The sequence below is a fragment of the Somniosus microcephalus genome, chromosome 11 (genome assembly GCF_052327205.1).
Source record: "Somniosus microcephalus isolate GS21.2 chromosome 11, FLI_Smic_1.0, whole genome shotgun sequence".
Classification (NCBI taxonomy): Eukaryota; Metazoa; Chordata; class Chondrichthyes; order Squaliformes; family Somniosidae; genus Somniosus; species Somniosus microcephalus.
Window position 1 is genome coordinate 112,028,923 of NC_140997.1, and position 144,179 is coordinate 112,173,101.

Below are 144,179 nucleotides of genomic sequence, written 5' to 3' on the forward strand. Positions count from 1 at the left end.
CAAAGTTCAAGGGACAGCCTGACCAGAGCACAAAGTTCAAGGGGCAGTCTGACGCGAGCACAGAGTTCAAGGGGTAGTCTGAACACGGCACAGAGTTCAAGGGGCATCCTGACCCCAGCACAGATTTCAAGGGGCAGTCTGACCCGAGCACAGAGTTCAAGGGGCAGTCTGACCACAGCACAAAGTTCAAGGGGCAGTCTGACCCCAGCACAGAGTTCAAGGGGCAGTCTTACCACGGCACAGAGTTCAAGGGGCAGTCTGACCCAGCACAGAGTTCAAGGGGCAGTCTGACCACGGCACAGTGTTCAAGTGGCAGTCTGACCACGGCACAGAGTTCAAGTGGCAGTCTGACCCCAGCAGAGATTTCAAGGGAAAGTCTGACCCGAGTACAGAGTTCAAGTGGCAGTCTGACCCCAGCACAGAGTTCAGAGGGCAGTCTGGCCACAGCACAGAGTTCAAGGGGCAATCTGACCCTTGCACAGAGTTCAAGGGGCAGTCTGACCCCAGGACAGAGTTCAAGCGGCAGTCTGACCCCAGCATAGAGTTCAATAGGCAGTCTGACACCAGCACAGATTTCAAGGGGCAGTCTGACCCCAGCACAGAGTTCAAGGGGCAGTCTGACCCCAGCACAGAGTTCAAGTGGCTGTCTGACCACAGCACAGAGTTCAAGGGGCAGTCTGACCACAGCACAAAGTTCAAGGGACAGTCTGACCAGAGCACAAAGTTCAAGCGGCAGTCTGACGCGAGCACAGAGTTCAAGGGGTAGTCTGACCACGGCACAGAGTTCAAGGGGCATCCTGACCCCAGCACAGAGTTCAAGGGGCAGTCTGACCACAGCACAGAGTTCAAGGGGATGTCTGACCACAGCACAGAGTTCAAGTGGCAGTCTGACCCTAGCACAGAGTTCAAGGGGCAGTCTGTCCCCAGGACAGAGTTCAAGCGGCAGTCTGACCCCAGCATAGAGTTCAATAGGCAGTCTGACCCCAGCACAGAGTTCAAGGGGCAGTCTGACCCCAGCACAGAGTTCAAGGGGCTGTCTGACCCCAGCACAGAGTTCAAGGGGCTGTCTGAGCACAGCACAAATTTCAAGGGGCAGTCTGACGCGAGCGCAGAGTTCAAGGGGTAGTCTGACACCAGCACAGAGTTCAAGGGGCAGTCTGACCACAGCACAGAGTTCAAGGGGCAGTCTGACCCCAGCACAGAGTTCAAGGGGCAGTCTGACCCGAGCACAGAGTTCAAGGGGCAGTCTGACCACAGCACAAAGTTCAAGGGGCAGTCTGACCCCAGCAAAGAGTTCAAGGGGCAGTCTGACCACGGCACAGAGTTCAAGGGGCAGTCTGACCCCAGCACAGAGTTCAAGGGGCAGTCTGACCACGGCACAGTGTTCAAGTGGCAGTCTGACCACTGCCCAGAGTTCAAGTGGCAGTCTGACCCCAGCACAGATTTCAAGGGACTGTCTGACCCGAGTACAGAGTTCAAGTGGCAGTCTGACCCCAGCACAGATTTCAAGGGGCCGTCTGACCACAGCACTGTGTTCAAGGGGCAGTCTAACCCGAGCACATGGTTCAAGGGGCAGTCTGACACGAGCACAGAGTTCAAGGGGCAGTCTGACCACAGCACAGAGTTCAAGGGGCAGTCTGACCACGGCACAAAGCTCAAGGGACAGTCTGACCAGAGCACAAAGTTCAAGGGGCAGTCTGACACGAGCACAGAGTTCAAGGGGCAGTCTGACCACAGCACAGAGTTCAAGGGGCAGTCTGACCACGGCACAAAGCTCAAGGGACAATCTGACCACAGCACAAAGTTCAAGGGGCAGTCTGACCCCAGCACAGAGTTCAAGTGGCTGTCTGACCACAGCACAGAGTTCAAGGGGCAGTCTGACCACAGCACAAAGTTCAAGGGACAGTCTGACCAGAGCACAAAGTTCAAGGGGCAGTCTGACGCGAGCACAGAGTTCAAGGGGTAGTCTGACCACGGCACAGAGTTCAAGGGGCATCCTGACCCCAGCACAGAGTTCAAGGGGCAGTCTGACCACAGCACAGAGTTCAAGGGGATGTCTGACCACAGCACAGAGTTCAAGTGGCAGTCTGACCCTAGCACAGAGTTCAAGGGGCAGTCTGTCCCCAGGACAGAGTTCAAGTGGCAGTCTGACCCCAGCATAGAGTTCAATAGGCAGTCTGACCCCAGCACAGAGTTCAAGGGGCTGTCTGACCCCAGCACAGAGTTCAATTGGCTGTCTGACCACAGCACAGAGTTCAACGGGCAGTCTGAGCACAGCACAAAGTTCAAGGGACAGTCTGACCAGAGCACAAATTTCAAGGGGCAGTCTGACGCGAGCGCAGAGTTCAAGGGGTAGTCTGACCACGGCACAGAGTTCAAGGGGCAGTCTGACCCCAGCACAGAGTTCAAGGGGCAGTCTGACCACAGCACAGAGTTCAAGGGGCAGTCTGACCCCAGCACAGAGTTCAAGGGGCAGTCTGACCCCAGCACAGAGTTCAAGGGGCAGTCTGACCACAGCACAAAGTTCAAGGGGCAGTCTGACCCCAGCAAAGAGTTCAAGGGGCAGTCTGACCACGGCACAGAGTTCAAGGGGCAGTCTGACCCCAGCACAGAGTTCAAGGGGCAGTCTGACCACGGCACAGTGTTCAAGTGGCAGTCTGACCACTGCCCAGACTTCAAGTGGCAGTCTGACCCCAGCACAGATTTCAAGGGACTGTCTGACCCGAGTACAGAGTTCAAGTGGCAGTCTGACCACAGCACAGATTTCAGAGGGCAGTCTGACCACAGCATAGAGTTCAAGGGGCAATCTGACCCGAGCACAGAGTTCAAGGGGCATTCTGACTCCAGGACAGAGTTCAAGGGGCAGTTTGACCCCAGCACAGATTTCAAGGGACAGTCTGACCGCAGCACAGATGTCAAGGGACAGCTCGACCACAGTGCAGAGTTCAAGGGGCAGACTAACCCGAGCACAGAATTCAAGGGGCTGTTCGACGACAGCGCAGGTTTCAAGGGGCAATCTGACCTGAACACAGAGTTCAAGGGACAGTCTGACACGAGCACAGAGTTCAAGGGGCAGTCTGACCAGAGCACAAAGTTCAAGGGACAGTCTGACCCGAGCACAGAGTTCAAGGGGCATTCTGACCACAGCACAAAGTTCAACTGACAGACTGACCACAGCACAATGTTCAAGGGGCAGTCTGACCACAGCACAGATTTCAAGGGGCTGTCTGACCACAGCACTGTGTTCAAGGGGCAGTCTAACCCGAGCACATGGTTCAAGGGGCAGTCTGACACGAGCACAGAGTTCAAGGGGCAGTCTGACCACAGCACAGAGTTCAAGGGGCAGTCTGACCACAGCACAAAGTTCAAGGGACAGCCTGACCAGAGCACAAAGTTCAAGGGGCAGTCTGACGCGAGCACAGAGTTCAAGGGGTAGTCTGAACACGGCACAGAGTTCAAGGGGCATCCTGACCCCAGCACAGATTTCAAGGGGCAGTCTGACCCGAGCACAGAGTTCAAGGGGCAGTCTGACCACAGCACAAAGTTCAAGGGGCAGTCTGACCCCAGCACAGAGTTCAAGGGGCAGTCTTACCACGGCACAGAGTTCAAGGGGCAGTCTGACCCAGCACAGAGTTCAAGGGGCAGTCTGACCACGGCACAGTGTTCAAGTGGCAGTCTGACCACGGCACAGAGTTCAAGTGGCAGTCTGACCCCAGCAGAGATTTCAAGGGAAAGTCTGACCCGAGTACAGAGTTCAAGTGGCAGTCTGACCCCAGCACAGAGTTCAGAGGGCAGTCTGGCCACAGCACAGAGTTCAAGGGGCAATCTGACCCTTGCACAGAGTTCAAGGGGCAGTCTGACCCCAGGACAGAGTTCAAGCGGCAGTCTGACCCCAGCATAGAGTTCAATAGGCAGTCTGACACCAGCACAGATTTCAAGGGGCAGTCTGACCCCAGCACAGAGTTCAAGGGGCAGTCTGACCCCAGCACAGAGTTCAAGTGGCTGTCTGACCACAGCACAGAGTTCAAGGGGCAGTCTGACCACAGCACAAAGTTCAAGGGACAGTCTGACCAGAGCACAAAGTTCAAGCGGCAGTCTGACGCGAGCACAGAGTTCAAGGGGTAGTCTGACCACGGCACAGAGTTCAAGGGGCATCCTGACTCCAGCACAGAGTTCAAGGGGCAGTCTGACCACAGCACAGAGTTCAAGGGGATGTCTGACCACAGCACAGAGTTCAAGTGGCAGTCTGACCCTAGCACAGAGTTCAAGGGGCAGTCTGTCCCCAGGACAGAGTTCAAGCGGCAGTCTGACCCCAGCATAGAGTTCAATAGGCAGTCTGACCCCAGCACAGAGTTCAAGGGGCAGTCTGACCCCAGCACAGAGTTCAAGGGGCTGTCTGACCCCAGCACAGAGTTCAAGGGGCTGTCTGAGCACAGCACAAATTTCAAGGGGCAGTCTGACGCGAGCGCAGAGTTCAAGGGGTAGTCTGACCACGGCACAGAGTTCAAGGGGCAGCCTGACACCAGCACAGAGTTCAAGGGGCAGTCTGACCACAGCACAGAGTTCAAGGGGCAGTCTGACCCCAGCACAGAGTTCAAGGGGCAGTCTGACCCGAGCACAGAGTTCAAGGGGCAGTCTGACCACAGCACAAAGTTCAAGGGGCAGTCTGACCCCAGCAAAGAGTTCAAGGGGCAGTCTGACCACGGCACAGAGTTCAAGGGGCAGTCTGACCCCAGCACAGAGTTCAAGGGGCAGTCTGACCACGGCACAGTGTTCAAGTGGCAGTCTGACCACTGCCCAGAGTTCAAGTGGCAGTCTGACCCCAGCACAGATTTCAAGGGACTGTCTGACCCGAGTACAGAGTTCAAGTGACAGTCTGACCCCAGCACAGATTTCAAGGGGCCGTCTGACCACAGCACTGTGTTCAAGGGGCAGTCTAACCCGAGCACATGGTTCAAGGGGCAGTCTGACACGAGCACAGAGTTCAAGGGGCAGTCTGACCACAGCACAGAGTTCAAGGGGCAGTCTGACCACGGCACAAAGCTCAAGGGACAGTCTGACCAGAGCACAAAGTTCAAGGGGCAGTCTGACACGAGCACAGAGTTCAAGGGGCAGTCTGACCACAGCACAGAGTTCAAGGGGCAGTCTGACCACGGCACAAAGCTCAAGGGACAGTCTGACCAGAGCACAGAGTTCAAGGGGTAGTCTGACCACGGCACAGAGTTCAAGGGGCATCCTGACCCCAGCACAGATTTCAAGGGGCAGTCTGACCCGAGCACAGAGTTCAAGGGGCAGTCTGACCACAGCACAAAGTTCAAGGGGCAGTCTGACCCCAGCACAGAGTTCAAGAGGCAGTCTTACCACGGCACAGAGTTCAAGGGGCTGTCTGACCCAGCACAGAGTTCAAGGGGCAGTCTGACCACGGCACAGTGTTCAAGTGGCAGTCTGACCACGGCACAGAGTTCAAGTGGCAGTCTGACCCCAGCAGAGATTTCAAGGGAGAGTCTGACCCGAGTACAGAGTTCAAGTGGCAGTCTGACCCCAGCACAGAGTTCAGAGGGCAGTCTGGCCACAGCACAGAGTTCACGGGGCAATCTGACCCTTGCACAGAGTTCAAGGGGCAGTCTGACCCCAGGACAGAGTTCAAGCGGCAGTCTGACCCCAGCATAGAGTTCAATAGGCAGTCTGACACCAGCACAGATTTGAAGGGGCAGTCTGACACCAGCACAGAGTTCAAGGGGCAGTCTGACCCCAGCACAGAGTTCAAGTGGCTGTCTGACCACAGCACAGAGTTCAAGGGGCAGTCTGACCACAGCACAAAGTTCAAGGGACAGTTTGACCAGAGCACAAAGTTCAAGGGGCAGTCTGACGCGAGCACAGATTTCAAGGGGTAGTCTGACCACGGCACAGAGTTCAAGGGGCATCCTGACCCCAGCACAGAGTTCAAGGGGCAGTCTGACCACAGCACAGAGTTCAAGGGGATGTCTGACCACAGCACAGAGTTCAAGTGGCAGTCTGACCCTAGCACAGAGTTCAAGGGGCAGTCTGTCCCCAGGACAGAGTTCAAGCGGCAGTCTGACCCCAGCATAGAGTTCAATAGGCAGTCTGACCCCAGCACAGAGTTCAAGGGGCAGTCTGACCCCAGCACAGAGTTCAAGGGGCTGTCTGACCCCAGCACAGAGTTCAAGTGGCTGTCTGACCACAGCACAGAGTTCAAGGGGCAGTCTGAGCACAGCACAAAGTTCAAGGGACAGTCTGACCAGAGCACAAAGTTCAAGGGGCAGTCTGACGCGAGCGCAGAGTTCAAGGGGTAGTCTGACCACGGCACAGAGTTCAAGGGGCAGCCTGACCCCAGCACAGAGTTCAAGGGGCAGTCTGACCACAGCACAGAGTTCAAGGGGCAGTCTGACCCCAGCACAGAGTTCAAGGGGCAGTCTGACCCGAGCACAGAGTTCAAGGGGCAGTCTGACCACAGCACAAAGTTCAAGGGGCAGTCTGACCCCAGCACAGAGTTCAAGTGGCTGTCTGACCACAGCACAGAGTTCAAGGGGCAGTCTGACCACAGCACAAAGTTCAAGGGACAGTCTGACCAGAGCACAAAGTTCAAGGGAAAGTCTGACCACAGCACAGAGTTCAAGTGGCAGTCTGACCCCAGCACAGAGTTCAGAGGGCAGTCTGCCCACGGCACAGAGTTCAAGGAGCAATCTGACCCTAGCACAGAGTTCAAGGGGCAGTCTGACCCCAGGACAGAGTTCAAGCGGCAGTCTGACCCCAGCATAGAGTTCAATAGGCAGTTTGACCCCAGCACAGAGTTCAAGGGGCAGTCTGACCCCAGCACAGAGTTCAAGGGGCAGTCTGACCCCAGCACAGAGTTCAAATGGCTGTCTGACCACAGCAGAGAGCTCAAGGGACAGTCCAACCACAGCACAAAGTTCAAGGGACAGTCTGACCAGAGCACAAAGTTCAAGGGGCAGTCTGACACGAGCACAGAGTTCAAGGGGTAGTCTGACCACGGCACAGAGTTCAAGGGGCAGCCTGACCCCAGCACAGAGTTCAAGGGGCAGTCTGACTGTGATGAAATATATTCCATTCATCACTGCCTGTTTTCTGTGTCTTGTAACTGCCTGCTTTCTGTGTCTTTTCCCTTCCCCCAGTCCTCATGTATTATGTATTGGAATGTGCTGGAACTGGTTGTGTGCAGGGCTCCGCCCATACCTGGCTCCTTTGTAATCTAAGTTCAGTCGGGCATCAGCCTCCTGAAGGAAGACATCTCTCTATTTTACGTGTTATGTTCTGAGTTAATAAAAGCCTTACTTTTGTTCTGCTAACTTCGAGTCTCGGAACAATTGAGGCACATCAATTTTATTAACTCAATTTTCAACACTATGGATCAACTCCTGAAACCCGAACGTTTGGATTTGGATCAACATGCTCCGGATGCATCAGCACGCTTCGGACACTGGTTTGACTGTATGGAATTCTTCCTGGACAATTCCGCAGCCGTCAAAGACGCTACGGACACTGCGAAGATGAGACTCGGAATGCTATGGAATTGGGGAAGCCACCGGGTTTACCCCCTCATCCAAGACGCCGATACGTACCTGGCCGCCTGCAACACCTTAAAGGCGCATTACCAGCAGCCTATGAATGAGGTGTATGCTAGGCATCTACTCGCTACTCGCGCACAGCGACCTGGGGAATCGGTGGAGGAGTTCCTAAGCATCCTGAAAAAGCTTGGCAAGGGCTGTAAGTGCCGAGATGTAAAAGCCGCAGTGTACACCGACGAGCTTGTTCGCGATGCCTTTATCACAGGCCTCAGCTCCACTCACATCCGGCAAAGACTGCTGGAAAAAACGGAGTTGGACCTGAAAGAGGCTGCGGACACCGCGCGGTCCCTGGAGATGGCCCAGAGAAACTCGGACGCCTACTCTTCAGCCCGCGCCGCCCACGCCGCCACGTGTGCGCTGAGGGCGCCGCCATCTTGGAAGGCATCTTCCCCGCCCGGCAGCCCGACACCGGCGGGGCCCAGCTCTCCCCCCAGAAGCACTACGACAGCCGCAACGCGTCAAGGACCCAACTGCTACTTCTGCGGGCAGCCAAAGCACACCAGAAACCTGTGCCCGGCGAAAGGCACCACCTGCTTTAAGTGCGGTAAGAAGGGGCACTTTGGGAAGGTGTGCAGAGGGAACCCCGCCGGAAAACCAACCACCGGAAAACCCGCCACCGCCGCGTGTGCGCCGTGGGAGCGGCCATCTTGGACGCCATCTTGCCCGACCTCGTGGGGTCCGCCATCTTATGAGCAGACAGCGTGGACGCCATCTTGTCTCGATCAGGGCCCTACAGTGGCATCGGTCACAGTGGACCAGACCAGGCCGCATCCGCTATCCAAATCAATGGTGGACATCGAGGTAAACGGGTGCCGGGTTAAATGCTTAATTGACAGTGGAAGCACGGAGAGTTTTATCCACCCTGAACTGGCACAACAACTCTCCCTAAAGGTGGTCCCTGCTCAGGGTACCATCTCTATGGCCGATAAAACCCTGATATCGACCATTCTGGGTTACTGCACGGTACAATTGTGCGTTAACGGAACTGTGTATGATAATTTTAAAGTATTAATCATGAAGAATCTATGTGCGAGCGTGATCTTGGGTTTGGATTTCCAGTGCAACCACCAAAGCATCACGCTCAAGTACGGTGGGTCCCAGCTGCCCCTCACAGTGTGCGGTCTGGCTACCCTGAAGGTAAAGCCGCCTTCGCTATTCGCGAACCTTACCCCTAACTGCCGGCCAATAGCGACCAAAAGCAGGAGGTACAGCTGGGAGGACAGGCGGTTTATCGCGACCGAGGTAGACAGGCTGCTGAAAGAGCGCATTATTGAACACAGCAACAGCCCGTGGCGCGCCCAAGTGGTAGTGGTAAGGGGTAGCGAGAAGAAACGGATGGTGATCGACTATAGCCAAACGATCAACAGGTACACCCAACGAGACGCCTACCCGCTACACCGCATATCAGAAATGGTGAACTAAATCGCCCAATACCGGGTGTTCTCCACCATCGACCTCAAGTCAGCGTACCACCAGCTCCCTATCAGATCAGAGGACCGCCCGTACACCGCCTTCGAGGCGAACGGACGCCTCTACCAATTCCTCAGAGTCCCCTTTGGGGTGACGAACGGGGTCTCGGTCTTTCAGAGGGAGATGGATCGCATGGTCGATGACCACCGCTTGCAGGCAACCTTCCCCTACCTCGACAACGTCACCATCTGCGGTCACAACCAGCAGGATCACGACTCGAACCTCGAGAGGTTCCTGAAAACCGCACAAAAACTCAACCTCACCTATAACGAGGACAAGTGCGTTTTCAACACCACGCGCCTCTGCATACTGGGCAGCGTGGTGGAGAATGGGGAAATCGGACCAGGCCCCGACCGATTGCGCCCCCTACGGGAGCTGCCCCTGCCCAACACTCCCAAAGCCCTGAAAAGGTGCCTGGGGTTATTTTCTTACTATTCCCAATGGGTCCCCAACTACTCCGACAAAGCCCGCCCCCTCTTGAAAGCATCCTCTTTTCCGCTCTCTGCTGAGGCCCACGCCGCCTTCAAAAGCATTAAGCAGGATATTGAGCGGGCCACGCTACAGGCAGTGGACGAGAACACTCCATTTCAAGTGGAAAGTGATGCGTCCGACTTCGCCTTGGCGGCCACCCTCAACCAGGCGGGGCGGCCCGTAGCTTTCTTCTCGAGGACCCTCCAAGGCCCCGAGATCAGACACTCCTCCGTGGAAAAGGAGGCCCAAGCCATCGTGGAGGCAGTGCGCCACTGGCGCCACTACCTAGCCGGCAAACGCTTCACCCTACTTACCGACCAGCGGTCGGTAGCGTTTATGTTCAACAATAAACAGAGGGGGAAGATTAAAAATGATAAGATTCTTAGGTGGCGGATCGAGCTCTCCACTTTCGAGTACGACATCATTTGTACCTTAAGGGGCCCTTGACGAATCCCCTGACGCTCTCTCACGAGGGATGTGTGCCAGCGCCACCGAGGATCGGCTACAGACCCTCCACAACGACCTCTGTCACCCAGGGGTCACGCGGCTGTTCCACTTCATAAAGTCTCGTAACTTACCCTACTCGATTGAGGAAGTTCGGTCTCTGACCAGGAACTGCCGCACTTGCGCTGATTGCAAGCCTCGGTTCTACCGCCCAGATAGAGCCCACTTTATCAAAGCTACACGGCCCTTCGAGCGGCTCAGCTTAGATTTCAAGGGCCCCCTCCCATCCGTCGACCGCAATGTTTACTTCCTGAACATTGTGGACGAACACTCCCGTTTCCCATTCGCCTTCCCCTGCCCAGACATGACCAGCGCCACGGTCATTAAATGCCTCAACAGCCTGTTCTGCCTGTTCGGTATGCCGAGCTATACCCACACGGATAGGGGGGCGTCCTTCATGAGTGAAGAGCTACGCCAGTACATGCTGTCCAAGGGGATCGCCACGAGCCGTACCACCAGCTACAACCCCCGGGGTAACAGCCAGGTGGAGCGAGAGAACGGGACAGTGTGGAAAGCAGTCACTCTAGCTCTAAGGACCAAGGGCCTCCCTATCTCCCGCTGGCAGGAAGTCCTCTCGGATGTGCTCCATTTGATACGGTCGCTATTGTGTACGGCCACTAATGCCACGCCTCATGAACGAATGTTTGTCTTTCCTCGGAAATCCACCTCAGGCGTATCCATGCCGTCATGGCTCTCCACCCCAGGTCCGGTACTCGTGCGAAGGCATGTGAGGGGCCACAAGACGGACCCTCTCGTGGAGCCAGTACACCTACTCCACGCCAACCCCCAATACGCATATGTCCGGCACGCCGACGGAAGGGAGGACACCGTGTCCATAAAAGACGTCGCCCCAGCCGGCATCGACAACAACCACGGCAATAGCAGCAACGACGATCACAGCAACCCTTACCCACCCACTATTCTTTCATCACCCCCGGAAGAACATCGACCAACGGCACCCCCACCAACTACCCCTTCAACAACCCCGGCGGCACCCCCGGCAGAGACCCAGGAGGCTACCGGGGACACCCAGCCGACACCCGCGGCACCACAACAGCCACGTCGGTCGCAGAGGACTATCAAACCCCCGAACAGACTAAATCTATAGAAGGGGTGAATGTGATGAAATATATTCCATTCATCACTGCCTGTTTTCTGTGTCTTGTAACTGCCTGCTTTCTGTGTCTTTTCCCTTCCCCCAGTCCTCATGTATTATGTATTGGAATGTGCTGGAACTGGTTGTGTGCAGGGCTCCGCCCATACCTGGCTCCTTTGTAATCTAAGTTCAGTCGGGCATCAGCCTCCTGAAGGAAGACATCTCTCTATTTTAAGTGTTATGTTCTGAGTTAATAAAAGCCTTACTTTTGTTCTGCTAACTTCGAGTCTCGGAATAATTGAGGCACATCACTGACCACAGCACTGAGATCAAGGGGCAGTCTGACCCCAGCACGGATTTCAAGGGGCAGTCTGACCCGAGCACAGAGTTCAAGGGGCAGTCTGACCACAGCACCAAGTTCAAGGGGCAGTCTGACCCCAGCACAGAGTTCAAGGGGCAGTCTTACCACGGCATAGAGTTCAAGGGGCAGTCTGACCCAGCACAGAGTTCAAGGGGCAGTCTGACCACGGCACAGTGTTCAAGTGGCAGTCTGACCACGGCACAGAGTTCAAGTGGCAGTCTGACCTCAGCAGAGATTTCAAGGGACAGTCTGACCCGAGTACAGAGTTCAAGTGGCAGTCTGACCTCAGCACAGAGTTCAGAGGGCAGTCTGGCCACAGCACAGAGTTCAAGGGGCAATCTGACCCTTGCACAGAGTTCAAGGGGCAGTCTGACCCCAGGACAGAGTTCAAGCGGCAGTCTGACCCCAGCATAGAGTTCAAGGGGCAGTCTGACCACAGCACAAAGTTCAAGGGGCAGTCTGACCCCAGCACAGAGTTCAAGTGGCTGTCTGACCACAGCACAGAGTTCAAGGGGCAGTCTGACCACAGCACAAAGTTCAAGGGACTGTCTGACCACAGCACAAAGTTCAAGGGACTGTCTGACCAGAGCACAAAGTTCAAGGGGCAGTCTGACACAAGCACAGATTTCAAGGGGCAGTCTGACCCCAGCACAGAGTTCAAGGGGCAGTCTGACCCCAGCACAGAGTTCAAGTGGCTGTCTGACCACAGCACAGAGTTCAAGGGGCAGTCTGACGCGAGCGCAGAGTTCAAGGGGCAGCCTGACCCCAGCACAGAGTTCAAGGGGCAGTCTGACCACAGCACAGAGTTCAAGGGACAGTCTGACCCCAGCACAGAGTTCAAGGGGCAGTCTGACCCCAGCACAGAGTTCAAGGGGCAGTCTGACCAGAGCACAAAGTTCAAGGGGCAGTCTGACCACGGCACAGAGTTCAAGGGGCATCCTGACCCCAGCACAGAGTTCAAGGGGCAGTCTGACCACAGCACAGAGTTCAAGGGGATGTCTGACCACAGCACAGAGTTCAAGTGGCAGTCTGACCCTAGCACAGAGTTCAAGGGGCAGTCTGTCCCCAGGACAGAGTTCAAGCGGCAGTCTGACCCCAGCATAGAGTTCAATAGGCAGTCTGACCCCAGCACAGAGTTCAAGGGGCAGTCTGACCCCAGCACAGAGTTCAAGGGGCTGTCTGACCCCAGCACAGAGTTCAAGTAGCTGTCTGACCACAGCACAGAGTTCAAGGGGCAGTCTGAGCACAGCACAAATTTCAAGGGGCAGTCTGACGCGAGCGCAGAGTTCAAGGGGTAGTCTGACCACGGCACAGAGTTCAAGGGGCAGCCTGACCCCAGCACAGAGTTCAAGGGGCAGTCTGACCACAGCACAGAGTTCAAGGGGCAGTCTGACCCCAGCACAGAGTTCATGGGGCAGTCTGACCCCAGCACAGAGTTCAAGGGGCAGTCTGACCACAGCACAAAGTTCAAGGGGCAGTCTGACCCCAGCAAAGAGTTCAAGGGGCAGTCTGACCACGGCACAGAGTTCAAGGGGCAGTCTGACCCCAGCACAGAGTTCAAGGGGCAGTCTGACCACGGCACAGTGTTCAAGTGGCAGTCTGACCACTGCCCAGAGTTCAAGGGGCAGTCTGACCCCAGCACAGATTTCAAGGGACTGTCTGACCCGAGTACAGAGTTCAAGTGGCAGTCTGACCCCAGCACAGATTTCAGAGGGCAGTCTGACCACAGCATAGAGTTCAAGGGGCAATCTGACCCGAGCACAGAGTTCAAGGGGCATTCTGACTCCAGGACAGAGTTCAAGGGGCAGTTTGACCCCAGCACAGATTTCAAGGGACAGTCTGACCACAGCACAGATTTCAAGGGACAGCTCGACCACAGTGCAGAGTTCAAGGGGCAGTCTAACCCGAGCACAGAATTCAAGGGGCTGTTCGACGACAGCGCAGGGTTCAAGGGGCAATCTGACCTGAACACAGAGTTCAAGGGACAGTCTGACACGAGCACAGAGTTCAAGGGGCAGTCTGACCAGAGCACAAAGTTCAAGGGACAGTCTGACCCGAGCACAGAGTTCAAGGGGCATTCTGACCACAGCACAAAGTTCAACTGACAGACTGACCACAGCACAATGTTCAAGGGGCAGTCTGACCACAGCACAGATTTCAAGGGGCCGTCTGACCACAGCACTGTGTTCAAAGGGCAGTCTAACCCGAGCACATGGTTCAAGGGGCAGTCTGACACGAGCACAGAGTTCAAGGGGCAGTCTGACCACAGCACAGAGTTCAAGGGGCAGTCTGACCACAGCACAAAGTTCAAGGGACAGTCTGACCAGAGCACAAAGTTCAAGGGGCAGTCTGACGCGAGCACAGAGTTCAAGGGGTAGTCTGACCACGGCACAGAGTTCAAGGGGCATCCTGACCCCAGCACAGATTTCAAGGGGCAGTCTGACCCGAGCACAGAGTTCAAGGGGCAGTCTGACCACAGCACAAAGTTCAAGGGGCAGTCTGACCCCAGCACAGAGTTCAAGGGGCAGTCTTACCACGGCACAGAGTTCAAGGGGCAGTCTGACCCAGCACAGAGTTCAAGGGGCAGTCTGACCACGGCACAGTGTTCAAGTGGCAGTCTGACCACGGCACAGAGTTCAAGTGGCAGTCTGACCCCAGCAGAGATTTCAAGGGACAGTCTGACCCGAGTACAGAGTTCAAGTGGCAGTCTGACCCCAGCACAGAGTTCAGAGGGCAGTCTGGCCACAGCACAGAGTTCAAGGGGCAATCTGATCCTTGCACAGAGTTCAAGGGGCAGTCTGACCCCAGGACAGAGTTCAAGCGGCAGTCTGACCCCAGCATAGAGTTCAATAGGCAGTCTGACACCAGCACAGATTTCAAGGGGCTGTCTGACCCCAGCACAGAGTTCAAGGGGCAGTCTGACCCCAGCACAGAGTTCAAGTGGCTGTCTGACCAGAGCACAAAGTTCAAGGGGCAGTCTGACGCGAGCACAGAGTTCAAGGGGTAGTCTGACCACGGCACAGAGTTCAAGGGGCATCCTGACCCCAGCACAGAGTTCAAGGGGCAGTCTGACCACAGCACAGAGTTCAAGGGGATGTCTGACCACAGCACAGAGTTCAAGTGGCAGTCTGACCCTAGCACAGAGTTCAAGGGGCAGTCTGTCCCCAGGACAGAGTTCAAGTGGCAGTCTGACCCCAGCATAGAGTTCAATAGGCAGTCTGACCCCAGCACAGAGTTCAAGGGGCTGTCTGACCCCAGCACAGAGTTCAATTGGCTGTCTGACCACAGCACAGAGTTCAACGGGCAGTCTGAGCACAGCACAAAGTTCAAGGGACAGTCTGACCAGAGCACAAATTTCAAGGGGCAGTCTGACGCGAGCGCAGAGTTCAAGGGGTAGTCTGACCACGGCACAGAGTTCAAGGGGCAGTCTGACCCCAGCACAGAGTTCAAGGGGCAGTCTGACCACAGCACAGAGTTCAAGGGGCAGTCTGACCCCAGCACAGAGTTCAAGGGGCAGTCTGACCCCAGCACAGAGTTCAAGGGGCAGTCTGACCACAGCACAAAGTTCAAGGGGCAGTCTGACCCCAGCAAAGAGTTCAAGGGGCAGTCTGACCACGGCACAGAGTTCAAGGGGCAGTCTGACCCCAGCACAGAGTTCAAGGGGCAGTCTGACCACGGCACAGTGTTCAAGTGGCAGTCTGACCACTGCCCAGACTTCAAGTGGCAGTCTGACCCCAGCACAGATTTCAAGGGACTGTCTGACCCGAGTACAGAGTTCAAGTGGCAGTCTGACCACAGCACAGATTTCAGAGGGCAGTCTGACCACAGCATAGAGTTCAAGGGGCAATCTGACCCGAGCACAGAGTTCAAGGGGCATTCTGACTCCAGGACAGAGTTCAAGGGGCAGTTTGACCCCAGCACAGATTTCAAGGGACAGTCTGACCGCAGCACAGATGTCAAGGGACAGCTCGACCACAGTGCAGAGTTCAAGGGGCAGACTAACCCGAGCACAGAATTCAAGGGGCTGTTCGACGACAGCGCAGGTTTCAAGGGGCAATCTGACCTGAACACAGAGTTCAAGGGACAGTCTGACACGAGCACAGAGTTCAAGGGGCAGTCTGACCAGAGCACAAAGTTCAAGGGACAGTCTGACCCGAGCACAGAGTTCAAGGGGCATTCTGACCACAGCACAAAGTTCAACTGACAGACTGACCACAGCACAATGTTCAAGGGGCAGTCTGACCACAGCACAGATTTCAAGGGGCTGTCTGACCACAGCACTGTGTTCAAGGGGCAGTCTAACCCGAGCACATGGTTCAAGGGGCAGTCTGACACGAGCACAGAGTTCAAGGGGCAGTCTGACCACAGCACAGAGTTCAAGGGGCAGTCTGACCACAGCACAAAGTTCAAGGGACAGCCTGACCAGAGCACAAAGTTCAAGGGGCAGTCTGACGCGAGCACAGAGTTCAAGGGGTAGTCTGAACACGGCACAGAGTTCAAGGGGCATCCTGACCCCAGCACAGATTTCAAGGGGCAGTCTGACCCGAGCACAGAGTTCAAGGGGCAGTCTGACCACAGCACAAAGTTCAAGGGGCAGTCTGACCCCAGCACAGAGTTCAAGGGGCAGTCTTACCACGGCACAGAGTTCAAGGGGCAGTCTGACCCAGCACAGAGTTCAAGTGGCAGTCTGACCACGGCACAGAGTTCAAGTGGCAGTCTGACCCCAGCAGAGATTTCAAGGGAAAGTCTGACCCGAGTACAGAGTTCAAGTGGCAGTCTGACCCCAGCACAGAGTTCAGAGGGCAGTCTGGCCACAGCACAGAGTTCAAGGGGCAATCTGACCCTTGCACAGAGTTCAAGGGGCAGTCTGACCCCAGGACAGAGTTCAAGCGGCAGTCTGACCCCAGCATAGAGTTCAATAGGCAGTCTGACACCAGCACAGATTTCAAGGGGCAGTCTGACCCCAGCACAGAGTTCAAGGGGCAGTCTGACCCCAGCACAGAGTTCAAGTGGCTGTCTGACCACAGCACAGAGTTCAAGGGGCAGTCTGACCACAGCACAAAGTTCAAGGGACAGTCTGACCAGAGCACAAAGTTCAAGCGGCAGTCTGACGCGAGCACAGAGTTCAAGGGGTAGTCTGACCACGGCACAGAGTTCAAGGGGCATCCTGACCCCAGCACAGAGTTCAAGGGGCAGTCTGACCACAGCACAGAGTTCAAGGGGATGTCTGACCACAGCACAGAGTTCAAGTGGCAGTCTGACCCTAGCACAGAGTTCAAGGGGCAGTCTGTCCCCAGGACAGAGTTCAAGCGGCAGTCTGACCCCAGCATAGAGTTCAATAGGCAGTCTGACCCCAGCACAGAGTTCAAGGGGCAGTCTGACCCCAGCACAGAGTTCAAGGGGCTGTCTGACCCCAGCACAGAGTTCAAGGGGCTGTCTGAGCACAGCACAAATTTCAAGGGGCAGTCTGACGCGAGCGCAGAGTTCAAGGGGTAGTCTGACCACGGCACAGAGTTCAAGGGGCAGCCTGACACCAGCACAGAGTTCAAGGGGCAGTCTGACCACAGCACAGAGTTCAAGGGGCAGTCTGACCCCAGCACAGAGTTCAAGGGGCAGTCTGACCCGAGCACAGAGTTCAAGGGGCAGTCTGACCACAGCACAAAGTTCAAGGGGCAGTCTGACCCCAGCAAAGAGTTCAAGGGGCAGTCTGACCACGGCACAGAGTTCAAGGGGCAGTCTGACCCCAGCACAGAGTTCAAGGGGCAGTCTGACCACGGCACAGTGTTCAAGTGGCAGTCTGACCACTGCCCAGAGTTCAAGTGGCAGTCTGACCCCAGCACAGATTTCAAGGGACTGTCTGACCCGAGTACAGAGTTCAAGTGGCAGTCTGACCCCAGCACAGATTTCAAGGGGCCGTCTGACCACAGCACTGTGTTCAAGGGGCAGTCTAACCCGAGCACATGGTTCAAGGGGCAGTCTGACACGAGCACAGAGTTCAAGGGGCAGTCTGACCACAGCACAGAGTTCAAGGGGCAGTCTGACCACGGCACAAAGCTCAAGGGACAGTCTGACCAGAGCACAAAGTTCAAGGGGCAGTCTGACACGAGCACAGAGTTCAAGGGGCAGTCTGACCACAGCACAGAGTTCAAGGGGCAGTCTGACCACGGCACAAAGCTCAAGGGACAGTCTGACCACAGCACAAAGTTCAAGGGGCAGTCTGACCCCAGCACAGAGTTCAAGTGGCTGTCTGACCACAGCACAGAGTTCAAGGGGCAGTCTGACCACAGCACAAAGTTCAAGGGACAGTCTGACCAGAGCACAAAGTTCAAGGGGCAGTCTGACGCGAGCACAGAGTTCAAGGGGTAGTCTGACCACGGCACAGAGTTCAAGGGGCATCCTGACCCCAGCACAGAGTTCAAGGGGCAGTCTGACCACAGCACAGAGTTCAAGGGGATGTCTGACCACAGCACAGAGTTCAAGTGGCAGTCTGACCCTAGCACAGAGTTCAAGGGGCAGTCTGTCCCCAGGACAGAGTTCAAGTGGCAGTCTGACCCCAGCATAGAGTTCAATAGGCAGTCTGACCCCAGCACAGAGTTCAAGGGGCTGTCTGACCCCAGCACAGAGTTCAATTGGCTGTCTGACCACAGCACAGAGTTCAACGGGCAGTCTGAGCACAGCACAAAGTTCAAGGGACAGTCTGACCAGAGCACAAATTTCAAGGGGCAGTCTGACGCGAGCGCAGAGTTCAAGGGGTAGTCTGACCACGGCACAGAGTTCAAGGGGCAGTCTGACCCCAGCACAGAGTTCAAGGGGCAGTCTGACCACAGCACAGAGTTCAAGGGGCAGTCTGACCCCAGCACAGAGTTCAAGGGGCAGTCTGACCCCAGCACAGAGTTCAAGGGGCAGTCTGACCACAGCACAAAGTTCAAGGGGCAGTCTGACCCCAGCAAAGAGTTCAAGGGGCAGTCTGACCACGGCACAGAGTTCAAGGGGCAGTCTGACCCCAGCACAGAGTTCAAGGGGCAGTCTGACCACGGCACAGTGTTCAAGTGGCAGTCTGACCACTGCCCAGACTTCAAGTGGCAGTCTGACCCCAGCACAGATTTCAAGGGACTGTCTGACCCGAGTACAGAGTTCAAGTGGCAGTCTGACCACAGCACAGATTTCAGAGGGCAGTCTGACCACAGCATAGAGTTCAAGGGGCAATCTGACCCGAGCACAGAGTTCAAGGGGCATTCTGACTCCAGGACAGAGTTCAAGGGGCAGTTTGACCCCAGCACAGATTTCAAGGGACAGTCTGACCGCAGCACAGATGTCAAGGGACAGCTCGACCACAGTGCAGAGTTCAAGGGGCAGACTAACCCGAGCACAGAATTCAAGGGGCTGTTCGACGACAGCGCAGGTTTCAAGGGGCAATCTGACCTGAACACAGAGTTCAAGGGACAGTCTGACACGAGCACAGAGTTCAAGGGGCAGTCTGACCAGAGCACAAAGTTCAAGGGACAGTCTGACCCGAGCACAGAGTTCAAGGGGCATTCTGACCACAGCACAAAGTTCAACTGACAGACTGACCACAGCACAATGTTCAAGGGGCTGTCTGACCACAGCACTGTGTTCAAGGGGCAGTCTAACCCGAGCACATGGTTCAAGGGGCAGTCTGACACGAGCACAGAGTTCAAGGGGCAGTCTGACCACAGCACAGAGTTCAAGGGGCAGTCTGACCACAGCACAAAGTTCAAGGGACAGCCTGACCAGAGCACAAAGTTCAAGGGGCAGTCTGACGCGAGCACAGAGTTCAAGGGGTAGTCTGAACACGGCACAGAGTTCAAGGGGCATCCTGACCCCAGCACAGATTTCAAGGGGCAGTCTGACCCGAGCACAGAGTTCAAGGGGCAGTCTGACCACAGCACAAAGTTCAAGGGGCAGTCTGACCCCAGCACAGAGTTCAAGGGGCAGTCTTACCACGGCACAGAGTTCAAGGGGCAGTCTGACCCAGCACAGAGTTCAAGGGGCAGTCTGACCACGGCACAGTGTTCAAGTGGCAGTCTGACCACGGCACAGAGTTCAAGTGGCAGTCTGACCCCAGCAGAGATTTCAAGGGAAAGTCTGACCCGAGTACAGAGTTCAAGTGGCAGTCTGACCCCAGCACAGAGTTCAGAGGGCAGTCTGGCCACAGCACAGAGTTCAAGGGGCAATCTGACCCTTGCACAGAGTTCAAGGGGCAGTCTGACCCCAGGACAGAGTTCAAGCGGCAGTCTGACCCCAGCATAGAGTTCAATAGGCAGTCTGACACCAGCACAGATTTCAAGGGGCAGTCTGACCCCAGCACAGAGTTCAAGGGGCAGTCTGACCCCAGCACAGAGTTCAAGTGGCTGTCTGACCACAGCACAGAGTTCAAGGGGCAGTCTGACCACAGCACAAAGTTCAAGGGACAGTCTGACCAGAGCACAAAGTTCAAGCGGCAGTCTGACGCGAGCACAGAGTTCAAGGGGTAGTCTGACCACGGCACAGAGTTCAAGGGGCATCCTGACCCCAGCACAGAGTTCAAGGGGCAGTCTGACCACAGCACAGAGTTCAAGGGGATGTCTGACCACAGCACAGAGTTCAAGTGGCAGTCTGACCCTAGCACAGAGTTCAAGGGGCAGTCTGTCCCCAGGACAGAGTTCAAGCGGCAGTCTGACCCCAGCATAGAGTTCAATAGGCAGTCTGAACCCAGCACAGAGTTCAAGGGGCAGTCTGACCCCAGCACAGAGTTCAAGGGGCTGTCTGACCCCAGCACAGAGTTCAAGGGGCTGTCTGAGCACAGCACAGAGTTCAAGGGGCAGTCTGACCCCAGCACAGAGTTCAAGGGGCAGTCTGACCCGAGCACAGAGTTCAAGGGGCAGTCTGACCACAGCACAAAGTTCAAGGGGCAGTCTGACCCCAGCAAAGAGTTCAAGGGGCAGTCTGACCACGGCACAGAGTTCAAGGGGCAGTCTGACCCCAGCACAGAGTTCAAGGGGCAGTCTGACCACGGCACAGTGTTCAAGTGGCAGTCTGACCACTGCCCAGAGTTCAAGTGGCAGTCTGACCCCAGCACAGATTTCAAGGGACTGTCTGACCCGAGTACAGAGTTCAAGTGGCAGTCTGACCCCAGCACAGATTTCAAGGGGCCGTCTGACCACAGCACTGTGTTCAAGGGGCAGTCTAACCCGAGCACATGGTTCAAGGGGCAGTCTGACACGAGCACAGAGTTCAAGGGGCAGTCTGACCACAGCACAGAGTTCAAGGGGCAGTCTGACCACGGCACAAAGCTCAAGGGACAGTCTGACCAGAGCACAAAGTTCAAGGGGCAGTCTGACACGAGCACAGAGTTCAAGGGGCAGTCTGACCACAGCACAGAGTTCAAGGGGCAGTCTGACCACGGCACAAAGCTCAAGGGACAGTCTGACCACAGCACAAAGTTCAAGGGGCAGTCTGACCCCAGCACAGAGTTCAAGTGGCTGTCTGACCACAGCACAGAGTTCAAGGGGCAGTCTGACCACAGCACAAAGTTCAAGGGACAGTCTGACCAGAGCACAAAGTTCAAGGGGCAGTCTGACGCGAGCACAGAGTTCAAGGGGTAGTCTGACCACGGCACAGAGTTCAAGGGGCATCCTGACCCCAGCACAGAGTTCAAGGGGCAGTCTGACCACAGCACAGAGTTCAAGGGGATGTCTGACCACAGCACAGAGTTCAAGTGGCAGTCTGACCCTAGCACAGAGTTCAAGGGGCAGTCTGTCCCCAGGACAGAGTTCAAGTGGCAGTCTGACCCCAGCATAGAGTTCAATAGGCAGTCTGACCCCAGCACAGAGTTCAAGGGGCTGTCTGACCCCAGCACAGAGTTCAATTGGCTGTCTGACCACAGCACAGAGTTCAACGGGCAGTCTGAGCACAGCACAAAGTTCAAGGGACAGTCTGACCAGAGCACAAATTTCAAGGGGCAGTCTGACGCGAGCGCAGAGTTCAAGGGGTAGTCTGACCACGGCACAGAGTTCAAGGGGCAGTCTGACCCCAGCACAGAGTTCAAGGGGCAGTCTGACCACAGCACAGAGTTCAAGGGGCAGTCTGACCCCAGCACAGAGTTCAAGGGGCAGTCTGACCCCAGCACAGAGTTCAAGGGGCAGTCTGACCACAGCACAAAGTTCAAGGGGCAGTCTGACCCCAGCAAAGAGTTCAAGGGGCAGTCTGACCACGGCACAGAGTTCAAGGGGCAGTCTGACCCCAGCACAGAGTTCAAGGGGCAGTCTGACCACGGCACAGTGTTCAAGTGGCAGTCTGACCACTGCCCAGACTTCAAGTGGCAGTCTGACCCCAGCACAGATTTCAAGGGACTGTCTGACCCGAGTACAGAGTTCAAGTGGCAGTCTGACCACAGCACAGATTTCAGAGGGCAGTCTGACCACAGCATAGAGTTCAAGGGGCAATCTGACCCGAGCACAGAGTTCAAGGGGCATTCTGACTCCAGGACAGAGTTCAAGGGGCAGTTTGACCCCAGCACAGATTTCAAGGGACAGTCTGACCGCAGCACAGATGTCAAGGGACAGCTCGACCACAGTGCAGAGTTCAAGGGGCAGACTAACCCGAGCACAGAATTCAAGGGGCTGTTCGACGACAGCGCAGGTTTCAAGGGGCAATCTGACCTGAACACAGAGTTCAAGGGACAGTCTGACACGAGCACAGAGTTCAAGGGGCAGTCTGACCAGAGCACAAAGTTCAAGGGACAGTCTGACCCGAGCACAGAGTTCAAGGGGCATTCTGACCACAGCACAAAGTTCAACTGACAGACTGACCACAGCACAATGTTCAAGGGGCAGTCTGACCACAGCACAGATTTCAAGGGGCTGTCTGACCACAGCACTGTGTTCAAGGGGCAGTCTAACCCGAGCACATGGTTCAAGGGGCAGTCTGACACGAGCACAGAGTTCAAGGGGCAGTCTGACCACAGCACAGAGTTCAAGGGGCAGTCTGACCACAGCACAAAGTTCAAGGGACAGCCTGACCAGAGCACAAAGTTCAAGGGGCAGTCTGACGCGAGCACAGAGTTCAAGGGGTAGTCTGAACACGGCACAGAGTTCAAGGGGCATCCTGACCCCAGCACAGATTTCAAGGGGCAGTCTGACCCGAGCACAGAGTTCAAGGGGCAGTCTGACCACAGCACAAAGTTCAAGGGGCAGTCTGACCCCAGCACAGAGTTCAAGGGGCAGTCTTACCACGGCACAGAGTTCAAGGGGCAGTCTGACCCAGCACAGAGTTCAAGGGGCAGTCTGACCACGGCACAGTGTTCAAGTGGCAGTCTGACCACGGCACAGAGTTCAAGTGGCAGTCTGACCCCAGCAGAGATTTCAAGGGAAAGTCTGACCCGAGTACAGAGTTCAAGTGGCAGTCTGACCCCAGCACAGAGTTCAGAGGGCAGTCTGGCCACAGCACAGAGTTCAAGGGGCAATCTGACCCTTGCACAGAGTTCAAGGGGCAGTCTGACCCCAGGACAGAGTTCAAGCGGCAGTCTGACCCCAGCATAGAGTTCAATAGGCAGTCTGACACCAGCACAGATTTCAAGGGGCAGTCTGACCCCAGCACAGAGTTCAAGGGGCAGTCTGACCCCAGCACAGAGTTCAAGTGGCTGTCTGACCACAGCACAGAGTTCAAGGGGCAGTCTGACCACAGCACAAAGTTCAAGGGACAGTCTGACCAGAGCACAAAGTTCAAGCGGCAGTCTGACGCGAGCACAGAGTTCAAGGGGTAGTCTGACCACGGCACAGAGTTCAAGGGGCATCCTGACCCCAGCACAGAGTTCAAGGGGCAGTCTGACCACAGCACAGAGTTCAAGGGGATGTCTGACCACAGCACAGAGTTCAAGTGGCAGTCTGACCCTAGCACAGAGTTCAAGGGGCAGTCTGTCCCCAGGACAGAGTTCAAGCGGCAGTCTGACCCCAGCATAGAGTTCAATAGGCAGTCTGACCCCAGCACAGAGTTCAAGGGGCAGTCTGACCCCAGCACAGAGTTCAAGGGGCTGTCTGACCCCAGCACAGAGTTCAAGGGGCTGTCTGAGCACAGCACAAATTTCAAGGGGCAGTCTGACGCGAGCGCAGAGTTCAAGGGGTAGTCTGACCACGGCACAGAGTTCAAGGGGCAGCCTGACACCAGCACAGAGTTCAAGGGGCAGTCTGACCACAGCACAGAGTTCAAGGGGCAGTCTGACCCCAGCACAGAGTTCAAGGGGCAGTCTGACCCGAGCACAGAGTTCAAGGGGCAGTCTGACCACAGCACAAAGTTCAAGGGGCAGTCTGACCCCAGCAAAGAGTTCAAGGGGCAGTCTGACCACGGCACAGAGTTCAAGGGGCAGTCTGACCCCAGCACAGAGTTCAAGGGGCAGTCTGACCACGGCACAGTGTTCAAGTGGCAGTCTGACCACTGCCCAGAGTTCAAGTGGCAGTCTGACCCCAGCACAGATTTCAAGGGACTGTCTGACCCGAGTACAGAGTTCAAGTGGCAGTCTGACCACAGCACAGATTTCAAGGGGCCGTCTGACCACAGCACTGTGTTCAAGGGGCAGTCTAACCCGAGCACATGGTTCAAGGGGCAGTCTGACACGAGCACAGAGTTCAAGGGGCAGTCTGACCACAGCACAGAGTTCAAGGGGCAGTCTGACCACGGCACAAAGCTCAAGGGACAGTCTGACCAGAGCACAAAGTTCAAGGGGCAGTCTGACACGAGCACAGAGTTCAAGGGGCAGTCTGACCACAGCACAGAGTTCAAGGGGCAGTCTGACCACGGCACAAAGCTCAAGGGACAGTCTGACCACAGCACAAAGTTCAAGGGGCAGTCTGACCCCAGCACAGAGTTCAAGTGGCTGTCTGACCACAGCACAGAGTTCAAGGGGCAGTCTGACCACAGCACAAAGTTCAAGGGACAGTCTGACCAGAGCACAAAGTTCAAGGGGCAGTCTGACGCGAGCACAGAGTTCAAGGGGTAGTCTGACCACGGCACAGAGTTCAAGGGGCATCCTGACCCCAGCACAGAGTTCAAGGGGCAGTCTGACCACAGCACAGAGTTCAAGGGGATGTCTGACCACAGCACAGAGTTCAAGTGGCAGTCTGACCCTAGCACAGAGTTCAAGGGGCAGTCTGTCCCCAGGACAGAGTTCAAGTGGCAGTCTGACCCCAGCATAGAGTTCAATAGGCAGTCTGACCCCAGCACAGAGTTCAAGGGGCTGTCTGACCCCAGCACAGAGTTCAATTGGCTGTCTGACCACAGCACAGAGTTCAACGGGCAGTCTGAGCACAGCACAAAGTTCAAGGGACAGTCTGACCAGAGCACAAATTTCAAGGGGCAGTCTGACGCGAGCGCAGAGTTCAAGGGGTAGTCTGACCACGGCACAGAGTTCAAGGGGCAGTCTGACCCCAGCACAGAGTTCAAGGGGCAGTCTGACCACAGCACAGAGTTCAAGGGGCAGTCTGACCCCAGCACAGAGTTCAAGGGGCAGTCTGACCCCAGCACAGAGTTCAAGGGGCAGTCTGACCACAGCACAAAGTTCAAGGGGCAGTCTGACCCCAGCAAAGAGTTCAAGGGGCAGTCTGACCACGGCACAGAGTTCAAGGGGCAGTCTGACCCCAGCACAGAGTTCAAGGGGCAGTCTGACCACGGCACAGTGTTCAAGTGGCAGTCTGACCACTGCCCAGACTTCAAGTGGCAGTCTGACCCCAGCACAGATTTCAAGGGACTGTCTGACCCGAGTACAGAGTTCAAGTGGCAGTCTGACCACAGCACAGATTTCAGAGGGCAGTCTGACCACAGCATAGAGTTCAAGGGGCAATCTGACCCGAGCACAGAGTTCAAGGGGCATTCTGACTCCAGGACAGAGTTCAAGGGGCAGTTTGACCCCAGCACAGATTTCAAGGGACAGTCTGACCGCAGCACAGATGTCAAGGGACAGCTCGACCACAGTGCAGAGTTCAAGGGGCAGACTAACCCGAGCACAGAATTCAAGGGGCTGTTCGACGACAGCGCAGGTTTCAAGGGGCAATCTGACCTGAACACAGAGTTCAAGGGACAGTCTGACACGAGCACAGAGTTCAAGGGGCAGTCTGACCAGAGCACAAAGTTCAAGGGACAGTCTGACCCGAGCACAGAGTTCAAGGGGCATTCTGACCACAGCACAAAGTTCAACTGACAGACTGACCACAGCACAATGTTCAAGGGGCAGTCTGACCACAGCACAGATTTCAAGGGGCTGTCTGACCACAGCACTGTGTTCAAGGGGCAGTCTAACCCGAGCACATGGTTCAAGGGGCAGTCTGACACGAGCACAGAGTTCAAGGGGCAGTCTGACCACAGCACAGAGTTCAAGGGGCAGTCTGACCACAGCACAAAGTTCAAGGGACAGCCTGACCAGAGCACAAAGTTCAAGGGGCAGTCTGACGCGAGCACAGAGTTCAAGGGGTAGTCTGAACACGGCACAGAGTTCAAGGGGCATCCTGACCCCAGCACAGATTTCAAGGGGCAGTCTGACCCGAGCACAGAGTTCAAGGGGCAGTCTGACCACAGCACAAAGTTCAAGGGGCAGTCTGACCCCAGCACAGAGTTCAAGGGGCAGTCTTACCACGGCACAGAGTTCAAGGGGCAGTCTGACCCAGCACAGAGTTCAAGGGGCAGTCTGACCACGGCACAGTGTTCAAGTGGCAGTCTGACCACGGCACAGAGTTCAAGTGGCAGTCTGACCCCAGCAGAGATTTCAAGGGAAAGTCTGACCCGAGTACAGAGTTCAAGTGGCAGTCTGACCCCAGCACAGAGTTCAGAGGGCAGTCTGGCCACAGCACAGAGTTCAAGGGGCAATCTGACCCTTGCACAGAGTTCAAGGGGCAGTCTGACCCCAGGACAGAGTTCAAGCGGCAGTCTGACCCCAGCATAGAGTTCAATAGGCAGTCTGACACCAGCACAGATTTCAAGGGGCAGTCTGACCCCAGCACAGAGTTCAAGGGGCAGTCTGACCCCAGCACAGAGTTCAAGTGGCTGTCTGACCACAGCACAGAGTTCAAGGGGCAGTCTGACCACAGCACAAAGTTCAAGGGACAGTCTGACCAGAGCACAAAGTTCAAGCGGCAGTCTGACGCGAGCACAGAGTTCAAGGGGTAGTCTGACCACGGCACAGAGTTCAAGGGGCATCCTGACCCCAGCACAGAGTTCAAGGGGCAGTCTGACCACAGCACAGAGTTCAAGGGGATGTCTGACCACAGCACAGAGTTCAAGTGGCAGTCTGACCCTAGCACAGAGTTCAAGGGGCAGTCTGTCCCCAGGACAGAGTTCAAGCGGCAGTCTGACCCCAGCATAGAGTTCAATAGGCAGTCTGACCCCAGCACAGAGTTCAAGGGGCAGTCTGACCCCAGCACAGAGTTCAAGGGGCTGTCTGACCCCAGCACAGAGTTCAAGGGGCTGTCTGAGCACAGCACAAATTTCAAGGGGCAGTCTGACGCGAGCGCAGAGTTCAAGGGGTAGTCTGACCACGGCACAGAGTTCAAGGGGCAGCCTGACACCAGCACAGAGTTCAAGGGGCAGTCTGACCACAGCACAGAGTTCAAGGGGCAGTCTGACCCCAGCACAGAGTTCAAGGGGCAGTCTGACCCGAGCACAGATTTCAAGGGGCAGTCTGACCACAGCACAAAGTTCAAGGGGCAGTCTGACCCCAGCAAAGAGTTCAAGGGGCAGTCTGACCACGGCACAGTGTTCAAGTGGCAGTCTGACCACTGCCCAGAGTTCAAGTGGCAGTCTGACCCCAGCACAGATTTCAAGGGACTGTCTGACCCGAGTACAGAGTTCAAGTGGCAGTCTGACCCCAGCACAGATTTCAAGGGGCCGTCTGACCACAGCACTGTGTTCAAGGGGCAGTCTAACCCGAGCACATGGTTCAAGGGGCAGTCTGACACGAGCACAGAGTTCAAGGGGCAGTCTGACCACAGCACAGAGTTCAAGGGGCAGTCTGACCACGGCACAAAGCTCAAGGGACAGTCTGACCAGAGCACAAAGTTCAAGGGGCAGTCTGACACGAGCACAGAGTTCAAGGGGCAGTCTGACCACAGCACAGAGTTCAAGGGGCAGTCTGACCACGGCACAAAGCTCAAGGGACAGTCTGACCAGAGCACAGAGTTCAAGGGGTAGTCTGACCACGGCACAGAGTTCAAGGGGCATCCTGACCCCAGCACAGATTTCAAGGGGCAGTCTGACCCGAGCACAGAGTTCAAGGGGCAGTCTGACCACAGCACAAAGTTCAAGGGGCAGTCTGACCCCAGCACAGAGTTCAAGAGGCAGTCTTACCACGGCACAGAGTTCAAGGGGCTGTCTGACCCAGCACAGAGTTCAAGGGGCAGTCTGACCACGGCACAGTGTTCAAGTGGCAGTCTGACCACGGCACAGAGTTCAAGTGGCAGTCTGACCCCAGCAGAGATTTCAAGGGAGAGTCTGACCCGAGTACAGAGTTCAAGTGGCAGTCTGACCCCAGCACAGAGTTCAGAGGGCAGTCTGGCCACAGCACAGAGTTCAAGGGGCAATCTGACCCTTGCACAGAGTTCAAGGGGCAGTCTGACCCCAGGACAGAGTTCAAGCGGCAGTCTGACCCCAGCATAGAGTTCAATAGGCAGTCTGACACCAGCACAGATTTGAAGGGGCAGTCTGACACCAGCACAGAGTTCAAGGGGCAGTCTGACCCCAGCACAGAGTTCAAGTGGCTGTCTGACCACAGCACAGAGTTCAAGGGGCAGTCTGACCACAGCACAAAGTTCAAGGGACAGTTTGACCAGAGCACAAAGTTCAAGGGGCAGTCTGACGCGAGCACAGATTTCAAGGGGTAGTCTGACCACGGCACAGAGTTCAAGGGGCATCCTGACCCCAGCACAGAGTTCAAGGGGCAGTCTGACCACAGCACAGAGTTCAAGGGGATGTCTGACCACAGCACAGAGTTCAAGTGGCAGTCTGACCCTAGCACAGAGTTCAAGGGGCAGTCTGTCCCCAGGACAGAGTTCAAGCGGCAGTCTGACCCCAGCATAGAGTTCAATAGGCAGTCTGACCCCAGCACAGAGTTCAAGGGGCAGTCTGACCCCAGCACAGAGTTCAAGGGGCTGTCTGACCCCAGCACAGAGTTCAAGTGGCTGTCTGACCACAGCACAGAGTTCAAGGGGCAGTCTGAGCACAGCACAAAGTTCAAGGGACAGTCTGACCAGAGCACAAAGTTCAAGGGGCAGTCTGACGCGAGCGCAGAGTTCAAGGGGTAGTCTGACCACGGCACAGAGTTCAAGGGGCAGCCTGACCCCAGCACAGAGTTCAAGGGGCAGTCTGACCACAGCACAGAGTTCAAGGGGCAGTCTGACCCCAGCACAGAGTTCAAGGGGCAGTCTGACCCGAGCACAGAGTTCAAGGGGCAGTCTGACCACAGCACAAAGTTCAAGGGGCAGTCTGACCCCAGCACAGAGTTCAAGTGGCTGTCTGACCACAGCACAGAGTTCAAGGGGCAGTCTGACCACAGCACAAAGTTCAAGGGACAGTCTGACCAGAGCACAAAGTTCAAGGGGCAGTCTGACGCGAGCACAGAGTTCAAGGGGTAGTCTGACCACGGCACAGAGTTCAAGGGGCATCCTGACCCCAGCACAGAGTTCAAGGGGCAGTCTGACCACAGCACAGAGTTCAAGGGGATGTCTGACCACAGCACAGAGTTCAAGTGGCAGTCTGACCCTAGCACAGAGTTCAAGGGGCAGTCTGTCCCCAGGACAGTGTTGAAGCGGCAGTCTGACCCCAGCATAGAGTTCAATAGGCAGTCTGACCCCAGCACAGAGTTCAAGGGGCAGTCTGACCCCAGCACAGAGTTCAAGGGGCTGTCTGACCCCAGCAGAGAGTTCAAGTGGCTGTCTGACCACAGCACAGAGTTCAAGGGGCAGTCTGAGCACAGCACAAATTTCAAGGGGCAGTCTGACGCGAGCGCAGAGTTCAAGGGGTAGTCTGACCACGGCACAGAGTTCAAGGGGCAGCCTGACACCAGCACAGAGTTCAAGGGGCAGTCTGACCACAGCACAGAGTTCAAGGGGCAGTCTGACCCCAGCACAGAGTTCAAGGGGCAGTCTGACCCGAGCACAGAGTTCAAGGGGCAGTCTGACCACAGCACAAAGTTCAAGGGGCAGTCTGACCCCAGCAAAGAGTTCAAGGGGCAGTCTGACCACGGCACAGAGTTCAAGGGGCAGTCTGACCCCAGCACAGAGTTCAAGGGGCAGTCTGACCACGGCACAGTGTTCAAGTGGCAGTCTGACCACTGCCCAGAGTTCAAGTGGCAGTCTGACCCCAGCACAGATTTCAAGGGACTGTCTGACCCGAGTACAGAGTTCAAGTGGCAGTCTGACCCCAGCACAGATTTCAGAGGGCAGTCTGACCACAGCATAGAGTTCAAGGGGCAATCTGACCCGATCACAGAGTTCAAGGGGCATTCTGACTCCAGGACAGAGTTCAAGGGGCAGTTTGACCCCAGCACAGATTTCAAGGGACAGTCTGACCACAGCACAGATTTCAAGGGACAGCTCGACCACAGTGCAGAGTTCAAGGGGCAGTCTAACCCGAGCACAGAGTTCAAGGGGCTGTTCGACGACAGCGCAGGTTTCAAGGGGCAATCTGACCTGAACACAGAGTTCAAGGGACAGTCTGACACGAGCACAGAGTTCAAGGGGCAGTCTGACCAGAGCACAAAGTTCAAGGGGCAGTCTGACCCGAGCACAGAGTTCAAGGGGCATTCTGACCACAGCACAAAGTTCAACTGACAGACTGACCACAGCACAATGTTCAAGGGGCAGTCTGACCACAGCACAGATTTCAAGGGGCCGTCTGACCACAGCACTGTGTTCAAGGGGCAGTCTAACCCGAGCACATGGTTCAAGGGGCAGTCTGACACGAGCACAGAGTTCAAGGGGCAGTCTGACCACAGCACAGAGTTCAAGGGGCAGTCTGACCACGGCACAAAGTTCAAGGGACAGTCTGACCAGAGCACAAAGTTCAAGGGGCAGTCTGACGCGATCACAGAGTTCAAGGGGTAGTCTGACCACGGCACAGAGTTCAAGGGGCATCCTGACCCCAGCACAGATTTCAAGGGGCAGTCTGACCCGAGCACAGAGTTCAAGGGGCAGTCTGACCACAGCACAAAGTTCAAGGGGCAGTCTGACCCCAGCACAGAGTTCAAGGGGCAGTCTTACCACGGCACAGAGTTCAAGGGGCAGTCTGACCCAGCACAGAGTTCAAGGGGCAGTCTGACCACGGCACAGTGTTCAAGTGGCAGTCTGACCACGGCACAGAGTTCAAGTGGCAGTCTGACCCCAGCAGAGATTTCAAGGGACAGTCTGACCCGAGTACAGAGTTCAAGTGGCAGTCTGACCCCAGCACAGAGTTCAGAGGGCAGTCTGGCCACAGCACAGAGTTCAAGGGGCAATCTGACCCTTGCACAGAGTTCAAGGGGCAGTCTGACCCCAGGACAGAGTTCAAGCGGCAGTCTGACCCCAGCATAGAGTTCAATAGGCAGTCTGACACCAGCACAGATTTCAAGGGGCAGTCTGACCCCAGCACAGAGTTCAAGGGGCAGTCTGACCCCAGCACAGAGTTCAAGTGGCTGTCTGACCACAGCACAGAGTTCAAGGGGCAGTCTGACCACAGCACAAAGTTCAAGGGACAGTTTGACCAGAGCACAAAGTTCAAGGGGCAGTCTGACGCGAGCACAGATTTCAAGGGGTAGTCTGACCACAGCACAAAGTTCAAGGGACAGTTTGACCAGAGCACAAAGTTCAAGGGGCAGTCTGACGCGAGCACAAAGTTCAAGGGGTAGTCTGACCACGGCACAGAGTTCAAGGGGCATCCTGACACCAGCACAGAGTTCAAGGGGCAGTCTGACACACAGCACAGAGTTCAAGGGGATGTCTGACCACAGCACAGAGTTCAAGTGGCAGTCTGACCCTAGCACAGAGTTCAAGGGGCAGTCTGTCCCCAGGACAGAGTTCAAGCGGCAGTCTGACCCCAGCATAGAGTTCAATAGGCAGTCTGACCCCAGCACAGAGTTCAAGGGGCAGTCTGACCCCAGCACAGAGTTCAAGGGGTTGTCTGACCCCTGCACAGAGTTCAAGTGGCTGTCTGACCACAGCACAGAGTTCAAGGGGCAGTCTGAGCACAGCACAAAGTTCAAGGGACAGTCTGACCAGAGCACAAAGTTCAAGGGGCAGTCTGACGCGAGCGCAGAGTTCAAGGGGTAGTCTGACCACGGCACAGAGTTCAAGGGGCAGCCTGACCCCAGCACAGAGTTCAAGGGGCAGTCTGACCACAGCACAGAGTTCAAGGGGCAGTCTGACCCCAGCACAGAGTTCAAGGGGCAGTCTGACCCGAGCACAGAGTTCAAGGGGCAGTCTGACCACAGCACAAAGTTCAAGGGGCAGTCTGACCCCAGCAAAGAGTTCAAGGGGCAGTCTGACCACGGCACAGAGTTCAAGGGGCAGTCTGACCCCAGCACAGAGTTCAAGGGGCAGTCTGACCACGGCACAGTGTTCAAGTGGCAGTCTGACCACTGCCCAGAGTTCAAGTGGCAGTCTGACCCCAGCACAGATTTCAAGGGACTGTCTGACCCGAGTACAGAGTTCAAGTGGCAGTCTGACCACAGCACAGATTTCAGAGGGCAGTCTGACCACAGCATAGAGTTCAAGGGGCAATCTGACCCGAGCACAGAGTTCAAGGGGCATTCTGACTCCAGGACAGAGTTCAAGGGGCAGTTTGACCCCAGCACAGATTTCAAGGGACAGTCTGACCACAGCACAGATTTCAAGGGACAGCTCGACCACAGTGCAGAGTTCAAGGGGCAGTCTAACCCGAGCACAGAATTCAAGGGGCTGTTCGACGACAGCGCAGGGTTCAAGGGGCAATCTGACCTGAACACAGAGTTCAAGGGACAGTCTGACACGAGCACAGAGTTCAAGGGGCAGTCTGACCAGAGCACAAAGTTCAAGGGACAGTCTGACCCGAGCACAGAGTTCAAGGGGCATTCTGACCACAGCACAAAGTTCAACTGACAGACTGACCACAGCACAATGTTCAAGGGGCAGTCTGACCACAGCACAGATTTCAAGGGGCCGTCTGACCACAGCACTGTGTTCAAGGGGCAGTCTAACCCGAGCACATGGTTCAAGGGGCAGTCTGACCACAGCACAGAGTTCAAGGGGCAGTCTGACGTGAGCACAGAGTTCAAGGGGCAGTCTGACCCCAACACAGAGTTCAAGGGGCAGTCTGACCACAGCACAGAGTTCAAGGGGATGTCTGACCACAGCACAGAGTTCAAGTGGCAGTCTGACCCTAGCACAGAGTTCAAGGGGCAGTCTGTCCCCAGGACAGAGTTCAAGCGGCAGTCTGACCCCAGCATAGAGTTCAATAGGCAGTCTGACCCCAGCACAGAGTTCAAGGGGCAGTCTGACCCCAGCACAGAGTTCAAGGGGCTGTCTGACCCCAGCACAGAGTTCAAGTGGCTGTCTGACCACAGCACAGAGTTCAAGGGGCAGTCTGAGCACAGCACAAAGTTCAAGGGACAGTCTGACCGGAGCACAAAGTTCAAGGGGCAGTCTGACGCGAGCGCAGAGTTCAAGGGGTAGTCTGACCACGGCACAGAGTTCAAGGGGCAGCCTGACCCCAGCACAGAGTTCAAGGGGCAGTCTGACCACAGCACAGAGTTCAAGGGGCAGTCTGACCCCAGCACAGAGTTCAAGGGGCAGTCTGACCCGAGCACAGAGTTCAAGGGGCAGTCTGACCACAGCACAAAGTTCAAGGGGCAATCTGACCCTAGCAAAGAATTCAAGGGGCAGTCTGACCACGGCACAGAGTTCAAGGGGCAGTCTGACCCCAGCACAGAGTTCAAGGGGCAGTCTGACCACGGCACAGTGTTCAAGTGGCAGTCTGACCACTGCCCAGAGTTCAAGTGGCAGTCTGACCCCAGCACAGATTTCAAGGGACTGTCTGACCCGAGTACAGAGTTCAAGTGGCAGTCTGACCCCAGCACAGATTTCAGAGGGCAGTCTGACCACAGCATAGATTTCAAGGGGCAATCTGACCCTAGCACAGATTTCAAGGGGCATTCTGACTCCAGGACAGAGTTCAACGGGCAGTTTAACCCCAGCACAGATTTCAAGGGACAGTCTGACCACAGCACAGATTTCAAGGGACAGCTCGACCACAGTACAGAGTTCAAGGGGCAGTCTAACCCGAGCACAGAATTCAAGGGGCTGTTCGACGACAGCGCAGGGTTCAAGGGGCAATCTGACCTGAACACAGAGTTCAAGGGACAGTCTGACACGAGCACAGAGTTCAAGGGGCAGTCTGACCAGAGCACAAAGTTCAAGGGACAGTCTGACCCGAGCACAGAGTTCAAGGGGCATTCTGACCACAGCACAAAGTTCAAGGGGCAGTCTGACCCCAGCAAAGAGTTCAAGGGGCAGTCTGACCACGGCACAGAGTTCAAGGGGCAGTCTGACCCCAGCAGAGAGTTCAAGGGGCAGTCTGACCACGGCACAGTGTTCAAGTGGCAGTCTGACCACTGCCCAGAGTTCAAGTGGCAGTCTGACCCCAGCACAGATTTCAAGGGACTGTCTGACCCGAGTACAGAGTTCAAGTGGCAGTCTGACCCCAGCACAGATTTCAGAGGGCAGTCTGACCACAGCATAGATTTCAAGGGGCAATCTGACCCTAGCACAGATTTCAAGGGGCATTCTGACTCCAGGACAGAGTTCAAGGGGCAGTTTGACCCCAGCACAGATTTCAAGGGACAGTCTGACCACAGCACAGATTTCAAGGGACAGCTCGACCACAGTGCAGAGTTCAAGGGGCAGTCTAACCCGAGCACAGAATTCAAGGGGCTGTTCGACGACAGCGCAGGGTTCAAGGGGCAATCTGACCTGAACACAGAGTTCAAGGGACAGTCTGACACGAGCACAGAGTTCAAGAGGCAGTCTGACCAGAGCACAAACTTCAAGGGACAGTCTGACCCGAGCACAGAGTTCAAGGGGCATTCTGACCACAGCACAAAGTTCAACTGACAGACTGACCACAGCACAATGGTCAAGGGGCAGTCTGACCACAGCACAGATTTCAAGGGGCCGTCTGACCACAGCACTGTGTTCAAGGGGCAGTCTAACCTGAGCACATGGTTCAAGGGGCAGTCTGACACGAGCACAGAGTTCAAGGGGCAGTCTGACCACAGCACAGAGTTCAAGGGGCAGTCTGACCCCAGCAAAGACTTCAAGGGACAGTCTGACCCCAGGACAGATTTCAAGGGGCAGTCTGACCCCAGCACAGAATTCAAGGGGCATTCTGACCCCAGCACAGCGTTCAAGGGGCAGTCGGACCCCAGCACAGAGTTCAAGGGGCAGTCTGACTCCAGCACCAAGTTCAAATGGGCAGTTTGACCACAGCACAGTGTTCAAGGGACAGGTCGACCACAGTGCAGAGTTCAAGGGGCAGTCTAACCCGAGCACAGAGTTCAAGGGGCTGTTCGACGACAGCGCAGGTTTCAAGGGGCAGTCTGACGCGAGCACAGAGTTCAAGGGACAGGTCGACCACAGTGCAGAGTTCAAGAGGCAGTCTAACCCGAGCACAGAGTTCAAGGGGCAGTCTGACCACAGCACTGTGCTCAAGCGGCAGTCTGACCACAGCGCAGAGTTCAAGGGGCACTCTGACCCCAGCTCAGAGTTCAAGGGGCAGTCTGACCCCAGCACAGAATTCAAGGGGCAGTCTGACCCCAACACAGACTTCAAGGGGAAGTCTGACCACAGCACAGTGTTCATGGGGCAGTCTGACCCGAGCACAGAGTTCAAGTGGCGGTCTGACCCCAGCACAAAGTTCAAATGGGCAGTTTGACCACAGCACAGAGTTCAAGGGACAGGTCGACCACAGTGCAGAGTTCAAGAGGCAGTCTAAGCCGAGCACAGAGGTCAAGGGGCTGTTCGACAACAGCGTTGGGTTCAAGGGGCAGTCTGACGCGAGCACAGGGTTCGAGGGGCAGTCTGACGTGAGCATAGAGTTCAAGGGGCAGTCTGACCCGAGCACAGTGTTCAAGGGGCAGTCTGACCACAGCACAATGTTCAAAGGGCAGTCTGGCCACAGCACAGAGTTCAAGGGTCAGTCTGACCACAGCACAGAGTTCAAGGGGCAGTCTGACCCGAGCACAGAGTTCAAGGGGCAGTCTGACCGCAGCACAGAGTTCAAGGGGCAGTCTGACCCGAGCACAGAGTTCAAGGGGCAGTCTGACCACAGCAAAGAGTGCAAGGGACAGTTCGACCACAGCACAGAGTTCTGTTATGTATTGTGTGTCCTCCCCGCACCTGTGGTGGCGCTGTCACAGCAGATAAATGGTTGGGTGTTCTCTCGGTTAAGTCTAGCCCTCTTTGTTCAGAACTCTCCAGATCTTCCCCTTCCCTTCGAATAAAGCACTTCATGTTTGAATCTCTGAGTTTTGAGTTCTAATTGTGTCTAGGTAAAAAGGTACCAACACAACAAAGTTGCAATGAGGAGCGGATGAATCTGCGTACATTACGGGTGCAGTGAGTAAACAGAAATTTAAATTTGAAACGTGAGATGGCTACTCTATTAGGAAACATCGGTGATTTTGATGAAAATGTGGAGCAATGGAGCGCTTATGACTATTTTATCTTGGCGAATGCGGCGGCAGACGAAAAGGTCGTGCATACCTTTTTGAGTGTAATGGGGCCGAAGACATTCAATTTACTTCGCAGCCTTGTGCAGCCAGATATGCCAGGAGCTAAATCATATAAGCAACTACGGGAAAATCTTGGAGCACATTTTTCACCAAAACCGCTGGTTATTGCTGAGAGATTTAGATTTCACAAACGGAATCAAGAGGAGGGGGAATCAGTGACGATGTTTATTGCTGCTTTAAAAAGGATGTCGGAGCACTGCCAGTTCAAGGAGGTGCTGAATTACACCATTGGAGACTGACTTGTGTGTGGTCTGCAAAGTGCAGCCACACAGAAGCACCTTCTTACTGAGGACAACCTTACTTTTGAAAAGGCCATTGAAGTTAGTGTCTCCATGGAGATGGCGGAAAAGGAGGCTCACCAGTTGAGTTCAACAGGGAGAGTTGACAAGGTGTCGTCTGAGCCTAAAGCTGGGCGGAACGGCACATGTTACCGTTGTGGGAAAAAGGGCCATAACGCTAATGACTGCTGGTGTACGGAGCTGGAATGCCAAAATTGTGGCAAAAAGGGTCACATTGAACGCGTCTGTAGAGGTAAAAAAAGAACAGACAGAGCTGGGAAGCATGGAAGCAAAATGTCTGTATTTGGACAAGAGAGGAAAAAGAGTGTTCATTCAGTGCAGTGTGATGGAACAAGCAAAACAGAGGGGAGCAACACCTCTGAGGAGGAAGAGGTGCACATACTAACGGTTGCAGGTGGTTCAAATGACAACTGGGTGTCACCACTGGTGGAGGGACAATCAGTGCGGATGGAGGTGGACACAGGCGCGGCTGTGTCCCTTGTTTCAGACACTGTCTACAACAAAATGCTAAAGCATCTTACCCTTCAGCCAACAAACATTGTGCTAAAGACGTATACCGGCGAACCTGTGGCCATGAGAGGCGCCATTGAGGTGACAGTTAAATTGAATGGACAGACTGCAAAACTGCCACTATATGTGGTAAAGGGAAATTACCCATCGCTGCTGGGACGTGCGTGGCTAGAGAAAATCACACTGGACTGGCCTGCAGTCGGCATGATGTCAAAAGGGGAGTCAGGTCTGACTGCAGTGTTAAACAAACATGCAGAACTCTTCAATGGGGAACTTGGGAGCATGAAAAAGATCAGCGTGAGACTGGACATTAAACCCGACAGCAAGCCGAAGTTTCACAAATCCCGACCTGTACCCTATGCAATTAGGCCAAAAGTTGAGGCTAACTTGGAGGCCTTAGTCGAGAATGGAGTCCTGGAACCTGTGAGCGTGAGCAAATGGGCCACACCCATTGTTCCTGTCCTGAAAAAGGATGGATCTGTTCGAATCTGCGGGGATTTTAAAGTGACTATTCACCCGGTGCTGTCTGCAGAACAGTACCCTCTTCCCCTCATTGGCGATCTTTTTACAGGCCTCGCCGGAGGGCAAAAGTTCAGCAAAATAGACTTATGTCAGGCTTATCTACAAATGCATGTCAATGACAAATCAAAGGAGCTGCTGACAATTGTGACACACAAGGGGCTATACAGGTACTGCCGCCTTCCATTTGGATTTACTTTGGCCCCTGCTCTATTCCAAAGGGCAATGGATCAGATTTTGAGTGGACTGCCAGGAGTCCAGTGCTACCTGGACGACATCCTTGTCACTGGGACAAATGAGGAGGATCATCTTCTGAACTTGGATGCGACACTACAACGACTGAAAGAGTACGGACTCAGAGTTCATAAAGACAAATGTGAATTCTTTCAGTCTTCAGTTGAGTACCTGGTGCATGTGATTGACGCTACTGGCCTGCATAAGGCGCTGTCAAAGGTCAAGGCGATCGTGGAGGCCCCAGCACCCCAGAATGTGAGCCAGTTACGTTCATTTCTGGGGCTACTTAACTACTATGGGAAGTTTATTCCAGACTTAGCAACCTTGCTGAAGCCGTTACATCAGTTGCTATGTCAAGACAAAACATAGAAATGGACTGAACTTTGCAACGAAGCTTTCGCCCAAGCAAAGAAAGCATTGCTGAAATCGGAGGTCCTGACACACTTCGACCCAAAGCTACCTGTGCAGCTAGCATGTGATGCATCACCATATGGTGTGGGAGCAACCATATCCCACATCATGCCTTCGGGTGAAGAGAAACCTATCGCCTTCGCATCACGCACCTTGAAGAAGGCTGAGAGTAACTATGCGCATGATCGAGCGCGAGGCCTTGGGAATCGTTTTTGGAATTCGAAAATTTCATCAGTACCTGTTTGGGAGAAGGTTCACACTCCTGATGGACCACCGTCCATTGACTTCAATCTTCGGGCCCCACACCGGAATTCCGTCTCTCGCTGCAAGCAGGATGCAAAGGTGGGCTTTACTGTTGTCAGGACACACATACGACATCAAATATCGCAAATCAGACTTGCACGGCAACGCAGACGGTCTCTCGAGGCTGCCCTTGCCTGTTACTCCCCCAGAGCCTCGTTAGATAGACATCTTCTACTTTAGACAAGTGAAGGGAGCACCTGTCACTGCAGTTCAGGTGCGAAGGCACACCCGCAATGATCCAGTCCTGTCTGAGATAATGGACGATGTCATTCGAGGGAGAGCTATAGGAGATACTCCTAGTTTGAAACCTTACATTTCAAAAAGAAATGAGCTCTCCGTCCAGGCAGGTTGTCTTCTTTCGGGACGCCGTGTCATCATTCCGCCACCTCTGAGGGAACCTATACTGCAACAACTTCATACAGGCCACAGTGGGATGGTTCGGATGAAGGACGTGGCAAGAAGCTATTTCTGGTGGCCAGGTCTCGATGGGAATATTGAGGAGAAAGCCAAAACATGTTCCCCATGTCAAAGGGTCCGAAATGTTCCACAGCTGGCAACCCTACACCCCTGGGATTGGCCTGCAAAAGTGTGGCAGCGAGCACATGTGGACTTCGCCGGTCCTTTCGAAGAGAAGATGTTTATGGTGGTTGTGGACACTCGTAGCAAGTGGCCAGAGGTCGCTGTGATGAGGTCTATCATGGCAGAGAAAACAATTGAGAAACTTGGTGAGATGTTCAGCCGTTGTGGCTCATCGGAACAACTCGTAAGTGACAACGGTCCACAATTTGTATCACAGGAGTTTGCAACCTTCCTGCACGTGAATGGTGTCCAACACATCAGGTCTGCGACCTATCATCCCTCTACTAACGGCCAGGCAGAAAGGTTTGTGCAAACTTTGAAGCACGCCTTGAAGGCATCGCAAGGTCAGGGCTCAATCCACCAACGTCTGAACAGCTTCCTGTTGTCCTACAGGAACGAGCCGCATGCCACAACCAAAACTTCCCCCGCTTCGCTCATGATGAAGAGGCAGTTGCGGACAAGTTTTGACTTACTCAGACCTCCAAGGGCAGAGCAGGTTGTCCATCGTCTACAACAAGCTCAAGTTGAAAAGAGAGAGAAAAGAGCCAAGGAGAGACGGTTTCATCCGAGAGAGCACGTCCTAGCTCGAAACTACAACATTGGACCGAAATGGGTTCCTGCTACGGTGATCGCACAGACGGGGCCTGTGTCTTAAACGGTTGAGACTGCTGAGGATGTCGTCTGGAGAAGACACACAGATCAACTGTTGCTAGGAGCAGAAACAGCCACAGAGGCTCCAACGGCTGGTTGGCCTGAACTGTTTCCGGATGATACCGCAAACCAGCATCCTTTGCCACAGTGCTCTTCTCCAACACAGGAAGTCAAAGAGACTGTTCCACCTGTGCAAACTCCTGACTTTCAACTGACACAGGCACCTTCTCCATCTAGGCCTGTATCAATGCCTGCTGCTGTGGAAGCCAGCGATGACCGCCGGTATCCTGTCAGAGAGCGGCGGCCTCCAAGACGCTTGGATCTGTAGGCTTAGCGACTTACCCACAAGACTGGGGCAGAATAAACCTCAGGGTAAAGTCAGGGGTTGAGGCAGTCTACCTCTACCCTAGGTTAGTTGAGTGCATTGAAAGTAACTTATCTGTTGAGGAATAATGTGGACCTTCCATTTAAGAGGGGAGGAATATGTTATGTATTGTGTGTTCTCCTCCCACCTGCGGTGGCGCTGTCACAGCAGATAAATGGTTGGGTGTTCTCTTGGTTAAGTCTAGCTCTCTTTGTTCGGAACTCTCCAGAACTTCCCCTTCCCTTCGAATAAAGCACTTCATGTTTGAATCTCTGAGTTCTGAGTTCTAATTGTGTCTAGGTAGAAAGGTACCGACACAACAAGTTCAAGGGACAGTCTGGCCACGGCACAGAGTTCAAGGGGCAGTCTGACCACAGCACAGAATTCAAGGGGCAGTCTGACCCCAGCACAGAGTTCAAGGGGCAGTCTGACCACAGCACAGAGTTCAAGGGGCAGTCTGACCCCAGCACAGAATTCAAGGAGCAGTCTGACCACAGCACAGAGTTCAAGGGGCAGTCTGACCCCAGCACAGAATTCAAGGGGCAGTCTGACCACAGCACAGAGTTCAAGGAGCAGTCTGACCACAGCACAGAGTTCAAGGGGCAGTCTGACCCCAGCACAGAGTTCAAGGGGCAGTCTGACCCCAGCACAGAATTCAAGGGGCAGTCTGACCACAGCACAGAGTTCAAGAGGCAGTCTGCCCCAGCACAGAGTTCAAGGGGCAGTCTGTGCCGAGCACAGGGTTCAAGGGACAGTTCAACCACAGCACAGAGTTCAAGGGGCAGTCTGGCCTGAGCACAAAGTTCAACGGAGAGTCTGACCATGGCACAGATTTCAAGGGGCAGTCTGACCACGGCACAGAGTTCAAGGGGCAGTCTGACCATGGCACAGATTTCAAGGGGCAGTCTGACCACGGCACAGAGTTCAATGGGCAGTCTGAACCCAGCACAGAGTTCAAGGGACAGTCTGACCACGGCACAGAGTTCAAGGGGCAGTCTGACCACGGCACAGAATTCAAGGGGCAGTCTGACCACAGCACAGATTTCAAGGGGCAGTTTGACCACAGCACAGAATTCAAGGGGCAGCCTGACCCGAGGAAAGAGTTCAAGGGGCAGTCTGACCCCAGCACAGAATTCAAGGGGCAGTCTGACCCCAGCACAGACTTCAAGGGGCAGTCTGACCACAGCACAGCGTTCAAGGGGCAGTCTAACCCGAGCACAGGGTTCAAGGGGCTGTTTGACGACAGCGCAGGTTTCAAGGGGCAGTCTGACGCGAGCACAGAGTTCAAGGGGCAGACTGACCACAGCACAGCGTTCAAGGGACAGGTCGACCACAGTGCAGAGTTAAAGAGGCTGTCTAACCCGAGCACAGAGTTCAAGGGGCTGTTCGACGACAGCGCAGGTTTCAAGGGGCAGTCTGATGCGAGCACAGAGTTCAAGGGGCAGTTTGACCCGAGCACAGAGTTCAAGGGGCAGTCTGACCACAGCACAATGTTCAAGGGGCAGTCTGACCCCAGCACAGACTTCAATTGGCAGTCTGACCACAGCACAGAGTTCAAGGGACAGTCTGACCTCAGCACAGAGTTCAAGGGGCAGTCTGACCCCAGCACAGACTTCAAGGGGCAGTCTGGCCACAGCACAAAGTTCAAGGGACAGTCTGACCTCAGCACAGAGTTCAAGGGACAGATCGACCACAGCAGAGTTCAAAGGGCTGTCTGACCTGAGCACAGAGTTCAAGGGGCAGTCTGACCACAGCACAGAGTTCAAGGGGCAGTCTGACCGCAGCACAGAATTCAAGGAGCAGTCTGACCACAGCACAGAGTTCAAGGGGCAGTCTGACCCCAGCACAGAATTCAAGGGGCAGTCTGACCACAGCACAGAGTTCAAGGGGCAGTCTGACCCCAGCACAGAGTTCAAGGGGCAATCTGTGCCGAGCACAGGGTTCAAGGGACAGTTCAACCACAGCACAGAGTTCAAGGGGCAGTCTGACCACGGCACAGAGTTCAAGGGGCAGTCTGACCATGGCACAGATTTCAAGGGGCAGTCTGACCACGGCACAGAGTTCAATGGGCAGTCTGAACCCAGCACAGAGTTCAAGGGGCAGTCTGACCACGGCACAGAGTTCAAGGGGCAGTCTGACCACGGCACAGAATTCAAGGGGCAGTCTGACCACAGCACAGACTTCAAGGGGCAGTTTGACCACAGCACAGAATTCAAGGGGCAGCCTGACCCGAGGAAAGAGTTCAAGGGGCAGTCTGACCCCAGCACAGAATTCAAGGGGCAGTCTGACCCCAGCACAGACTTCAAGGGGCAGTCTGACCACAGCACAGCGTTCAAGGGGCAGTCTGACCCCAGCACAGAGTTCAAGGGACTGTCTGACACCAGCACAAAGTTCAAATTTGCAGTTTGACCACAGCACAGAGTTCTAGGGACAGGTCGACCACAGTGCAGAGTTCAAGGGGCAGTCTAACCCGAGCACAGGTTTCAAGGGGCTGTTTGACGACAGCGCAGGTTTCAAGGGGCAGTCTGACGCGAGCACAGAGGTCAAGGGGCAGACTGACCACAGCACAGCGTTCAAGGGACAGGTCGACCACAGTGCAGAGTTAAAGACGCAGTCTAACCCGAGCACAGAGTTCAAGGGGCAGTCTGACCACAGCACAGAGTTCAAGGGGCAGTCTGACCACAGCACAGATTTCAAGGGGCAGTCTGACCTCAGCACAGAGTTCAAGGGTCAGTCTAACCCTAGCACAGACTTCAATTGGCAGTCTGACCACAGCACAGAGTTCAAGGGACAGTCTGACCTCAGCACAGAGTTCAAGGGGCAGTCTGACCACAGCACAGAGTTCAAGGGACAGTCTGACCTCAGCACAGAGTTCAAGGGGCAGTCTGACCCCAGCACAGACTACAAGGGGCAGTCTGACCACAGCACAAAGTTCAAGGGACAGTCTGACCTCAGCACAGATTTCAAGGGACAGATCGACCACAGCAGAGTTCAAGGGGCAGTCTGAATTCAGCACAGACTTCAATTGGCAGTCTGACCCCAGCACAGAGTTGAAGGGGCATTCTGACCATGGCATAGATTTCAAGGGGCAGTCTGACCATGGCACAGAGTTCAAGGGACAGTCTGACCCCAGCACAGATTTCAAGGGGCAGTCTGACCACGGCACAGTGTTCAAGGGGCAGTCTGACCCCAGCACAGAGTTCAAGGGGCAGTCTGACCACGGCATAGAGTTCAAGGGGCAGTCTGACCATGGCACAGAGTTCAAGGGGCAGTCTGACCATGGCATAGAGTTCAAGGGGCAGTCTGACCACGGCACAGAGTTCAAGGGACAGTCTGACCACGGCACAGTGTTCAAGGGGCAGCCTGACCACAGCACAGAGTTCAAGGGGCAGTCTGAATTCAGCACAGAGTTCAAAGGGCAGTCTGATCACGTCACAGAGTTCAACGGACAGTCTGACCCGAACACAGAGTTCAAGGGAAAGTACGACCACAGCACAGAGTTCAAGGGACAGTCTGGCCGAGTGCAGAATTCAAGTGGCAGTCTGACCCCAGCACAGAGTTCAAGGGACAATCTGATCCGAGTACAGAGTTCAAGTGGCAGTCTGACCCCAGCACAGAGTTCAGAGGGCAGTCTGACCACAGCACAGAGTTCAAGGGGCAGTCGGACCCTAGCACAGTGTTCAAGGGGCAGTCTGACCCCAGCACAGAGTTTAAATGGGCAGTTTGACCACAGCACAGAGTTCAACGGACAGCTCGACCACAGTGCAGAATTCAAGGGGCAGTCCAACCCGAGCACAGAGATCAAGGGTCTGTTCGATGACAGCGCAGGATTCAAGGGGCATCTGACCACGGCAAAGTGTTCAAGGGGCAGACTGACCACGGCATAGAGTTCAAGGGGCAGTCTGACCACGGCACAGAGTTCAAGGGGCAGTCTGACCATGGCATAGCGTTCAAGGGGCAGTCTGACCACAGCACAGAGTTCAAGGGACAGTCTGACCACGGCACAGTGTTCAAGGGGCAGTCTGACCACAGCACAGAGTTCAAGGGGCAGTCTGAATTCAGCACAGAGTTCAAAGGGCAGTCTGATCACGGCACAGAGTTCAACGGACAGTCTGACCCGAACACAGAGTTCAAGGGAAAGTACGACCACAGCACAGAGTTCAAGGGACAATCTGGCCCGAGTACAGAATTCAAGTGGCAGTCTGACCCCAGCACAGAGTTCAAGGGACAATCTGATCCGATTACAGAGTTCAAGTGGCAGTCTGACCCCAGCACAGAGTTCAGAGGGCAGTCTGACCACAGCACAGAGTTCAAGGGGCAGTCGGACCCTAGCACAGTGTTCAAGGGGCAGTCTGACCCCAGCACAGAGTTCAAATGGGCAGTTTGACCACAGCACAGAGTTCAACGGACAGCTCGACCACAGTGCAGAATTCAAGGGGCAGTCCAACCCGAGCACAGAGTTCAAGGGTCTGTTCGATGACAGCGCAGGATTCAAGGGGCATCTGACCACGGCACAGTGTTCAAGGGGCAGTCTGACCACGGCATAGAGTTCAAGGGGCAGTCTGACCACGGCACAGAGTTCAAGGGGCAGTCTGACCATGGCATAGAGTTCAAGGGGCAGTCTGACCACGGCACAGAGTTCAAGGGACAGTCTGACCACGGCACAGAGTTCAAGGGGCAGTCTGATCACGGCACAGAGTTCAACGGACAGTCTGACCCGAACACAGAGTTCAAGGGAAAGTACTACCACAGCACAGAGTTCAAGGGACAGCCTGGCCCGAGTACAGAATTCAAGTGGCAGTCTGACCCCAGCACAGAGTTCAAGGGACAATCTGATCCGAGTACAGAGTTCAAGTGGCAGTCTGACCCCAGCACATAGTTCAGAGGGCAGCCTGACCACAGCACAGAGTTCAAGTGGCAGTCGGACCCTAGCAAAGTGTTCAAGGGGCAGTCTGACCCCAGCACAGAGTTCAAATGGGCAGTTTGACCACAGCACAGAGTTCAACGGACAGCTCGACCACAGTGCAGAGTTCATGGGGCAGTCTAACCCGAGCACAGAGTTCAAGGGTCTGTTCGATGACAGCGCAGGATTCAAGGGGCAGCTGACCACAGCACAGAGTTCAAGGGACAGTCTGATCCGAGCACAGAGTTCAAGGGGCAGTCTGACCCCAGCACAGACATCAAGGGGCAGTCTGACCACAGCACAGCGTTCAAGGGGCAGTCTAACCCGAGCACAGGGTTCAAGGGGCTGTTTGACGACAGCGCAGGTTTCAAGGGGCAGTCTGACGCGAGCACAGAGTTCAAGGGGCAGACTGACCACAGCACAGCGTTCAAGGGACAGGTCGACCACAGTGCAGAGTTAAAGAGGCTGTCTAACCCGAGCACAGAGTTCAAGGGGCTGTTCGACGACAGCGCAGGTTTCAAGGGGCAGTCTGATGCGAGCACAGAGTTCAAGGGGCAGTTTGACCCGAGCACAGAGTTCAAGGGGCAGTCTGACCACAGCACAATGTTCAAGGGGCAGTCTGACCCCAGCACAGACTTCAATTGGCAGTCTGACCACAGCACAGATTTCAAGGGACAGTCTGACCTCAGCACAGTGTTCAAGGGGCAGTCTGACCCCAGCACAGACTTCAAGGGGCAGTCTGACCACAGCACAAAGTTCAAGGGACAGTCTGACCTCAGCACAGAGTTCAAGGGACAGATCGACCACAGCAGAGTTCAAAGGGCTGTCTGACCTGAGCACAGAGTTCAAGGGGCAGTCTGACCACAGCACAGAGTTCAAGGGGCAGTCTGACCGCAGCACAGAATTCAAGGAGCAGTCTGACCACAGCACAGAGTTCAAGGGGCAGTCTGACCCCAGCACAGAATTCAAGGGGCAGTCTGACCACAGCACAGAGTTCAAGGGGCAGTCTGACCCCAGCACAGAGTTCAAGGGGCAGTCTGTGCCGAGCACAGGGTTCAAGGGACAGTTCAACCACAGCACAGAGTTCAAGGGGCAGTCTGACCACGGCACAGAGTTCAAGGGGCAGTCTGACCATGGCACAGATTTCAAGGGGCAGTCTGACCACGGCACAGAGTTCAATGGGCAGTCTGAACCCAGCACAGAGTTCAAGGGGCAGTCTGACCACGGCACAGAGTTCAAGGGGCAGTCTGACCACGGCACAGAATTCAAGGGGCAGTCTGACCACAGCACAGACTTCAAGGGGCAGTTTGACCACAGCACAGAATTCAAGGGGCAGCCTGACCCGAGGAAAGAGTTCAAGGGGCAGTCTGACCCCAGCACAGAATTCAAGGGGCAGTCTGACCCCAGCACAGACTTCAAGGGGCAGTCTGACCACAGCACAGCGTTCAAGGGGCAGTCTGACCACAGCACAGAGTTCAAGGGACTGTCTGACACCAGCACAAAGTTCAAATTTGCAGTTTGACCACAGCACAGAGTTCTAGGGACTGGTCGACCACAGTGCAGAGTTCAAGGGGCAGTCTAACCCGAGCACAGGGTTCAAGGGGCTGTTTGACGACAGCGCAGGTTTCAAGGGGCAGTCTGACGCGAGCACAGAGGTCAAGGGGCAGACTGACCACAGCACAGCGTTCAAGGGACAGGTCGACCACAGTGCAGAGTTAAAGACGCAGTCTAACCCGAGCACAGAGTTCAAGGGGCAGTCTGACCACAGCACAGAGTTCAAGGGGCAGTCTGACCACAGCACAGATTTCAAGGGGCAGTCTGACCTCAGCACAGAGTTCAAGGGTCAGTCTAACCCTAGCACAGACTTCAATTGGCAGTCTGACCACAGCACAGAGTTCAAGGGACAGTCTGACCTCAGCACAGAGTTCAAGGGGCAGTCTGACCCCAGCACAGACTACAAGGGGCAGTCTGACCACAGCACAAAGTTCAAGGGACAGTCTGACCTCAGCACAGAGTTCAAGGGACAGATCGACCACAGCAGAGTTCAAGGGGCAGTCTGAATTCAGCACAGACTTCAATTGGCAGTCTGACCCCAGCACAGAGTTGAAGGGGCATTCTGACCATGGCATAGATTTCAAGGGGCAGTCTGACCATGGCACAGAGTTCAAGGGACAGTCTGACCCCAGCACAGATTTCAAGGGGCAGTCTGACCATGGCCACAGTGTTCAAGGGGCAGTCTGACCCCAGCACAGAGTTCAAGGGGCAGTCTGACCACGGCATAGAGTTCAAGGGGCAGTCTGACCATGGCACAGAGTTCAAGGGGCAGTCTGACCATGGCATAGAGTTCAAGGGGCAGTCTGACCACGGCACAGAGTTCAAGGGACAGTCTGACCACGGCACAGTGTTCAAGGGGCAGCCTGACCACAGCACAGAGTTCAAGGGGCAGTCTGAATTCAGCACAGAGTTCAAAGGGCAGTCTGATCACGTCACAGAGTTCAACGGACAGTCTGACCCGAACACAGAGTTCAAGGGAAAGTACGACCACAGCACAGAGTTCAAGGGACAGTCTGGCCGAGTGCAGAATTCAAGTGGCAGTCTGACCCCAGCACAGAGTTCAAGGGACAATCTGATCCGAGTACAGAGTTCAAGTGGCAGTCTGACCCCAGCACAGAGTTCAGAGGGCAGTCTGACCACAGCACAGAGTTCAAGGGGCAGTCGGACCCTAGCACAGTGTTCAAGGGGCAGTCTGACCCCAGCACAGAGTTTAAATGGGCAGTTTGACCACAGCACAGAGTTCAACGGACAGCTCGACCACAGTGCAGAATTCAAGGGGCAGTCCAACCCGAGCACAGAGATCAAGGGTCTGTTCGATGACAGCGCAGGATTCAAGGGGCATCTGACCACGGCAAAGTGTTCAAGGGGCAGACTGACCACGGCATAGAGTTCAAGGGGCAGTCTGACCACGGCACAGAGTTCAAGGGGCAGTCTGACCATGGCATAGCGTTCAAGGGGCAGTCTGACCACAGCACAGAGTTCAAGGGACAGTCTGACCACGGCACAGTGTTCAAGGGGCAGTCTGACCACAGCACAGAGTTCAAGGGGCAGTCTGAATTCAGCACAGAGTTCAAAGGGCAGTCTGATCACGGCACAGAGTTCAACGGACAGTCTGACCCGAACACAGAGTTCAAGGGAAAGTACGACCACAGCACAGAGTTCAAGGGACAATCTGGCCCGAGTACAGAATTCAAGTGGCAGTCTGACCCCAGCACAGAGTTCAAGGGACAATCTGATCCGATTACAGAGTTCAAGTGGCAGTCTGACCCCAGCACAGAGTTCAGAGGGCAGTCTGACCACAGCACAGAGTTCAAGGGGCAGTCGGACCCTAGCACAGTGTTCAAGGGGCAGTCTGACCCCAGCACAGAGTTCAAATGGGCAGTTTGACCACAGCACAGAGTTCAACGGACAGCTCGACCACAGTGCAGAATTCAAGGGGCAGTCCAACCCGAGCACAGAGTTCAAGGGTCTGTTCGATGACAGCGCAGGATTCAAGGGGCATCTGACCACGGCACAGTGTTCAAGGGGCAGTCTGACCACGGCATAGAGTTCAAGGGGCAGTCTGACCACGGCACAGAGTTCAAGGGGCAGTCTGACCATGGCATAGAGTTCAAGGGGCAGTCTGACCACGGCACAGAGTTCAAGGGACAGTCTGACCACGGCACAGAGTTCAAGGGGCAGTCTGATCATGGCACAGAGTTCAACGGACAGTCTGACCCGAACACAGAGTTCAAGGGAAAGTACTACCACAGCACAGAGTTCAAGGGACAGCCTGGCCCGAGTACAGAATTCAAGTGGCAGTCTGACCCCAGCACAGAGTTCAAGGGACAATCTGATCCGAGTACAGAGTTCAAGTGGCAGTCTGACCCCAGCACATAGTTCAGAGGGCAGCCTGACCACAGCACAGAGTTCAAGTGGCAGTCGGACCCTAGCAAAGTGTTCAAGGGGCAGTCTGACCCCAGCACAGAGTTCAAATGGGCAGTTTGACCACAGCACAGAGTTCAACGGACAGCTCGACCACAGTGCAGAGTTCATGGGGCAGTCTAACCCGAGCACAGAGTTCAAGGGTCTGTTCGATGACAGCGCAGGATTCAAGGGGCAGCTGACCACAGCACAGAGTTCAAGGGACAGTCTGATCCGAGCACAGAGTTCAAGGGGCAGTCTGACCCCAGCACAGACTTCAAGGGGCAGTCTGACCACAGCACAGCGTTCAAGGGGCAGTCTAACCCGAGCACAGGGTTCAAGGGGCTGTTTGACGACAGCGCAGGTTTCAAGGGGCAGTCTGACGCGAGCACAGAGTTCAAGGGGCAGACTGACCACAGCACAGCGTTCAAGGGACAGGTCGACCACAGTGCAGAGTTAAAGAGGCTGTCTAACCCGAGCACAGAGTTCAAGGGGCTGTTCGACGACAGCGCAGGTTTCAAGGGGCAGTCTGATGCGAGCACAGAGTTCAAGGGGCAGTTTGACCCGAGCACAGAGTTCAAGGGGCAGTCTGACCACAGCACAATGTTCAAGGGGCAGTCTGACCCCAGCACAGACTTCAATTGGCAGTCTGACCACAGCACAGATTTCAAGGGACAGTCTGACCTCAGCACAGAGTTCAAGGGGCAGTCTGACCCCAGCACAGACTTCAAGGGGCAGTCTGACCACAGCACAAAGTTCAAGGGACAGTCTGACCTCAGCACAGAGTTCAAGGGACAGATCGACCACAGCAGAGTTCAAAGGGCTGTCTGACCTGAGCACAGAGTTCAAGGGGCAGTCTGACCACAGCACAGAGTTCAAGGGGCAGTCTGACCGCAGCACAGAATTCAAGGAGCAGTCTGACCACAGCACAGAGTTCAAGGGGCAGTCTGACCCCAGCACAGAATTCAAGGGGCAGTCTGACCACAGCACAGAGTTCAAGGGGCAGTCTGACCCCAGCACAGAGTTCAAGTGGCAGTCTGTGCCGAGCACAGGGTTCAAGGGAGAGTTCAACCACAGCACAGAGTTCAAGGGGCAGTCTGACCACGGCACAGAGTTCAAGGGGCAGTCTGACCATGGCACAGATTTCAAGGGGCAGTCTGACCACGGCACAGAGTTCAATGGGCAGTCTGAACCCAGCACAGAGTTCAAGGGGCAGTCTGACCACGGCACAGAGTTCAAGGGGCAGTCTGACCACGGCACAGAATTCAAGGGGCAGTCTGACCACAGCACAGACTTCAAGGGGCAGTTTGACCACAGCACAGAATTCAAGGGGCAGCCTGACCCGAGGAAAGAGTTCAAGGGGCAGTCTGACCCCAGCACAGAATTCAAGGGGCAGTCTGACCCCAGCACAGACTTCAAGGGGCAGTCTGACCACAGCACAGCGTTCAAGGGGCAGTCTGACCACAGCACAGAGTTCAAGGGACTGTCTGACACCAGCACAAAGTTCAAATTTGCAGTTTGACCACAGCACAGAGTTCTAGGGACAGGTCGACCACAGTGCAGAGTTCAAGGGGCAGTCTAACCCGAGCACAGGGTTCAAGGGGCTGTTTGACGACAGCGCAGGTTTCAAGGGGCAGTCTGACGCGAGCACAGAGGTCAAGGGGCAGACTGACCACAGCACAGCGTTCAAGGGACAGGTCGACCACAGTGCAGAGTTAAAGACGCAGTCTAACCCGAGCACAGAGTTCAAGGGGCAGTCTGACCACAGCACAGAGTTCAAGGGGCAGTCTGAATTCAGCACAGAGTTCAAAGGGCAGTCTGATCACGGCACAGAGTTCAACGGACAGTCTGACCCGAACACAGAGTTCAAGGGAAAGTACGACCACAGCACAGAGTTCAAGGGACAATCTGGCCCGAGTACAGAATTCAAGTGGCAGTCTGACCCCAGCACAGAGTTCAAGGGACAATCTGATCCGAGTACAGAGTTCAAGTGGCAGTCTGACCCCATCACATAGTTCAGAGGGCAGCCTGACCACAGCACAGAGTTCAAGTGGCAGTCGGACCCTAGCACAGTGTTCAAGGGGCAGTCTGACCCCAGCACAGAGTTCAAATGGGCAGTTTGACCACAGCACAGAGTTCAACGGACAGCTCGACCACAGTGCAGAGTTCATGGGGCAGTCTAACCCGAGCACAGAGTTCAAGGGTCTGTTCGATGACAGCGCAGGATTCAAGGGGCAGCTGACCACAGCACAGAGTTCAAGGGACAGTCTGATCCGAGCACAGAGTTCAAGGGGCAGTCTGACCACAGCACAGAGTTCAAGGGGCAGTCTGACCACAGCACAGAGTTCAAGGGACAGTCTGACCCGAGCACAGAGTTCAAGGGACAGTCTGACCCGAGCACAGTGTTCAAGGGGCAGTCTGATGCGAGCACAGAGTTCAAGGGGCAGTCTGACCACAGCACAAAGTTCAAGGGGCAGTCTGACCACAGCACAGAGTTCAAGGGGCAGTCTGACGCGAGCACAGAGTTCAAGGGGCAGTCTGACGCGAGCACAGAGTTCAAGGGGCAGTCTGACCACAGCACAAATTTCAAGTGACAGTCTGACCACAGCACAAAGTTCAAGGGGCAGTCTGACCCGAGTACAGAGTTCAAGGGGCAGTCTGACCACAGCACAATGTTCAAGGGGCAGACTGACCACAGCACAGTATTCAAGGGGCAGTCTGACCCCAGCACAGAGTTCAAATGGGCAGTTTGACCACAGCACAGAATTCAAGGGGCAGTCTGACCACAGTGCAGAGTTCAAGGGGCAGTCTAACCCGAGCACAGAGTTCAAGGGTCTGTTCGACGACAGCGCAGGATTCAAGGGGCAATCAGACCACAGCACAGAGTTCAAGGGACAGTCTGACCCGAGCACAGAGCTCAAGGGACAGTCTAACCCGAGCACAGTGTTCAAGGGGCTGTCTGACGCGAGCACAGAGTTCAAGGGGCATTCTGACCACAGCACAAAGTTCAAGTGACAGTCTGACCACAGCACAGAGTTCAAGGGGCAGTCTGACGTGAGCACAGAGTTCAAGGGGCAGTCTGACCACAGCACAAAGTTCAAGGGGCAGTCTGACCACAGCACAGAGTTCAAGGGGCAGTCTGACCCGAGTACCGAGATCAAGGGACAGTTCGACACAGCACAAAGTTCAAGGGGCAGTCTGACCACAGCACAGAGTTCAAGGGGCAGTCTGACCCCAGGACAGAGTTCAAGGGGCAGTCTGACCCGAGTACCGAGATCAAGGGACAGTTCGACACAGCACAGATTTCAAGGGACAGTCCCACCACAGCACAGAGATCAAGGGGCAGTCTGACCCCAGCACAGAGTTCAGTGGACAATCTGACCACAGCACAGAGTTCAAGGGACAGTCTGACCTCAGCACAGAGTTCAAGGGACAGATCGACCACAGCAGAGTTCAATGGGCAGTCTGACCCCAGCACAGAGTTCAAGGGGCAGTGTGACCACAGCACAGAATTCACGGGACAGTCTGACCACAGCACATAATTCAAGGGGCAGTCTGACCCCAGCACAGAGTTCAAATGGGCAATTTGACCACAGCACATGGTTCAAGGGACAGGTCGACCACAGTGCAGAGTTCAAGGGGCAGTCTGACCACAGCACAGAGTTCAAGGGACTGTCTGACACCAGCACAAAGTTCAAATTTGCAGTCTGACCACAGCACAGAGTTCTAGGGACAGGTCGACCACAGTGCAGAGTTCAAGGGGCAGTCTAACCCGAGCACAGGGTTCAAGGGGCTGTTTGACGACAGCGCAGGTTTCAAGGGGCAGTCTGACGCGAGCACAGAGGTCAAGGGGCAGACTGACCACAGCACAGCGTTCAAGGGACAGGTCGACCACAGTGCAGAGTTAAAGAGGCAGTCTAACCCGAGCACAGAGTTCAAGGGGCAGTCTGACCACAGCACAATGTTCAAGGGGCAGTCTGACCACAGCACAGAGTTCAAGGGGCAGTCTGACCACAGCACAGATTTCAAGGGGCAGTCTGACCTCAGCACAGAGTTCAAGGGTCAGTCTGACCCTAGCACAGACTTCAATTGGCAGTCTGACCACAGCACAGAGTTCAAGGGACAGTCTGACCTCAGCACAGTGTTCAAGGGGCAGTCTGACCCCAGCACAGACTACAAGGGGCAGTCTGACCACAGCACAAAGTTCAAGGGACAGTCTGACCTCAGCACAGAGTTCAAGGGACAGATCGACCACAGCAGAGTTCAAGGGGCAGTCTGAATTCAGCACAGACTTCAATTGGCAGTCTGACCCCAGCACAGAGTTGAAGGGGCATTCTGACCATGGCATAGATTTCAAGGGGCAGTCTGACCATGGCACAGAGTTCAAGGGACAGTCTGACCCCAGCACAGATTTCAAGGGGCAGTCTGACCACGGCACAGTGTTCAAGGGGCAGTCTGACCCCAGCACAGAGTTCAAGGGGCAGTCTGACCACGGCATAGAGTTCAAGGGGCAGTCTGACCACGGCACAGAGTTCAAGGGGCAGTCTGACCATGGCATAGAGTTCAAGGGGCAGTCTGACCACGGCACAGAGTTCAAGGGACAGTCTGACCACGGCACAGTGTTCAAGGGGCAGCCTGACCACAGCACAGAGTTCAAGGGGCAGTCTGAATTCAGCACAGAGTTCAAAGGGCAGTCTGATCCCGTCACAGAGTTCAACGGACAGTCTGACCCGAACACAGAGTTCAAGGGAAAGTACGACCACAGCACAGAGTTCAAGGGACAGTCTGGCCGAGTGCAGAATTCAAGTGGCAGTCTGACCCCAGCACAGATTTCAAGGGACAATCTGATCCGAGTACAGAGTTCAAGTGGCAATCTGACCCCAGCACAGAGTTCAGAGGGCAGTCTGACCACAGCACAGAGTTCAAGGGGCAGTCGGACCCTAGCACAGTGTTCAAGGGGCAGTCTGACCCCAGCACAGAGTTTAAATGGGCAGTTTGACCACAGCACAGAGTTCAACGGACAGCTCGACCACAGTGCAGAATTCAAGGGGCAGTCCAACCCGAGCACAGAGTTCAAGGGTCTGTTCGATGACAGCGCAGGATTCAAGGGGCATCTGACCACGGCACAGTGTTCAAGGGGCAGTCTGACCACGGCATAGAGTTCAAGGGGCAGTCTGACCACGGCACAGAGTTCAAGGGGCAGTCTGACCATGGCATAGCGTTCAAGGGGCAGTCTGACCACAGCACAGAGTTCAAGGGACAGTCTGACCACGGCACAGTGTTCAAGGGGCAGTCTGACCACAGCACAGAGTTCAAGGGGCAGTCTGAATTCAGCACAGAGTTCAAAGGGCAGTCTGATCACGGCACAGAGTTCAACGGACAGTCTGACCCGAACACAGAGTTCAAGGGAAAGTACGACCACAGCACAGAGTTCAAGGGACAATCTGGCCCGAGTACAGAATTCAAGTGGCAGTCTGACCCCAGCACAGAGTTCAAGGGACAATCTGATCCGATTACAGAGTTCAAGTGGCAGTCTGACCCCAGCACAGAGTTCAGAGGGCATTCTGACCACAGCACAGAGTTCAAGTGGCAGTCGGACCCTAGCACAGTGTTCAAGGGGCAGTCTGACCCCAGCACAGAGTTCAAATGGGCAGTTTGACCACAGCACAGAGTTCAACGGACAGCTCGACCACAGTGCAGAGTTCATGGGGCAGTCTAACCCGAGCACAGAGTTCAAGGGTCTGTTCGATGACAGCGCAGGATTCAAGGGGCAGCTGACCACAGCACAGAGTTCAAGGGACAGTCTGATCCGAGCACAGAGTTCAAGGGGCAGTCTGACCACAGCACAGAGTTCAAGGGACAGTCTGACCCGAGCACAGAGTTCAAGGGACAGTCTGACCCGAGCACAGTTTTCAAGGGGCAGTCTGATGCGAGCACAGAGTTCAAGGGGCAGTCTGACCACAGCACAAAGTTCAAGGGGCAGTCTGACCACAGCACAGAGTTCAAGGGGCAGTCTACCACAGCACAGAGTTCAAGGGGCAGTCTGACGCGAGCACAGAGTTCAAGGGACAGTCTGACGCGAGCACAGAGTTCAAGGGGCAGTCTGACCACAGCACAAATTTCAAGTGACAGTCTGACCACAGCACAAAGTTCAAGGGGCAGTCTGACCCGAGTACAGAGTTCAAGGGGCAGTCTGACCACAGCACAATGTTCAAGGGGCAGACTGACCACAGCACAGTATTCAAGGGGCAGTCTGACCCCAGCACAGAGTTCAAATGGGCAGTTTGACCACAGCACAGAATTCAAGGGGCAGTCTGACCACAGTGCAGAGTTCAAGGGGCAGTCTAACCCGAGCACAGAGTTCAAGGGTCTGTTCGACGACAGCACAGGATTCAAGGGGCAATCAGACCACAGCACAGAGTTCAAGGGACAGTCTGACCCGAGCACAGAGCTCAAGGGACAGTCTAACCCGAGCACAGTGTTCAAGGGGCTGTCTGACGCGAGCACAGAGTTCAAGGGGCATTCTGACCACAGCACAAAGTTCAAGTGACAGTCTGACCACAGCACAGAGTTCAAGGGGCAGTCTGACGTGAGCACAGAGTTCAAGGGGCAGTCTGACCACAGCACAAAGTTCAAGGGGCAGTCTGACCACAGCACAGAGTTCAAGGGGCAGTCTGAACACAGCACAGAATTCAAGGGGCAGTCTGACCCGAGTACCGAGATCAAGGGACAGTTCGACACAGCACAAAGTTCAAGGGGCAGTCTGACCACAGCACAGAGTTCAAGGGGCAGTCTGACCCCAGGACAGAGTTCAAGGGGCAGTCTGACCCGAGTACCGAGATCAAGGGACAGTTCGACACAGCACAGATTTCAAGGGACAGTCCCACCACAGCACAGAGATCAAGGGGCAGTCTGACCCCAGCACAGAGTTCAGTGGACAATCTGACCACAGCACAGAGTTCAAGGGACAGTCTGACCTCAGCACAGAGTTCAAGGGACAGATCGACCACAGCAGAGTTCAATGGGCAGTCTGACCCCAGCACAGAGTTCAAGGGGCAGTGTGACCACAGCACAGAATTCACGGGACAGTCTGACCACAGCACATAATTCAAGGGGCAGTCTGACCCCAGCACAGAGTTCAAATGGGCAATTTGACCACAGCACATGGTTCAAGGGACAGGTCGACCACAGTGCAGAGTTCAAGGGGCAGTCTAACCCGAGCACAGAGTTCAAGGGGCTGTTCGACGACAGTGCAGGTTTCAAGCGGCAGTCTGACCACAGCACAGAGTTCAAGGGGCAGTCTGACGCGAGCACAGAGTTCAAGGGGCAGTCTGACCCGAGCCCAGAGTTCAAGGGGCAGTCTGACCACAGCACAATGTTTAAGGGGCAGTCTGACTGTTAAGTCCATGAATGATTGAGACACGGACTAGCAGGAGAGAAACAAAAAAGTCTTTACGCGTGAAAGGCATAAACGAAACTAACCAACAGAGGCTCTCTAGCGCCTTTTATACAGGGGTGGTCACTGCCGATACTGCAGTCTGAGACCAGTTAGTCTCTTAAAGGTACATACACAACAATTCCTCCCCTTTTAGATAAACAGTACATAACATTCTTTTAACAACTAATGATAATGAATTACAATCACAATTACTGTTGCTAGATACATTGGTTAAGTTTAAGCAATTATAAGTTCAGTCTTTGAGGAGGCTTCCTGATTCTGACTGGATAACGCCTCTTTGGAGTATCAGGTTCTTCTGGCAATGTTGAGTCGGAATCAATGTCGTTGTTTGGTTCATCTGCTTCCAATGTTACCGGTTCTGCGGTAGCTGCAATTGGAACGTCGATTTCATTACCAGGTGTATCAGATCGTGGTGTGGAGTTGACGTTTTCCAGTGACTCTAGAATCTGGTCAGCATGGCGTCTTACAATGCTCTCCCCAACGTCCGCGGTATACATGAGAGGTCCTGGCTGCCATTTCTCAGTGCGGTAGTCCCGGGCCAAAACTGGTTGACCTATCTTAAAACTCCTGGTCGGCCTTTCATTCATATTCTGAAACTGCCTGTTCTCCACATCTCTTCGGACGTTTGGCTTAACCAAATCCAAGCGGCATTGTAGTCTTCGATTGAAGAACATCATGGCTGGAGTTTGGTTGGTAACCGCATGTGTCGCATTCCGGTAGGCAAACAAGAAGTTGTCCACCTTGTGTTGTAGGGGTATATCTTCATTACACATTGCCTTGATAGCCTTCTTGAATGTTTGGACAAACCTCTCGGCCAATCCATTAGTGGCTGGATGATATGGGGCAGATGTTTAATGCTTAACACCATTGTTCTTTAAGAACCTCCGGAACTCTTCAGACACAAACTGTGGTCCATTGTCAGAGCAAATCTGTTCAGGCAGCCCATTCCTGGCGAATATGGTTCGTAAAACTGCGATAGTTTTTTCCGTGGTGGTTGAGGACATTTTTATTACCTCTGGCCACTTTGAATGTGCATCCACCGCAATTAAAAACATCGAGTCCATGAAGGGACCAGCAAAATCAATGTGCACCCTTTGCCATGGAGATGAGGGCCACTCCCATGGATGCAGAGGAGTTTGTATTGGGGCGTTTTGGACCTTCTGGCATCCTGCACAGCTCTTGGTCATCTCTTCGATTTCTCTATCGATTCCCGGCCACCACACAAACGCTCTGGCTAAGCTCTTCATTTTTACCCCACCCAGATGACCCTCATGAAGCTCATTGAGCACTCTATCCGTCAACTTAGGTGGAATTACGACTCTGGATCCACACATCAAGGTTCATCTGCACACTGACAGCTGTTCTCTTCTTGGCGAAAATGCTGGCAGCAGTGGTTCGCCATGTGCTGGCCATCCCTTCACCGTTAAATCATAGACCCGTGATAGTGTCGGGTCATTCCGTGTTTCCTTTTCTATGTTTGCATTCGTCACAGGGAGACATTCGACTATGGTCGAGTGGAATAACTCCATTGGATCCACTGCAAGGTCTCCTTCTTCCACCGTCGGCAACGGTAGACGTGACAATCCATCAGCATTTCCATGCTGTTTAGTTCCCCTGCACTCGATGTCATATTGGTGTGCCCCTAGGAAAAGGGACCATCTCTGCAGCCGTTGTGCTGTCATTATCGGTACACCCTTCTGAAGGTTGAAAATGGAGACAAGAGGTTGATGATCGGTTAGTAGAGTAAATTTTTGACCGTGCAGGTAGTGATTGAACTTCTTCACCCCCCACACTAGGCTGAGGGCCTCTCTGTCAATCTGGGCGTAGTTACGCTCGGCAGAAGTTAACGAGCGTGACGCAAATGCTATCGGCCTCTCCAAACCATCAAGGAATTTATGTGACAGTACCGCCCCAATGCCGTAGGGAGACGCATCACATGCCAGCCTGATTGGCAGTGCTGGGTGGTAGTGAGCCAATACTTCCTTCGAAGTGATTAAGTCCTTACTCTTATGAAAAGCACGTTTACAATCATCGCTCCATTTCCATGCTACCCCCATTCGTAGCAGGGCGTTCAGTGGATGCAGAATTGACGACAAATTCGGCAAAAACTTATGATAGTAATTCACCAACCCGAGGAATGACCTCAGTTGCGACACATTTTCAGGCGCTGGGGCCTTAACAACCGCTTCAATTTTGTCAGGGGACTTATGTAACCCCTCTTCATCAATCACGTGGCCACAATACGATATCTGCTCCTTAAAAAATTCGCACTTGGGGCGGTTGGCTCGCAGCCCATTTTCCCGTAGTCTAGTGAGCACCTGTTCTAGGTTGTTAAGGTGTTCACTGTCATCTTCACCTGTTACAAGGATGTCGTCCAAGTAACACTGAGTCCCCAGAATCCCTTGCAGGACTTGTTCCATCGCTCTTTGCCATATCGCCGGAGCCGATGCTACTCCGAATACCAATCGATGATACTGGTAAAGACCTTTGTGAGTGTTTATCGTGAGATACTTCCTAGAGGACTCTTCAACCTCCATCTGCAAATATGCTTGTGCTAGGTCAATTTTTGTAAAACGCTTCCCTCCAGACAGCGAGGCGAAGATGTCTTCTATCCTTGGAAGAGGATATTGTACTGTGCGAAGGACAGGGTTCACCATCACCTTGAAATCCCCACAGATGCGAATCTTCCTTGGCTCTCCGGACCTATTGGTTAACGTTTTCTTCATGACAGGAACGATGGGTGTCGCCCACTCGCTCCAGTCGACCTTAGACAACACGCCCGCCTTCTCCAGATTCTCCAGCTCTGCCTCGACGGCTGGGCGAATTGCATATGGTACCGGTCTCGTTTTGAAAAACTTGGGAACTGCATTCCCTTCCATTCTTATCGAGGCGGTTACGCGGTTAAGTGTGCCCAGTTCTTGTTGAAATACCTCTTTGGCGTTAGCTAAGATTGTTGACAATCGTCCAGGAGTGACGTCTTCATCTTTTTTACCATCCACCGTCATTGCATGAATGGAATGCCAATCTAAGTTTATCTTCCTGATCCATTCCCGTCCCAATAACGGTGGTCCACCATTTGGCAGTATGTAGAGATACAATTTCCGTATTTTCTTGCCATTGTATTCGACAGGCACCCTTATTTTTCCTCTGGGGTATACTTTTTGCCCCGTATACGTCGTCAAGACGATGGATGTCTCGCTCAAGTGTATGTGTGAAAATAGCCGCTCATAGTCTCGTCGATTCATGACGGTTAGTGCTGATCCTGTATCCAATTCCATTTTAACTTGGGACCCTGCTATCGTGAGAGTGACCCAAATGGTTCGGTGATCCTCTTTTGCGATGACATTGTGAAGTTTGAGACAGCTTAATCTCCTGTTTCCGGATTCACTATCGCTCATCTGGTCTTCGGAACTACTGTCCGTCATCTTTTGTACTTTCTTGTATGGTTCCTTAGTAGCCTTTTTGTTGATGCTGGTCTTCTTCCCAGACCTACAAACTCGTGCAATGTGTCCAATCTTCCCGCATTGTCTGCATATTTTGTCTTTGGACCAGCAGTCCTTCTGGTCATGGTTAGTTCAGCCGCAGCGATAACATTTTGCAAATCCCCGTGTCATTTCGTGGGTGCCGTATTCCTGTGGCTTTTGTTGAATTTCTGCAGCTCCCCTGGCTGCTGCTTCATACGATACTGCCACGCTGAAAGCCTTATCTAGCGTCAGCTCTTTTTCTGCGAGTAACTTCTTCTGTGTTCCTTCACTCAGGAGTCCACAGACAAATTTGTCCTGTCGGGTATCTGCCAGTCCTGCTCCGAACTGGCAGTGCTTTGATAGCTTGCATAGTTCCGTAAGATACTCAGCATTGCTCTCATCTTTGTGCTGAGTTCTCCTGTGGAATTTAAATCGTTCTGCTATCAACAGCGGTGCAGGGTTTAAGTGCTCCTGTAGAACAGCAACAATTTCATTAAAACTCTTCGCCTTTGGTTTGGCTGGAGAAATCAGGTCCCGCAATAGGCCCATTCTAGAGCCCATTAAGTTTAACAATATCGATGCCTTTTTCCCCTCCACTATATCGTTTGCCTCGAAATATACCTCGACTCTTTCCACATACGTGGTCCAGTCCTCTAATGTATTATCAAAAGCAGTGATACAGCCAGTCGTCGGCATCTTGCAAATCTAAAATGGCGCCTTCTTCTCCGATTTAACAAAATGGCGCCTCCCGCACTTTTCCTTCTTCCCCGCTGTTGTTAGCGCTGCTTTCCACGGTTTCTTGCGCGTATTCTTTTTCTTTTATTATTTTCTCGTCGTGGAGCGGACCATCTGGGACACTTCCCTCCCTCTTCTGAGGTTCGAACGCTGCCCAGCTTCGAAACACCGGCCGCGCTCTGTATGCTCCACCCTCTCTCTCTCTCCTTGCTTCCCGACTCGCTGCCCAGCCCCGTTGCAGCCCAGGAAGGATCAGAGCACTATCTGCCACCAGCCCGATTAGCTGGGAAACCACGGACCGAGGAACCCAGCCTGGCTCTGGACAGTCTCTCCTGCAAGTTTTGAAATCGATGATTGATGGTCGACGCCCGTTTCTCGAGTTTCATTGGCGTATTTTTTTTTTTTTCTTTTTTTCTTCTTTCTTCTGACTCCGACCTTCAACACGTCATCGGAGCTGCTGCTGAGCTGCAGGTAAGTTCGTTTCTAACTCGTCGCCAGTGTTAAGTCCGTGAATGATTGAGACACGGACTAGCAGGAGAGAAACAAACAAGTCTTTACTGGTGAAAGGCATAAACGAAACTAACCAACAGAGGCTCTCTAGCGCCTTTTATGCAGGGGTGGTCACTGCCGGTACTGCAGTCTGAGAACAGTTATTCTCTTAAAGGTACATACACAACACTGACCACAGCACAGAGTTCAAGGGGCAGCCTGACCACAGCACTGTGTTCAAGGGGCAGTCTGACCTCAGCAAAGAGTTCAAGGGGCAGTCTGACCACAGCACTGTGTTCAAGGGGCAGCCTGACCCGAGGACAGAGTTCAAGGGGCACTCTGACCCCAGCACAGAATTCAAGTGGCAGTCTGACCCCAGCACAGACTTCAAGGGGCTTTCTGACCACAGCACAAAGTTCAAGTGACAGTCTGACCACAGCACAATGTTCAAGGGGCAGTCTGACCACAGCACAGAGCTCAAGGGGCAGTCTGACCCCAGCACAAAGTTCAAGGGGCAGTCTGACCTCAGCACAGAGTTCAAGGGGCAGTCTGACCACAGCACAGAGTTCAAGGGGCAGTCTGACCACAGCACAGAGTTCAAGGGGCAGTCTGACCTCAGCACAGAGTTCAAGGGGCATTCTGACCACAGCACAAAGTTCAAGGGGCATTCTGACCACAGCACAAAGTTCAAATGACAGTCTGACCACAGCACAATGTTCAAGGGGCAGTCTGACCACAGCACAAAGTTCAAGGGGCAGTCTGACCACAGCACAGAGTTCAAGGGGCAGTCTGACCACAGCACAGAGTTCAAGGGGCAGTCTGACCCGAGTACCGAGATCAAGGGACAGTTCGACACAGCACAGAGTTCAAGGGACAGTTCGACCACAGCACAGAGATCAAGGGGCAGTCTGACCCCAGCACAGAGTTCAGTGGACAATCTGACAACAGCTCAGAGTTCAAGGGGCAGTCTGACCACAGCACAGAGTTCAAGGGACAGTCTGACCTCATCACAGAGTTCAAGGGACAGATCGACCACAGCAGAGTTCAATGGGCTGTCTGACCACAGCACAGAATTCAAGGGGATGTCTGACCACAGCACAGAGTTCAAGGGGCAGTCTGAGCGCAGCACAGACTTCAAGGGGCAGTCTGACCCCAGCACAGAGTTCAAGGGGCAGTCTGACCAGAGCACAAAGTTTAAGTTGCAGTCTGACGCGAGCACAGAGTTCAAGGGGCAGTCTGACCACAGCACAGAGTTCAATGGGCAGTCTGACCCCAGGAAAGAGGTCAAGGGGCAGTCTGACCCCAGCACAGAATTCAAGGGGCAGTCTGACCACAGCACAGCGTTTAAGGGGCAGTCTGACCCCAGCACAGAGTTTAAGGGGCTGTCTGACCACAGCACAAAGTTCAAATGGGCAGTTTGACCACAGCACAGAGTTCAAAGGACAGGTCGACCACAGTGGAGAGTTCAAGAGGCAGTCTAAGCCGAGCACAGAGTTCAAGGGGCTGTTCGACAACAGCGCAGGGTTCAAGGGGCAGTCTGACGTGAGCACAGGGTTCAAGGGGCAGTCGGACGTGAGCACAGAGTTCAAGGGGCAGTCTGAGCTGAGCACAGTGTTCAAGGGGCAGTCTGACCACAGCACAATGTTCAAGGGGCAGTCTGACCACAGCACAGAGTTCAAGGGGCAGTCTGACCACAGCACAGGGTTCAAGCGGCAGTCGGACGTGAGCACAGAGTTCAAGGGGCAGTCTGACCTGAGCACAGTGTTCGAGGGGCAGTCTGACCACAGCACAATGTTCAAGGGGCAGTCTGACCACAGCACAGAGTTCAAGGGGCAGTCTGACCACAGCACAGAGTTCAAGGGACAGTCTGACCTCAGCACAGCTTTCAAGGGACAGATCGACCACAGCAGAGTTCAAGGGGCAGTCTGACCTGAGTTCTGTTATGTATTGTGTGTTCTCCCCGCACCTGTGGTGGCACTGTCACAGCAAATAAATGGTTGGGTGTTCTCTCGGTTAAGTCTTGCTCCCTTTGTTCGGAACTCTCCAGAACTTCCCCTTCCCTTCGAATAAAGCACTTCATGTTTGAATCTCTGAGTTTTGAGTTCTAATTGTGTCTAGGTAAAAAGGTACCGACACAACAAAGTGGCGACGAGGAGCAGGTGAATCTGCGTACGTTACGGGTGCTGTGAGTAAACAGAAATTTAAATTTGAAACGTGTGACGGCTACTATATTAGTAAACATCGGTAATTTTGATGAACATGTGGAGCAATGGAGCGCTTATGACTATTTTATCTTGGCGAATGCAGTGGCAAACGAAAAGGTCGTGCCTACCTTTTTGAGTGTAATGGGGCCGAAGACATTCAATTTACTTCGCAGCCTTGTGCAGCCAGATAAGCCAGGAGCTAAAACATATAAGCAACTAGTGGAAATTCTTGGAGCACATTTTTCACCAAAACCTCTGGTTATTGCTGAGAGATTTAGATTTCACAAGCGGAATCAAGAGGAGGGGGAATCAGTGACGATGTTTATTGCTGCTTTAAAAAGGTTGTCGGAACACTGCCAGTTCAAGGAGGTGCTGAATTACACCATTAGAGACTGACTTGTGTGTGATCTGCAAAGTGCAGCCACACAGAAGCGCCTTCTTACTGAGGACAACCTTACTCTTGAAAAGGCCATTGAAGTTAGTGTCTCCATGGAGATGGCGGAAAAGGAGGCTCACCAGTTGAGTTCAACAGGGAGAGTTCACAAGGTGTCGTCTGAGCCTAAAGCTGGGCGGAACGGCACATGTTACCGTTGTGGGAAAATGGGCCATCACGCTAATGACTGCTGGTGTACGGAGCTGGAATGCCGAAATTGTGGCAAAAAGGGTCACATTGAATGCGTCTGTAGAGGTAAAAAAAGAACAGACAGAGCTGGGAAGCATGGAAGCAAAATGTCTGTATTTGGACAAGAGAGGAAAAAGAGTGTTCATTCAGTGCAGTATGTAGGGGGTTTCTCTTGCTTGCTCTGGTCTCCTGCCAGGCTTCTTGCAATAATTACCCGTGAGTGGTTCGACCCACTCGCCCCTACGGTTCTCGACCTTGGACTTGGGTGCAGGGAGCTGTAGTGCAGAAAAACTCAATAGACCAGGTCGAATAGCACGAAATGGATGCCTTTATTGAACAGTTTGCAACATTATAAAATACATGTCATATGCATAGATTAAAGAAACTACAAGCATGCACACATCTATAAACTTAACTCTATGGAAATGGGGAACACACGGCACATCGTAAAAGGGGTAACACATTACAACTACCCTTAACCCCCTCCGCTAGACCTAAACTAAGTTTCGACTTGAGAAACTCGGGATCATGCTCACCACTTTAAGAATTGCGAAAAGGGGTTTGCAGCCTTTTGACACAGCTTTCCGTCGTCACGTGGGTTTGGAAAGTTCTGGCGCAGCTTGTTTTCTTCTTGGTTCTCCTGCGATGTAGGCAGTCGATACAGCCTTGGTGAGCGCTCACCACGGATGAATCCGTTACCGACGTGACTTTAAGAACTGGATGCACATGGGTGAATCCATTACCGATGTGATGTTGAGACACTGGAGTGCCGGGCCCTGAGTGTCCTCTTATACAGTCATGATAATTGTCCTTCTGAGGGTGTCTTCTTCTTCGGCCTGGGTCGTCGATGATCTCCCGACAAAAGTACCTGGGCCACCCTCGTCGTCTTCTCGTCATGACCGGGCCTTGCCTAATGTAGAAGTGCATTAGCGTAGAAATATATATTCACATATACTCTCTTATATTAAAATGGAGTCTGGAACTTTCAGAAGGTCAAAATGGCTTCACAAAGGGAAACAGGCGGGTCCATATTAGGAAGCGGTGGAAGGAAGATGATATGACTGTTTTCAGCTTGCAGGCTAGGCAGTTCCACAAACAAGATAAGCATGGTAGAACAAAAGCATGATTACCGAAGGACATTTACTGTAAACATTGTATGAATGTCCAGAACCAAAATATCTAAAGGTATTCCTGCATCATGACTATTGATTATCTGTTGGCTAACCATATCTTAAGACACTGAGGCTCCGCTGACCCTCTAGTCATCTTCTTGTTGACCTTAAACATTCCTTACTCATTCCTTTCTTGGATGTTTTACTTCGTTATTAATTATGTCTCACTACCATGCCATGTGATAGAAGGTTTTGATCTTTGTGTATAAGAAGAGGTGTTTTTGTCCATGTATTCGGAGAAGTCACGATAGCCTTTGCCTACGTGAAGCTCCCCTTGCTAGCAAGTAGTTAATAAAGTCTGCCTTTGACGATCACTTTGTTTCACAGAGTCTTATTGAACAGTCGAAACTTCGACTGTTTCTTGGAGGTCCCACCGAGATTGCTTGCTACCTTTCGGTAAGTCATGGACGAGGACACCATGCTTTGCTAACGACAAATCCTGAATGGCCATAAGTGAGATTTTCTCACAGAAAAAGAAAAGGATTTCTCTTTAGATACATAGTAGGTGTAATCTGTCACTTCCGACGGGAGCACTGCGATCGGTTAAGACTCATGTGTGTTTGGAACTTGAGTTAACTTGTTGTAACCTTTGGCTTCTTTTATCTTGACATTAAAAGGAGGAGGATACTGCCGGTTCAGGTTTCAAAACTATCGGACAAAGGGAGACAACAGAAAGGTCGCGACCAGGTTGAGTTCCGGAATATATGTGAGTGTACTGTGAAGGGATTAGCCTGAAGGATAGACACAGAAAGGGTACCAGAAGACCTGTGAAGAGACTAGCTCGAAGGATAGGCAGAGAGTGCACAGTGACGTAAATCTGTGAAGGGACTACCTCGTAATCCCGAAGGATAGATCGGTAGTTAGAATAAGGATAAGTATAGCATAAGGATTCAGAAATAGAACACAACTGTTTTGTAAGATAACGCTTATATGTTATATGCATATGTAAAATTGTAAAGATTAAAAAAAAACTGTTGGTGACTGAGTTGATCGACTAGGACAAGGAAGTGCCTGTCTCAAACGCGCAGCCTTAGACCGGTTGTTAAGAGGGGAAATCCCCCACGCGAAGGTCAGGACCCTAAAGTGGGCGGAGAGGCATAAAGGCACTTAGGATCGTGATACTCAGTCATTAGTTGTTAAAGCTTGTAAAATAAGGCCTCGATCTGTAGAGCGTACCACGCAGATCGAGAAAACTGTCGGATTGTAATTTAGCTTCTGTAAAAAGCCTGCATAACTGTACCCACGTTATTCTTTATGTCCGAGTACTTTTGTTTCCCTGTTTGGGCCTGCTTATTACTCCCTATTATTTTCTTGATTGTTATTATTTCATGTTATTGTTCATTGCTGTTAGTACTTTGGTCAGCCAGTAGTGGTCGTAAGAGGGTTGAGGGTAAAACTTGCGACCCAGAACAAGTACACCTAGTGGAAATTGAGAACTAACTAGGATGGGAGCTACACAAAGCAAGGTCCCCGAAAGAGGAACCCCAGCTTTCCATATTTTTCAAAATTGTGGCCGATCATCCACAAATGATTTACCTAAATGGTCTAATTGGACCAAGAATGACAAATACCCATTCCCTATAGATGGAACCTTTAATTTAGACAGAATAACATGCCTAGAGAATTGCCTCGTAACCAGAGACCCGCAGAGAAAAGGAAAAAAAGCAGTAAATTGGTCAGCCTTTTCAGATTGGAAAAAGGAAGCACAGAAGCGTAGGGATCGTAGTATACAAGCCAGTAGATTGGCTACTACGAACACCACCAAAAACAACAAAAAAGAACCTACAAATAGGTTAACTAAACACGAGGAATACATACAGAGGGATTCAAAACCTAACCCGAAGCATTTGACCCCACTTCCCATTTACCCTCTCTTGTCTGATACGTCACACATAAGTGATGACGAAGATCAGGGGTGGTATAGGATACCACCCAGGCTGTTGTGTATGTAATATGTGTGCTACTTTGAACCTATGGACAGGACTGCACTACTTGTAGGGCGTAGTGATACGCAGTACCACTCCTGGCCATAGGGGTATAAATAGTACTGTGGGTACTGATCTCCCCTCAGTTCCCGCCTGTGGGCATGAAGTAAAGACCTACGTATAGTCCCTACCTCCAACCAGTAAAGACCTGTTTGAGTTATACGATTAAGTCTTTGTGTTAATTGTTCAATACAATACACATACTTAACACTGGCGACGAGTCAGGTTCTTACCCTGCGGCAGTTGAAGGGAGGTTTCAAACATCACCACCCCACTAGAAGCGACAGGCTTTAGGACTCTGAAGCCTCCATCAGCGACTGAGCACTGGAGTGCAGCAGCCATCCTGACAGCTTCCAGCAACTGACAGAAGTCTTTCTGCAGTTTCCTTGTTCAACCTAGGTGGTGGGGTAAGCCGTGCAGCATCGGCTGCAAAGACAGGGCTGGGGAAGTTGGAGAAGATAAGGGCGATCGCAATCCCTGATAAGAGCCGCGGTGAAACGCGCGAGCGGGTAAGCCAGAGCCCGGGAGGGAGCGAGCAAGAGCCGCTTCGGTCGGGAGCCACTTCGCGATCCAGCGATCGCATCCGCTGACAAGGGCCGCACTCGGGCGATCGCGGCGAAGATAAGGGCCGCACTCGGGGGCTGAAGGGAGACGGCGTCGGGGGACGGGTGAAGACCGCCAAGCGCGGGAAACCGCCATTTTGTGGGCGGAGGACGACGGCAAGAGCGGGAAGCCGCCATCTTGGATAGCAGTAAAAAAAAAAAATCTGAGAAATTGCAAATCTGATAAAGTACTACAATGCCTAAACACGGGAATATTAGCAACTTTGATAGTGACATCGAAGATTGGGCCATATATGTTGAACGAGTTAAAAATTATTGTAAGGCCAATAAAATTCGTGAGGCTGATAAAGCACTAACATTATTAAATTTAATGGGTGCGAAGACATACGGGCAATTGAAACACCTGTTATCACCAGATGAACCGGCGGATAAGACGTTCGATGAGATTGTTACTGTCCTGAAAGATCATCTAAACCCCACGCCGCTGATGCTAGCGGAACGATTTAAATTTTACGACAGAAGGCAGCTACAGCATGAAAGCAATGCTGAATATTTGCTGGAATTGCGTAAATTAGCGAAATATTGCCAGTTTGGAACGGGACTGACAGATGCACTACGAGACAAATTTGTGTGTGGTTTATTTAAACAGGATACACAAAAGCGACTGCTCGAGGAGAATGAGCTGACGCTTGAGAAGGCGGTCACTATGGCAGCAGCACACGAAGCCGCAGCGAGAGGCACGGCAGTAATGCAGCTACGGTCACCGGAGCTCAGTGCACACAAATTGGGTGTGAGTTCTGGCAAATGTTATCGTTGTGGAAAGACAACGCATGATCAGAACCAGTGTTGGTTTAAAAACCAAGAATGTAGAACTTGTGGTAGGCTTGGACATATAGCTAGAGTATGCAGGTCAGGGAAGAAGACCAGCAACAAGAAGTCACCGCAAGGAAAATACGCAAAGGTACACAAGGTGACCGAACAGGAGTCCGATTCAGACGCTAGCAGTAATGAACTGGCTAGCTTAAGCTGTAAGGAACTGGCTAGCTTAAGAGTACTCAACGTTGGTAAGGGTGCAGACCTCCAGACAATTTGGGTCACTCTTCAGATAGAAGGAGTCCAAGTAAAACTGGAATTGGACACTGGATCGGCATTGACGGTCATAAATAAGAAAGATTACGGAAAGTTATTCCAACATATTCCCCTACAGGATACGGGGTTTATATTGAAAACATACACGGGGCAAAGAGTGTACCCCATCGGGAAAATAGAGGTTGCAGTGGTCCACAAGGGCGAAGACAGTCAAATAATGGACTTATATGTGATATCTGAAGGAGGTCCTCCACTACTAGGATGGGAGTGGATTAGGAAAATGAATATGGACTGGCATTTCCTACAAACAATAACGAGTGAGAACTCGGTGAAGATAGTCGGCCCAGACTCTGGAACGGATGATGGTAAGCCCAACTCAGGTGCAAAAGACAAAGTTTCAGCACAGAATTCCACTGAGCAACAACAACATAGTTTAACTGTGGATTCTGAGTCTGGCAAGTCTACTGATGTGCCCATTTCTGAGGGACACCGGGCTCGAACTCAACTCCATTTCAAACTACAACAGCAATTAGAACAAATGCTTCGCCGTTTTGAGCAAGAGTTGAATGCAACGAAAGAGTTCTTTGATATAGAGTTGGAGAATCTGGAAAGACAACAGAAGCAGCTGATGGAGAAAATGGAGCAGGAGCACACAAAACGTCTGATGTCAGAGGAGTTAACGGTCAGCCAACTCCTGCATATGCTGAAGGACAGGACTCTGAAATGGGAAAAACTTGAACATGAACTTCAATATTCAAACGAAAGGGGTTCGGAGCTCTCAAAGGTTATTGGAAGAGCTGAGGTGGCAACACAGACTGAGATGACTGCAACAGAGCAGCCCTTGGATGCCAAAAGTACGCTGACTCACGTCAACGTAGAACAACAGACCGCTGAAACAGCTGCTCCGGTAGAGGGATTGAATAGTCCGATCAATCAATCTCCAAAAGAAGTTGAAGTAGTAAAATCTCAAATGAGGTCATTAGTAAACGACTTGCTGAAAGCCCAGAAAAAGCTGGATGACGAGGTACGCATGAAGAAGTCTCTTCAGGAAAGATGTCTGGACTTGGAACAAAAGCTGGCTAACGCCCAGCTGGGTATGGAGGAAATAGAAGACCCTCTCGCTGGCCTAGATCAGGACGACACCGAATATTACTATGTCCTGTCCTGCCCAACTTGTAACTTCGACTCCCACCATACAGAAATCATGGAGGAGCACCGAAAGTCTACGGAACATCGGGAGAAGGTGGCCCTACTACGGAAAAAGGAGGAAGAGAAGGAGGAACTGCGCATACAGCTGGCAGCTGACAGTAGAGCCCAGAGAGTCTCCAAGAAGCAGAAAAGGAAAAGTCGAAACAGAAGATGACCCATCTGAACCATTATTACCTCTACCAGATCACACACGTGGTCCCTCCGAACGGAGCCAATTCAGTTCGGAAGTTCAAACTGTTAAATCCATGGAAGAACTATTGAATGAGTCACTCCAGCAACGTGAACCGATTACACCACAGAGATTGAATCTGTGAACTGTTTTCCGCAGAGACTGAATCTGTGATCTGTTTTGACATGAAGTTATCTATGTATCTATGTTATTCTGTTATGTAAACCTGAAGTTATATATGTATATATGTTATTACGTTATGTTAAATGGGGAGATGACTGTAAAGCTAGGAAGGGAGGAATGTTGTGTATGTAATATGTGTGCTACTTTGAACCTATGGACAGGACTGCACTACTTGTAGGGCGTAGTGATACGCAGTACCACTCCTGGCCATAGGGGTATAAATAGTACTGTGGGTACTGATCTCCCCTCAGTTCCCGCCTGTGGGCATGAAGTAAAGACCTACGTATAGTCCCTACCTCCAACCAGTAAAGACCTGTTTGAGTTATACGTTTAAGTCTTTGTGTTAATTGTTCAATACAATACACATACTTAACACAGGCCACCTCCCGCATATGTAGCAGAACAACCAGAAGAGGTAGCCATGGCAGAACCCCACAATCAGGAACCTGACCTAAATTCTGGTGCCAGTGGTGCCAGCGGCTCAGGGTCCCATTATTATACTAGATCCCAACCTGCCAAGACACCTACCAGTACAGTAGAAACAGGTTTTCCACTAAGACGATTTCCCAATGTCCACCAAGCAGATGGAGCCCCAAGTACTGTTCATCACCCTTGGACAGCTTCCGAATTATGGACAATAATCCACGAATTGCCAGGCCCCGCAGAGAATTTGGAAAAGGCAATTAGCGAACTTAAAAGCATCGTTGTTTGCCATCACCCCACCATTGTGGATGTTGACCAGTTGTTTAGAGCTTGGCTGAAAGATTCAAAGTATCGCTTGTTAACCGAAGGCGAAGGAGGGTTTAAGACTTTTAGTGATCATAGAAACAACAACAATGGGAATCCAGAAACAGTACCAGCCGACCAGTTCTGGACTGATTTATACGGTGCCATGCATACTAAATTCCCAAAAAGAATTAATTGGTCAAAAATAATTGAAACAACACAAAAAAAGGACGAGGATGTTGAGGATTATATCGAAAGAATAGAATTAATCATGGGACAACATTCCGGAATGACTAAGGAAAATTATCAAATTCCCCTGATTAACGCCCTTGTGCACGGCCTCAGATCCGAACTTAGGGAACCATTGACTCTAGCCTGCTTAGACTGGAGACATAAAACAACCCCCGAATTAACACAAATTCTGAAAGGAATTCAGGAGAGAAATAGAGAACAAAAGAATAAGGCTTCTCTCTTTATGGAACAATCGGCTGTGGAAACCCCGACTGCCAAAACCACTATCTGTTATCAAGGTCAGCAGGGCGGATGGGGCAGAGGGGGTAACAGGGGAGGATTTGGAGGACGTAATAGGAGAGGCTTTGGCAGAGGACAGTGGAATGGAAGAGTCACAAACTCTGCGTGTTATAACTGCGGTCAGATCGGACACTGGAAGTCTGACTGCCCGCTTCCAAAACAGTCAAACCAAGGCTGGGGAAGCGTACCTAATAATATAAACACCCAAGCCCAGGTTTACACTCGTCCGCAACCAAATTTTACAACAGGGAACCCTTGGGGAGGTCAAATTATTGGAGAACAATTCGGACCCCCAGGCCAAAACAATGCATGACGCAGAGACAAAGTCCCGACCGTTACCCACCCGACACAGTTACCTTCAGTTTCAGTAAATTCTAGGGAAGAGCCAGTTTTATCCATAAAAGTACAAGGTAGGAAAGTCCCATTCTTAGTTGACGCCGGAGCCACAACCTCGCTGCTAACAAAGCAACACGCAAGAGGAACCCCGTGCACTGACGCAGAGGTCACGTGCGTGGGACTTTCCGGTGCCCTACAAAAATGACGTGGTCAGAGCCACTAGAAGTACAGACAGACAGTTTTTCTGGTCAACATGCCTTCCTCTTATCAGACGATACCCCTATGAACCTATTGGGAAGAGATTTACTGTGCAAAATGCAAGCAACAATAGTTTGTTCAAAAAAGGGACTGCAAGTATACATCCCTACCGAAAGATGCATTATGTGTCCTTTATATGAAGTTACACAAGAAAACCCACCTCTAAGTATCCCAAGGGAAACGCAACAATTGCTTGATCAGGTTCCGCCGCAAGTCTGGTCTAACCATCCAAACGAGGTCGGCAAGATGTTAACTGCTAAACCATATAAAGTTACACTAAAACCATCCATTCGACTGCCTCGGCGTTCCCAGTACCCACTGTCAGCGGCAGCTGAGCAAGGAATTCAGCCTGTCATTAACTCTTTGTTGCAACAGGGAATAATCGTCCCGACACAGAGTCCGTGCAACACACCGATTCTTCCTGTCGAAAAGAAAGAAAGTGGGAAATGGAGACTAGTGCAGGATTTAAGAGCAGTTAATGAATCAGTACTCCCAGTTTATCCAGTTGTGCCAAATCCTGCCACAATCCTAACTAGTATCCCTTCTGGATCAAAATACTACACTGTTATTGATTTATGCTCAGCATTCTTCAGCATTCCTATCCACCAAGATTCACAGTTCCTGTTCGCTTTTACGTTCAAGGGAACACAGTATACTTGGACAAGGCTCCTGCAAGGATATACAGAAAGTCCCACAATCTTTTCCCAAAGTCTCAGGCATGATCTAGAGGACGTTACCTTTACGGGAGGGTCCACATTAATCCAATATGTCGATGATTTACTAATAGCCTCGCCTGATAAACAGTCATGTCAAACCGACTCGCTTATTATGCTGCATGCCTTGGCCGCAAAGGGACATAAAATATCACGGTCCAAGATGCAGTTTGTATCAGAGAAAGTGTAGTATTTGGGACATGAACTCCGTGGAGATAGTCGCTGTCTGACACAGAGCAGAGTAAAAGCAATTTACCAAGCACCATTGCCCGCCACTAAACAACAACTGAAACATTTTCTTGGCATAACAGGATACTGTCGACAATGGATTATGGGGTATTCGGATCTCGTCCGACCATTGCTAGATATCTCTATGCCACTACAGGAAGATCCTCTCGTTTGGAATCAAAAGGCAAAGGACGCTTTTAAAAACGTAAAACAAGCCTTGTTGTCAGCTCCAGCATTAGGGCTACCAGATTATCAGAAACAGTTCAATCTTTTTGTGCATAATAAAGCAGGATTCGCCCAGTCTGTTTTGACTCAAACCCACGGAGATAAACAGAAACCTTTAGCCTATTTTAGTACTCAGTTAGACCCCGTAGCACGTAGTCTGCCTGGATGTTTGCCAATTTTGGCAGCCGCTTATTATGCTGCACAACAAGCTCAGAGTATTACGCTTAATCATCCAACTGTTTTGTTTGTGCCACATTCAGTTGAAGTACTATTGACGAAATGTGCAACCCAACATCTGATGTCAGCCCGCAGCAGTAAATATGAGGTTGAATTACTATCTAACCCCAACCTCGTAATTCAGAGATGTTCAGTTCTAAATCCTGCCACATTGTTGCCAACAGAAGAAGATGGAATCCCACATTGCTGCGAAACAGTCACCCAATTAGTGACCAAGCCTCGGGCAGACCTAACAGAGACTCCCATTCCTAACAGCGACCTGACATACTATGTAGACGGGTCGGCTCTTAGAGATGAAATGGGATCACCTAAAGCCGGATACGCCATATCAGACGACCACACAACCATAGAAGCACACTCACTACCTCAGTCCTTTTCAGCAGAACAAGCAGAACTATTTGCCCTTACAAGAGCGTGTATACTAGCAACAGGCCAATCAGTCAACATTTACACTGATTCCAGGTATGCCTTTGGAGTCGCTCATGACTACGGACAGATTTGGAAATTGAGGGGATTCCTAACCTCTTCAGGATCAACCATTAAAAATGCGGAACAAATTAATAATCTTCTGAAAGCTTTGATGTGTCCCGCTAGAATTTCAGTTATAAAATGTCAGGCTCACACAGGTAGTCAGGATCAGATATCACTGGGTAACGATCGGGCAGACAAAGCTGCTAAATCAGCAGCTCTGTCCAATACAGGGCTGCAAGTATCAGTCTTTGCATTGCGTCAGCAAAAATCAGATAATGACCCACCTTCGATTAAAGATGTTTTAGCCTTCCAGTCACAGGCTGATTCGGACGAAGTGTTAGGTTGGGCAAGGGATTTCTGTTTTAAAACACCCGAAGGGGTATGGGTTCACCAGGATGGCCGTATGGTGGCTCCTAAATCTTTAATTCCATGGATTGCCCGATGCGTTCACATGTTCACGCATGCGGGCAAAGGGGGGATGGCAGACTATATTAATCAAACATGGTATGCACCAGGAATTACGACAGTTGTAAAGCAAATTAGTGAAAGGTGCACCACTTGCCAGGAAATGAATCCAGGCAAGACAGAAAAAGTACAGGCTGCCTCCCACCCAAATCCATCAGGCCCTTTTGAAAATTTGCAAATGGATTTTATTGAACTACCTGTATGTCTCGGATTCAAATATGTATTAGTAATCATAGACATGTTTTCAAGATGGGTGGAAGCTTTTCCATGTAGGAAAAATGATGCCGTAACGGTTGCGAAATGCTTACTGAAAGAAGTCATACCAAGGTTTGGAATACCTACGCAACTTTCATGCGACAACAGATCACACTTTACTGGAACCGTTATAAAGGAATTATGTAAAGCTTTACAGGTCAACCAACATTTTCACTGCAGCTACCACCCGCAATCTGCAGGATTAGTAGAAAGGTACAATGGGGTACTGAAGAATAAACTTTCTAAACTTTGCAATGAAACTGGGTCGAACTATTACCCCTAGCATTGATGATAATGCGAGCAGCAACTAACAGGACAACCGGACTATCGCCACATGAGATTGTTATGGGACGACCCCTAAGACTGCCATTTTCAGCGCCACTTACGGTTAAGCAAATGGACATCCATAAAATGGATGAGAACATGTTAAATTATTGTATTGCATTAACGAGATGTATTTCCAGCTTTCACCAGCAGGTTAAAGAGGCGCAAACAGAACCAGCGGAAGGAAGGTGCCATAACTTGGAACCAGGAGATAACGTATACATAAAGGTCTTCAAAAGAAAGAACGGACTACAGCCACGCTTTGAAGGGCCATACCAAGTACTCCTGACAACAAACACAGCTGTTAAAATCAAGGAAAGACCGACCTGGATACACGCATCCCATTGCAAGAAGGCACCAGACGGGGACATTTAAATAAAAAGGACTTGAGACGATGAAATTATTGTTTACGCTGTATGTATTTATCGAGATGGTATGCGTAAGCTGTCAGAGAAACAATGAAGAACCCCGAAAGAAACGAGAATTACATGTTAACACTTTTCTGTACATGTCTTACGAGCATGCTAGAGATAATGGTAGATCTAGTTGCTGGGTCTGCGCCCATACACCCATTCACACCACAGGAGGAATCCCACTAAGATCTATTCCCTTTAATATTTCCGAAACAGCAGAATGGATCATAAGGCGAAATAATTCGGGCAACCCAGGCAGAACCATGGATATGATTCAGTGGAGATCAGCAGGTTATAATCTGACCACCTTCCAGGGCTGGTATCAACCCAATTATGACCATACCCGAGCGCCCCCCTTCCTCTCCTTAACTAACACCTCAGGAGTTGGCAGACCACAAGGGTCGTTATGTCTTAAAAGGAAGGTCGAGGTAGGGAGGAAGGTTGAACAGAGAATAGGAGAGAGTTCTTGCAATCAAACAGCCACGTGGCAACCACCTATTCCTGGCCTGACTAAGCAGGGAACGTTTATACTAGAATGGACCCAGGTGTTTAATAAAACCAGTAAATCCCTATGGGCTGGCGATGCTTTCCGCCTATGGATGGGAGGTGAAGGAAATTTTACAGCCTATAACTGTACTTATTTTATATGTGGAAACCGAGCTTACCCATGGTTGCCGCGTAATTGGGTGGGATCCTGCTATTTAGGTTACGTAGTACCTTATATCCACATCCTAGACGATATAGGAGAACATTACGAATTCAGCAGGACTAAAAGAGAGATAGCGACCTATGAAAGAGTTTTCGGAGTATTAATAGCCCCTTACGGAGTAGGAAAGCTAATGGGAGAGGTACAAGAACTAGCTAATCTAATAGAGAAGGCAGCAAAGGAAACTGAGGAAGGATTGTCTGAAATGAGCGCCGAAATGATAGCGATAAGAGTAATGACACTACAGAATCGAATGGCACTAGATTATCTGTTAGCAAACGAAGGAGGAACTTGTGCAGTGATAGGGAGCGAATGTTGTACATATATCCCAGATAGTTCAGAAAATATAACTAACATCGTTGAACACATAAGAGAGGCAGTAAGCCAATATAAGAATCCAGTAAGCCAAGATTGGTTCGACTGGATAATGGGAGGATGGCTAGGATCCATGGGACAAACACTGTTGCATGGACTGGCAATAGTAGTAGCTGTAATTGTGTCTATTAGTTTGATAGTCACAATGATTAAGTGCTGTTGGAATAGGCTAGGTAACGCAGTCATTCCCGGAAGAAGCATGATGATACAGGAAGAAATAAGCATGGAGGGAGATCAGGACAATCCCTTTCGTGGAGAGATGATACGATTGGACAGGATACAATTTTAACAATTAGGATAGACAAGAGAGGAGAGACGATCTTACATAAGATCAGCCATCAATACAGGTATTATTCCCGGGGATGGTCAAAACGGAAATGAAGTCGATATCCTTGGGCCAAAATCTAAATTTGCCACGGGGACCGACAAGAGAGACTGAAAGAATTAGTGTGAGCTATATTGTCCTAGGAAGGACAAAATGGAGGAATGTAGAAGTGCATTAGCGTAGAAATATATATTCACATATACTCTCTTATATTAAAATGGAGTCTGGAACTTTCAGAAGGTCAAAATGGCTTCACAAAGGGAAACAGGCGGGTCCATATTAGGAAGCGGTGGAAGGAAGATGATATGACTGTTTTCAGCTTGCAGGCTAGGCAGTTCCACAAACAAGATAAGCATGGTAGAACAAAAGCATGATTACCGAAGGACATTTACTGTAAACATTGTATGAATGTCCAGAACCAAAATGAGAGACAAACTGTCTCCATTGTATAAGATTAGTTAACTTTATCTAAAGGTATTCCTGCATCATGACTATTGATTATCTGTTGGCTAACCATATCTTAAGACACTGAGGCTCCGCTGACCCTCTAGTCATCTTCTTGTTGACCTTAAACATTCCTTACTCATTCCTTTCTTAGATGTTTTACTTCGTTATTAATTATGTCTCACTACCATGCCATGTGATAGAAGGTTTTGATCTTTGTGTATAAGAAGAGGTGTTTTTGTCCATGTATTCGGAGAAGTCACGATAGCCTTTGCCTACGTGAAGCTCCCCTTGCTAGCAAGTAGTTAATAAAGTCTGCCTTTGACGATCACTTTGTTTCACAGAGTCTTATTGAACAGTCGAAACTTCGACACTGCCCGAACACCGAACACGTTCCGCAATCGAAGTGCTGTCTGAACGAAGAGTCTGTCCTGAAGCGTTTCTGAAGCGTCCAAGAAGTGAATCCGAAGTGAAGCTACGAAGCGTACTGATGGACTTTTTCAATCCACAGTGATACCTTTTTGGAACATTCTTATCTCCCGCCAAATCATAGTCCTGTCTTTGTAATAATTTTGGCAGGCAGAACTCTCTGCAGGGGTGTTTTGTCTTCATAACGGGAGTCGGTGATAGCTTAACTGGCCTTCCTGGGCCGATAATGTCTTTGCTTTGTTACCGTAACTCGGTTTGTATATTGATCGGTCTGGAGATTGCCCTGGATGGCTGTTAAACGGCTTCTCTTTGTACAGTGTAATGGGTTTAAGCGTTCGTTCAATTGTCCGCCCATTTCTTGATGGGCCTCATCCTGCTACCCAAATCTGTCCTGTACTTATAATCTAATCAATATGTATACTCAGTTCCATGAGTTTCGGTTTCCCGAAACTGGTTTTCCGCGGGCTTTAATGTCCTTAATCCACAAGCCTGTCTGGCTTGCAGTAACAGAAATTCAAATGGTCCCAGAAGCTGGTCACGAGGTCTGGCGGCCATTTTGTGTGCCCTTTTATCAAAGGTTTCTCTGTACAAGCTTCTTTTGGTCAATAAAGCTGTCTTATTAACCCTGACTTCTTGCATGATTATTTATGAAAATTTCGCGAATCTTACAAGTATGATGGAACAAGCAAAACAGAGGGGAGCGACACCTCTGAGGAGGAAGAGGTGCACATACTGACGGTAGCAGGTGGTTCAAATGGCAACTGGGTGTCACCACTGGTGGAGGGACAATCAGTGCGGATGGAGGTGGACACAGGCGCGGCTTTGTCCCTTGTTCCAGACACTGTCTACAACAAAATGCTAAAGCATCTTACCCTTCAGCCAACAAACATTGTGCTAAAGACGTATACCGGCGAACCTGTGGCCATGAGAGGCACCATTGAGGTGACAGTTAAATTGAACGGACAGACTGCAAAACTGCCACTATATGTGGTAAAGGGAAATTACCCATCGCTACTGGGACGTGCGTGGCTAGAGAAATTCACACTAGACTGGCCTGCAGTCTGCATGATGTCAAAAGGGGAGTCAGGTCTGACTGCAGTGTTAAACAAACATGCAGAACTCTTCAATGGGGAACTTGGGAGCATGAAAAAGATCAGCGTGAGACTAGACATTAAACCCGACAGCAAGCCGAAGTTTCACAAAGACCGACCTGTACCCTATGCAATTAGGCCAAAAGTTGAGGCTAACTTGGAGGCCTTAGTCGAGAATGGAGTCCTGGAGCCTGTGAGTGTGAGCAAATGGGCCACACCCATTGTTCCTGTCCTGAAAAAGGATGGATCTGTTCGAGTCTGCGGGGATTTTAAAGTGACCATTAACCCGGTGCTAACTGCGGAACAGTACCCTCTTCCCCTCATTGGCGATCTTTTTACGGGCCTGGCCGGAGGGCAAAAGTTCAGCAAAATAGACTTATGCCAGGCTTATCTACAAATGCATGTCGATGACAAATCAAAGGAGCTGCTGACAATTGTGACACACAAGGGGCTATACAGGTACTGCCGCCTTCCATTTGGAATTACGTCGGCCCCTGCTCTATTCCAAAGGGCAATGGATCAGATTTTGAGTGGACTGCCAGGAGTCCAGTGCTACCTGGACGACATCCTTGTCACTGGGACAAATGAGGAGGATCATCTTCTGAACTTGGATGCGACACTACAACGACTGAAAGAGTACGGACTCAGAGTTCGTAAAGACAAATGTGAATTCTTTCAGTCTTCAGCTGAGTACCTGGTGCATGTGATTGACGCTACTGGCCTGCATAAGGCGCTGTCAAAGGTCAAGGCGATCGTGGAGGCCCCAGCACCCCAGAATGTGAGCCAGTTACGTTCATTTCTGGGGCTACTTAACTACTATGGGAAGTTTATTCCAGACTTAGCAAACTTGCTGAAGCCGTTACATCAGTTGCTATGTCAAGACAAAACATGGAAATGGACTGAACTGTGCAACGAAGCTTTCGCCCAAGCAAAGAAAGCATTGCTGAAATCGGAGGTCCTGACACACTTCGACCCAAAGCTACCTGTGCAGCTAGCATGTGATGCATCACCATATGGTGTGGGAGCAATCATATCCCACATCAAGCCTTCGGGTGAAGAGAAACCTATCGCCTTCATATCATGCACCTTGAACAAGGCCGAGAGTAACTATGCGCAGATCGAGCGCAAGGCCTTGGGAATCGTTTTTGGAATTCGAAAATTTCATCAGTACCTGTTTGGGAGAAGGCACACACTCCTGATGGACCACCGTTCATTGACTTCAATCTTCGGGCCCCACACTGGAATTCCATCTCTCGCTGCAAGCAGGATGCTAAGGTGGGCTTTACTGTTGTCAGGACACACATACGACATCAAATATCGCAAATCAGACTTGCACGGCAACGCAGACGGTCTCTCGAGGCTACCCTTGCCTGTTACTCCCCCAGAGCCTCGTCAGATAGACATCTTCTACTTTAGACAAGTGGAGGGAGCACCTGTCACTGCAGTTCAGGTGCGAAGGTACACCCGCAATGATCCAGTTCTGTCTGAGGTAATGGACGATGTCATTCGAGGGAGAGCTACAGGAGATTCTCCTAGTTTGAAACCTTACATTTCAAAAAGAAATGAGCTCTCCATCCAGGCAGGTTGTCTTCTTTGGGGACGCCGTGTCATCATTCCGCCACCTCTGAGGGAACCTATACTGCAACAACTTCATACAGGCCACAGTGGGATGGTTCGGATGAAGGAAGTGGCAAGAAGCTACTTCTGGTGGCCAGGTCTCGATGGGAATATTGAGTAGAAAGCCAAAACATGTTCCCCATGTCAAAGGGTCCAGAATGTTCCACAGCTGGCAACCCTACACCCCTGGGATTGGCCTGCAGAAGTGTGGCAGCGAGTACATGTGGACTTCTCCGGTCCTTTCGAAGAGAAGATGTTTATGGTGGTTGTGGACACTCGTAGCAAGTGGCCAGAGGTCGCTGTGATGAGGTCTATCATGGCAGAGAAAACAATTGAGAAACTTGGTGAGATGTTCAGCCGTTGTGGCTCATCGGAACAACTCGTAAGTGACAACGGTCCACAATTTGTATCACAGGAGTTTGCAACCTTCCTGCACGTGAATGGTGTCCAACACATCAGGTCTGCGACCTATCATCCCTCTACTAACGGCCAGGCAGAAAGGTTTGTGCAAACTTTGAAGCACGCCTTGAAGGCATCGCAAGGTCAGGGCTCAATCCACCAACGTCTGAACAGCTTCCTGTTGTCCTACAGGAACGAGCCGCATGCCACAACCAAAACTTCCCCGCTTCGCTCATGATGAAGAGGCAGTTGCGGACAAGTTTTGACTTACTCAGACCTCCAAGGGCAGAGCAGGTTGTCCATCGTCAACAACAAGCTCAAGTTGAAAAGAGAGAGAAAAGAGCCAAGGAGAGATGGTTTCATCCGGGAGAGCACGTCCTAGCTCGAAACTACAACACTGGACCGAAATGGGTTCCTGCAACGGTGATCGCACAGACGGGGCCTGTGTCTTTCATGGTTGAGACTGCTGAGGACGTCGTCTGGAGAAGACACACAGATCAACTGTTGCTAGGAGCAGAGACAGCCACAGAGGCTCCAACGGCTGGTTGGCCTGAACTGTTTCCGGATGAGTCCGCAAACCAGCTTCCTTTGCCACAGTGCTCTTCTCCAACACAGGAAGTCAAAGAGACTATTCCACCTGTGCAAACTCCTGACTTTCGACTGACACAGGCACCTTCTCCATCTAGGCCTGTGTCAATGCCTACTGCTATGGAAGCCAGCGATGACCGCCGATATCCTGTCAGAGAGCGGCGGCCTCCAAGACGCTTGGATCTGTAGGCTTAGCGACTTACCCACAAGACTGGGGCAGAATAAACCTCAGGGTAAAGTCAGGGGTTGAGGCAGTCTACCTCTACCCTAGGTTAGTTGAGTGCATTGAAAGTAACTTATCTGTTGAGGGATAATGTGGACCTTCCATTTAAGAGGGGAGGAATATGTTATGTATTGTGTGTTCTCCTCCCACCTGTGGTGGCGCTTTCACAGCAGATAAATGATTGAGTGTTCTCTTGGTTAAGTCTAGCTCTCTTTGTTCGGAACTCTCCAGAACTTCCCCTTCCCTTCGAATAAAGCACTTCATGTTTGAATCTCTGAGTTCTGAGTTCTAATTGTGTCGAGGTAGAAAGGTACCAACACAACAAGGTCAAGGGACAGTCTGACCACGGCACAGAGTTCAAGGGGCAGTCTGACCACAGCACAGAATTCAAGGGGCAATCTGACCCCAGCACAGAGTTCAAGGGGCAGTCTGACCACAGCACAGAGTTCAAGCGATACTCTCACAACAGCACTGAGTTCAAGGGACAGTCTGGCCACTTCAGAGTTCAAGGGGCAATCTGACCCCAGCACAGATTTCAAGGGGCAGTCTGACCCCAGCACAGAGTTCAAGGGGCAGTCTGGCAAAGGCACAGAGTTCAAGGGACATTCTGACCTGAGCATAGAGTTCAAGGGACAGTCTGACCCGAGCACAGGTTTCAAGGGACAGTTCAACCACAGCACAGAGTTCAAGGGGCAGTCTGACCTGAGCACAAAGTTCAAGGGGCAGTCTGACCACGGCACAGAGTTCAAGGGGCAGTCTGACCTGAACACAGAATCCAAGGGGCTGTTTGACACCAGCACAGAGTTCAAGGGGCAGTCTGACCACGGCACCGAGTTCAAGGGGCAGTCTGACCACGGCACAGAGTTCAAGGGGCAGTCTGACCAAGGCACAGACTTCAAGGGGCAGTTTGACCCAAGCACAGAGTTCAAGGGGCAGTCTGACCATGGCACAGAGTTCAAGGGGCAGTCTGACCACAGCACAGAGTTCAAGGGGCATTCTGACCCCAGCACAGAGTTCAATGGGCAGTCTGACCCTAGCACAGAGTTCAAGGGGCAGTCTGACCACGGCACAGAATTCAAGGGGCAGTCTGACCCCAGCACAGACTTCAAGGGGCAGTCTGACCACAGCACAGAGTTCAAGGGGCAGTCTGACCCCAGCACTGAGTTCAGTGAACAATCTGACCGCAGCACAGGGTTCAAGGGGCAGTCTGACCCCAGCACAGAGATCAAGGGGCAGTCTGGCCACAGCACAGAATTCACGGGACAGTCTGACCACAGCACAGAATTCAAGGGGATGTCTGACCACGGCACAAACTTCAAGGGGCAGTCTGACCCCAGCACAGAGTTCAAATAGACAGTTTGACCACAGCACAGAGTTCAAGGGACAGGTCGACCACAGTGCAGAGTTCAAGGGGCAGTCTAACCTGAGCACAGTGTTCAAGGGGCTGTTCGACGACAGCGCAGTGTTCAAGGGGCAGTCTGACCACAGCACAGAGTTCAAGGGGCAGTCTGACCCGAGCACAGAGTTCAAGGGGCTGTCTGACCCGAGCACAGAGTTCAAGGGTCAGCCTGACCACAGCACAGAGTTCAAGGGGCAGTCTGACCACAGCACAGACTTCAAGGGGCAGTCTAACCCGAGCACAGAGTTCAATGGGCAGTCTGACCCCAGCACAGAGCTGAAGGGGCAGTCTGACCACAGCACAAAGTTCAAGGGGCATTCTGACCCCAGCACAGAGTTCAATGGGCAGTCTGACCCCAGCATAGACTTCAAGGGGCAGTCTGCCCACAGCACAGAGTTCAAGGGGCAATCTGACCCCAGCACAGAGTTCAAGTGGCAGTCTGACCCCAGCACAGAATTCAAAGGGGCAGTGTGACCACAGCACAGAGTTCAAGGGGCAGTCTGACACCAGCACAGAGTTCAAGGGGCAGTCTGACCACGGCACAGAGTTCACGGGGCAGTCTGACCCCAGCACAGAGTTCAAGGGGCAGTCTGACCACGGCACAGAGTTCAAGCGGCAGTCTGAACACAGCACAGAGTTCAAGGGGCAGTCTGACCCCAGCACAGAGTTCAGTGGACAATCTGACCACAGCACAGAGTTGAAGGGGCATTCTGACCACAGCACAATGTTCAAATGACAGTCTGACCACAGCACAGAGTTCAAGGGACAGTCTGACACGAGCACAAAGTTCAAGTGACAGTCTGACCACAGCACAGAGTTCAAGGGGCAGTCTGACCACAGCACAGAGTTGAAGGTGCTGTCTGACGCGAGCACAGAGTTCAAGGGGCAGTCTGACCCTTGTACCGAAATCAAGGGACAGTTCGACACAGCACAAAGTTCAAGGGGCAGTCTGAGCACAGCACAGAGTTCAAGGGCCAGTCTGACGCGAGCACAGAGTTCAAGGGGCAGTCTGACCCGAGGACCGAGATCAAGGGACAGTTTGACACAGCACAGAGTTCAAGGGACAGTTCGACCACAGCACAGAGATCAAGGGGCAGTCTGACCCCAGCACAGAGTTCAGTGGACAATCTGACCACAGCACAGAGTTCAAGGGGCAGTCTGACCACAGCACAGGGTTCAAGGGACAGTCTGACCTCAGCAGAGTTCAAGGGACAGATTGACCCCAGCAGAGTTCAATGGGCAGTCTGACCCCAGCACAGAATTCACGGGACAGCCTGACCACAGCACTGAATTCAAGGGTGTAGGGGGTTTCTCTTGCTCGTTCTGGTCTCCTACCAGGCTTCGTGCAATAATTACCCTTGAGTGGTTCGACCCACTCTCCCCTACGGTTCTAGACCTTGGACTTAGGTGCAGGGAACTGTAGTGCAGAGAAAGACTCAATAGACCAGGTTGAATAGCACGAAATGGATGATTTTATTATTAAACAGTTTGCAGCATTATAAAATACATGTCATAAGCACAGATTAAAGCAACTGCAAGCATGCACACATCTATAAACTTAATTCCATGGAAATGGGAAACACACGGCACATCGAAAAAGGGGAAACACATTACGATTACCCTTACCCCCTCCCCTATACCTAGAATAAGTTTCGACGTGAGGAACTCGGAATCATGCTCACCACTTTCAGATTCGCAAAATAGGGGGTTCGCAGCCTTTTGGCACAGCTTTCCGTCATCACGTGGATTTGGAAACTTCTGGCGCAGCTTGTTTTTCTCTCTCTCTCTCTCTCAGGCGAGGAGGCAGTGGACACAGCCTTGATGAGCGCTCGTCATGACTGAAATCAGTTGAAACCTGCTGAATAACTGGATGCACATGGGAGAGTCCGTTTATTTCTCATTCCCGCCTGGCTTAGGCTTTTCCAGAGGGTGTCTTCTCCTTCGGCCTGGGTCGTCGATGATCTCCCGACAAAAGTATCCGGGCCACCCTCCTTCGTCTTCCCGTTGTGGCTGAACCTTGCCTGGCCGAACACCGACCACGCTGCCTTAACCGAAGAGTCCGTCCCGAAACGTGAATCTGAAGCGAAGCGCCGAAGCGTACTCCCAAGCGTTGAAGAAGATGAAAACCGAAGTGAAGTCCGAAGCGAAGCGTAGCGTTGAGGTGAAGAGTACTGATGGACTTTTCAATCCATAGTTATACCCTTTTGGGACAGTCTTGTCTCCCGCCAGATCATAGTCCAGTCTTTGTAATATTTTTGGTGGGCAGAAATCTCTGCAGGGGTGCTTTGTCTTGTAACGGGAGCCAGTGATAGCTTAACTGGCCTTCCTGGCCGATAATGTCTTTTACTTTGTCACCGTAACTCGGTTCGCATATTGATCGGTCTGGAGATTGCCCTTGATGGCTGTTAAACGGTTTTTCCTTTGTACAGTAAATGGGTTTAAGTGTTCATTCAATTGTCCGCCCATTTCTTGATGGGCCCCATCCTGTTGCCTGAAACTGTCTTGTACTTAGAATCCAATTGAATATGTATGCCCATTTCCCTGAGTTTCGGTTTCCCGATACTGGCTTTCGCGGGCTTACTGTTCTCAATCCACAAGCCTGTCTGGCTTGCAGTAACAGAAATCAAATGGTCCAAGAAACTGATCACGAGGTCCAGCGGCCATTTTGTATGCCCCTTTTCATCAAAGGTTTTTCTGTATAAGCTTCTTTTGGTCAATAAAGCTGTATTATTAATCCTGTTTTCTTGCGTGATTATTTAATGAAAATTTCCGAATCTTACATTCCTCCCTGTGATACTGATAGCTTGCTTACAGTATCAATAATCCTTGGTGAGCAAATTTTCCCAGTTCCTCACGTCCAAACCTTCCCGGTAATTAACTATCTATGACCCCCATGACACATGCAGTACCCATTTCAGAAAATTACCTTGTGTACAATTGGACAATCATAGGCAGTATTACCTTAAACTATAACACATTAATCTTTCAGATGTGAAGGGCCCAATGCTCCTTGCATCACCTGCATACACCTATTATTAATCAAAAAACAAACTTCACCAAACGGCTATAACATTACAATATTCACACACTTAAATCATGCAGTGGCTGAAATCTAAAAATGGAGGGGCGCTTTAACTTTTAATACTAGCCGCTTACACTGGGGTGTCCTCTTCCCCCACTCGTACATAGCGTTCTCTCCATTCCCCTGTGTTCTCGTGCCTCTGGAGGCGTTTGCCTCTCTTGCAATGCACGAACAATAAAAATATTACAATTAGAACTTGACACACTACTAGGATGTGGGATGCTATTCTAATCCAGGCCGGAATCTCTATATTGGTGAACAGGTCCCACCATGGTGGGGTGACTATGTCCAATATGTCTTTTCCTATCTCTATTGTCTTCTGCTCCAGTGTGTAAAAATGTTTCTGTGAAACTATAACGGCTTTTAAAATCTTGGTGAGGTGTTCGGGAAGAGGGGGAATGACATAACCAAAATGCGTGATGAATCGCTGCTGGTCCGTGAAATTCTCTTTTACAGTGAGGTGAATGGTTGAGGGTGCAGGAATGGGGACAATCCGTTGTTGTGCCACTTGAACTTCAGCCCTGGGTTTAAAACAGAAACTGCTGTCACTGACCGGACACCACTCGTGCTGTCCATGGCGGTAGTGAGGCGCTGCAGTGGTGACACAGTATGTCCCACCTCCGACCTATGCCACCTGTGGGGGCACATGGTCCTTTGCCATTGCCTGCATGGTGCAATTTATCAGCTTCGCGCTAGCGGCTCTGAACCCGCACTGTGGTTTCAAAAAGGCATTCAAATGCTGGGGGCACAGGATGATGTGTGCTCCCCGGCTACGACACCCCAAGAGGTCGGTGCCTGTCATCGTACGCTCCCATCTGATGACATAAGGCGGGACCACTGCGGAACGAATGTGCGCACCCCCCTGAATGACTCCAATGTTCTCCACCCTGTACACCGGGGCGGGCTTTGCTGTGGGACCCAACACCGGCATCCTTACAACTATTCCCATGACAGTGTGGTTCGAGCGTCCGCAGTCCACTGGGACTGGGTACGCTTCTGCAGCTAGTCTGAGCTGGCACGGACTTAATGCATTCTCAAAAGGGTGGAGCGCTTGCAAGTGCTTGTTGCTGATCCAGGACGGGACCAAACCTTGTTTTAAATCCTCCAGATTACTGCGGCCCTCGCCCAGCAACCACGCCCCGTATAGCACACAAGCCTCGTTCTGCGCAGCCTGATCGGACGCATTCCGATCCTCCTTAACGAGCGCATTTACCGTTCTAGCATGCTTCTCCAGCTCAGCAATTATTTCTTTTAAGTGTAGTGTCATGGCTTGGTCCTCATGTAGCTCAGAACCCACTACCTTATTTTCATCTGTCAGTATGTTCCTTAACTGGGCTTTTAAACCATTGATCTGTGTCTGCAGCTCCACATTGTCTAGAGCGTTGACAACAGATGTTCCGGTGTTAAAAACAGTGAAAATGTCATTTATAGTACCCCTCCTTTTCCTCCCTACCCGATCCAAAACTTCCTGTGGTGTGGTGTACAATTTAGCTTTGTCGATGTCGGCAAAGTCAAACTCGTAAAATTGTCTGAACATTCGAGTTAACAGGACCTGGTACAATTGTTCCGCTTCCCTGGGACACCACTCCGGCAATCGTACCTCAGTGAGGTTTAAAATCACTGAGGCCACCGCGTAGTGTACCCCTTGGTACAGCACCTGACCGGTGGGTACCAATACTAAACCGTTCCCGGGTCCCTTTGTGGTGGTGGGGCACCCTTCCCTCTGGGCTAGCGCTACCGGAATCGTGGGCAGGGGCTTGCGTGGGCGGGTGATGACTTCAGTGGCGTTTACCGAAATCGGGGAGTATGGGGCTCCGCACGCCCGAGTGCTGACATCCCATCTCATCCCCTTTCCTTCATCTTGCCACTGCCTCTGGAAAAAGATGGATATGCCCTTGGGGCAGACGTGTTTCGAACCCCACATACAGACATATATCCCTTCATCTGGTTCCCACCATTTGTCCCAACACACACGTAATTGTCCGTGAGTCCCCGTAATTGTCCGATGGGTATTATTACCCAGTCGTTCCCACTCGATAGTAAAGTTCTTCATGTCCTTTCCCAGCTTTCGTAGCCACCACCATCTACTTAGTGGTACCTTCCCGTTGCACACCAAACAGATCTTCTTTCCCACGGTAACGCTGACTGTGGGTGCAAGGATCCTCACCCGAGGGCACGATAATGAAGTCTCTTGGTAGGCGAAACTGAAATTGCTGGAGTATTCCGTAGAATTAGTCCCCAGCCATCCTGGCCATCTCCCTTGGTGGAAATAGGTGGCGGTTTCCTCAACCTCTCGCTTCCCCGTCCCATCCGTCGCGATGGGGGCTGTGTCCCCGGAACATCCGAACACGATGACGTCCTTGGTGCGGCCCCGGTAGGCCAGCCCGCACCCGATCACCGCGATCCCTACGAGAATCCTTTCCATTGTATCCCTGGTCTCTGTAATCGACAAGATGATGTAGCCAGGCTCCCAACAGGTGCTGGCTTAATTAAACGGACGCGCGGGTCCCTTGACCCCGCTTCCAAACAACCACACATACTGGGCAGACTTTGAAAACTATCCTTTAAACATCCCGTCATCTCAAACTTTACCCACCTTAAACTAACATTAAAATTACTTACACTTAACATCTTTACCTAAACTTATATACAGCGCCGCCCTCCTTCGGGCGGCCTACCTAATTCCTGTGAGGGCTGCAGCGCGCCCCTTCCTGTGGCGGGGCTGCACTGACCTTTGGCTTTGATCCCCCGCAGCCTGTCGCTGCTGAACGGGAATCGTGCCTTTTTCGGGCTGCTCTGGACCGAGGTTGGGGAAGATAGGGAGAGTTGGGCCATTGCTTTCTGGGCTGGGGCGTTTGAGTCGACCTACGAGGGGCTGCCTTGGGTGAGGCTCCCAGGGCTGACGGACAGGGGGTTGGGGCTTTCACCGTCACAGCCTGTGGTCCCACCACAGCTGCTGGCTCCGGCTCCCTTCCCTCAGGCTCCGCCCCACAGGGGCCGAGATTTGTGGTATCCGACTCCACCTCACCTGTCCCTACAGGTAGTGGGTCTCCGCCTCCAATCCCTACCTCCCCTAAGCTTGAGTCGAGGGCGGGATCTTCGTCCTCTGACTCATCCTCCTCCGTGATCGGGTCAAGGGCGGGGTCGAGCTGTTCGGCCTCCTCCCCATCCGAATCCCAAATCAGAGGGGAGACCTCCCACTCCAATGGGATGACTCCTCCCTTCACGCAGGCCACTGTTCCAGCCTGTGTGGTCTGTGACTCTGTCGCAGCCTGAGGATTTTTGTCCTCAGACCTGGCCACTGTTGTTGGCCCTTGTGTACCCGACTTAAACAGTTTGCACTGGTTAATGTGAAACCATTTAGTACGTCGGGGCACCTTCACTGCATAAACCATGGGGCTGGCCTTGTCTACAATGCTGTAAGGCCCCATTTACAGTGGTTCAAAACTCCCCACCCGGGCATAGTTCCTAACCATGACCTGGTCTCCGACTTCCCACTCTTGTTGCTTACGAGGTTCCAGCAACAGTCGGTTCCCCTGATGCTGTCTCCCCATGTCCCCAGCCGCCTGCCCATAAATCTGCTTCAGGCGCTCCAAAAGGGTCTGGACGAACTTGTCTCGTTTCACCTCTTGGAGCTGGCCCTCAGTGAGCACCGGGGCTAGTACATGGGTGGGTGTTCGCATGAAAATTCCAGTCATTAATTCGTGCGGGGAGTACCCCGTACTTTTGGACTGGCTGGCTCGGATCCCCATGAGAACTAAAGGCAGGACCTCCGCCCATTTCTGGGTCGAGCCCATTGTCTCTTTCCTCAGCTTTTCCTTGAGGGTCCGATTCATGCGCTCAACAATCCCGGATGACTGGGGATTGTACGCTATGTGCCACTTCCCTTCAATGCCCAAGAGCATGAGGGTGTTCTGCATCACTTGACCGGTGAACTGACTCCCTTGATCGGACTCAACAAAACGGGGGAGTCCCCACCGTGAGAACACTTCCCGGATCAAGATCTTGGCAGTACCCAGCGCCATAGCTGTTCTGCACGGGAAAGCTTCCACCCATTTGGTGAACACATCCAGCAGGACAAGGCAATACTTATAGCCGCCCTGGGCAGCGGGCAGGGGCCCTATGTAGTCGACCTGAATTGACTGCCATGGTCCCTCTACCCTCCTGATGTGCCCCATGGGCACCTTCCTTTTCTGGGGGTCTGGGTTGTTTGCAGCGCACACAAGACAGCTCGCACAGAACTCGCGGACATCGTCCCTCAGTCCCGGCCACCATCCCGCCTGCTCTACCCGTTGCCAAGTAACCTCAGGCCCGGGGTGTCCTGCCCCTGGACCCTCATGGGCCAGTTGAAGGAATTCCCTCCGATGCTGCTGCAGCACAACCCACTGTTCCTCCTGGAACAACATGCATTCCTTGACTGAGAGGGCTGCCGTACTGTACGGACCCTCTACCTGCTTGCCCTCAGTGATGGCTTTGAGGACCGTTTTTAGGGCGGAATCCCGGGTCTGGACGGTTTTTAGGTCTGGGGCGGTGTCACCCCTGTGTTCCCTGGAGTCCCCTCCCTGCCTTGGATCGCCGCCACGGGTCTGGGCCCATAGGGGTCCCAGAAAATGCCGTTACGGGCACCCTCCCTGGCTAGCGCATCCGCCTGCTGGTTGCCCTGACTGCGGGGTTCTGTGGTGGAATGAGCCTTCACCTTGTGGATGAACACCTCCCCTTCCTCCCCCACAGCTGCCAGGATCTTTTCCAGCAAGGGCTTAACTGTTAAAGGCCGTCCGTCCGCGGAGGTATATCCGCGGCGGGACCAGATGGCGAGGTATTCTGTACACGAATTGCACGTGAACATGCTGTCCGAGCAAATCGTGTATGGGGTTGGGAAGATCTCGGGGTGGGTAACCACGTACGCCACCGCGGACAGTTCAGCCTGCTGTGCGCTCATAGTGCTGGGGAGCTTAATTGCCAAGGCAATGTTTGCCGTAGGGTCATAAACTCCACACCCTGTGAGTCGTTCACCAGCAGAGACCATGCTGGAACCGTCTACATAGATCTCGCGGCCTGTGGGGTGTATCCCGGCCCGTAAACCTATGTTAACCTCCCATACCCCTTCGACGGAACACCGATGGGCTGTTCCGGGATATACCATGTTGGCTGCGAGCTTCGGCTCGCAGAGTCCTTTAACTTTGAGATCCATCTGGGAAAGGAGGAGGGTCCAGCGCGCAATCCGGGCGCTGCTTACAGTCCCATCCTTAATCCTTCCATCCAGAAGCATCTTTGTGGGGGTGTGATGGGTGAGGAGAGTGATGGGAGAGGTTCCTGTGAAGATCACTGATCTGTTCACAGCCCAATGCGTGGCCAGGAGATGCCGTTCGCAATTGGAAAAACTCCTCTCCACATCCGTGAGTACCCTGGAGGAGTAGACCACTGGTCTCAGCTTGCCGTGTCGCTCCTGGAGCAGCACGGTGCTCAGGCTGTCCCCACTCGCGGCTACTTCCAGGAAGAACTCCTCTCCCGCATCTATGGCCCCTAAGGCTGGCGCGGTCTGCAGATCCCTTTTCAACTTCTCGAATGCTGCCTGACAACCCTCATCCCAAGATCACTCGACTCCCTTGTGTAAGAGTCGGAGTAGCGGGGCTGCTGTGGCTGCATAGTCCTCGATGAAATCCCTGCAGTACCCGGTCAACCCCAAAAAGGACCTTACACCCGTTACTGTGTTAGGAATCGGTAGATCTTGCACCGATTCCCGTCTAGCCTTATCTATGGCTCTTTCTCCAGCGCGGATGGCCAGACCCAGGAATTTCACCTCCTGCTGGCCGATCTGTGCTTTCTTTGGGTTTACTTTGAAACCCTTCCTTTCTAACAGTTCCAATAATTCGGCTAATAGTGGGCCGTGCTCCTCCCTTGAGTCCGTGAACAGGAGTAGGTCGTCCACATACTGCATTATCTGATTGGGCTGGCTAAATTCTTTTAAACTTCCCGCCATGCATTGATGGAAAATGCTGGGGCTGTTGTGAAAACCCTGTGGCAAGCAGTTCCAGGTGTACTGTTGTCCTTTAAAAGTAAAGGCAAACTTGTACTGATCCTCCCGCCGCAGCGGAATGGACCAGAAACCGTTCGAGATATCCAGCACCGTGATCATGGTCGCAGATGCTGGAATACTCCCTATTCGGTCGGCAACTGCTGCTACCGTGGGCGCGCAGGCTGGGATGTTACTGTTGAGGACTCTATAGTCCACCGTGGCCCTCCATGAATTGTCCGGCTTCTTTACCGGCCACAATGGGGAATTCACGTGGGTGGCTATTGGTCTCAACACGCCCTGCTGCGCCAAGGAAGATATTGCTGTCTCCATGTCGGGTTCTGCCTCCTTGGGGAAGTTATACTGCTTTTGGGGCCGGATCATGGGGTCCCCGTCTACGCTGACCTCAAACCCGGTGACCCTCCCACAGTCGTGCTTGTGGGTGGCAAACGCGGTCAGATTTTCTGACACAAACGCTTGCAAGTCCGTTGGGGCGTCCGCGACCATAAGCTCAAGGTCGTAACCCCCTGACGGCTTCATGGTGCACAGGGTCCCCTTTTCTCCCTTCCCTGGGATTACAACTACCTTGCCTAACCCATTCTCGGCTCCCCAGAGACAGTGATTTCTAAGGTCCACGAGGATTCCGTGTTCCACCAAGAAATCAGACCCGAGGATGCCTTTACCACCCCCCTCATTCCACTTCAATAGGATGCACGTCCATGTGGTGTGGAGTGCTCCCAAATGAATGGAGAGCGGGATGGAGTACGCGCCAGCCTGTTCTTTGCCTGTGAAACCCGCTACTGAGAAGGGAGCCTGGGTAGATAGAGGTGAGGCAAAAGGCTTAGCTGTGTGGATCACGGTGCATGATGCTCCCATATCCAACAGGTAACTACCCTTTTCCTTCTCCACCTCCATCTCCACGACGGGTCTTCTCCACGCGTCATAACGGAGCGGACACAGGTAGACGGGCTGCGTGGGCTTCAGTCATTTGGGCACTTCGGTTGGGGTTGGGGAAGCAACAGGGCTGTTGACGACTGCCACCTTCCCCTGCGAGGTCATTAGAGACCGCATTGCCTCTAAAACCGACTCGATCGTGTCGGGATGCATCGACACATCGGCTCCCTTCTCCCGGACGGGCGCTTGGGCTGGGGCTGAGGGGGTTTTTCCCTTTAAATCCTTCCAGGGATTTTTACAGTCCCGGCGCCAATGACCCTCCTTTCCACACCCGTAACAACTGCTCTTGGCTTGGGGGGCGCGATTCCCCTCCTGATGCCATTCTTTTTTAGCAGGAGCTGCAGGCCTCGCCTCATGCACCTTTCCTTTTGAGGAAGGCACATCCCTACTCTTGTTGTTCCTGTAACTTATCGTGAGCTGATCAAGTACTACGTCCTCCGTGGAGCGGGGGTTAGTGGGGTCAAACCATGCTTTTGCCTGCTCCCTCACCGGCGGCAAGCAATTGGCGACCAGACACCGGAGCCAATGAGCCCTTTGGTCATCGTTTAGCGCGTTCCGGTCCTGTCCTCCCGGGCAGCTGCACCGGTACACTGGCCACAACCTTCCGGCGAAAACCCGTGGGGGTTCTCCCTCTAGCTGTACCGTCCTTTCCAATCGGAGGAACGGAGTTCAGTCACCCCCCCCCTATAATCTCCAGGACCTCATCCTGTATCTCCTCGTACGTCTTTCGCCCTCTTTTGCTCTCGTCAGGGAGACACTGGAGGAGCGAGCTGTCCAGGGAGAACAGCAGCATTTTGGACTGTTCAACCCCGTCGCAGTCATTAACTGCTGCGGTCTGCTCCACGTCCCTAAAATGCACGGAGGGATCTCCTGACTCGGAGAGTTTTGGGATGTGACTGATCATTTCCCTTAGCTGTCGTGCGCTATGGGGCATTATGATCTGGTTCACAAAGGGTCCGTCCTCGCCATCATTGGCACCTGGACCGAGCCTCCGGTGTCGCGTGGGACACATCGGTGCCGGTCCCGACTCTGCTTCCTGTGGTTGCTCTGCCTCAAGAACCCCTGTGTCTGACTCCTCCGTTTCCTTCCCCGGAGTCCAAGACTCATCATAGGCAGGAGGTGCTGAGGGCTTGGGGGTTGGTACCCTAACTTGTAAGATTCGAAATTTTCATCAAAAATCACGCAAGAAAACTGGATAAAATAAGACTGTTTATTGACCAAAGTAAGCTTGCACAGAAAAACCTTTGATAAAAGGGCATACAAAATGGCTGCCGGGCCCCGTGATCAGTTTCTGAACCATTTTATTTCTGTTACTGCAAGCCAGACAGGCTTGTGGATTGAAGACAGTAAGCCCGCGAAAGCCAGTATCTGGGAACTGAAACTCAGAGAAACAGCATACATATTCAATGGATTCTAAGTACAGGATGGGGCCCATCAAGATATGGGCGGACAATGCAAAAACACTTATACCCATTTATTGTACAAAGGAAAAACCGTTTAGCAGCCATCAAGGAAAATCTCCGGACTGATCAATATGCGAACCGAGTCACGGTGACAATGTATAAGACATTAAAAGACATTATCGGCCAGGAAGGCCAGTTTAAGTTATCACCGGCTCCGTTACAAGACAAAGCGCCCCTGCAGAGATTTCTGCCCGCCAAAATTAATACAAAGACAGGACTATGATTTGGCGGGAGATAAGACTGTCCCAAAAGAGTATAACTATGGATTGAAAGTCCATCAAAAAAACACAACTTGACTGGACGGCGGCTGCTTCTTCTTCTTGGACGACTTCAGACTTGCATTTTCTTCAAGAACTTCTTCTACAAGGAACGAACGAAGGACGGACGGTGCCAGAATCGGCACCTCTTCCACTTCAGCAGATGCGGAATCGATGAAAACGTTTTCGGTTCTTTTTAAAGACGGACGATTTCGGTGAAAAGACAACGTGGTCGGTGTTCAGCCAAACAAGGCTCGGCCACGACGAGAAGACGACGAGGGTGGCCCGGGTACTGAGGTCGGGAGATCATCGACGACCCAGGCCGACGGAGAAGACACCCTCAGGAAAACCGACGATCCAGGCCAGAGAGAGGACATTCCAGGCCTGACACTTCCGTGTCTCAACATCCCATTGGGTTGTTGCTCTGCTCCATGAACAAAAATCGACGACAGACTTAGTGGATCTCAACCTTGACGAGCACTCATCGAGGCTGTGTCTACCCCACCGCCTCGAGGGAGAGAGAATATCGACTGCGCCAGAAGCTTCCAAATCCACGTGACGACGGAAAGCGGTGCCAAAAGGCGGCGAACCCCCTTTTTCGCGATTTCGAGAGTGGTGAGCATGATCCCAAGTTCCCCAGGTCAAAACTTAGTTTAGGTATAGGGGAGGGAGTTAAGGGTAATCGTAATGTGTGTCCCCTTTTACGATGTGCCGTGTGTTCCCCATTTCCATAGAGTTAAGTTCATAAATTTGTGTATGATTGTGGTAACTTTAATCTGTGCCTATGACATGTATTTTGTGATGCTTCAAACTGTTTAAAAATAAAAGCATCCATTTCGTGCTATTCAACCTGGTCTATTGAGTTCTTTCCCTGCACTACTGTTCTCTGCATCTAAGTCCAAGGTCTAGAACCGTAGGGGGAGTGGGTCAAACCGCTCAAGGGTAATTATTGCACGAAACCTGGCAGGAGACCAGAACGAGCAAGAGAAAGCCCTACAGAAAGTCTCTTGTGGAATCGGTCTTTTGGATTCCTTGGCCAACAGTAGCTGGCTCGCTGGTGGGTTTATGAGACACACCAATCCGTTTGCCTTGGCTAGGGCCGTTCTTAGGTCCTCTAGCTCCCGGTGGCAAGCGCTATGATCGGTGTTCTCAGACCTATCCTCCATGGCCATCTTATATGCTGCCCTGGCCCCCAAGATACTTTCCTCCTGTGTCGCTACCTGTTTAGCTAGGCGGAAACACCTCTCTCTCATTCTACCTTCACTGGCCTTGGCCTCAATGACCTGACATTCCAAATACCCTATCCGGGTCTCATGGCGGTGAGTTACGGATTGGCATTCCTGATTCAGTGCGTTAAGCGATTGAATCAGTTTCTGACCTCCCGCAACCTTTTCCTCTACTTCTGTGAGCAGCCCTTTGATCTGGGCTGTCTGTACTACAATGACCTGGTCCAAAAGCTGGACTTGCTTCTTGTAGCACATCAGCCAGACCGCCTTTTCTACTGATTTGTTATGTTCTTTGCCTTCTGTCCACTTGATGGCTGCGTCTAGCGGACGCCTATCTCTCAATAGGTCAGATATCCACTGTTTTGTGAGGTTTACCTTCCCAAAAACATAGTCCGCTATCCTTTCATCCATCACATTTCGTTTATTTAAACCTTGATCTAACACGCTACATTCCTGCTGCCAAGGTCCTGCCGCGGTCGCCATTTCTGTAGGGGTTTCTCTTGCTCGTTCTGGTCTCCTACCAGGCTTCGTGCAATAATTACCCTTGAGTGGTTCGACCCACTCTCCCCTATGGTTCTAGACCTTGGACTTAGGTGCAGGGAACTGTAGTGCAGAGAAAGACTCAATAGACCAGGTTGAATAGCACGAAATGGATACTTTTATTATTAAACAGTTTGCAGCATTATAAAATACATGTCATAAGCACAAATTAAAGCAACTACAAGCATGCACATATCTATAAACTTAATTCCATGGAAATGGGAAACACACGGCACATCGAAAAAGGGGGAACACATTACGATTACCCTTACTCCCTCCCCTATACCTAGACTAAGTTTCGACCTGAGGAACTCGGAATCATGCTCACCACTTTCAGATTCGCAAAATAGGGGGTTCGCAGCCTTTTGGCACAGCTTTCCGTCGTCACGTGGATTTGGAAACTTCTGGCGCAGCTTGTTTTTCTCTCTCTCTCTCTCTCAGGCGAGGAGGCAGTGGACACAGCCTTAATGAGCGCTCATCATGACTGAAATCAGTTGAAACCTGCTGAATAACTGGATGCACATGGGAGAGTCCGTTTATTTCTCTTTCCCGCCTGGCTTAGGCTTTTCCAGAGGGTGTCTTCTCCTTCGGCCTGGGTCGTCGATGATCTCCCGACAAAAGTACCCGGGCCACCCTCCTTCGTCTTCCCGTTGTGGCTGAACCTTGCCTGGCCGAACACCGACAATGCTGCCTTAACCGAAAAGTCCATCCCGAAACGTGAATCTGAAGTGAAGCACCGACGCGTACGCCCAAGCGTTGAAGAAGATGAAAACCGAAGTGAAGTCCGAAGCGAAGCGTAGCGTCGAGGTGAAGCGTACTGATGGACTTTTTAATCCATAGTTATACCCTTTTGGGACTGTCTTATCTCCCACCAGATCATAGTCCAGTCTTTGTAATATTTTTGGCGGGCAGAAATCTCTGCAGGGGCGCTTTGTCTTGTAACGGGAGCCGGTGATAGCTTAACTGGCCTTCCTGGCCGATAATGTCTTTTACTTTGTCACCATAACTCGGTTCGCATATTGATCGGTCTGGAGATTGCCCTTGATGGCTGTTAAACGGTTTTCCTTTGTACAGTAAATGGGTTTAAGTGTTCATTCAATTGTCTGCCCATATCTTGATGGGCCCCATCCTGTTGCCTGAAACTGTCTTGTACTTAGAATCCAATTGAATATGTATGCCCATTTCCCTGAGTTTTGGTTTCCCGATACTGGCTTTCGCGGGCTTACTGTTCTCAATCCACAAGCCTGTCTGGCTTGCAGTAACAGAAATCAAATGGTCCAAGAAACTGATCACGAGGTCCGGTGGCCATTTTGTATGCCCCTTTTCATCAAAGGGTTTTCTGTATAAGATTCTTTTGGTCAATAAAGCTGTATTATTAATCCTGTTTTCTTGCGTGATTATTTAATGAAAATTTCTGAATCTTACAAAGGGATGTCTGACCACGGCACAGAATTCAAGGGGCAGTCTGACCCCAGCACAGGCTTCAAGGGGCAGTCTGACCCCAGCACAGAGTTCAAATGGGCAGTTTGACCACAGCACAGAGTTCAAGGGACAGGTCGACCACAGTGCAGAGTTCAAGGGGCAGTCTAACCTGAGCACAGAGTTCAAGGGGCTGTCCGACGACAGCGCAGTGTTCAAGGGGCAGTCCGACCACAGCACAGATTTCAAGGGGCAGTCTGACCACAGTGCAACGTTCAAGGGGCAATCTGACCAGAGCACAAAGTTCAGGGGGCAGCCTGATGCGAGAACAGTGTTCAAGGGGCAGTCTGACATGAGCACAGAGTTCAAGGGGCAGTCTGACCACAGCACAATGTTTAAGGGGCAGTCTGACCACAGCACAGAGTTCAAGGGGCTGTCTGACCACAGCACAGAGTTCAAGGGGCAGTCTGACCCCAGGACAGAGTTCAAGGGGCAGTCTGACCCCAGCACAGAATTCAAGGGGCAGTCTGATCCCAGCACAGACTTCAATGGGCAGTCTAACCACAGCACAGCATTCAAGGGGCAGTCTGACCACAGCACAGAGTTCAATGGGCTGTCTGACCCCAGCACAAATTTCAAATGGGCAGTTTGACCACAGCACAGAGTTCAAGGGAGAGGTCGACCACAGTGCAGAGTTCAAGGGGCAGTCTAACCCGAGCACAGAGTTCAAGGGGCTGTTCGACGACAGCACAGAGTTCAAGGGGCAGTCTGACCACAGCACAGAGTTCAAGGGACAGGCTGACCTCAGCACAGAGTTCAAGGGACAGATCGACCACAGCAGAGTTCAAGGGGCAGTCTGACCTGAGCAAAGAGCGCAAGCGACAGTTCGACCACAGCACAGAGTTCTGTTATGTATTGTGTGTTCTCCCCGCACCTGTGGTGGCGCTGTCACAGCAGATAAATGGTTGGGTGTTCTCTCGGTTAAGTCTAGCTCTCTTTGTTCGGAACTCTCCAGAACTTCCCCTTCCCTTCGAATAAAGCACTTCATGTTTGAATCTCTGAGTTCTGAGTTCTAATTGTGTCTAGGTAAAAAGGTACCGACACAAAAAAGTGGCGACGAGGAGCGGATGAATCTGCGTACGTTACGGGTGCAGTGAGTAAACAGAAATTTAAATTTGAAACGTGAGATGGCTACAATATTAGGAAACATCGGTGATTTTGATGAAAATGTGGAGCAATGGAGCGCTTATGACTATTTTGTCTTGGTGAATGCGGTGGCAAACGAAAAGGTCGTGCCTACCTTTTTGAGTGTAATGGGGCCGAAGACATTCAATTTACTTCGCAGCCTTGTGCAGCCAGATAAGCCAGGAGATAAAACATAAAACCTCTGGTTATTGCTGAGAGATTTAGATTTCACAAACGGAATCAAGAGGAGGGGGAATCAGTGACGATGTTTATTGCTGCTTTAAAAAGGTTGTCGGAACACTGCCAGTTAAAGGACGTGCTGAATGACACCATTAGAGACCGACTTGTGTGTGGTCTGCAAAGTGCAGCCACACAGAAACGCCTTCTTACTGAGGACAACCTTACTCTTGAAAAGGCCATTGAAGTTAGTGTATCCATGGAGATGGCGGAAAAGGAGGCTCACCAGTTGAGTTCAACAGGGAGAGTTCACAAGGTGTCGTCTGAGCCTAAAGGCGCGTGGAACAGCACATGTTACCGTTGTGGGAAAACGGGCCATCACGCTAATGACTGCTGGTGTACGGAGCTGGAATGCCGAAATTGTGGCAAAAAGGGTCAAATTAAACGCGTCTGTAGAGGTAAAAGAAGAACAGACAGAGCTGGATAGCATGGAAGCAAAATGTCTGCATTTGGACAAGAGAGGAAAAAGAGTGTTCATTCAGTGCAGTATGATGGAACAAGCAAAACAGAGGGGAGCGACACCTCTGAGGAGGAAGAGGTGCACATACTGACGGTTGCAGGTGGTTCAAATGGCAACTGGGTGTCACCACTGGTGGAGGGACAATCAGAGCGGATGGAGGTGGACACAGGCGCGGCTGTGTCCCTTGTTTCAGACACTGTCTACAACAAAATGCTAAAGCATCTTACCCATCAGCCAACAAACATTGTGCTAAAGACGTATACCGGCGAACCTGTAGCCATGAGAGGCGCCAATGAGGTGACAGTTAAATTGAACAGACAGACTGCAAAACTGCCACTATAAGTGGTAAAGGGAAATTACCCATCGCTACTGGGACGTGCGTGGCTAGAGAAAATCACACCGGACTGGCTTGCAGTCCGCATGATGTCAAAAGGGGAGTCAGGTCTGACTGCAGTGTTAAACAAACATGCAGAACTCTACAATGGGGAACTTGGGAGCATGAAAAAGATCAGCGTGAGACTGGACATTAAACCCGACAGCAAGCCGAATTTTCACAAAGCCCGACCTGTACCTTATGCAATTAGGCCAAAAGTTGAGGCTAACTTGGAGGCCTTAGTTGAGAATGGAGTCCTGGAGCCTGTGAGCATGAGCAAATGGGCCACACCCATTGTTCCTGTCCTGAAAAAGGATGGATCTGTTCGAATCTGCGGGGATTTTAAAGTGACTATTAACCCGGTGCTGTCTGTGGAACAGTACCCTCTTCCCCTCATTGATGATCTTTTTACGGGCCTGGCCGGAGGGCAAAAGTTCAGCAAAATATACTTATGCCAGGCTTATCTACAAAGGCATGTCGATGACAATTCAACAGAGCTGCTGACAATTGTGACACACAAGGGGCTATACAGGCACTGCCGCCTTCCGTTTGGAATTACGTCGGCCCCTGCTCTATTCCAAAGGGCAATGGATCAGATTTTGAGTGGACTGCCAGGAGTCCAGTGCTACCTGGACGACATCCTTGTCACTGGGACAAATGAGGAGGATCATCTTCTGAACTTGGATGCGACACTACAACGACTGAAAGAGTACAGGCTCAGAGTTCGTAAAGACAAATGTGAATTTTTCAGTCTTCAGTTGAGTACCTAGGACATGTGATTGACGCTACTGGCCTGCATAAGGCGCCGTAAAAAGTCAAGGCGATCGTGGAGGCCCCAGCACCCCAGAATGTGAGCCAGTTACGTTCATTTCTGGGGCTACTTAACTACTATGGGAAGTTTATTCCAGACTTAACAACCTTGCTGAAGCCGTTACATCAGTTGCTATGTCAAGACAAAACATGGAAATGGACTGAACTGTGCAACGAAGCTTTCGCCCAAGCAAAGAAAGCATTGCTGAAATCGGAGGTCCTGACACACTTCGACCCAAAGCTACCTGTGCAGCTAGCATGTGATGCATCACCATATGGTGTGGGAGCAATCATATCCCACATCATGCCTTCGGGTGAAGAGAAACCTATCGCCTTCGCATCACGCACCTTGAACAAGGCCAAGAGTAAATATGCGCAGATCGAGCGCGAGGCCTTGGGAATCGTTTTTGGAATTCGAAAATTTCATCAGTACCTGTTTGGGAGAAGGTTCACACTCCTGACGGACCACCGTCCATTGACTTCAATCTTCAGGCCCCACACCGGAATTCCGTCTCTCGCTGCAAACAGGATGCAAAGGTGGGCTTTACTGTTGTCAGGACACACATACGACATCAAATATCGCAAATCAGACTTGCACGGCACGCAGACGGTCTCTCGAGGCTACCCTTGCCTGTTACTCCCCCAGAGCCTCATCAGATAGACATCTTCTACTTTAGACAAGTGGAGGGAGCACCTGTCACTGCAGTTCAGGTGCGAAGGTACACCCGCAATGATCCAGTCCTGTCTGAGGTAATGGACGATGTCATTCGAGGGAGAGCTATAGGAGATTCTCCTAGTTTGAAACCTTACATTTCAAAAAGAAATGAGCTCTCCGTCCAGGCAGGTTGTCTTCTTTGGGGACGCCGTGTCATCATTCCGCCACCTCTGAGGGAACCTATACTGCAACAACTTCATACAGGCCACAGTGGGATGGTTCGGATGAAGGAATTGGCAAGAAGCTACTTCTGGTGGCCAGGTCTCGATGGGAATATTGAGTAGAAGCCAAAACATGTTCCCCATGTCAAAGGGTCCGGAATGTTCCACAGCTGGCAACCCTACACCCCTGGGATTGGCCTGCAGAAGTGTGGCAGCGAGTACATGTGGACTTCGCCGGTCCTTTCGAAGAGAAGATGTTTATGGTGGTTGTGGACGCTCGTAGCAAGTGGCCGGAAGTCGCTGTGATGAGGTCTATCACGGCAGAGAAAACAATTGAGAAACTTGGTGAGATGTTCAGCCGTTGTGGCTCACCAGAACAACTCGTAAGTGACAACGGTCTACAATTTGTATCACAGGAATTTGCAACCTTCCTGCACGTGAATGGTGTCCAAAACATCAGGTCTGCGCCCTATCATCCCTCTACTAACGGCCAGGCAGAAAGGTTTGTGCAAACTTTGAAGCACGCCTTGAAGGCATCGCAAGGTCAGGGCTCAATCCACCAATGTCTGAACAGCTTCCTGTTGTCTTACAGGAACGAGCCGCATGCTGTATTGACTTGTATGTGGGTTCAATGATGTAACATTCATGAAAGAGAATGAGTTTTAATCTAAAGTCTGTTCAACTCTTTTTAACAGCTTTACAGGAGACATGATGCTAGTGATGCATCTAGAACGAAACTGAAACTAAACTGAACTGCCTTGCTTGTCTCTGTCACATGCCCTCTGCTGGTCAGGCACAAGCAATCAATCCATGCAATCATGCTGGTAAGGCATCATAATCGAACAGGCAAATACCATTTCTATTTGCTGATATCATTGCATCTCCTTTTCTTAAAACAAAAGTATTTTACTTTTAACTAACAACATGTTTTCTTTGTATTAATCTGCATTTTAACTGTAACACTTAATGAACTTACATTATCATTATCATGATCAAGGTTTTTTAACCTTGCTTTGTGTGTTCACATGAAATATGTCAATACACTAGAACTTGAAGAAAGAATAAGATAACATTACTTCCTTCTATAACAATAGTCCTTAAATTTGCTCAATGAGTCTCTCAGGAGGCTTCACGTGTCTTGAGGATTTTCTGATTGATTGTCCTTGAATCTGAGTTGTTGCCTCAGATGATTGGTTCTCAGATGTGTGATCAGGTTGTTCAACAGTATCAGTCTCTTGACCTGCTGTGGCTGGTCCCATGAGAAGATCTCGACGATTTCTTCTCAGAACAGCACCCTCATCTGTCTGAATGGTGTATGATCTTGGTTGAACTTCACTCAGGACAGTTCCCTTCTAAGTCCATGTGTTTGTTTTGTCTTTGAACCTTACTTGGTCACCAGTGTGGAGTTCAGGTAAGTTTTGTGTTCCTCTGTCATAGGAGTACTTTTGCTTTTCTTTCTGTTGTTCTTTGAACTTCCTTACTTTCTCCCCCTCTTTTGTTTTCAGAAGGTTCTCCGGGATGGGTAGGTTTGACCTTAGCCGACGTCCCATCAGGAGTTGGGCTGGTGACATACCACACTCGAGCGGCGTTGTGCGGTATACAAGCATGCTCTGGTAGAAGTCAGTTCCACTGTCTTTTGCCTTGTACATCAGTCTTTTCACTGTGTTTGAGGGCTCTCCTGGGTCAACAGCTCTGGACAACGTGTCTGCTGTATACATCAGCTTACCCGGTGTGTACGCAACATTCAGTTCATCATAGACTGTCTCTCCTTCGCTTTCCACAACGAGGACTCTCTTTACCAGGTTCAGTCTCTCACAGGCTTTTAAACCTAATATGTCTTGCACATCCTTTGGCACCACGATTAATGCTAGCGTGTGCTCTCTGTCCTTGTGTGTTACTTTGACAATGCATCTTCCTTTCACTGGTATATCAGTACCTGAGTATCCTGTCACTTTCACTTTTATTCCATGTATCTTTGGTCTGGGTCTAATTTTCTTAAAATCAGTCTCTGATATCACATTAACTTGTGCTCCAGTATCCAATTTAAATGGAATGTGTATGTCATTCACTTTTAGTGTCAACATCCAGTCTCTTTCTTCTTTTTTGTTTTCAGACACAACATCTACATAGAACTCCTCTATCTCGCTTTCATCTACTGTATGGACCTTGCTTTGTTGCGCTTGGTTCTTACAGCAACGGGCATAATGGTTGTTCTTGTTGCAACTATTGCATGTTTTACCATATGCTGGACACTTTCTTGGTGGATGCTGTGTACTGCATTGACTACATGACTTTCGGTTGCCCCTTTCATTTTTGTTCGCTGGCCACGCCTCTTTTTTCACATTGGCGCTCTATTTGTTAAACGGTTTGTGTCCGTTCAGTCTCACTGCATCCACGTTGCAGCCAATGTCACTGAACAGCTCCTTTGCCTGCAACTTCACAGTCTCTGTAGCCCTACACAGTGCTATGGCATTTCCCAGGTCTAGATCTTGCTCTCTTAGCAGTCTTTCCCTTAGACCATTATCTGGAATACCACACACCAGTCTGTCTTTTATCAGCGAGTCTGTCAGTCCCCCAAATTCACACGATTTGCTTCTGTTTCTCAGTTCAGTCACATACTGATCAAAAGTCTCACCCGTTTTCTGTACACATGTGAAAATCTGTGCCTCTCAAACGTCACGTTATGTTTAGGTATGCAGTAGGCCTCAAACTGTTCCATTATTTTATCTAGCTTCATTTTGTCTCCATCAGCAGCGAATGTGAAGTTATTATACACCTCCAGCGCTTCATCACCCACGACATGTAAGAACAGTGACGATTTACTTTTATTACTTTTCTCGTCAGCTCCGATTGCCGCTAAATACAACCCCACACGTTGTTTGAACCTTCTCCAATTTTCAGCCACATTACCTGTTAACTGAAGCTTCGCCGGTGGGAGTAAACCTTCCATTTTTCACTTCGTTAGCTATTCTCTAATGTTAAGTAACGATGTTCTCTTTTGGCTTGCTAATATGTGCAGAGCTGACTTAACTTCAGATTTTTTCTCTTCATCTCTTTCAGTCTCTTCTGACACCATGTATTGACTTGTATGTGGGTTCAATGACGACACATTCATGAAAGAGAATGAGTTTTAATCTAAAGTCTGTTCAACTCTTTTTAACAGCATTTACAGGAGACACCATGCTAGAGATCTATCTAGAACGAAACTGAAACTAAACTGAACTGCCTTGCTTGTCTCTGTCACATGCCCTCTGCAGGTCAGGCACAAGCAATCAATACATGCAATCATGCTGGTAAGGCATCATAATCGAACAGGCAAATACCATCTCTATTTGCTGATATCATTGCACATGCCACAACCAAAACTTCCCCCGCTTCGCTCATGATGAAGAGGCAGTTGCGGACAAGTTTTGACTTACTCAGACCTCCAAGGGCAGAGCAGGTTGTCCATCGTCAACAAGAAGCTCAAGTTGAAAAGAGAGAGAAAAGAGCCAAGGAGAGACGGTTTCATCCGGGAGAGCACGTCCTAGCTCGAAACTACAACACTGGACCGAAATGTGTTCCTGCTACGGTGATCGCACAGACGGGGCCTGTGTCTTACATGGTTGAGACTGCTGAGGACGTCGTCTGGAGAAGACACACAGATCAACTGTTGCTAGGAGCAGAGACAGCCACAGAGGCTCCAACGGCTGGTTGGCCTGAACAGTTTCCGGATGATACCGCAAACCAGCATCCTTTGCCACAGTGCTCTTCTCCAACACAGGAAGTCAAAGAGACTGTTCCACCTGTGCAAACTCCTGACTTTCGACTGACACAGGCACCTTCTCCATCTAGGCCTGTGTCAATGCCTACTGCTGTGGAAGCCAGCGATGACCGCCGGTATCCTGTCAGAGAGCGGCGGCCTCCAAGACGCTTGGATCTGTAGGCTTAGCAACTTACCCACAAGACTGGGGCAGAATTAACCCGAGGGTAAAGTCAGGGGTTGAGGCAGTCTAACTCTACCCTAGGTTAGTTGAGTGCATTGAAAGTAACTTATCTGTTGAGGAATAATGTGGACCTTCCATTTAAGAGGGGAGGAATATGTTATGTTTTGTGTGTTCTCCTCCCACCTGTGGTGGTGCTGTCACAGCAGATAAATGGTTGGGTGTCCTCTTGGTTAAGTCTCGCTCTCTTTGTTCGGAACTCTCCAGACCTTCCCATTCCCTTCGAACAAAGCACTTCATGTTTGAATCTCTGAGTTCTGAGTTCTAAGTGTGTCTAGGTAGAAAGGTACCGACACAAAAGGTTCAAGGGACAGTCTGACCACGGCACAGAGTTCAAGGGGCAATCTGACCACAGCATAGAATTCAAGGGGCAGTCTGACCCCAGCACAGAGTTCAAGGGGCAGTCTGACCACAGCACAGAGTTCAAGGGACAGTCTGACCACAGCAGAGTTCAAGAGGCAATCTGACCCCAGCACAGAGTTCAAGGGGCAGTCTGACCCCAGCACAGAGTTCAAGGGGCAGTCTGACCACAGCACACAGTTCAAGGGACATTCTGACCTGAGCACAGAGTTCAAGGGACAGTCTGACATGAGCACAGGGTTCAAGGGACAGTTCAACCACAGCACAGAGTTCAAGGGGCAGTCTGACCTGAGCACAAAGTTAAACGGACAGTCTGACCATGGCACAGAGTTCAAGGGACAGTCTGACCACGGCACAGAGTTCAAGGGGCAGTCCGACCACAGCACAGAGTTCAAGGCGCCGTCTGACCCCAGCACAGAGTTCAAGGGACAGTCTGACCCGAGCACAGATTTCAAGGGGCAGTCTGGCCACAGCACAAAGTTCAAGGGGCAGTCTGACCATGGCACAGAGTTCAAGGGGCAGTCTGACCACGGCACAGAGTTCAAGGCGCAGCCTGACCGCAGCCCAGAGTTCAAGGGGCAGTCTGACCACAGCTCAGAGTTCAAGGGGCAGTCTGACCACAGCACAGAATTCAAGGGGCAGCCTGACCCGAGGACAGAGTTCAAGGGGCAGTCTGACGCGAGCACAGAATTCAAGGGGCAGTCTGACCACAGCACAATGTTCAAGGGACAGGTTGACCACAGTGCAGAGTTCAAGAGGCAGTCTGACCACGGCACAGAGTTCAAGGGGCAGTCTGAACCCAGCACAGATTTCAAGGGGCAGTCTGACCATGGCACAGAGTTCAAGGGGCAGTCTGACCACGGCATAGAGTTCAAGGGGCAGTCTGACCACGGCAAAGTGTTCAAGGGGCAGTCTGATCCCAGCACAGAGTTCAAGGGGCAGTCTGACCATGGCACAGAGTTCAAGGGGCAGTCTGACCACAGCACAGAGTTCAAGGGACAATCTGACCCGAGTAAAGAGTTCAAGTGGCACTCTGGCCCCAGCACAGAGTTCAGAGGGCAGTCTGAGCACAGCACAGTTTTCAAGGGGCATTCTGACCCTAGCACAGAGTTCAAGGGGCATTCTGACTCCAGGACAGAGTTCAAGAGGCCGTCTGACCCCAGCACAAAGTTCAAAGGACGGTCTGACCACAACACTGTGTTTAAGGGGCTGTCTGACCACAGCACAGAGTTCAATGGGCAGTCGGACCCCAGCACAGAGTTCATGGGGCAGTCTGACCCCAGCACAGAGTTCAAATGAGCAGTTTGACCACAGCACAGAGTTCAACGGACAGCTAGACAACAGTGCAGAGTTCAAGGGGCAGTCTAACCCGAGCACAGAGTTCAAGGGACAGTCTGACGCGAGCACAGAGTTCAAGGGACAGTCTGACCCGAGCACCGTGTTCAAGGGGCAGTCTGACGCGAGCACAGAGTTCAAGGGGCATTCTGACCACAGCACAAAGTTCAATTGACAGTCTGACCCCAGCACAGAGTTCAAGGGGCAGTCTGACACGAGCACAGAGTTAAAGGGGCAGTCTGACCACAGCACAGAGTTAAAGGGGCAGTCTGACCACAGCACAGCGTTCAAGGGGCAGTCTGACCACATCACAGCGTTCAAGGGGCAGTCTGACCTGAGCAAAGAGTGCAAGGGACAGTTCAACCACAGCACAGAGTTCTGTTATGTATTGAGTGTTCTCCTCCCACCTGTGGTGGCGCTGTCACAGTAGATAAATGGTTGGGTGTTCTCTTGGTTAAGTCTAGCCCTCTTTGTTCGGAACTCTCCAGAACTTCCCCTTCCCTTCGAATAAAGCACGTCATGTTTGAATCTCTGAGTTCTGAGTTCTAATTGTGTCTAGGTAAAAAGGTACCGACACAACAAATTCAAGGGACAGTCTGACCAAAGCACAGAATTCAAGGGGCAGTCTGACCCCAGCACAGAGTTCAAGGGGCAGTCTGACCACAGCACAGAGTTCACGCGATACTCTCACAACAGCACAGAGTTCAAGGGGCAGCCTGACCCCAGCACAGAGTTCAAGGGGCAGTCTGAACCCAGCACAGAGTTCAAGGGGCAGTCTGACCATGGCACAGAGTTCAAGGGGCAGTCTGACCACGGCACAGAGTTCAAGGGGCAGTCTGACCCCAGCACAGAGTTCAAGCAATACTCTCACAACAGCACAGAGTTCAAGGGACAGTCTGACCACAGCAGAGTTCAAGGGACAATCTGAACCCAGCACAGAGTTCAAGGGGCAGTCTGACCATGGCACAGAGTTCAAGGGGCAGTCTGACCACGGCACAGAGTTCAAGGGGCAGTCTGACCCCAGCACAGAGTTCAAGGGGCAGTCTGACCACGGCACAGAGTTCAAGGGGTAGTCTGACCATGGCACAGAGTTCAAGGGGCAGTCTGACCACGGCAAAGTGTTCAAGGGGCAGTCTGACCCCAGCACAGAGTTCAAGGGGCAGTCTGACCACGGCACAGAGTTCAAGGGGCAGTCTGACCAAAGCACAGAGTTCAAGGGGCAGTCTGACCCCAGCACAGAGTTCAAGGGACAGTACGACCACAGCACAGAGTTCAAGGGACAGTCTGGCCCGAGTACAGAATTCAAGTGGCAGTCTGACCCCAGCACAGAGTTCAAGGGACAATCTGACCCGAGTAAAGTGTTCAAGTGGCAGTCTGACCACAGCACAGAATTGAAGTGGCAGTCTGAACCCAGCACTGTGTTTAAGGGTCTGTCTGACCCCAGCACAGAGTTCAAGGGGCAGTCTGACCACAGCACAAAGTTCAAGGGGCAGTCTGACCACAGCACAGAGTTCAATGGGCAGTCTGACCACAGCACAGAGTTCAAGGGGCAGTCTGACCACAGCACAATGTTCAAGGGGAAGTCTGACCACAGCACAGAATTCAAGGGGCAATCTGACCACAGCACAATGTTCAAGGGGAAGTCTGACCACAGCACAGAATTCAAGGGGCAGTCTGACGCGAGCACAGAGTTCAAGGGGCAGTCTGACACTAGTACCGAGTTCAAGGGACAGTTCGACACAGCACAAAGTTCAAGGGGCAGTCTGAGCACAGCACAGAGTTCAAGGGGCAGTCTGACCCAGGACAGAGTTCAAGGAGCAGTCTGACCCGAGTACCGAGATCAAGGGACAGTTCGACACAGCACAGAGTTCAAGGGACAGTCCGACCACAGCACAGAGATCAAGGGGCAGCCTGACCCCAGCACAGAGTTCAAGGGGGATTCTGACCACAGCACAGAGTTCAAGGGATAGTCTGACCTCAGCACAGAGTTCAAGGGACAGATCGACCACAGCAGAGTTCAATGGGCTGTCTGACCCCAGCACAGAGTTCAAGGGGCAGTCTGACCACAGCACAGAATTCACGGGACAGTCTGACCACAGCACATAATTCAAGGGGATGTCTGACCATGGCACAGAAATCAAGGGGCAGTCTGACCCGAGCACAGACTTCAAGGGGCAGTCTGACCCCAGCACAGAGTTCAAATGGGCAATTTGACCACAGCACATGGTTCAAGGGACAGGTCGACCACAGTGCAGAGTTCAAGGGGCAGTCTAACCCGAGCACAGAGTTCAAGGGGCTGTTCAATGACAGTGCAGGGTTCAAGGGGCAGTCTGACCACAGCACAGAGTTCAAGGGGCAGTCTGACGCGAGCACAGAGTTCAAGGGGCAGTCTGACCCGAGCTCAGAGTTCAAGGGGCAGTCTGACCACAGCACAATGTTTAAGGGGCAGTCTGACTGTTAAGTCCGTGAATGATTGAGACACGGACTAGCAGGAGAAAAACAAATAAGTCTTTACGAGTGAAAGGCATAAACGAAACTAACCAACAGAGGCTCTCTAGCGCCTTTTATACAGGGGTGGTCACTGCCGGTACTGCAGTCTGAGACCAGTTAGTCTCTTAAAGGTACATACACAACAATTCCTCCCCTTTTAGATAAACAGTACATAATATTCATTTAACAACTAATGATAACGAATTACAATCACAATTACTGTTGCGAGATACATTGGTTAAATTTAAGCAATTATAAGTTCAGTCTTTGAGGAGGCTTCCTGATTCTGTCTGGATAACGCCTCTTTGGAGTATCAGGTTCTTCTGGCAATGTTGAGTCGGAATCAATGTCATTGTTTGGTTCATCTGCTTCCAATATTACCGGTTCTGCGGTAGCTGCAATTGGAACGTCGATTTCATTACCAGGTGTATCAGATCGTGGTGTGGAGTTGACGTTTTCCAGTGACTCTAGAATCTGGTCAGCATGGCGTCTTACAATGCTCTCCCCAATGTCCATGGTATATATGAGAGGTCCTTGTCATCTACAAATCGTTCCTGGCTGCCATTTCTCAGTGCGGTAGTCCCGGGCCAAAACTGGTTGACCTATCTTAAAACTCCTGGTCGGCCTTTCATTCATATTCTGAAACTGCCTGTTCTCCACATCTCTTCGGACGTTTTGCTTAACCAAATCCAAGCGGCATCGTAGTCTTCGATTGAAGAACATCATGGCTGGAGTTTGGTTGGTAACCGCATGTGTCGCATTCCGGTAGGCAAACAAGAAGTTGTCCACCTTGTGTTGTAGGGGTATATCTTCATTACACATTGCCTTGATAGCCTTCTTGAATGTTTGGACAAACCTCTCGGCCAATCCATTAGTGGCTGGATGATATGGGGCAGATGTGTAATGCTTAACACCATTGTTCTTTAAGAACCTCCGGAACTCTTCAGACACAAACTGTGGTCCATTGTCAGAGCAAATCTTTTCAGGCAGCCCATTCCTGGCGAATATGGTTCATAAAACTGCAATAGTTTTTTCCGTGGTGGTTGACGACATTTTTATTACCTCTGGCCACTTTGAATGTGCATCCACCGCAATTAAAAACATCGAGTCCATGAAGGGACCAGCAAAATCAATGTGCACCCTTTGCCATGGAGATGAGGGCCACTCCCATGGATGCAGAGGAGTTTGTATTGGGGCGTTTTGGACCTTCTGGCATCCTGCACAGCTCTTGGTCATCTTTTCAATTTCTGTATCGACTCCCAGCCACCACACAAACGCTCTGGCTAAGCTCTTCATTTTTACCCCACCCAGATGACCCTCATGAAGCTCATTGAGCACTCTATCCGTCAACTTAGGTGGAATTACTACTCTGGATCCACACATCAAGGTTCATCTGCACACTGACAGCTGTTCTCTTCTTGGCAAAAATGCTGGCAGCAGTGGTTCGCCATGTGCTGGCCATCCCTTCACCGTTAAATCATAGACCCGTGATAGTGTCGGGTCATTCCGTGTTTCCTTTTCTATGTTTGCATTCGTCACAGGGAAACATTCGACTATGGTCGAGTGAAATAACTCCATTGGATCCACTGCAAGGTCTTCTTCTTCCACCGTCGGCAACGGTAGACGTGACAATCCATCAGCATTTCCATGCTGTTTAGTTCCCCTGTACTCGATGTCATATTGGTGTGCCCCTAGGAAAAGGGACCATCTCTGCAGCCGTTGTGCTGTCATTATCGGTACGCCCTTCTGAGGGTTGAAAATGGAGACAAGAGGTTGATGATCGGTTAGTAGAGTAAATTTTTGACCGTGCAGGTAGTGATTGAACTTCTTCACCCCCCACACTAGGCTGAGGGCCTCTCTGTCAATCTGGGCATTGTTACGCTCGGCAGAAGTTAACGAGCGTGATGCAAAAGCTATCGGCCTCTCCAAACCATCAAGGAATTTATGTGACAGTACCGCCCCAATGCCGTAGGGAGACGCATCACACGCCAGCCTGATTGGCAGTGCTGGGTTGTAGTGAGTCAATACTTCCTTTGAAGTGATTAAGTCCTTACTCTTCTGAAAAGCACGTTTACAATCATCGCTCCATTTCCATGCTACCCCCGTTCGTAGCAGGGCGTTCAGTGGGTGCAGAATTGTCGACAAATTCGGCAAAAACTTATGATAGTAATTCACCAACCCGAGGAATGACCTCAGTTGCGACACATTTTCAGGTGCTGGGCCCTTAACAACCGCTTCAATTTTGTCAGGGGACTTATGTAACCCCTCTTCATCAATCACGTGGCCACAATACGATATCTGTTTCTTAAAAATTCGCACTTGGGGCGTTTGGCTCGCAGCCCATGTTCCCATAGTCTAGTGAGCACCTGTTCTAGGTTGTTAAGGTGTTCACTGTCATCTTCACCTGTTACAAGGATGTCGTCCAAGTAACACTGAGTCCCCGGAATCCCTTGCAGGACTTGTTCCATCGCTCTTTGCCATATCGCCGGAGCCGATGCTACTCCGAATACCAATCGATGATACTGGTAAAGACCTTTGTGAGTGTTTATCGTGAGATACTTCCTAGAGGACTCTTCAACCTCCATCTGCAAATATGCTTGTGCTAGGTCAATTTTTGTAAAGCGCTTCCCTCCAGACAGCGAGGCGAAGATGTCTTCTATCCTTGGAAGAGGATATTGCACTGTGCGAAGGATAGGGTTCACCGTCACCTTGAAGTCCCCACAGATGCGAATCTTCCTTGGCTCTCCGGACTTATTGGTTAACGTTTTCTTCATGACAGGAAGGATGGGTGTCGCCCACTCGCTCCAGTCGACCTTAGACAACACGCCCGCCTTCTCCAGATTCTCCAGCTCTGCCTCGACGGCTGGGCGAATTGCATATGGTACCGGTCTCGCTTTGAAAAACTTGGGAACTGCATTCTCGTCTATTTTTATCGAGGCGGTTACACCTTTAAGCGTGCCCAGTTCTTGTTGAAATACCTCTTTGGCGTTAGCTAAGATTGTTGACAATCGTCCAGGAGTGACGTCTTCATCTTTTTTACCATCCACCGTCATTGCATGAATGGAATGCCAATCTAAGTTTATCTTCCTGATCCATTCCCGTCCCAATAACGGTGGTCCACCATTTGGCAGTATGTAGAGATACAATTTCCGTATTTTCTTGCCATTGTATTCGACAGGCACCCTTATTTTTCCTCTGGGGTATACTTTTTGCCCTGTATACGTCGTCAAGACGATGGATGTCTTGCTCAAGTGTATGTGTGAAAATAGCCGCTCATAGTCTCGTCGATTCATGACGGTTAGTGCTGATCCTGTATCCAATTCCATTTTAACTTGGGACCCTGCTATCGTGAGAGTGACCCAAATGGTTCGGTGATCCTCTTTTGCGATGACATTGTGAAGTTTGAGACAGCTTAATCTCCTGTTTCCGGATTCACTATCGCTCATCTGGTCTTCGGAACTACTGTCTGTCATCTTTTGTACTTTCTTGTACGGTTCCTTAGTAGCCTTTTTGTTGTCGCTGGTCTTCTTCCCAGACCTACAAACTCGTGCAATGTGTCCAACCTTCCCGCATTGTCTGCATATTTTGTCTTTGGACCAGCAGTCATTCTTGTCATGGTTAGTTCTGCCGCAGCGATAACATTTTGCAAATCCCCGTGTCATTTCGTGGGTGCCGTATTCCTGTGGTTTTTGTTGAATTTCTGCAGCTCCCCTGGCTGCTGCTTCATACGATACTGCCACGCTGAAAGCCTTATCTAGCGTCAGCTCTTTTTCTGCGAGTAACTTCTTCTGTGTTCCTTCACTCAGGAGTCCACAGACAAATTTGTCCTGTAGGGTATCTGCCAGTCCTGCTCCGAACTGGCAGTGCTTTGATAGCTTGCATAGTTCCGTAAGATACTCAGCATTGCTCTCATCTTTGTGCTGAGTTCTCCTGTGGAATTTAAATCGTTCTGCTATCAACAGCGGTGCAGGGTTTAAGTGCTCCTGTAGAACAGCAACAATTTCGTTAAAACTCTTCGCCTTTGGTTTGGCTGGAGTAATCAGGTCCCGCAATAGGCCGTACGTCCTAGCGCCCATTAAGTTTAACAATATCGATGCCTTTTTCCCCTCCGTTATATCGTTTGCCTCGAAATATACCTCGACTCTTTCCACATACGTGGTCCAGTCCTCTCATGTATTATCAAAAGCAGTGATACAGCCAGTCGTCGGCATCTTGCAAATCTATAATGGCGCCTCCCGCGCTTTGCCTTCTTCTCCGATTTAACAAAATGGCGCCTCCCGCACTTTTCCTTCTTCCCCGCTGTTGTTAGCGCTGCTTTCCACGGTTTCTTGCGCGTATTCTTTTTCTTGTATTGTTTTCCTGTCGTGGAGCGGACCATCTGGGACACTTCCCTCCCTCTTCTGAGGTCCGAACGCTGCCCAGCTTCGAAACACCGGCCGCGCTCTGTATGCTCCACCCTCTCTCTCTCTCTTTGCTTCCCGACTCGCTGCCTGGCCCCGTTGCAGCCCAGGAAGGATCAGAGCACTACCTGCCACCAGCCCGATTAGCTGGGAAACCACGGACCGAGGAACCCAGCCTGGCTCTGGACAGTCTCTCCTGCAAGTTTTGAAATCGATGATTGATGGTCGACGCCCGTTTCTCGAGTTTCAATGGCGTATTTTTTTTTTTTTTTCTTTTTTTCTTCTTTCTTCTGGCTCCGACCTTCAACACGTCGTCGGAGCTGCTGCTGAGCTGCAGGTAAGTTCGTTTCTAACTCGTCACCAGTGTTAAGTCCGTGAATGATTGAGACACGGACTAGCAGGAGAGAAACAAACAAGTCTTTACTGGTGAAAGGCATAAACGAAACTAACCAACAGAGGCTCTCTAGTGCCTTTTATACAGGGGTGGTCACTGCCGGTACTGCAGTCTGAGACCAGTTATTCTCTTAAAGGTACATACACAACACTGACCACAGCACAGAGTTCAAGGGGCAGTCTGACCACAGCACTGTGTTCAAGGGGCAGTCTGACCTCAGCAAAGAGTTCAAGGGGCAGTCTGACCACAGCACTGTGTTCAAGGGGCAGTCTGACCACAGCACAGAGTTCAAGGGGCTGCCTGACCACAGCACAGAGTTCAAGGGGCAGTCTGACCTCAGCACAGAGTTCAAGGGGCATTCTGACAACAGCACAAAGTTCAAGGGGCATTCTGACCACAGCACAAAGTTCAAATGACAGTCTGACCACAGCACAATGTTCAAGGGGCAGTCTGACCACAGCACAAAGTTCAAGGGGCAGTCTGACCACAGCACAGAGTTCAAGGGGCAGTCTGACCGCAGTACAACGTTCAAGGGACAGTCTGACCAGAGCACAAAGTTGAAGGGGCAGTCTGACGTGAGCACAGAGTTCAAGAGGCAGTCTAAGCCGAGCACAGACTTCAAGGGGCAGTCTGACCCCAGCACTGAGTTCAAGGGGCAGTCTGACCGCAGTACAACGTTCAAGGGACAGTCTGACCAGAGCACAAAGTTGAAGGGGCAGTCTGACGTGAGCACAGAGTTCAAGAGGCAGTCTAAGCCGAGCACAGAGTTCAAGGGGCTGTTCGACAACAGCGCTGGGTTCAAGGGGCAGTCTGACGTGAGCACAGGGTTCAAGGGGCATTCTGACGTGAGCACAGAGTTCCAGGGGCAGTCTGACCTGAGCATAGTGTTCAAGGGGCAGTCTGACCACAGCACAGAGTTCAAGGGGCAGTCTGACCACAGCACAGAGTTCAAGGGGCAGTCTGACCACAGCACAGAGTTCAAGGGACAGTCTGACCTCAGCACAGAGTTCAAGGGACAGATCGACCACAGCAGAGTTCAAGGGGCAGTCTGACCTGAGCAAAGAGTGCAAGGGACAGTTCGACCACAGCACAGAGTTCTGTTATGTATTGTGTGCTCTCCCCACACCTGTGGTGGCACTGTCACAGCAGATAAATGGTTGGGTGTTCTCTCGGTTAAGTCTAGCTCCCTTTGTTCGGAACTCTCCAGCACTTCCCCTTCCCTTCGAATAAAGCACTTCATGTTTGAATCTCTGAGTTTTGAGAATTGTGTCTAGGTAAAAAGGTACCGACACAACAAAGTGGCGACGAGGAGCGGATGAATCTGTGTACGTTACGGGTGCAGTGAGTAAACAGAAATTTAAATTTGAAACGTGTGATGGCTACTATATTAAGAAACATCGGTGATTTTGATGAAAATGTGGAGCAATGGAGCGCTTACGACTATTTAATTTGGCGAATGCGATGGCAAACGAAAAGGTCGTGCCTACCTTTTTGAGTGTAATGGGGCCGAAGACATTCAATTTACTTCGCAGCCTTGTGCAGCCAGATAAGCCAGGAGCTAAAACATATAAGCAACTAGTGGAAATTCTTGGAGCACATTTTTCACCAAATCCTCTGGTTATTGCTGAGAGATTTAGATTTCACAAACGGAATCAAGAGGAGGGGGAATCAGTGACCATGTTTATTGCTGCTTTCAAAAGGTTGTCGGAACACTGCCAGTTCAAGGAGGTGCTGAATGACACCATTAGAGACCGACTTGTGTGTGGTCTGCAAAGTGCAGCCACACAGAAGCGCCTTCTTACTGAGGACAACCTTACTCTTGAAAAGGCCATTGAAGTTAGTGTCTCCATGGAGATGGCGGAAAAGGAGGCTCACCAGTTGAGTTCAACAGGGAGAGTTGACAAGGTGTCGTCTGAGCCTAAAGCTGGGCGGAACGGCACATGTTACCGTTGTGGGAAAATGGGCCATCACGCTAATGACTGCTGGTGTACGGAGCTGGAATGCCGAAATTGTGGCAAAAAGGGTCACATTGAACGCGTCTGTAGAGGTAAAAAAAGAACAGACAGAGCTGGGAAGCATGGAAGCAAAATGTCTGTATTTGGACAAGAGAGGAAAAAGAGTGTTCATTCAGTGCAGTATGTAGGGGGTTTCTCTTGCTTGCTCTGAGCTCCTGCCAGGCTTCTTGCAATAATTACCCGTGAGTGGTTCGACCCACTCGCCCCTACGGTTCTAGACCTTGGACTTAGGTGCAGGGAGCTGTAGTGCAGAAAAACTCAATAGACCAGGTCGAATAGCACGAAATGGATGCCTTTATTGAACAGTTTGCAACATTATAAAATACATGTCATATGCATAGATTAAAGAAACTACAAGTATGCACACATCTATTAACTTAACTCTATGGAAATGGGGAACACACGGCACATCGTAAAAGGGGTAACACATTACAACTACCCTTAACCCCCTCCCCTAGACCTAAACTAAGTTTCGACTTGAGGAACTCGGGATCATGCTCACCACTTTAAGAATTGCGAAAAGGGGTTTGCAGCCTTTTGACACAGCTTTCCGTCGTCACGTGGGTTTGGAAAGTTCTGGCGCAGCTTGTTTTCTTCTTGGTTCTCCTGCGATGTAGGCAGTCGATACAGCCTTGGTGAGCGCTCACCACGGATGAATCCGTTACCGACGTGACTTTAAGAATTGGATGCACATGGGTGAATCCATTACCGATGTGATGTTGAGACACTGGAGTGCCGGGCCCTGAGTGTCCTCTTATACAGTCATGATAATTGTCCTTCTGAGGGTGTCTTCTTCTTTGGCCTGGGTCGTCGATGATCTCCCGACAAAAGTACCCGGGCCACCCTCGTCGTCTTCTCGTCGTGGCCGGGCCTTGCCTGCCCGAACACCGAACACGTTCCGCAATCGAAGTGCTGTCTGAACGAAGAGTCTGTCCTGAAGCGTTTCTGAAGCGTCCAAGAAGTGAATCCGAAGTGAAGCTACGAAGCGTACTGATGGACTTTTTCAATCCACAGTGATACCTTTTTGGAACATTCTTATCTCCCGCCAAATCATAGTCCTGTCTTTGTAATAATTTTGGCGGGCAGAACTCTCTGCAGGGGTGTTTTGTCTTCATAACGGGAGTCGGTGATAGCTTAACTGGCCTTCCTGGGCCGATAATGTCTTTGCTTTGTTACCGTAACTCGGTTTGTATATTGATCGGTCTGGAGATTGCCCTGGATGGCTGTTAAACGGCTTCTCTTTGTACAGTGTAATGGGTTTAAGCGTTCGTTCAATTGTCCGCCCATTTCTTGATGGGCCTCATCCTGCTACCCAAATCTGTCCTGTACTTATAATCTAATCAATATGTATACTCAGTTCCATGAGTTTCGGTTTCCCGAAACTGGTTTTCCGCGGGCTTTAATGTCCTCAATCCACAAGCCTGTCTGGCTTGCAGTAACAGAAATTCAAATGGTCCCAGAAGCTGGTCACGAGGTCTGGTGGCCATTTTGTGTGCCCTTTTATTAAAGGTTTCTCTGTACAAGCTTCTTTTGGTCAATAAAGCTGTCTTATTAACCCTGACATCTTGCATGATTATTTATGAAAATTTCGCGAATCTTACAAGTATGATGGAACAAGCAAAACAGAGGGGAGCGACACCTCTGAGGAGGAAGAGGTGCGCATACTGACGGTTGCAGGTGGTTCAAATGGCAACTGGGTGTCACCACTGGTGGAGGGACAATCAGTGCGGATGGAGGTGGACACAGGCGCGGCTTTGTCCCTTGTATCAGACACTGTCTACAACAAAATGCTAAAGCATCTTACCCTTCAGCCAACAAACATTGTGCTAAAGACGTATACCGGCAAACCTGTGGCCATGAGAGGCACCATTGAGGTGACAGTTAAATTGAACGGACAGACTGCAAAACTGCCACTATATGTGGTAAAGGGAAATTACCCATCGCTACTGGGACGTGCGTGGCTAGAGAAATTCACACTAGACTGGCCTGCAGTCCGCATGATGTCAAAAGGGGAGTCAGGTCTGACTGCAGTGTTAAACAAACATGCAGAACTCTTCAATGGGGAACTTGGGAGCATGAAAAAGATCAGCGTGAGACTGGACATTAAACCCGACAGCAAGCCGAAGTTTCACAAAGCCCGACCTGTACCCTATGCAATTAGGCCAAAAGTTGAGGCTAACTTGGAGGCCTTAGTCGAGAATGGAGTCCTGGAGCCTGTGAGCGTGAGCAAATGGGCCACACCCATTGTTCCTGTCCTGAAAAAGGATGGATCTGTTCGAATCTGCGGGGATTTTAAAGTGACTATTAACCCGGTGCTGTCTGCGGAACAGTACCCACTTCCCCTCATTGGTGATCTTTTTACGGGCCTGGCCGGAGAGCAAAAGTTCAGCAAAATAGACTTATGCCAGGCTTATCGATGACAAATCAAAGGAGCTGCTGACAATTGTGACACACAAGGGGCTATACAGGTACTGCCGCCTTCCATTTGGAATTACGTCGGCCCCTGCTCTATTCCAAAGGGCAATGGATCAGATTTTGAGTGGACTGCCAGGAGTCCAGTGCTACCTGGACGACATCCTTGTCACTGGGACAAATGAGGAGGATCATCTTCTGAACTTGGATGCGACACTACAACGACTGAAAGAGTACGGACTCAGAGTTCGTAAAGACAAATGTGAATTCTTTCAGTCTTCAGTTGAGTACCTGGGGCATGTGATTGACGCTACTGGCCTGCATAAGGCGCTGTCAAAGGTCAAGGCGATCGTGGAGGCCCCAGCACCCCAGAATGTGAGCCAGTTACGTTCATTTCTGGGACTACTTAACTACTATGGGAAGTTTATTCCAGACTTAGCAACCTTGCTGAAGCCATTACATCAGTTGCTATGTCAAGACAAAACATGGAAATGGACTGAACTGTGCAACGAAGCTTTCGCCCAAGCAAAGAAAGCATTGCTGAAATCGGAGGTCCTGACACACTTCGACCCAAAGCTACCTGTGCAGCTAGCATGTGATGCATCCCCATATGGTGTGGGAGCAATCATATCCCACATCATGCCTTCGGGTGAAGAGAAACCTATCGCCTTCGCATCACGCACCTTGAACAAGGCTGAGAGTAACTATGCGCAGATCGAGCGCAAGGCCTTGGGAATCATTTTTGGAATTCGAAAATTTCATCAGTACCTGTTTGGGAGAAGGTTCACACTCCTGATGGACCCCCGTCCATTGACTTCAATCTTCGGGCCCCACACCGGAATTCCGTCTCTCGCTGCAAGCATGATGCAAAGGTGGGCTTTACTGTTGTCAGGACACACATACGACATCAAATATCGCAAATCAGACTTGCACGGCAACGCAGACGGTCTCTCGAGGCTACCCTTGCCTGTTACTCCCCCAGAGCCTCGTCAGATAGACATCTTCTACTTTAGACAAGTGGAGGGAGCACCTGTCACTGCAGTTCAGGTGCGAAGGTACACCTGCAATGTTTCCAGTCCTGTCTGAGGTAATGGATGATGTCATTCGAGGGAGAGCTATAGGAGATTCTCCCAGTTTGAAACCTTACATTTCAAAAAGAAATGAGCTCTCCGTCCAGGCAGGTTGTCTTCTTTGGGGACGCCTTGTCATCATTCCGCCACCTCTGAGGGAACCTATACTGCAACAACTTCATACAGGCCACAGTGGAATTGTTCGGATGAAGGAAGTGGCAAGAAGCTACTTCTGGTGGCCAGGTCTCGATGGGAATATTGAGTAGAAAGCCAAAACATGTTCCCCATGTCAAAGGGTCTGGAATGTTCCACAGCTGGCAACCCTACACCTCTGGGATTGGCCTGCAGAAGTGTGGCAGCGAGTACATGTGGACTTCGCCGGTCCTTTCGAAGAGAAGATGTTTATGGTGGTTGTGGATACTCGTAGCAAGTGGCCAGAGGTCGCTGTGATGAGGTCTATCACGGCAGAGAAAACAATTGAGAAACTTGGTGAGATGTTCAGCCGTTGTGGCTCACTGGAACAGCTTGTAAGTGACAACGGTCCACAATTTGTATCACAGGAGTTTGCAACATTCCTGCACGTGAATGGTGTCCAACACATCAGGTCTGCGCCCTATCATCCCTCTACTAATGGCCAGGCAGAAAGGTTTGTGCAAACTTTGAAGCATGCCTTGAAGGCATCGCAAGGTCAGGGCTCAATCCCCCAATGTCTGAACAGCTTCCTGTTGTCCTACAGGAACGAGCCGCATGCCACAACCAAAACTTCCCCCGCTTCGCTCATGATGAAGAGGCAGTTGCGGACAAGTTTTGACTTACTCAGACCTCCAAGGGCAGAGCAGGTTGTCCATCGTCAACAACAAGCTCAAGTTGAAAAGAGAGAGAAAAGAGCCAAGGAGAGACAGTTTCATCCGGGAGAGCACGTCCTAGCTCGAAACTACAAAACTGGACCGATATGGATTCCTGCTATGGTGATCGCACAACGGGGCCTGTGTCTTTAACGGTTGAGACTGCTGAGGACGTCGTCTGGAGAAGACACACAGATCAACTGTTGCTAGGAGCAAAGACAGCCACAGAGGCTCCAACGGCTGGTTGGCCTGAACTGTTTCCGGATGATACCGCAAACCAGCATCCTTTGCCACAGTGCTCTTCTCCAACACAGGAAGTCATAGAGACTGTTCCACCTGTGCAAACTCCTGACTTTCGACTGACACAGGCACCTTCTCCATCTAGGCCTGTGTCAATGCCTACTGCTGTGGAAGCCAGCGATGACCGCCGGTATCCTGTCAGAGAGCGGCGGCCTCCAAGAAGCTTGGATCTGTAGGTTTAGCGACTTACCCACAAGACTGGGGCAGAATAAACCCCAGGGTAAAGTCAGGGGTTGAGGCAGTCTACCTCTACCCGAGGTTAGTTGAGTGCATTGAAAGTAACTTATCTGTTGAGGAATAATGTGGACCTTCCATTTAAGAGGGGAGGAAAATGTTATGTATTGTGTGTTCTCCTCCCACCTGTGGTGGCGCTGTCACAGCAGATGAATGGTTGGGTGTTCTCTTGGTTAAGTCTAGCTCTCTTTGTTCGGAACTCTCCAGACCTTCCCATTACCTTCGAATAAAGCACTTCATGTTTGAATCTCTGAGTTCTGAGTTCTAATTGTGTCTAGGTAGAAAGGTACCGACACAACAAGTTCAAGGGACAGTCTGACCACGGCACAGAGTTCAAGGGGCAGTCTGACCACAGCACAGAATTCAAGGGGCAGTCTGACCCCAGCACAGAGTTCAAGGGGCACTCTGACCACAGCACACAGTTCAAGCGATACTCTCACAACAGCACACAGTTCAAGGGACAGTCTGACCACAGCAGAGTTCAAGGGGCAATCTGACCCCAGCACAGATTTCAAGGGGCAGTCTGACCCCAGCACAGAGTTCAAGGGGCAGTCTGACAAAGGCACAGAGTTCAAGGGACAGTTCAACCACAGCACAGAGTTCAAGGGGCAGTCTGACCTGAGCACAAAGTTCAAGGGACAGTCTGACCACGGCACAGAGTACAAGGGGCAGTCTGACCTGAACACAGAGTCCAAGGGGCAGTCTGACACCAGCACAGAGATCAAGGGGCAGTCTGACCACGGCACAGAGTTCAAGGGGTAGTCTGACCAAGGCACAGAGTTCAAGGGGCAATCTGACCACAGCACAGAGTTCAAGGGGCAGTCTGACCGCAGCACAGAGTTCAAGGGGCTGTCTGACCCAAGCAAAAAGTTCAAATGGGCAGTTTGACCACAGCACAGAGTTCAAGGGACAGGTCGACCACAGTGCAGAGTTCAAGGGGCAGTCTGACCCGAGCACAGAGTTCAAAGGGCAGTCTGACCCCAGCACAGATTTCAATGGGCAGTCTGACCCTAGCACAGAGTTCAAGGGGCAGTCTGACCATAGCACAGATTTCAAGGGGCAGACTGACCACGGCACAAAGTTCAGGGGGCAGTCTGACCACAGCACAGAGTTCAAGGGTCAGTCTGACCCCAGCACAGAGATCAAGGGGCAGTCTGACCACGGCACAGAGTTCAAGGGGCAGTCTCACCACAGCACAGAGTTCAAGGAGCAGTCTGACCCCAGCACAGAGTTCAGTGGACAATCTGACCACAGCACAGATTTGAAGGGGCAATCTGACCACAGCACAAAGTTCAAGGGGCATTCTGACCACAGCACAGAGTTCAATGGGCAGTCTGACCCTAGCACAGAGTTCAAGGGGCAGTCTGACCATGGCACAGATTTCAAGGGGCAGTCTGACCCCAGCACTGACTTCAAGGGGCAGTCTGCCCACAGCACAGTGTTCAAGGGGCAGTCTGACCCCAGCACAGATTTCAAGGGGCAGTCTGACCCCAGCACAGAGTTCAAGGGGCAGTCTGACCCAGCAGAGAGTTCAAGGGACAGTACGACCATAGCACAGTGTTCAAGGGGTGGTCTGACCATGGCACAGAGTTCAAGGGGCAATCTGACCACGGCACAGAATTCAACGGACAGTCTGACCCCAGCACAGAGTTAAAGGGGCAGTCTGACCACGGCACAGAGTTCAACGGACAGTCTGACCTCGGCACAGAGTTCAAGGGGCAGTCTGACCTCAGCACAGAGTTCAAGGGGCAGTCTGAACACAGCACAGAGTTCAAGGGGCAGTCTGACCCCAGCACAGAGTTCAGTGGACAATCTGACCACAGCACAGTGTTGAAGGGGCATTCTGACCACAGCACAAAGTTCAAATGACAGTCTGACCACAGCACAGAGTTCAAGGGGCAGTCTGACCACAGCACAGAGTTCAAGGGGCAGTCTGACCACAGCACAATGTTCAAGGGGCAGTCTGACCACAGCACAGAGTTCAAGGGGCAGTCTGACCACAGCACAATGTTCAAGGGGCAGTCTGACCACAGCACAGAGTTCAAGGGGCAGTCTGACCACAGCACAATGTTCAAGGGGCAGTCTGACCACAGCACAGAATTCAAGGGGCAGTCTGACGCGAGCACAGAGTTCAAGGGGCAGTCTGACCCTTGTACCGAGATCAAGGGACAGATCGACAGAGCACAAAGTTCAAGGGGTAGTCTGACCACAGCACAGAGTTCAAGGGGTAGTCTGACCACAGCACAGGGTTCAAGAGACAGTCTGACCTCAGCACAGAGTTCAAGGGGCAGTCTGACCACAGCACAGAATTCACGGGACATTCTGACCACAGCACAGAATTCAAGGGGATGTCTGACCACGGCACAGAATTCAAGGGGCAGTCTGACTCCAGCACAGACTTCAAGGGGCAGTCTGACACCAGCACAGAGTTGAAATGGACAGTTTGACCACAGCACAGAGTTCAAGGGGCAGTCTGACCACAGTACAACATTCAAGGGGCAATCTGACCAGAGCACAAAGTACAAGGGGCAGTCTGATGCGAGAACAGAGTTCAAGGGGCAGTCTGACACGAGCACAGAGTTCAAGGGGCAGTCTGACCACAGCACAATGTTTAAGGGGCAGTCTGACCACAGCACAGAGTTCAAGGGGCAGTCTGACCACAGCACAGAATTCAAGGGGCAGTCTGACCCCAGCACAGATTTCAATGGGCAGTCTGACCACAGCACAGCTTTCAAGGGGCAGTCTGACCACAGCACAGAGTTCAAGGGACAGGTCGACCACAGTGCAGAGTTCAAGGGGCAGTCTAACCCGAGCACAGAGTTCAAGGGCCTGTTCGACGACAGCACAGAGTTCAAGGGGCAGTCTGACCCGAGCACAGAGTTCAAGGGGCAGTCTGACCACAGCACAGAGTTCAAGGGGCAGTCTGACCATGGCACAGAGTTCAAGGGGCAGTTTGACCACGGCAGAGAGTTCAAGGGGCAGTCTGACGCGAGCACAGAGTTCAAGGGGCAGTCTGACACTTGTACCGAGATCAAGGGACAGATCGACACAGCACAAAGTTCAAGGGGTAGTCTGACCACAGCACAGAGTTCAAGGGGCAGTCTGACCACAGCACAGGGTTCAAGGGACAGTCTGACCTCAGCACAGAGTTCAAGGGTCAGTCTGACCACAGCACAGAATTCACGGGAGAGTCTGACCACAGCACAGAATTCAAGGGGATGTCTGACCACGGCACAGAATTCAAGGGGCAGTCTGACCCCAGCACAGACTTCAAGGGGCAGTCTGACACCAGCACAGAGTTGAAATGGGCAGTTTGACCACAGCACAGAGTTCAAGGGACAGGTCGACCACAGTGCAGAGTTCAAGGGGCAGTCTAACCCGAGCACAAAGTTCAAGGGGCTGTTCGACGACAGCGCAGGGTTCAAGGGGCAGTCTGACCACAGCACAGAGTTCAAGGGGCAGTCTGACCACAGCACAGAGTTCAAGGGGCAGTCTGACCACAGCACAGAGTTCAAGGGGCAGTCTGACCACGGCAGAGAGTTCAAGGGACAGTCTGACCACGGCACAGTGTTCAAGGGGCAGTCTGACCCCAGCACAGAGTTCAAGGGGCAGTCTGACCACGGCACAGAGTTCAAGGGGCAGTCTGACCATGGCACAGAGTTCAGTGGACAACCTGACCACAGCACAGTGTTGAAGGGGCATTCTGACCACAGCACAAAGTTCAAATGACAGTCTGACCACAGCACAATGTTCAAGGGGCAGTCTGACCACAGCACAGAGTTCAAGGGGCAGTCTGACCACAGCACAATGTTCAAGGGGCAGTCTGACCACAGCACAGAGTTCAAGGGGCAGTCTGACCACGGCACAGAGTTCAGTGGACAATCTGACCACAGCACAGTGTTGAAGGGGCATTCTGACCACAGCACAAAGTTCAAATGACAGTCTGACCACAGCACAGAGTTCAAGTGACAGTCTGACCACAGCACAATGTTCAAGGGGCAGTCTGACCAGAGCACAGAGTTCAAGGGGCAGTCTGACCCGAGCACAGAGTTCAAGGGGCAGTCTGACCACAGCACAGAGTTCAAGGGGCAGTCTGACCACAGCACAATGTTCAAGGGGCAGTCTGACCACAGCACAGAGTTCAAGGGGCAGTCTGAACACAGCACAGAGTTCAAGGGGCAGTCTGACCCTTGTACCGAGATCAAGGGACAGATCGACACAGCACAAAGTTCAAGGGGTAGTCTGACCACAGCACAGAGTTCAAGGGGCAGTCTGACCACAGCAGAGGGTTCAAGGGACAGTCTGACCTCAGCACAGAGTTCAAGGGTCAGTCTGACCACAGCACAGAATTCACGGGACATTCTGACAACAGCACAGAATTCAAGGGGATGTCTGACCACGGCACAGAATTCAAGGGGCAGTCTGACCCCAGCACAGACTTCAAGGGGCAGTCTGACACCAGCACAGAGTTGAAATGGGCAGTTTGACCACAGCACAGAGTTCAAGGGACAGGTCGACCACAGTGTAGAGTTCAAGGGGCAGTCTAACCCGAGCACAGAGTTCAAGGGGCTGTTCGACGACAGCGCAGGGTTCAAGGGGCAGTCTGACCACAGCACAGAGTTCAAGGGGCAGTCTGTCCACAGTACAACGTTCAAGGGGCAATCTGACCAGAGCACAAAGTACAAGGGGCAGTCTGATGCGAGAACAGAGTTCAAGGGGCAGTCTGACATGAGCACAGAGTTCAAGGGGCAGTCTGACCACAGCACAATGTTTAGGGGGCAGTCTGACTACAGTACAACGTTCAAGGGGCAATCTGATGACCAGAGCACAAAGTACAAGGGGCAGTCTGATGCGAGAACAGAGTTAAAGGGGCAGTCTGACACGAGCACAGAGTTCAAGGGGCAGTCTGACCACAGCACAATGTTTAAGGGGCAGTCTGACCACAGCACAGAGTTCAAGGGGCAGTCTGACCTCAGCACAGAGTTCAAGGGACAGATCGACCACAGCAGAGTTCAAGGGGCAGTCTGACCCCAGCACAGACTTCAATGGGCAGTCTGACCACAGCACAGCTTTCAAGGGGCAGTCTGACCACAGCACAGAGTTCAAGGGACAGGTCGACCACAGTGCAGAGTTCAAGGGGCAGTCTAACCCGAGCACAGAGTTCAAGGGCCTGTTCGACGACAGCACAGAGTTCAAGGGGCAGTCTGACCCGAGCACAGAGTTCAAGGGGCAGTCTGACCACAGCACAGAGTTCACGGGACAGTCTGACCTCAGCACAGAGTTCAAGGGACAGATCGACCACAGCAGAGTTCAAGGGGCAGTCTGACCTGAGCAAAGAGCGCAAGGGACATTTTGACCACAGCACAGAGTTCTGTTATGTATTGTGTGTTCTCCCCGCACCTGTGGTGGCGCTGTCACAGCAGATAAATGGTTGGGTGTTCTCTCGGTTAAGTCTAGCTCTCTTTGTTCGGAACTCTCCAGAACTTCCCCTTCGCTTCGAATAAAGCACTTCATGTTTGAATCTCTGAATTCTGAGTTCTAATTGTGTCTAGGTAAAAAAGTGCCGACACAAAAAAGTGGCGACGAGGAACGGATGAATCTGCGTACGTTACGGGTGCAGTGAGTAAACAGAAATTTAAATTTGAAACGAGAGATGGCTACTATATTAGGAAACATCGGTGATTTTGATGAAAATGTGGAGCAATGGAGCGCTTATGACTGTTTTGTCTTGGCGAATGCGGTGGCAAACGAAAAGGTCGTGCCTACCTTTTTGAGTGTAATGGGGCCGAAGACATTCAATTTACTTCGCAGCCTTGTGCAGCCAGATAAGCCAGGAGATAAAACATAAAACCTCTGGTTATTGCTGAGAGATTTAGATTTCACAAACGGAATCAAGAGGAGGGGGAATCAGTGACCATGTTTATTGCTGCTTTCAAAAGGTTGTCGGAACACTGCCAGTTCAAGGAGGTGCTGAATTACACTATTAGAGACCGACTTGTGTGTGGTCTGCAAAGTGCAGCCACACAGAAGCGCCTTCTTACTGAGGACAACCTTACTCTTGAAAAGGCCATTGAAGTTAGTGTCTCCATGGAGATGGTGGGAAAGGAGGCTCACCAGTTGAGTTCAACAGGGAGAGTTCACAAGGTGTCGCCTGAGCCTAAAGGTGCGCGGAACGGCACATGTTACCGTTGTGGGAAAACGGGCCATCACGCTAATGACTGCTGGTGTACGGAGCTGGAATGCCGAAATTGTGGCAAAAAGGGTCACATTAAACGCGTCTGTAGAGGTAAAAAAAGAACAGACAGAGCTGGGAAGCATGGAAGCAAAATGTCTGTATTTGGACAGGAGAGGAAAAAGAGTGTTCATTCAGTGCAGTATGATGGAACAAGCAAAACAGAGGGGAGCGACACCTCTGAGGAGGAAGAGGTGCACATACTGATGGTTGCAGGTAGTTCAAATGGCAACTGGGTGTCACCACTGGTGGAGGGACAATCAGAGCGGATGGAGGTGGACACAGGCGCGGCTGTGTCCCTTGTTTCAGACACTGTCTACAACAAAATGCTAAAGCATCTTACCCATCAGCCAACAAACATTGTGCTAAAGACGTATACCGGCGAACCTGTAGCCATGAGAGGCGCCATTGAGGTGAGAGTTAAATTGAACAGACAGACTGCAAAACTGCCACTATATGTGGTAAAGGGAAATTACCCATCGCTACTGGGACGTGCGTGGCTGGAGAAAATCACACTGGACTGGCCTGCAGTCTGCATGATGTCAAAAGGGGAGTCAGGTCTGACTGCAGTGTTAAACAAACAGGCAGAACTCTTCAATGGGGAACTTGGGAGCATGAAAAAGATCAGCGTGAGACTGGACATTAAACCTGACAGCAAGCCGAAGTTTCACAAAGCCCGACCTGTACCCTATGCAATTAGGCCAAAAGTTGAGGCTAACTTGGAGGCCTTAGTCGAGAATGGAGTCCTGGAGCCTGTGAGCGTGAGCAAATGGGCCACACCCATTGTTCCTGTCCTGAAAAAGGATGGATCTGTTCGAATCTGCGGGGATTTTAAAGTGACTATTAACCCGGTGCTGTCTGCGGATCAGTACCCTCTTCCCCTCATTGGTGATCTTTTTACGGGCCTGGCCGGAGGTCAAAAGTTCAGCAAAATAGACTTATGCCAGGCTTATCTACAAATGCATGTCGATGACAATTCAAAGGAGCTGCTGACAATTGTGACACACAAGGGGCTTTTCAGGCACTGCCGCCTTCCGTTTGGAATTACGTCGGCCCCTGCTCTATTCCAAAGGGCAATGGATCAGATTTTGAGTGGACTGCCAGGAGTCCAGTGCTACCTGGACGACATCCTTGTCACTGGGACAAATGAGGAGGATCATCTTCTGAACTTGGATGCGACACTACAACGACTGAAAGAGTACGGACTCAGAGTTCGTAAAGACAAATGTGAATTCTTTCAGTCTTCAGTTGGGTACCTGGGGCATGTGATTGACGCTACTGTCCTGCATAAGGCGATCGTGGAGGCCCCAGCATCCCAGAATGTGAGCCAGTTACGCTCATTTCTGGGGCTACTTAACTACTATGGGAAGTTTATTCCAGACTTAGCAACCTTGCTGAAGTCGTTACATCAGTTGCTATGTCAAGACAAAACATAGAAATGGACTGAACTTTGCAACGAAACTTTCGCCCAAGCAAAGAAAGCATTGCTGAAATCGGAGGTCCTGACACACTTCGACCCAAAGCTACCTGTGCAGCTAGCATGCGATGCATCACCATATGGTGTGGGAGCAATCATATCCCACATCATGCCTTCGGGTGAAGAGAAACCTATCGCCTTCGCATCACGCACCTTGAACAAGGCCAAGAGTAACTTTGCACAGATCGAGCGCGAGGCATTTGGAATCGTTTTTGGAATTCGAAAATTTAATCAGCACCTGTTTGGGAGAAGGTTCACACTCCTGATGGACCGCCGTCCATTGACTTCAATCTTCGGGCCCCACACTGGAATTCTGTCTCTCGCTGCAAGCAGGATGCAAAGGTGGGCTTTACTGTTGTCAGGACACACATACGACATCAAATATCGCAAATCAGACTTGCACGGCAACGCAGATGGTCTCTCGAGGATACCCTTGCCTGTTACTCCCCCAGAGCCTCGTCAGATAGACATCTTCTACTTTAGACAAGTGGAGGGAGCACCTGTCACTGCAGTTCAGGTGCGAAGGTACATCGCAATGATCCAGTCCTGTCTGAGGTAATGGACGATGTCATTCGAGGGAGAGCTATAGGAGATTCTCCTAGTTTGAAACCTTACATTTCAAAAAGAAATGAGCTCTCCGTCCAGGCAGGTTGTCTTCTTTGGGGACGCCGTGTCATCATTCCGCCACCTCTGAGGGAACGTATACTGCAACAACTTCATACAGGCCACAGTGGGATGGTTCGGATGAAGGAAATGGCAAGAAGCTACTTCTGGTGGCCAGGTCTCGATGGGAATATTGAGTAGAAAGCCAAAACATGTTCCCCATGTCAAAGGGTCCGGAATGTTCCACAGCTGGCAACCCTACACCCCTGGGATTGGCCTGCAGAAGTGTGGCAGTGAGTACATGTGGACTTCGCCGGTCCTTTCGAAGAGAAGATGTTTATGGTGGTTGTGGATGCTCATAGCAAGTGGCCGGAGGTCGCTGTGATGAGGTCTATCACGGCAGAGAAAACAATTGAGAAACTTGGTGAGATGTTCAGCCGTTGTGGCTCACCGGAACAACTCGTAAGTGACAACAGTTCGCAATTTGTATCACAGGAGTTTGCAACTTTCCTTCACGTGAATGGTGTCCAACACATCAGTTCTGCGCCCTATCATCCCTCTACTAACGGCCAGGCAGAAAGGTTTGTGCAAACTTTGAAGCACGCCTTGAAGGCATCGCAATGTCAGGGCTCAATCCACCAAAGTCTGAACAGCTTCCTGTTGTCCTACAGGAATGAGCCGCATGCTGTATTGACTTGTATGTGGGTTCAATGACGACACATTCATGAAAGAGAATGAGTTTAAATCTAAAGTCTGTTCAACTCTTTTTAACAGCTTTGCAGGAGACATGATGCTAGTGATGCATCTAGAATGAAACTGAAACTAAACTGAACTGCCTTGCTTGTCTCTGTCACATGCCCTCTGCTGGTCAGGCACAAGCAATCAATACATGCAATCAAGCTGGTAAGGCATCATAATCGAACAGGCAAATACCATCTCTATTTGCTGATATCATTCCATCTCCTTTTCTTAAAACAAAAGTATTTTACTTTTAACTAACAACATGTTTTCTTTGTATTAATCTGCATTTTAACTGTAACACTTAATGAACTTAAATGATCATTATCATGATCAAGGTTTTTTAACCTTGCTTTGTGTGTTCACATGAAATATGTCAATACACTAGAACTTGAAGAAAGAATAAGATAACATTACTTCCTTCTATAACAATAGTCCTTAAATTTGCTCAATGAGTCTCTCAGGAGGCTTCACGTGTCTTGAGGATTTTCTGATTGATTGTCCTTGAATCTGAGTTGTTGCCTCAGATGATTGGTTCTCAGCTGTGTGATCAGGTTGTTCAACAGTATCAGCCTCTTGACCTGCTGTGGCTGGTCCCATGAGAAGATCTCGACGATTTCTTCTCAGAACAGCACCCTCATCTGTCTGAATGGTGTATGATCTTGGTTGAACTTCACTCAGGACAGTTCCCTTCTGAGTCCATGTGTTTGTTTTGTCTTTGAACCTTACTTGGTCACCAGTGTGGAGTTCAGGTTGGTTTTGTGTTCCTCTGTCATAGTAGTACTTTTGCTTTTCTTTCTGTTGTTCTTTGAACTTCCTCACTTTCTCCCCCTCTTTTGTTTTCAGGAGGTTCTCCGGGATGGGTATGTTTGACCTTAGCCGACGTCCCATCAGGAGTTGGGCTGGTGACATACCACACTCGAGCGGCGTTGTGCGGTATACAAGCATGCTCTGGTAGAAGTCAGTTCCACTGTCTTTTGCCTTGTACATCAGTCTTTTCACTGTGTTTGAGGGCTCTCCTGGGTCAACAGCTCTGGACAACGTGTCTGCTGTATACATCAGCTTACCCGGTGTGTACGCAACATTCAGTTCATCATAGACTGTCTCTCCTTCGCTTTCCACAACGAGGACTCTCTTTACCAGGTTCAGTCTCTCACAGGCTTTTAAACCTAGTATGGCTTGCACATCCTTTGGCACCACGATTAATGCTAGCGTGTGCTCTCTGTCCTTGTGTGTTACTTTGACAATGCATCTTCCTTTCACTGGTATATCAGTACCTGAGTATCCTGTCACTTTCACTTTTATTCCATGTATCTTTGGTCTGGGTCTAATTTTCTTAAAATCAGTCTCTGATATCACATTAACTTGTGCTCCAGTATCCAATTTAAATGGAATGTGTATGTCATTCACTTTTAGTGTCAACATCCAGTCTCTTTCTTCTTTTTTGTTTTCAGACACAACATCTACATAGAACTCCTCTATCTCGCTTTCATCTACTGTATGGACCTTGCTTTGTTGCGCTTGGTTCTTACAGCAACGGGCATAATGGTTGTTCTTGTTGCAACTATTGCATGTTTTACCATATGCTGGACACTTTCTTGGTGGATGCTGTGTACCGCATCGACTACATGACTTTCGGTTGCCCCTTTCATTTTTGTTCACTGGCCACGCCTCTTTTTTCACATTGGCATTCTTTTTGTTAAACGGTTTGTGTCCGTTCAGTCTCACTGCATCCACGTTGCAGCTACTTTCACTGAACAGGTCCTTTGCCTGCAACTTCACAGTCTCTGTAGCCCTACACAGTGCAATGGCTTTTCCCAGGTCTAGATCTTGCTCTCTTAGCAGTCTTTCCCTTAGACCATTATCTGGAATACCACACACCAGTCTGTCTTTTATCAGCGAGTCTGTCAGTCCCCCAAATTCACACGATTTGCTTCTGTTTCTCAGTTCAGTTACATACTGATCAATAGTCTCACCCGTTTTCTGTACAGATGTGAAAAATCTGTGCCTCTCAAACGTCACATTACGTTTAGGTATGCAGTAGGCCTCAAACTGTTCCATTATTTTATCTAGCTTCATTTTGTCTCCATCAGCAGCGAATGTGAAGTTATTATACACCTCCAGCGCTTCATCACCCATGACATGTAAGAACAGTGACGATTTCCTTTTATTACTTTTCTCATCAGCTCCGATTGCCGCTAAATACAACCCCACACTTTGTTTGAACCTTCTCCAATTTTCAGCCACATTACCTGTTAACTGAAGCTTCGCCGGTGGGAGTAAACCTTCCATTTTTCACTTTGTTAGCTATTCTCTAATGGTAAGTAACGATGTTCTCTTTTGGATTGCTAATATGTGGAGAGCTGATTTAACTTCAGATTTTTTCTCTTCATCTCTTTCAGTCACTTCTGACACCATGTATTGACTTGTATGTGGGTTCAATGACGACACATTCATGAAAGAGAATGAGTTTTAATCTAAAGTCTGTTCAACTCATTTTAACAGCATTTACAGGAGACAGCGTGCTGGAGATCCAGCTAGAATGAAACTGAAACTAAACTGAACTGCCTTGCTTGTGTCTGTCACATGCCCTCTGCTGGTCAGGTACAAGCAATCAATACATGCAATCATGCTGGTAAGGCATCATAATCGAACAGGCAAATACCATCTCTATTTGCTGATATCATTACACATGCCACAACCAAAACTTCCCCCGCTTCACTCATGATGAAGAGGCAGTTGCGGACAAGTTTTGACTTACTCAGACCTCCAAGGGCAGAGCAGGTTGTCCATCATCAGCAACAAGCTCAAGTTGAAAAGAGAGAGAAAAGAGCCAAGGAGAGACGGTTTCATCCGGGAGAGCACGTCCTAGCTCGAAACTACAACAATGGACCGAAATGTGTTCCTGCTACGGTGATCGCACAGACGGGGCCTGTGTCTAACACAGTTGAGACTGCTGTGGACGTCGTCTGGAGAAGACACACAGATCAACTGTTGCTAGGAGCAGAGACAGCCACAGAGGCTCCAACGGCTGGTTGGCCTGAACTGTTTCCGGATGATACCGCAAACCAGCATCCTTTGCCACAGTGCTCTTCTCCAACACAGGAAGTCAAAGAGACTGTTCCACCTGTGCAAACTCTTGACTTTCGACTGACACAGGCACCTTCTCCATCTAGGCCTGTGTCAATGCCTACTGCTGTGGAAGCCAGCGATGACCGCCGGTATCCTGTCAGAGAGCGGCGGCCTCCAAGACGCTTGGATCTGTAGGCTTAGCGACTTACCCACAAGACTGGGGCAGAATAAACCCCAGGGTAAAGTCAGGGGTTGAGGCAGTCTACCTCTACCCTAGGTTAGTTGAGTGCATTGAAAGTAACTTATCTGTTGAGGAATAATGTGGACCTTCCATTTAAGAGGGGAGGAATATGTTATGTATTGTGTGTTCTCCTCCCACCTGTGGTGGCGCTGCCACAGCAGATAAATGGTTGGGTGTTCTCTTGGTTAAGTCTAGCTCTCTTTGTTCGGAACTCTCCTGAACTTCCCCTTCCCTTCGAATAAAGCACTTCATGTTTGAATCTATGAGTTCTGAGTTCTAATTGTGTCTAGGTAGAAAGGTACCGACACAACAAGTTCAAGGGACAGTCTGACCACGGCACAGAGTTCAAGGGGCAGTCTGACCACAGCACAGAATTCAAGGGGCAGTCTGACCCCAGCACAGAGTTCAAGGGGCAGTCTGACCACAGCACAGAGTTCACGCGATACTCTCACAACAGCACAGAGTTCAAGGGACAGTTTGAACACAGCAGAGTTCAAGAGGCAATCTGACCCCAGCACAGATTTCAAGGGGCAGTCTGACCCCAGCACAGAGTTCAAGGGGCAGTCTGACCACAGCACACAGTTCAAGGGACATTCTGACCAGAGCACAGAGCTCAAGGGACAGTCTGACCCAAGCACAGGGTTCAAGGGGCATTTCAACCACAGCACAGAGTTCAAGGGGCAGTCTGACCTGAGCACAAAGTTCAACGGACAGTCTGACCATGGCACAGAGTTCAAGGGGCAGTCTGACCCGAACACAGAGTTCTAGGGGCAGTCTGACCCCAGCAGAGAGTTCAAGGGGCAGTCTGACCATGGCACAGCGTTCAAGGGGCAGTCTGACCACGGCACAGAGTTCAAGGGGCAGTCTGACCACGGCACAGAGTTCAAAGGGCAGTCTGACCACGGCACAGATTTCAAGGGGCAGTCTGACCATGGCACAGAATTCAAGGGGCAGTCTGACCCCAGCACAGAGTTCAATGGGCAGTCTGACCCCAGCACAGAGTTCAAGGGGCAGTCTGACCACGGCACAGAATTCAAGGGGCAGTCTGACCCCAGCACAGACTTCAAGGGGCAGTCTGAGCCCAGCACAGAGTTCAAGGGGCAGTCTGACCACAGCACACAGTTCAAGGGACATTCTGACCTGAGCACAGAGTTCAAGGGGCAGTCTGACCCGAACACAGAGTTCAAGGGGCAGTCTGACCCCAGCACAGAGTTCAAGGGGCAGTCTGACCACAGCACAGATTTCAAGGGGCAGTCTGACCACGGCACAGAGTTCAAGGGGCATTCTGACCACAGCACAAAGTTCAAATGACAGTCTGACCACAGCACAGAGTTCAAGGGGCAGTCTGACGCGAGCACAAAGTTCAAGTGACAGTCTGACCACAGCACAATGTTCAAGGGGCAGCCTGACCACAGCACAGAGTTCAAGGGGCAGTCTGACCACATCACAGAGTTCAAGGGGCAGTCTGACTCGAGCACAGATTTCAAGGGGCAGTCTGACCCTAGTACCGAGATCAAGGAACAGTTCGACACAGCACAAAGTTCAAGGGGCTGTCTGACCACAGCACAGAATTCAAGGGGCAGTCTGACGCGAGCAGAGAGTTCAAGGGGCAGTCTGACCCAAGCTCAGAGTTCAAAGGGCAGTCTGACCGCAGCACAGAGTTCAAGGGGCAGTCTGACCACAGCACAGTATTCAAGGGGCAGTCTGACCACAGCACAGCGTTCAAGGGGCAGTCTGACCACCGCACAGAGTTCAAATGGGCAGTTTGACCACAGCACAGATTTCAAGGGACAGGTCGACCACAGTGCAGAGTTCAAGGGGCAGTCTAACCCGAGCACAGAGTTCAAGGGGCTGTTCGACGACAGCGCAGGATTTAAGGGGCAGTCTGACGCGAGCACAGAGTTCAAGGGGCAGTTTGACCCGAGCACTGAGTTCAAGGGGCAGTCTGACCACAGCACAATGTTCAAGGGGCAGTCTGACCACAGCACAGAGTTCAAGGGGCAGTCTGACCACAGCACAGAGTTCAAGGGGCAGTCTGACCACAGCACAGAATTCAAGGGGCAGTCTGACCACAGCACAGCGTTCAAGGGGCAGTCTGACCACAGCACAGAGTTCAAGGGGCAGACTGACCCCAGCACAAAGTTCAAATGGGCAGTTTGACCACAGCACTGAGTTCAAGGGACAGGTCGACCACAGTGCAGAGTTCAAGGGGCAGTCTAATCCGAGCACAGAGTTCAAGGGGCTGTTCGACGACAGCGCAGGGTTCAAGGGGCAGTCTGACGCGAGCACAGAGTTCAAGGGGCAGTCTGACGCGAGCACAGAGTTCAAGGGGCAGTCTGACCTGAGCACAGAGTTCAAGGGGCAGTCTGACTGTAGTGTATGTAACCGTTCCACCTTTAAGAGAACTATTTTAAGGGTTGCACTACTTTGTCTTGGCTGCTGTATACTGTAATACCGGTGGTGACCACACCGGTATATAAGTGCTGTGTAATGATTTATTGGGCAGTTCCGCCCTGACCTTCAACTAGTAAAGACCTGTTAAAGTTTACTCTTGTGGTCTGTGTAGTCATTCTCAATATAACACACAGACTTAACAGTGGCGACGAGTACGATCTTACCCTGCGGCAGAGATACATCCAAGGCAGTTTAACGGGCGTCGAGAGGAGGCATCCGCCCTCATCATTCTGCTGAGAAAAGACTCGGGTCTGCAGAGCAAAGGAAGAATTCTGACACGAAGCCTTCCATCAGCAACAGGCAGTGATCATCCCTTCTATCGCGGTGGTGGGTAAGCCGATCAGCGACGAGCAGCAAGTCGGCCACGTTGACTGTGAGTAGGGGAGAAATTTTTTAAAAAAACGGAGGATATAAGCGCGGAGAACTCGACCACGGCCGGGGAAAGGAGCCGGACAGAAGTCGGGGCCAGAGGCGCTGAGACTGGGGCAGCGTAAGGCACGGAAGCCGCGGTGAATGCAAACGCAGCCGGTGCGAAAGACCGGGCTGCAAGCGGGCTGGGAGACGCAACAGCGTCGAGAGAGATCTCGACCGCGACCGGTAAAAAAGGCCGGGCAGCTACCGAGGCCGCGAGGCGCAGCGACCGGGTCAGCGTAAGGCGCGGGAGAAAATAAAAAAAAAAAAACGCGGAGAACTCAGCCGCAGCCGGGGGGAAAGGACCGGACTGCAAGAGGGGCTGGGAGGCACGATTAGAAAACCGCTGGGGGAGGGCGAACGCAGCAAATCGGCAATCGCCATTACAGCCAGCGGGGGAGAAAGGCAAATGTGGGAAGCCGCCATTTTCGGAGGCGGGGGAAGAAGACAAGCGTGGGAAACCGCCATTTTGTAAAAGAAAAAAATAAATAAAATAATTCTTTTGTTTCTCAAGAAGATCGCGAGGATGCCTAAGCGTGGTAACATCAATGATTTCGATCCCGATGTTGAAGATTGGGCCACGTATGTAGAACGCATAGAGATATATTGTAAGGCAAATAAAATATCGGATGAAGATAAAGCACTAACCTTACTAAACTCAATGGGTGCGAAGACATACGGGCTATTGAAGCATCTTCTATCACCAGCTAAACCGGCGGATCAGACTTTCGCTAATATTGTTGCTGTCCTGAAGAATCATTTGAACCCCACACCGCTGATGTTAGCGGAACGATTTAAATTTTATGCGAGAACGCAACTGAAAGAGGAAAGCAACGCGGAGTATTTAATTGAACTGCGTAAGCTAGCGAAATACTGTCAGTTTGGGGATAGCCTGACAGAGGCACTGAGAGACATATTCGTGTGTGGATTGTCGAAAGAAGGAACACAAAAGCGGTTGCTTGAAGAGAATGATCTTACACTTGATAAGGCTGTCACTATTGCAGCATCGCACGAAGCCGCAGCGAGAGGCACCGCGGAAATGCAGCTGAAGGCAGCGGTACTCAGTGTAGATCAAATGGCTTCAGGTACAATGAAATGTTATCGTTGTGGGAAGACAACACATGATCAGAACCAATGCTGGTTTATAAACCAGGAATGTAGAAAATGTGGCAAGCTTCGTCACATAGCTAAAGTATGCCGGTCAGGAAAGAAGACCAGCAACAAAAAGTCACCACAGGAAAAGTGCAGAAAGGTACATAAGGCGGCTGAGAAGAGTTCGGATGAACAGAATTCGGATTCAGACTCCAACAGCAAGGAACTGGGTAGTCTGAGAATTCACAACGTGAGTAAGGAAGCTGACCGACAAACTATCTGGGTCACACTGCAGATAGCAGGAGTCCAAGTGAAGATGGAATTGGACACCGGATCGGCGTTGACGGTCATGAATAAGCAAGATTACAAAAAGTTATTCAAACATATTCCCCTGCGGGATACGGAGATAGTATTGCAGACATACACGGGGCAAAAAGTATACCCCATCGGAAAGATAAAAGTCAAGGTGATGCACAAGGGCAAAGAACACCAAGGAATGGACTTATATTTACTACCTGAGGGAGGTCCACTACTTCTGGGACGGGAGTGGATCAGGAAAATAAATATGGACTGGCACTCCCTAAACGCAATAACGGTAGATTCCGGAAAAAAAGATGTCAAACCTGAACGATTGTCCAGAATATTGGATGAGGCTAAAGAGGTGTTCCAACAGGGACTGGGAACACTGAGAGGAATTAAGGCAAAAATCAAGATTGCAGAACATGCAAACCCAAAATTTTTCAAAGCCAGACCGGTACCGTATGCGATACGACCTGCTGTGGAAGCTGAGCTGGAAGGGCTGGAACATTCAGGAGTACTGTCTAAGGTGGACTGGAGTGAGTGGGCCACGCCCATTGTTCCCGTCATGAAGCGTTCATCGAGTAACAAGCCAGGGGAACCAGGGAAGGTCCGCATCTGTGGAGACTTCAAGATCACAGTTAATCCGGTGCTTCACACGGTGCAATATCCGCTTCCGCGGATTGAGGATATCTTTGCTTCATTGTCTGGCGGGAAACGCTTCACCAAGATAGATCTGGCGCAAGCGTACTTACAGATGGAAGTTGAGGAAGAGTCGCGCCAGTATCTCACAATCAGCACGCACAGAGGCTTGTATCGATATAATAGACTGGTTTTTGGAGTGGCTTCGGCTCCGGCAATTTGGCAGAGGGCCATGGAGCAGGTATTACAGGGAATTCCAAGCACTCAATGTTACTTGGACGATATCCTGATTACAGGAGATGACGATGAGGAACACCTTGCAAATTTGAAACTGGTGCTCACCAGGTTGAAGGAATATGGCCTTCGAGTTAATCGCCAGAAATGTGAGTTCTTTCAGAAACGGATCTCGTACTGTGGTCATGTCATTGACCAGGAGGGGCTGCACAAGTCACCTGACAAGATCGAAGCTGTTGTGAAGGCTCCCGCTCCGGAAAATGTATCCCAGTTGAGATCGTTCCTAGGGTTGATTAACTATTACCATAAGTTTCTGCCAAATCTATCCACGGTGCTGCACCCGCTGAATGCTCTTTTGCAGAAAGAAGTATCATGGAAGTGGAGCGAGGACTGTAAGAAGGCCTTTCGCAAAAGCAAGACATTGATCACATCAGAGGAAGTGTTGGCTCACTTCAACCCAACGCTACCTATTCGTTTAGCTTGTGATGCTTCCCCTTATGGTATTGGAGCAGTACTCTCACACAAGTTGCCAAATGGCTTGGAAAGGCCAGTCGCATTTGCATCCAGATCATTGACCTCTGCTGAGCGCAACTATGCTCAGATAGATAGGGAGGCTCTCAGCCTGGTGTGGAGAGTAAAGAAGTTTAATCATTACCTGCAGGGCCAGAAGTTTACACTGCTGACAGACCACCAGCCGTTGGTATCCATATTCAACCCTAAAAAGGGCGTTTCCATTATGACAGCGCAAAGGCTACAGAGGTGGGCCCTTTTCCTAGGGGCACACCAATATGACATAGAATACAAAGGATCAAAACAACATGGGAATGCTGATGGTTTATCACGCCTTCCGTTGCCAACGGTGGAAGAGGCGCCTACAGTGGACCCAGTGGAGATGTTCCACTCAACCATAGTGGAATGTCTACCAGTAACAAATTCTACGATCGAAAAGGAAACAAGAAATGACCCGGCTCTCTCACGAGTCTACGATTTAACGGTGAAGGGATGGCCAGCACATGGCGAACCACTGTTGCCAGCATTTTCGCAAAGAAGAGAACAGCTGTCAGTGTGCCGAGGAACTTTGATGTGTGGATCCAGAGTGGTGATTCCACCCAAACTCCAGCATAAAGTGCTAAAGGAGCTTCACGAGGGGCATCTGGGTGGAGTGAAAATGAAGAACCTAGCCAGGGCGTTCGTGTGGTGGCCAGGTATCGATGGAGACATCGAAGAAATGACCAAGAGCTGTTTAGGATGCCAGAAGGTCCAAAACGCCCCACCACAAGCTCCTCTGCATCCATGGAAGTGGCCCTCATCTCCATGGCAAAGGGTACATATCGACTTTGCTGGTCCATTTATGGACTCAATGTTCTTAATCGTGGTGGATGCACACTCCAAGTGGCCGGAGGTAATAAAGATGTCCTCCACCACCACGGAAAAAACCATCACAGTATTAAGGACCATATTTGCCAGGAATGGGCTGCCGGAACAGATCTGTTCTGATAATGGACCGCAATTTGTGTCCGAAGAATTCAGGAAGTTCTTAAAAAACAATGGGGTTAAGCACAACACGTCTGCCCCATACCATCCCGCCACCAATGGATTAGCGGAAAGGTTTGTCCAGACCTTCAAGAAGGCCATAAAGGCCATGGGTAATGAAGACATAAATCTACAACATAAGGTAGATAAATTCTTGTTGGCGTACAGGAATGCAACACATGCGGTCACAAACCAAACTCCCGCCATGATGTTTTTCAATAGAAGACTAAGATGCCGGCTGGATTTGATCAAGCCAAACATCAGAAGGGACGTAGAGAACCGGCAATTTCAAGGCATGAATGAAAGGCCAACTAGAACCTTCCAGATAGGTCAACAAGTTTTGGCCCAGGACTACCGTACCGAGAAATGGCAGCCTGGAACTATTTGCACACGACTAGGACCGCTGATGTATACCGTGGACATTGGTGAAAGCATAATAAGGCGCCATGCTGACCAGATCATAGCGTCATCCGAAAAGGGACAACCTACACCACAACTCTATATGCCTAATGATGAAGCAGAGATACCCATAGTATCTACCTCCGATCCGGTGATACTGGAACCAGATGAACCCGACACTGACATTCAAGCCGAATCGACCTTGCCAAAAGAACCTACTACACCACCGAAAACTACTACCCCACCGAGGCGTTATCCGGACCGAGTCAGGAAGCCTCCAGAGAGACTGAATCTGTGAACTGTTTTTACATTAAGTTGTGTATATATGTTATGATGTTATGTTTAATGGGAATATATACTGTTAACCTAAAAAGGGAGGCTTGTAGTGTATGTAACCGTTCCACCTTTAAGAGAACTATTTTAAGGGTTGCACTACTTTATCTTGGCTGCTGTATACTGTAATACCGGTGGTGACCACACCGGTATATAAGTGCTGTGTAATGATTTATTGGGCAGTTCCGCCCTGACATTCAACTCGTAAAGACCTGTTAAAGTTTACTCTTGTGGTCTGTGTAGTAATTCCCAATATAACACACAGACTTAACACTGACCACAGCACAGAGTTCAAGGGACAGGTCGACCACAGTGCAGATTTCAAGGGACAGTCTGACCACGGCAAAGTGTTCAAGAGGCAGTCTGACCCCAGCACAGAGTTCAAGGGGCAGTCTGACCACGGCACAGAGTTCAAGGGGCAGTCTGACCACAGCACAGAGTTCAAGGGGCAGTCTGAATCCAGCACAGAGCTCACGGGGCAGTCTGGCCCGAGTACAGAATTCAAGTGGCAGTCTGACCCCAGCACAGAGTTCAAGGGGCAATCTGACCCGAGTAAAGAGTTCAAGTGGCAGTCTGACCCCAGCACAGAGTTCAAGGGGCAATCTGACCCGAGTAAAGAGTTCAAGTGGCAGTCTGACCCCAGCACAGAGTTCAGAGGGCAGTCTGACCACAGCACAGATTTCAAGGGGCAATCTGAACCGAGCACAGAGTTCAAGGGGCATTCTGACTCCAGGACAGAGTTCAAGAGGCAGTCTGACCCCAGCACAGAGTTCAAGGGACAGTCTGACCAGAGCACAGCGGCAGCGGGTGGAGGAGGAGCTGAGCGGCAGAGCAACTACAAGAGGCCCCAGAGGCTCAGGTAGGCCCCAGTGCGGCATCGGCAGCGGGTGGAGGGGGAGCTGAGCGGCAGAGCGACTACAAGAGGCCCCAGAGGCTCAGGTAGGCCCCAGTGCGGCATCGGCAGCAGGTGGAGGAGGAGCTGAGCGGCAGAGCGACTACAAGAGGCCCCAGAGGCTCAGGTAGGCCCCAGTGCGGCATCGGCAGCGGGTGGAGGCGGAGCTGAGCGGCAGAGCGACTACAAGAGGCCCCAGAGGCTCAGGTAGGCCCCAGTGCGGCATCGGCAGCGGGTGGAGGCGGAGCAGAGCGGCAGAGCGACTACAAGAGGCCCCAGAGGCTCAGGAAGGCCTCAGTGCGGCATCGGCAGTGGGTGGAGGCGGAGTCGGGACCAGCGGGAGCAGCGAGGAGGAGCTCGGGAGAAAACCCGGCGACCAGCGAGGCCCGAGACCAGTCGGGAGCAGTGAGTCGGAGCCCGGTATAAAAACCGGAGAGAGGCGAGGCCCGAGACCACAGCTGGGGCAGTCGGGAGAGCAGGAGGCCAGTAACTGCTGGGGCAGTCGGGAGAGCAGGAGGCCAGTAACTGGTGAGTTTAAAAGCTCACCTTTCGCGGGCTTTTTCTTTCACAGCTGGTGCAGTTGGGAGAGCAGGAGGCCAGTAACTCTTATATAGGTGGAGCTGTTGCTAAACCCGAAACACTACAGTGTAGTGTCTCCCACCCTTCCACCTCCTCTAACCTTTTAGGGGTTAGGGGAAGTTGAAAAGGTAGGTTCAATTTATTTTATTTCAGGAGCCTAACCTAGGTGGAAAAGGTTCCAGGACAGGAGGCGGCAGTGAAAATACAACACCAGAAAACAGGTAGGTGACTGGTTGGTGAGTACTTTCACAAACTTATTCTAAGTAGAATTCAATAATTAAGCTAAATCATAGTAAATAAAAGGGTATTGTAAGGGTTAAGTCATGGAAGGGCAGCTCGGACCCGTGTCATGCTTCTCCTGTGCCATGTGGGAAATCAGGGACACTGTCCCTGACAACTATGTGTGCAGGAAGTGTGTCCAGCTGCAGCTCCTAGCAGACCGCATGGCGGCGCTGGAGCTGCGAATGGACTCACTCTGGAGCATACGCGATGCTGAGGATGTTGTGGATAGCACATTCAGTGAGTTGGTCACACCGCAGGTAAAGGCTAGCTCAGACAGTAAATGGGTGACCAAAAGGCAGGGTAAAGGCAGGAAGGTAGTGCAGGAGTCACCTGCGGTCATCTCCCTCCAAAACAGGTTTACCGTTTTGGGTACTGTTGGGGGAGATGACTTATCAGGGGAAGGCACCAGCAGCCAGGTTCAGGGCACCATGACTGGCTCTGCTGCACAGAAGGGCGGGAAAAAGAGGGATAGGGCTATAGTGATAGGGGATTCAATTGTAAGGGGGATAGATAGGAGTTTCTGTGGCCGAGACCGAGACTCCAAGATGGTATGTTGCCTCCCTGGTGCAAGGGTCAAGGATGTCTCGGAGCGGGTGCAGAGCATTCTGAAGGGGGAGGGGGATCAGCCAGTTGTCGTGGTACATGTAGGTACCAACGATGTAGGTAAAAAGAGGGAGGAGGTCCTACAAGCTGAATTTAGGGAGTTAGGAGCTAAATTGAAAAGTAGGACCTCAAAGGTAGTAATCTCTGGATTGCTACCAGTGCCACGAGCTAATAAGTTTAGAGAGAGTAAGATA